Source organism: Bradysia coprophila, unplaced genomic scaffold (genome assembly GCF_014529535.1).
Source record: "Bradysia coprophila strain Holo2 unplaced genomic scaffold, BU_Bcop_v1 contig_232, whole genome shotgun sequence".
In the NCBI taxonomy this organism is placed as follows: Eukaryota; Metazoa; Arthropoda; class Insecta; order Diptera; family Sciaridae; genus Bradysia; species Bradysia coprophila.
The window spans coordinates 999,429-1,121,974 of NW_023503493.1; the positions used below are offsets into that span (position 1 = coordinate 999,429).

Here is a 122,546-nt window from a genome sequence, read left to right on the forward strand (position 1 = left end):
AGCGATATCATTTATTTTAGAAATTGTACTTCAAAGAGTGCGTCACACTTTTCTCGAAGAGATTTTTGTTGCGATTTTCATTCTACGAAAAGGCATGATCCAAGTATGCAATTAAAATGAAACAAATCAAATTACCCTTGCAAATAGGTACGATGTTGTTCTCATAAATGGAACTCAAGAATTCGTTGGTAAATCGCGACTCAACATTGGTCCAGCGCAAATTCAAAAATCGTTGGTCAAACAGGACTCAAGGGCATCGTCGGTAAACCACAAGTCAAGCAGTCAATTGGTCAAATGTGAAAGTTGAGTGGCAAGATATCGGTTCGCATCAAATACAACTCAGAGAAGTCGTTGGTCAAATGGAACTCAAAGAAGTTCTTGGTCTAATGGAACTCAAAGAAGTTCTTGGTCAAATGGAACTCAAAGAAGTTATTGGTCAAATGGAACTTAAAGAAGTCGTTGGTCAAATGGAACTCAAAAAAGTCATTGGTCAAATGTGAAAGTTGAGTCGTTCAAAATTGAGTAATTTTTACTATACGTAAAAATGGTGGGAGTATGTTGAATGTCGAACGACTCATATGAAACAAATCAAATTACCCTTGCAAATGAGTATAAATACGATGTTGTTCTCATAAAATATTCAGAATAAATACAGCTCTACAGAGGACAACAAGCCGCAATAGAAGTGTTTATGTCTCAAAATAAGGCTCTTAGTACGACATAACTAAAGCCAGTTGGAATGTAGGAGAAGTGTTATTGGCCCAAGCAAAGCCAACGAAAAGGAAATTGCCCTTCATAAGTAGTTTCAATACATAGTTTCTCGATTCGGAGGAGGAGACAGTATGTCAAAATTACAATAAATCTAACAAAACTTCACAAAATTGAAATTGGTGAAACTAGGCGAAATTAGTGAAGTTATTTCACTAAAACAGGCTCTGTCACTAAAACAAGCGACACCGATTGATCAGGCCGGTTTCAGAAAGAAACGAAATTGCTGCGACCAAGTTTTGGCACTTACAACATATATCGAAATGTCGAAATGGGTAACAAAACAAGCCGAATTCGTGTACTAAATAATGGACTCCCACAAGGTTCTGTTTTGTCCAGCTTCTTGTACAACATCTACACAAGTGACGTTCCAGCTACCAAGTCAAGAAAATTTACGTATGCCGACGATAATGCCCTAGCATTTCAGGCAAAATCGTGCGAAGAAATCGAAAAAACGCTAAACGAAGAATTGGAACTGCTCAACGGATATTTGAAGACCTGGGGGCCACGTCCAAACACTGGGAAAACAGTGTCGTGTTCTTTCCACTTAAACAACCGCCAAGCAAACTACCAGCTCAAAATTAAGTTTGACGACGACGACGTGAGACATGAGAAATTCCCAAAACACCTCGGAGTATATCTAGATCGATCGCTGACTTACCGTCGAAACATAGAAAGTATCCGAAACAGATTAAGATCTCGCATCAATGTCGTTCAAAAGTTCACAGGAACGTCATGGGGCTGCTCAGCTAAAACACTCCGCTTAACTGATCTTGCCCATCGCCGATTATTGCTCACCGATCTGGATGTAAAGTGCACACGTCAAACTCATCGACACACAGCCAAACGTTGCAATGCGAATCATCACTGGAACCGTTTACTCAACACCAATACCTTGGATCTATGCGCTGAGCAACATCACCCCGGCAGCAATTATGAGGGAACAATCGGCAATCAGAGAATGTATAAAAATCCGCAAAAACCCAAGGCTACCCATCAACAATGACATTCAATCGGCTCCAGCCACACCAAGCCTCAAATCTCGCAAACCGTTTTGGAATTTCTATCGAAACTTTCCAGAAATGGAAATAGTGGTGGACTGCTTCGGATGTGACGAATCGAGATCTCATAGACGACCCTACTGCCGAAATAGAAGGAGCCTAATTTCCACGAAGACTTTAGTCCAGTCTAAATTGTATCAGAACAGGTCACGGCTGTTGTGCTTATTTGATGCGCAAATGGGGACTGGCTTCGTCACCATTATGCGAATGTGGTCAACCCCAAACAATTGATCATCTCGTACGCCACTGTGTAATTCATCGGTTCGAGGGTTCAATGGACGAATTAAACCACATCAGCGGCCGAGCGATAAACTGGCTAGAAAATAGTTCGATTAGTTGAGTTGAGTTTATAGAATGAAACGACGAATTTATTTAAATTCTTGTAAATTGTTATTTTGAAATCATCGGAATAAATAAATGAAATGTCGAGCCAAGACCTCAATGTGGAGCAGAGTCTTCAACGTCGAGCAAAGACTTCAATGTCCTATATCCAGTAAAGATTTCAATGTCAATCAGGGGTAAAATTCCGACAAGCAAGCACTGTCGGTCCAAATTCAACTCCGTTCAAGGAAGGTTTTTTAATGAATTGCGATGGAATTACTGAACTACTATATTGTGTGGACATTCAAATCAAGCGAACCATAGAACGGGGAGTAGCTGTAGTTTGTAGCATCGTAGTAAACTAGGCTTCTATCGTCAGTGCAGTCTTTAGCTTTAGCTTTTGGGCGCCATCGGGCAATTGGAAAAATAGGCTCCAATTTATTAAAATTAAATTTTTTTTAAAGAAATTCGTGCGTCATTTTCTTCTGCTCCTCTTCGGGCGCCACGGGCATTTGCCCATTTTGCCGATATGGAAAAGGCGGCACTGTTCAACGAGCTGTAATACAATTGTTGTAACTCCAACAGCAAGTCAATCGCAGCCGGCGATTAAAATATAAACGATCGATAGTGCTTTGCTTTCGGGCAACACGCCCGAATTAAGTGTTTATCCTCAAATCCCCCAAAGTTCACATCCTATTCGAAGAAACTAGAGTCTAGCTGGTAGCTAGTCGTACTGGTTAGTGTTGAAGAATCAACATTTGGCGCCCCCGGGTGGACTTTTGGGGTTGGATTAATCATAAATTGTCGACGTATGGACAATTTGTGAAGTGACGGTCAATTAATGGACTAACGATGTCAATGGGATGAATCAAATCGTCAGTGGGACGATTTGTGAATATTGGCTTCAATGGTGGGAGCAAGAAGAGAGAATGTGAGGATCGATGTATGGACCACACACACGACAGTGGACAAATCATGCAAGTAGTCGATGTATGGACAGCGTATGATCAATGTCAGAAACGAATTGGTCGATGTATGGATCAATCGTCGAAGTATGGATTAGTTTTAATAAATTGTCGACGTAAGGACAATTTATGAACGAATAGTCAATGGGACAACGAATGCTCAATGAGACAACGAATGGTCAATGAGACATCGAATGGTCAATGGGACAACGAATGGTCAATGGGACACACCACAGTGAAGAGAAGTCGTCAATGGGACACACCACAGTGAAGAGAAGTCGTCAATGGGACACACCACAGTGAAGAGAACAGGGAAGAGAAGTCGTCAATGGGATGCATCATAGTCAAGTGAAGTCGTCAATGGGACGCATCGCATTCAAGAGAAGTCGTCAATGGGACGTATCACATTCAAGACAAGGCGTCAATGGGACACAAGTCGTCAATGGGACACAAGTCGTCAATGGGACACAAGCCGTCAATGGGACACAAGCCGTCAATGGGACACAAGCCGTCAATGGGACACAAGCCGTCAATGGGACACAAGCCGTCAATGGGACACAAGCCGTCAATGGGACACAAGCCGTCAATGGGACACAAGCCGTCAATGGGACACAAGCCGTCAATGGGACACAAGCCGTCAATGGGACACAAGCCGTCAATGGGACACAAGCCGTCAATGGGACACAAGCCGTCAATGGGACACAAGCCGTCAATGGGACACAAGCCGTCAATGGGACACAAGCCGTCATCAGTTGAATGGATTTACTTGGATCAGTTTTGTCGACGTATGGATAATTCAATGGTCGGTGGGACAACAAAGATTGAATCGTCAATGGGACGAACTTCTGTAGAATGAATGAAGGGAAATGGTTAGAGCGAAAGAAATGGGAATTATTGTAAGAAAATAATTGGTGGGAGGATGTTGTAACTCCAACAGCAAGTCAATCGCAGCCGGCGATTAAAATATAAACGATCGATTGTGCTTTGCAAATGTGCAGAATAAATACGAACGTTGAAAGGCCAACACGCCCGAATTAAGTGTTTATCCTCAAATCCCCCAAAGTTCACATCCTATTCGAAGAAACTAGAGTCTAGCTGGTAGCTAGTCGTACTGGTTAGTGTTGAAGAATCAACAACAATTGTTCGAGCAGCCAGCCGCCAGATCAGCTGAATGAATTGTTTTCAGTTTTCTTTTCTTTTCATTTTTCAGACGTCCAGTCATACTCTTTATCTGCTTTAATCCAAAATATCTATTCACTTATTAATTACACTTTTTTTGTTGGCCCGAGCAGTTGTAATTTATTTACCACTCACTGAACATTCCTCCTATTGTGTACCCGGTCCCCATGTAATAATGTTCAGATTTTCAAGTTTGAAAGCAAAGAAAGATCGAAAAAAAAAATAGTTCAATTTCATACTCAACATTACCTTGATTATATCAGCTACACTATATAACAAGACCTCTATACATGAGAGATGTGTGTTAGAGAAAAAATAAATAAAAATATCCGAAATTCGAAATAGTCCGTTACAATAATCATAAAAACCATAGATCACTTTATACTACTTTCGTACAACGTTTTCCTTTTCCATTTTATTCGGCAATGGAGCAAGTGCTGAACAGAGATAGTCAAACATATAATTTTGAAGAAAAGAATAAAAAAAAATCTTTCAGTAAAATGACGTCTGCCATAATTCTTCCTTGTTGTTTGTGTATATAGATGGAGAAATGAAATTATTTTTCTTAGTTTAAATTTCAAGGTATATACTGGGTCCCAACTTATGATTGGGTCAGGTCACTTGACTGATCAAGAGACGTTGAACAAATCTTTTATTTTATTTGCAAAATTCCATTCTCTACATTTATGACCAGATAGTTCAGAAGCCCAAATGCACTGCAATGAGTTTGAAACGACTGTAAAAACACCATTAAAATTGAAGGCAAGGGTTAGGAGACAATACAGTTTGTTTAACTCTAGAAAACACAATTTTAGATTTGTCAGATAGCACAAATTTGACAAGTCATCGACGTTCCCAGTCAATTAGGTGATTCCCAGTCTATGATATTTTGGCGCAAAATTTGAATTCGCTGAGGGATTGACCGAATTGACTGGGAACATTGATGACTTTAAAAACTCTAAAAAATGTTAAATATGTTCAGAACTAAAAAAACCAATTGTACCACAGGAAGTGGACATCCCGAAATATTGTCAGTTTTAACTCTCGCTTAAGGCCCGTCATTGGGAAATGACAGGACAGTTTCCCGAAAATGTATGGAAAATTTTATCACAAAAATTCACCGAAAAGATTCAAAGAAACTCACCCATGATGCTTTCCATTGTATTCGTGCACCGTCTCTTCATGTCCCCAAGGCATATTTGAACACTAAAACACTTTTTACTCGATGCAAAAACAAAATTTTGTTTTTTATTTTGTCGCGACAAAAACACAGAAAATATTTCGACACAACTGTGACACTCCGCTATTATAAGGACTAGAATGAATGTTTGCTGTGTTCACTTCGGCGGTAAAATATTTTCATTCAAAAAAGTGTCCGACACTTCAACGATGGTAGACATTTATTAAAATTGTAACCTCTCCCACTTCTTTCGTAAGCTAACAAGACTTCGCTGAGTCTAATTATGCCACCTCTTCGAACAAAAATATCGGCTGAGGTCGAATAAGTCTCCGCTAGGCTTCATTAAGAGTCCGTCAGACCTTAGCACGTTGTAGTAAGGCAATGAAGCTAAGCGAACACTCAATAAGCATCAGCGGATACCTAATAATTGTTGCTATGATTTAATAAGACTTCACATAGCTTTGGCAGATCTCCGCTAAGTGTCCGATTAGCTCCATTAAGCCTTCCTGAAACTTCCTTAGGCCCAACGGACACTTCCTGAAGCCTAGCGGAGAATTATTAGAGCTCAGCGGAGGTTTGTTAAAGCTCAGCGAAGAATTATTAGAACTCAGCCGATATTTTTATTCAAAGAGGTGGCATAATTAGACTCAGCGAAGTCTTCTTAGCTTACTAAAGAGGAACGAACATTTATTTACGCTCAGCGCAGTCTTACGAGAGGCTAAATTTTTAATAAATGCTCTCACATCGTTGAGAGAATGTCCGCTGAGCTCTTGTAAAGCTTTAAAAAATGGTCGATGAGCATTATTAAATGTATACGCTACTACGCTACCCTTTGTCAACCGTTTGATGATTGTTTTTAAATGTCCGACACTTTTTTGAATGAAAATATTTTACCGCCGAAGTGAACACAGCAAACATTGATTCTAGTACTTATAGTAGCGGAGTGTCACAGTTGTGTCAAAATGTTTTCTGTGTTTTTGTCGCGACAAAACAAAAAAAAACTTTTTGTTTTTGCATCGAGTAAAAACTGTTTAGTGTTCAAATATGCCTTGGCGAACTAAAGAGACTAGGCCGAATACAATGGAAAGCATAAGAGGTGAGTTTCGTTGAATTTTTTCGGTGAATTTTTGTGATAAAATTTTACATACATTTTCGGGAAACTGTCCTGTCATTTCGCAATGACGGGCTTTAAAACAGAAAATTTATGCATGCAATTCTCTCACATTCTCTCCCATTGGAGCCAACTGTCATTCACATGTTCCTTCTATCTCGCCGCAGGTGTACCAATTTAACCATTTCTCTCCTGTCAAGTACATTTCATATTAAGCATTTAACTGTCATTTTCACTAACCTCTAACAACTAAAATTTCATCTAAATTTTTCAAACTTTGATGTTAGCTTTGTGAAAATGACAATCATTTTGACATTTCAAATGCACATGACAACAATGATCTATTGTTTCTATTTTCAAACGTCAACAAAGTGGCCTGCTCATTTTCGCTGCACATATTTTCAGGTTAGGTTCTCTGTCGATATTTTTTTGACATTTTGAATAACCTTGGACTTGATCTATGTGAACGTAATGAAGACGTATTTTCTGACGTAAGACCCTTGACTGAACAGTCAAGGGAATAATATACCCTCCGATTTTATACATATATTCGGTAATATACAGAGAGAATGTTTTTTTTTTATTTTCTACCTGAGAGCGAAGATTTATCTAAATTTATAATAAAATAGAAAGCTATTATAAGAAATAATGAGAAACTATATAATATATACGGTGTGTGTGTATATATGGAACTCAATATATGCATGGCATAGTTATACACATCGAAGATTAGCTCGGCTGTGGAACAGGGTTTGAAATTAGTAATTCGGAAAGAAGAGAAAAAAAAAATTGAAATAAGTTGAAGTAAAAAAAACACAAATAAATAACAGGGATAAGATAATTTATATTGCAAGGGTGGTGTTTATTAGTACTTTATTTTGAATTAAGAATAAATTTCCTCTTTTTTTAGTTAAATTAAACTTTTCTTATAATTATTTTGCTCTCACGTATCGTCTTTTTACGTTTTGTTGAATTAACTTTCGCTTGGTTTTTATTTAAAGAAATATATTTAGCGGGTTTTGAGAGTTTTAAGGAACTGTCATAATCTTGCAGAAGGTTCCACTAAAATCTGGATCGTCGTTTCAGCAGTATGTATAGACCCTTCTTACAAGAAACTACACTGAAAATGTTGAGTTACAAAATCGGCACTGTTGATTTGGGTCTTCTCTTCTTCTTCTTTTTCAGCCTGTTTCTATCCACTGCTGGATGTAGGCCTCTACAACTTCTTTCCATTTTGTACGATCCATTGCCATTTGCTGCCAGTTTGTACCTGCAATATTCTTAATTCCGTTTGTCCATCTCTCTGGTGATCTCATGATCTTTTTGGTCCAACGTTCATCTGTCCTTCTTGCAATATGTCCCGCCCAGCTCCATTTCAGAGATGCTATTCTTTCCATGACATCAACGACCCTGGTCTGTTGTCGAATCCATTGATTCGTCATTCTGTCTCTGAGTGTTATTCCAAGCATACTCCGTTCCATGGCTCTTTGTGTCACTCTCAATTTATCTTCGGATGCTTTCGTTAAAGTTAACGTTTCCGCTCCATAAGTGAGCACTGGAAGGACACAAGTGTCGAAAACTTTTCGTTTCAGACTATTATTCATTTTGCTTTTGAAAATGAGTCTGATTTGGGTCTGTAGTTGGTAAATCAATAACCAACAGTTTTTTTAGTATTTAGTACGAAAATGTCAATTGTAGTTACTGATTCGTGACTTTACTAGTTTACTGTTGCGACTACTGTTGATTTTACCAGTTTCTATTTTTGTACCTACTTCACGGTGCGGTTGAATGAATTTGAACTGAGCATTTCGAATGCACTTTTGATATTTGTGGATATTATTAGTCAGCTCCAGAGATGGACCCGGTAATATTACGTAAAATTACGTAATATTACTCGAAGCTCGGTAACATTGGTAATTTAAAGCCTCGGTAATATTACGTAAGTTACGTAATATTACCCAAAATCAGTCAACATCTTGTAAATTTTAATCATTTTTAACAGAAATTACTTGTTTTTAGCAAATTCAAGTGTATTTTATCGTATAATTTTGTTCTATTGAAACGGTAAATTGGCCTATAGCCCTTCTATTAATTGTGAACTGCTTAACTGTCAGCCTAGTTCAAAAACTTGTTCAAAAACAGTCGAATGTGCTTCAACCGAAATTGATAATTAATAGAGCGTGGATTTTTACGATTTCTCTCAGAGTTGTCACTGAATGACGCTGTCGGCAACTCGGTCTTCTGTCACTTCATAAGAACAATTTTTCCACGCTCTAGATCGAAAATTTAAATTTGTTAGCAAATGAAATTTCATTTCAAATTTCGTATTTTAAAAGACCGAGTTGCCGGCACTGCCATCGTTGAATATTGTGGTAGCGACATTAACAATTGTCACAATCTATGCACAAATATCTAGCGTCATAATGTAACATAAGTGCTTTCAAATCTTCGTTACGACTCTTGTACCGAATAATAATCCGAATAGTCGAAACAAACATTTGGAAACTGCTACGCAAGAAGTAAGATTTCACATAATCTATTGTCTTGTTCAGTAAAACTATACTTTGCTGAGCAAAGCTCAAAGTGAAGCATGTAATAGTAGTTTACATTTCATGCAGCGAAAGTAATTCATTTATGTGATAAAGGTGTTTTCAAACAACAAGCTTCAGTTACTGTGTAAAAACGCTCAAGCAAGTTGCTCAAAAACACACAAGTGAGTTTCTGAGTACTACAAAATTCTTTCATAAGCAATCAATTATGTAGCAGTATCGAATGTAGTCTGGTTTACCGTCTGACACATGTGAAAATTGAGTTTCACATAAAATTCACGAAAAATGGACAGAAAATAGTCCACAGTGTAAAGGATCATTTTCGCAAAGGGCATATCTTTTTTTTCCTTCATTCACTTTCTATGTAACGTAACACTTACTCATAGATATTCTAATGCGTCCGTTGCCAATTCGCAACGTTAAAAATATCGAATCTTCTCTTTGCATATTGCTTTGTAAGTTTCAACTTTCGCATGAGTCTGGTAGTAAAATGTCTAATTCTTACAATTTTGTATTGGTAAATTACGTAATATTACCAAAACATCGGTAATATTGGTAATTTAAGATTTCGGTAATATTACCCAATGTTACGTAATATTACCGTAATATTACGTAATATTACCGTAATATTACGTAATATTACCGTAATATTACGTAATATTACCGACAAGAAATAAATTACCGGTAATTTCCCATCTCTGGTCAGCTCGGAGCCCTGAACAAGGTTCCACAAAAATGTTTGCTTTTCATCCGTATCGTCGGTGACATTGGTGCATAGCCCATCCTGTCTACAGAGAGAGAGAGAGATAGAGAGAGAGAGAGATAGAGAGAGAGATAGAGAGAGAGATAGAGAGAGAGAGATAGAGAGAGAGATAGAGAGAGAAAGAAAGAAAGAGAGAGAAAGAGAGAGAAAGAGAGAGAAAGAGAGAGAAAGAGAGAGAAAGAGATAGAGAGAGAAAGAGATAGAGAGAGATAGAGAAATAGAAATAGAAATAGAGAGAGATAGAGAGAGAGATATGGATAGAGAGAGAAAGAGATAGAGAGAGATATAGAGATAGATATAGAGATAGAGAGAGAAAGAGATAGAGAGAGAAAGAGATAGAGAGAGAGAAATAGAAATAGAGAGAGAGGTAGAGAGGAGGCAGAGATAGAGAGATAGAGAGAGGGAGGGAGAGAGAGACAGAGAGAGAGAGAGTGGTGGAAAACTGGTTGCAATCGATAGTGCTTGAAATTCTAATAACAATTTTACAAAAAATTCGGTACCATAAGTGCAAGCGAAGCCGGCAGAGACTCGTTAAAGTTGAAAAAAGGTGATTTTCAAACAGTCATAGAGTCGATGCTTGAGGGATGAAGTTAATAAATAGTTCTAGCAGTAGAGCAACATTTCCTCTACCCATAACAAAAAAATTATTTTTGGAGACCGCCTATGTAGAGGCCGACAGCAGCTCAAAGTTTCTCCCACATATTTGGTAAAATTTGCAAGTTTCAGAGGCACCTGAAACATACTTATTATTTTTTTTTTATTAAAATGGTTAATTCTGAAATCCCGGAAGTCTCAGCTGTCCATCGACACCACACTTGACTCATGTCAACAGTGCCGATATGTTGCGTGAATGAGTGAAATGTGTCCTTCCACGACGAAATTTTTGTGCATGATTTGAAAACATCCCTCAAGTATCCACGCCTCTATGACTGTTTGAAAATCACTTGCACTTATGGTACCGAATTTTTGTACAAATTGTTATTAGAATTACTTTATGAGAATCAGGCATTATCGATTGAAACCACAACCAGTTTTCCACCACTCTCTCTGCAGACAGGATGGACAGGATGAAAATCAAAAATTGTTGTGGAACCTTGTTCAGCTGACTAATAATATCCAAAAATATCAAAAGTGCATTGGAATACTCAGTGAAAATACATTCAACCGCACCGTAACTTGCTATCGGGGACCATTCTCGCTGTTAATTTTACAGATATTTAGCAATGGTTACCTATTTTTGAGTTTCTTCTTGTAATTTCTTGTTACGAACTGGACTTGGTGATAACAACAAATTTTCTGTAATGGTTACGAATTTTCGCCAATGGGCCTGTGGTGACACAGAAATCTAGTGTGCCAACTAAATGTAAACAGCCTCAGTAATCCTCGTCTAGGGTATAAATACCCAGTAGCTTTTCTAAATAAATTCATTCAATATTCATCCTCGAAAGAGGAAACATCTATGAGTTTTCCTTGTAGTTAGTTGACTGTAGATAGAATATCATATATGGTCGAGAACAGCTCCCATATAATTGGTGACCCCGACAAGTTCATTAGCAATTCTGAACTGAGTCTTATAATTTCAGCTAGCAATAGCCCTGAAATTATCTCATGTATGAAAGACCAAATTGGCACAACACCAATTTGCACTGTTCGTAATAAACGTTCAGTGGACTGTACCAATCAAATAATAAATAAAAAAAGAGCCCACAAACATTACAGTCGTCAATAACGAATTTAAAATATCACGAAGTAGTGCCATCTATACTTCGTTCGACAACATTTTAAAATTGCGTTTTCAACAATGAAAACCAATGACTAAATTTAGAAACGAATTGTAGCATGTAAGCTCTGCCACTAGCTTAAGTTACAAAATTAAAAATTTAGTCGTAAGATATATACATAGTTTTAGCACAAAATACTTTTGGCTAAAATGTTGTCGACAATATTACCGTAACTTTACCACCTAATTACGAGAACTACAGTCAACCAAAAAACTATCTTTTCGGCCCAGAAATTTGGTTTCACAACCATTTTCATAAAAATTATCAATCAACTTTTAGTGAAACTAAATCGTTCGATCAGAGAATACCGTTTTCGTGAATTATTCATGGAAAACGTAATAGTGATAACCTATCTATACCACCATCACCAATTTCGATTTATCGAAATTGAGATGTACGTTCCGCCCGTACTACGGTACAATCAGGTAATGCTGTGACAGGTGCGAGACATCGTTGTGATGGAGATAAGGTCTGCACGTTTTCCGTATAAGCTTTAAAGTTTAACGAATATTTCAAAACTTCAAAATTGAAACAATTTTTCGGAAAAAGTACCTAAAAATTCTTCTGACGAAACAAATCAAGTATTACCTCATTACAATCGTCTAAACAAATTGTGACAATCACTAATCGTCAAACATTAGTCCAATCACCCGGCTCAGCGTTTCGCAAATTAAGCTATGCGCCTATCCATCTAGAGTCAAAGTCTTAAACAACTTAACTCATAAATGACGGAACCGTTTAGCAATAACGAATCGTGTCGAGGATTGAAACTTTCCGTTTCTACCCGTTGTAATTGAAAATACTTGATACATGGAAATTGATTCAATGAGTTATCCACTGTGCGATAACACAACCTTTTTCCATGTAAATTAGTTTCACAAGTTCTTACCATCACAGAACGTAACAAAATTAAAAGTCATCGTGTATAAATTTACCACCCTTGAAATTAGCACATAGCAATTTCAAGTTCACGAATGACCTAAGTCTAAAAAATCTGATATTATGAACCAAAAACCCCCGGCGCCTAGAAGTCCAAAATCTTCTGATCGGTTCAAATCAAACTCATTGAACCCAAAATCATTGAGTCGAATAATATCAGTCGGAATGTACATACAGAATCCTACTGCCTAAAGTCTGCTACCACAGACAAGTATCACCATACAATAAAAGTACATTTCGTGCAGTGCGTATTCCTGCAAATGAAAGGCAGTAACAAGAAATTTGACAATTTAAAATTATTCCGGAATGCTTTATGCTGTCCAACATTTAATAAAAAATAAATAAATATTCAAATAACATTCCGCGTAAAATGGACAAGCACCAACTACCATCTATCAGACATTTCCCAAATCGATCGACCAAACGACATTTACAATCAAAGTCGTCCGGTATACGGAAACCACTCTGTAAAATCAAGTGAACTGCTAGATTAAAATCAGAATTCAATCTAGTAGACACAGATTGCCCTATAAATACGGCGCTCGCTTTCGGCCAAATTGCATTTTAATTCAGACTTCTGTTGAACAAACATATCTGAAAGGAAAGATCACTGTTGTGAAACAAATCTAAAAAAATAATAAGAAAGTAAAATTGCCCTGGCCCAAATATTTGTTCCTATATTGCCCCACCATCAGGAAAAAACCGAGCCCAACGACGATTGGAAAAACTTTCGATGGCATCCAATACCACAACAAGTACATCATCATCAACTCACAATGCTACTCCCGTTATGGTTCCACAAAACATGCCCATTTTGGACCATCCTCAAATAGTTCCAATTGCCCCAGTCAATATCATTCAATCTGAATCGAATTCCGTCACGAATATCAGCAACATGGTTCCATCGAGGGTTCCATTTCCCGCAACACAATATGTACCATCTGCACACAATACTGTACAAAACTGGGTTGACATGATCGAAATTGACACCACCCCGGAGGAAGACGACGTCAATTTGATCGCCGAAATGGAAGAAAATTTGTTAAACGTTTCGGATTAACTTTCCTTTGAGGGGGAAGTATTCTGTGGTGACACAGAAATCTAGTGTGCCAACTAAATGTAAACAGCCTCAGTAATCCTCGTCTAGGGTATAAATACCCAGTAGCTTTTCTAAATAAATTCATTCAATATTCATCCTCGAAAGAGGAAACATCTATGAGTTTTCCTTGTAGTTAGTTGACTGTAGATAGAATATCATATATGGTCGAGAACAGCTCCCATATTTCGAGAACAGTTGTGCATTACCCATATTTTCGAGAGATTTTACAATTGTGAATCGTATGATTTATCTATTAGAACATAGGTGTCGCTAGTAGTTGACTTTTTTTTAGAATTATGATTGCGGCTGATGCATGTGACGTATGAGAACTGTGTTCAGCATTTTTTGTTGTTTTCTTGGAGACATATTACGGTCGATAGAGCTGATTAGTGGTGACTGACAGCAGAGATTAATCGTTTACGATTAGGAAAATTCCTATGAACTATGTCTGACACGGGAGTCGAATCCGTGACATATAGGGCGTGAGTCCATCGCTCTACCGATTGAGGTACCTGGACGTTTAACAGTTGTAATGGACACTCTTAATAGACCAATACCTCCTCTAGCAAACACACTCTCAGGTCTCTGTGTCAAATTCATAACTTATTCTTTTGCATTCTACAAACACTATTCTACATTTTGACTGACTACGCTGTAATATGCATACAAAATCCAAAGGCTACTTGATTCTTGTTTGCTGGAGAGCGTATTGACCAGGCCAAAAGCCCAAATGCTCTTTAATGAGTTAAAAACGACTGTAAAAAGAAACAATAAAATCTAAGACATAGACTGGGAGATAATACCAAAGATAGTGGGAAATATCCAAAAACAATTTGCATTTTAAAACAGAACATCTTTTATGTCTACTGATAACCTCGCTGATAACCCAAGATGTGGATATTAGTCTATGTAGCAGAGTGTGGAGTTTGGAGCAAATAATGCATGTTGCAGGTATTGCATTCTTCGTCGATTGGAATAAATGTTTTGAAAATCGGTTCGGAGTTACTATACAGTGTACGACTTTCAATTTTGCGCACTATTTCGATTCATCTGTTCGACCAGCTGGTCGATGTAAACAATGTTAGTTAGTGTCAAGATAATAAGCAAAGCACTGTTGCCACTTTTATCTACTTCTGATTATACAATTAACTGACTTTCTTTGTTTACATGGACCGGTTGGTCAAACAGCTGCATCAAAATAGTGCACGAAATTAAAAGTCGGCCACTGCAGCTTTCGGCCATTGAACATACAGGGAAAACTCTGCTGGAATTTAATTAATTTGATTCATCAATGAAGGAAACAAAAATTTTGAAAATCGGTTCACGTTTTCGTACCCTTTAGAAAATGGAAAATTACGAAGTCCGTCATGAATGGCGATTCAATCATGAAATTTGTTGAAAAAAAAATTGTGATTCGTTGGCCTATGAACTTTAGGACATAGGGTTCTAGCTATGTAGTAGGTCTATTTCATCTGTCAAAGTGACATTTTAAACGTCAAACAAAAATAAATTTGCGAAATGGTCACCAAATCGTAGATCTTTCTTTAGCTCTAAAAAAGGAAAATGAACGGTTTTGTGACTCATTCGAATATATGTTTTCGTTTGACGTTTAAAATGTCACTTTGACAGATGGGGTAGACATTGATCAGAACAATCATAGCTATTCTCGATCAAAATCTGTCGTGAGGCTCACAGTTAACTTTCAGAAAACTAACTGAATGCCAACAGAAGCACAGTCACTATACGAAATTCAAAGCAGCCAGCATTTTAGGTACCCACTCAACAAGCAATAAGTTTGACGAAATTTGTAAGTTATCATGTCCGGAGCGATAGCGGAGGACTTGACACAGTCTAACTTCCAAAAAAAGAACGAAGAAAATTTTTTGAGACGCGGCAACTATTGATAGCCGAACATTTAAGTTTCTTTCCTTTGGCCTGTATCACCACAAATCCTATTCTATCTTATTCGCGCTTCAAATACGAGCAAAACGAGCTATCACTCGACTATGTAGCTTTAAAATTGCCGGAGATACATCGTTTTCAAATTGGTCACTTTTCATACAAAATACACCAAATTGACTTTTATTTTTCCAAACAATCAAAATCTTTCAACTTACTCTGTATGTTTCTATCTATCTATCTATCGACGGTCGATCTCGGAAACTAGTCAGCCAATCTCCATGAAATTTTGCAGGAACTTCAGGGTGGACATAAAAATGAAAATGTGATACGCCATTACCCCAGGAAAAACCAGAATTTTGTTTTATTGGCCTCGAAGTGGTTTCTGAGTGTGGTTTTCGAGGGTCGGGAACGCGTTTTCGGCTGTAGCTTAGCTGTATTGAAACCTACAGAGGCGTGCGACCCATCAAATGAAAGGTTTTCGTTCGAAGAAAAAAATAATTTAAAAAAATCGGGGCAGATTCGTTTGAGCTAGAGTGATTAGAGTGACCAAATTTTGAGCTACTCGAGCGTAGGATGAAAGGACTAATATTTGTTTGGGTTATGAAAGATAGAGAGTTACTTTCTTCGGCAAAGTCTCAGAGTTGTACGAGTAGAACAGAGGGGCATATGTGAAAAATGTCGAAAGTTGGAAATGGGTGGGTCAATTGGGGTTTTGGAGATATTTCTTGAATGGTGGAAGATAGAGAATTACTTTCTTCGTTAAATTTTCGAATTTCGTTAAATTTTCGAATTTCGTCAAATTTTCGATTTTCGTTAAATTTTCGAATTTCGGCAAATTTTCGAATTTCGTCAAATTTTCGATTTTCGTCAAATTTTCAATTATTGCCAAATTTTCAATTATTGTCAAACTTTCGATTTTCGTCAAATTTTCGATTTTCGTTAAATTTTCGTTTTTCGTCAAATTTTCGATTTTCGTTAAATTTTCGATTTTCGTTAAATTTTCGAATTTCGTCAAATATTCATTATTTCGTCAAATTTTCGAATTTCGTTCTAAAACGACTGATATCCCAACAAAAATCTCTTGGAGAAAAGTGTGACGCAGTCTTTGAAGTACAATTTCTAAAATGAATGATATCGCTAGAGTTGACGCTTTCAGCTTCGTTACGCAAAAATTAAATTTTACACCCAATTTTAGTTCAAACAAGCTGGCTTAGTTTTTCTCATCATCTGCCAAATAATTTTTACCGAAAAAAATTTAGACTGGTAACAACTAAAATTTTACCAAAAAAATCTGCGTCGCAAAGTGGCAAATGTTCAGGAACAGACCAGCAAGAAAATTTATCTGCCACATGCGACGCAGATTTTTTTGGTAAAATTTTGGATGTTTACAGTCTAAATTTTTTTTGGTAAAAATTATTTGGCAGATGATGAGAAAAACTAAGCCAGCTTGTTTGAACTAAAATTGGGTGTAAAATTACTTTTAAAGGAAAAAATGGTTTGTGGACGATAACTTGACCCACTTGGAAAAACCTGTGCAGATTACACAAAACAGAATCTCCAAAGGCGTCTCCAAAGGCGAAGGCAAAGGCGAAAAACAACACATGCGTGCCCCAAATGGTTTTACTTTTTCAAAACAAAATAATTTGATTCAGAGAATTCATCAAAAAACGAATATTTTTCCGCCTAAACGTCAAAATGAAAATTTGTAACCTCGGACGTAATGTATCAATCAATATCTAGAAATTACTGTGATCAAAAATGAAGTAATAGATTTCAGGCTTATTATTGGACATTTTGAGACTCTTCTGAGTTTCTTCAGATTTTTTTAAGAATTTTCATAATTTGTCAGAATTAAAATTGGCAACAGTAAAACTAGTGATATCCTTTCGCATCTTTAAGTTCTTGATCATTAGTCACAAGTGTTGGTTTGTTAAACCGGCAAAGAAACCTACCAACTGTTTGTCACAATACTTACAGCTTACACTGTTTCGACATTGGGGTGTCGATACTGGATTGTATCATCTGTCTATGGGTTGTAGAACAATAAAGAAGATTTTTACCATCAGAAATGGAAAGGATAATGCGGAAATTCTGAATTTGTGACTAAAAATTCTTGCAACATTTTCGCACGCAAATCAATGTTTTGCCGAAAAATCCGACAATTTTCATTTGTTAATCTCTTTGCTCTATTCATTCCTATACCATCATAGTTCACCGATAAAATTACCATTCTACCATCCAACTGCCATATAAGATATTTAATAGACTCAAACTACCGCATTTCGTCTTTGTATCAAATTCTTCAAATCACCTTAAGCTCTGGGCTATACGAATATGTATATTATATAGGATAGGCTGCATGCACATCAATATATCCTCTTCACAAACATATTACAGAAATGGAAACCCCTTTCGTTTAATAAACGAAAAATTGTTGCAAAGGACAACACCCTATTTATTTGAACATATAAATAAAGGTGTGCTTTCCGGATTGCATCATACAATAGAGTCCGTTATTTAATTATTTACTTTTGTGTATATGATACGTGTATATCTTAGACATTCCGTCAGTGGTACTTCACTTACCATATATAACAACACGAAATTTGGTTATACTAACAATTTCGCATCGCACACACATCGAGCGAACGAATATTTTCGTGGAATCATAATCTTTGAGAACCGGGATGGAGTCGACGATGTCTCTTTATTTCGAAAACGAATCAGAGAATGTAAGGTCGTAGAATATGTTTCGTATAATCCATCAATATGGGAGATTGTTTTCCACATAGAAAACAAATTAAACCGGAAAGAATTACACGGAAAAACGAATTAATTGAAGTATGGCAGTATCGTATTACAGAGGCTATATATCGTTTACTTTTAGTTGGTTGTGGTTTTGTTTAGGGCAGTCGGATATACGGTCAGGTTAGGTATACTAATATTGCCCAACATAATTTGCCTTACCAGTTCATTTTGTGTGTCTCTCAAGAAATGGAACATTTGCTGATTGTTAGATAGGCTAGGTTCGATTTGATTTCGATAAGCAGCTGTTAACCTATTAGCAATGAGAACAAGATCATCGAATCTACTACTTCATTTGTCACAAGTCCAGTTGGATTCTTCCAATTGAGTTCAAATTAGTTCTTCCTGCTTCCATTTCAAAGTCTATGCAACGATTGAGTGTGGCACAGGGCTCATTTTCGGAAAATTGATTTGCTAAATGTTTCAAAATTTGTTAACAAATTTTAGTAAATCAATTTTCCAGGCCCTGGTGTCACACGAGTGGTGTGGCAATAATATGTCGCCAGTGCACTAGTGGTATTTTACTATAATTGAAATATTTTTAACAATTATTTTAATGATTTTGCACTACTCTCAATATTCAAAAAGGCTGTCAAGAGGCTGTCAGGAGACTGTCAGTTTTGTAGAACAGTTTAGAACGTTTAGAACTTTCATTTACTAACACATACAAACCCTAACAAAGCTACATCGGAGCTATATTATCATGGCCCTACGTTATTGAAGGGCCGTGACGCAAGTCCGTTCACACTGAAAAATTTGACAAATTTTTTTTTCCGCAGGACTGAGGAACGAACTTTTTGACTTTTCCCCCTTTGCTCCTACTACCCCCAAAGTCATTCGTAATCTGGACGTCCATACGAGTTCAACGAGCTATCACACGCCTTATAAGGTTCAGATTTGGCCGAGATATTCAAAACTTGGAAATTTGTAGAAATTTGTATGAAGAAATGGATCATGGGCGCGCGTTAGCATAGCGCCCGTGACGCAGGTCCTATTACTAGAAAAAATTTAAAAAAAAATTTTTGTCGTAGACTGCAGAACCATACAGCAAATATTGAAGTTCTACAATTCAAAGACAAATGAATCCAAATTACCATTAAAAAAACTAGGCGTCCGTACGAGTTCAACGAGCTATCACACGTTCTTGCAGCTTAAAATTTGGCCACGCAAAAAATCTTCCAAGAAGCCCCATTTCCATACATTTTGGTCAATTTCAGTACTTTAAACGAAATGAAAAAATCCTACGTTACTTTGTTAGTCCGTCCGTCCGTCCGTCCGTCCGTGTTTCATATCTTCTAAAGTCTTCTTTAGATTTTGTTGAAATTTTGGGAGTAGATTCTAGTCGTCATTCTAAGACATTCCAGAAAAAAAAATTTGGGGGGAACCGGTCTCGTTTCGGAGCTAGGGCTCCTCGAAGTTCCCATATAAGCCCCATATAAGAACATCTTTAAGTGTGTGTGTGTGGATGGGTATGGTAGAACAAATTTGTTTGCTTTTGGTAAGCTCTGCTCGTCACAATTTTTTTTCCTAAATTTAGAATTTTTCAAATTTTTCAATTTTTTTTTAAATTTTTTCAAAATTTTTAAAATTTTTCAATTTTTTTCAAATTTTGCAAATTTTTTATTTTTCAAATTTTTTAATTTTTTTTTCAATTTTTTCAATTTACTAATTCTTCCAAAAGAACTGATATCAGTCAAAAACACTCAAAAGAGTAAAAGTGACGCAAGTCCCTGTGCATACTTCCAAAACAACTGATATCGCTGGAGGTGACGCATTCTCCGCTTGTACGCAAAAACTGTAACAGCAAAAATTTGACCAAAGAAATTCTAGAAACAAAATTTTACCAAAAAAAATTTTGCGTCACAAGTGGCAGATATTGAGGAAAGTACTTTAAAGAAATTTTTTAAAATAGGCAAGAATACGTCCGAACCATCTGCCACTTTGTGACGCAATTTTTTTTTGGCAAAATTTTGTTTCTAGAATTTCTTTGGTCAAATTTTTGCTGTTACAGTTTTTGCGTACAAGCGCAGAATGCGTCACATCCAGCGATATCAGTTGTATTGGAAGTATGCACAGGGACTTGCGTCACTTTTACTCTTTGAGTGTTTTTGACTGATCATAGAAGCTAAATTTTTGAGTTTTCGGCCTCCCACCTATTTTGACCTCTAACAAAAAAAAACTTCTTTGAGATTTTTGCTCGCTGTATCAGTTCGATTCTACTATGGAGTCCAATGCAACAGAGAAAAATAAAATCCGGAAGAAGTTTGTCGAAAAAGCCTTCTTCGTGAGTCGTCAAAGTTCGCCGTCTATTGAGTGGATCTTGAACCTGAAAATTCGTAAATTCATCTGGAAAAGGATTCAATTTTTGCGCAAGGGGGCTCAAATTCTTGGGAATGTTGAAGGCTATGCAGAACAGAAAAGTTTTTGAAAATCATCTGAGAAACGTTTGTGTCGTGAGTGTTTGGCTTAAAATTCGGGCAAAATGCAATTTTTTGTGGACTAAGCCAGTCTCGATCCTTTCTCCATCGCACACCCCTAATGTCGAGATATAGGCCAGGATTTTCACACTTCGTAGAAGTCAGATTTTTCGATATTAATCCGAACTTTCCTTCAGTCACAAAAATAACTCGGGATGCTGTGGATGGCCGTCAACTGCAAAATTTGTTAAACACAACATTATGATCACAATTACTGCACCAAAATGGTTTTAATTCCAGGTTTCAAGGCCGAAAGTTTTTTAATTATGATAACGAACACCACAATATACAATATCCATTAGTGCAACACGCCGAATAAGTGTGCCTAAAATTTGAATTTATAGCGCTGAAAAAGTGAACCGAAAATGACATTTCAACGCTTCCCTGTATGAAAGTGACGCTGCGTTAGAAAGACTTGCGTGAGAAAGATTTTGAATTTCTACCGCACTTACGACGTGAATTCTTCCCACCTCTAGAACCTAAGGATTTTACACATTTTTATCGGAGTTTTTTTTTTGGATCGTTACTGGATTTATGTCATTCTTGAGGTAAGTAGAGCCCTGTTCCTCACAATTCATATTTCCTTATCGGCTGACTGACTGGACTACTAATGATCAATGTTGCTAACAATCATTTCGAAATGAACTGACTTCTTATCTATCAAAATAATTTGCTTCAGTAAATTCCTCTTCTATCACAAAAACTGATTTTCCTAACCTTGAAATGTTGTCAGTCGAACTATCCGACTCTGTCATAAAACAAATTGCTCCAGACCCAATGTATTCAAAGATAAATAATCGATTTGCATAAACCGAACGCCTAACTCGTTCTCATACAGATTATAGGATGATTATACGTGATTTTTTTACATTCAATGTTATGTAGAGGATTAAGTGAGTAAATATTAGTGGTACGGATATTAGGACCGATTTCCATTCATTTGGATTTTATTTTTATTTTTAAGTGATTTCCCTCCAACAAAAAACCACAGAAACGTTTTTTCGATGTATTCAGTGAAAAAAAATAATTTTGTTTTTGTTTTGTTATATAAGAGGCCCTAAATTTTTGCTATATAGTTCCTATATACATACACAGCCATAAGACAGTCTACATCTCACACTAGTTGATATAACAGTTATTTATGCAACAAGAATCGTATGAACGTAATATTATCGCACTAGACGTCGATTGTCAAGCCGAGACGAAGCCGAGTTTGACAGGACATTGTGTGTGATAATGTACCAGCATACAATTCGTGTTGTATACAACGTTTTATGCAATTCCCGGACGGAATCAACTGGTTCTATGCCAAAATATGGAACCATACGCGACACAAACAATATTTCCTTGGCCACTCTGTTGCAATTCTGAGACACTATTGTGCAATGCGAATGTTAACGACAACAAACATTGTTCACATATGACCAGGCAATGACCAAAATATTCACAATGTAAGGCCTTAGCGAGGGTCTTAGCTTTATGCATGGGCATGTTTAGCGAATCATGAGAAAAATGTAATTTGATTTTCTGTGTAAAAATTTGTTTCATTTTTTTTATAATTCACTAGACATTTACGTACATGCATCTTTGAATAGACTAGGATAAAATATCCTTTATGCGACTCAGCATGATTTCGGTGCAAAGTATTTGTTTTAGCCTCACAATGTGTATTACGACACGAGGCCGCAGCTCATAAAACACATTATATGCTGGTATATTATCGCACTAGATAATAGATTGCCAATCCGAGGCGAAGCCTATTCATCTCTGACTTCATCACTGAATTGCATATTTACAACGCACTTCAAGCAAAAGTGATCACAGGCGATAGCTGCCAAATAGAGTACTATTTTGTATGAAATGGTTTTTTACAGTTGTATGACACACTGTCAAGTTTCAGTAACCAATTCAGTCAGGGTACCACTCATGCTTGAAGTGCGTTGATCAGCATTACTAAACATTTCATCGGTTTGAATATGAGACTTCACTGATAGTTTCAGATGCACTAGTGCAAAAAACCTTTTTTTTGACACTCTAAAGTTGCTCTCTTTGTTATGTGTAATAATCTTCATGGATTGAATTGACTTGACAATGGCACAAATGATGGAAATGGTACTTACTGTGTGTAATTTACCTATCCGAGGCGACGCCGAGTATAATAGTATTTTACTCAAGAACTTGAGGAAAAGTTGATTTCGGTCCAGTAAAGTTTCCTTTACTTCCAGTTCTAGTTAAACTAATATGGAAATGAAGTACAAAAAGATGTTAGGTCCAATCCAGGGCTGTCACGTTTTGCAGTGCACCCTGATTTAGGGATTGGGATTTAGAAAGTTTCTTTTTCAGCTCGATTTAAGGAGGATTTCAGGCGGATTAAGAATTTTTTTAAAAAGTTTTTCTCAAGCAATGTTTTAAGGACGGTAAGTCGAAATTTCGTTGTTAACTCATGTAATGAGAAGAAGATTATAGAGGTGATACGATCCAGTTACTTGTATTGAGTCTCACACGCTTTGTCCAACATTCGGCTGAGGTCACAGTAATTATTATTTGAATCTGTATAGCGTAATTGTACAGAGAAATGATAACAGATGGCCGTGAGGCGGCAGCAAACGCCATCTGTTATCATTTCTTTGTAATTGTAGGATTTTAAATAAGTCCGTTCCAAATAACTGTAAAACCGAACTTTGACAAGACGAACGCCGACGATTTCATCTACAGAGATGAACATAACCTAAAAGTCAACCAATTTCTTTGTAAATTTTTCGGTAAAATTTTCGTCAACCTAAATGTTGAGGTTATGTTGTCTTCTGTGGATGAAATTTGACATTTCGAAATGACCTTGGAACAATCCTATTGTTTAGGATTTGAAACAGTTTTAGGAAAGGTGGCAGCAATGCGAATCATTCTGTTGAAGGTAAAAAGGCTTAAACGACAGACGAAAGGTGACGCAGTTTCGCCAACTACTAACGTACGAAAAATAACTTCTGTTGACATATCGCCATCCCATTTGAAACGGAACTAAATCCAATGAACTTTCATTTCGCTTGTTTATGATTCGTAACGCCGCACCCTAAAGTTACACTCCCTTTTCGGTGCAATAATCTTTGTCATTACGATATTATCAGAGAAATGATAAGTTGGTACGCCTGTGGCGAGATAGATGGAACATTGAAATGACAGTTGGCTTCTATGGGGAGAGAATATAACCAATTTTGTATGCAATTCTCCCACATTCTCTTCCATAGAAGCCAACTGTCATTCCAATGTTCCTTCTATCTCGTCACAGGCATACCAACTCATCATTTCTCTGGATATTACAAACAGGCAAGAAACATCTCAATTCCGTCACCGAATTGCATATCGTATGAGTACAAACGCAACCATAAAACTGAATATGAGGAAATGCATCATTAGAGAATATGGGTACGAGGATTTGAACATTTAGACACGACTACGGTATTTAATGCAATTTTTTTCCATTCTATTTATGATACTTAAAATGCTTATACGACAAATGCGTGTGTGCTGAATGTTTTATATAAAATATGCTGAACGACTGGATGAAAATCTATCTAAAGATTTGATTCGAGCATTGTAACAAAAGGACGATTGTAGACCACATTTTGGGTTTTTTAATCCCATGTTTGTATAATGGAAATAATGAATTTTGTTTACATTCTCTCTTTTTGTATTTTGTAATGCTTCCTGCTATGAATTGGATGCACGCTAGTGATGTGATATTTATGTGCTTCGAGATAGGGAAAAAAAAGGTTTATAAATTGCCCATTAATTAGCCGGGATCGTTCAACAGACTATTTTTCGATTGATTTCTTTGAGGCGAAATTTCGATAAAAGCAAAAAGATGTTTTTTTCACTCAACTTGAAAATCATTTTAAAATATCGACCATATTTAACGAGAACATTTTTGATTTGACCTATTTACAGAGCTATATTTAGGGCCTATAACGCATTCACTTGGAAGGGCTGACATTTGGGGTTTAGCAAAATGTCACAATTTCGCCCATTTCAAGGGAATGCGTTCAAGTGCAGTCTGGCACCTATCGTGACTTCCGAACCAGGCCTCAAGGTATGCAAATACTCTCTTACGAAAGTTATTGATATCTCGCCTAAATGTAGGCTAAACTAGATCAGACATATGAACACAAATCACAAGTGTTTGAAATACGTCATACGAGTCATTCAGTGTGTACATCGTTGCAGCCACCAAACACAATGCAACTACCCAAATTATGGAGCTTGAGTGAACCTTAGGACGTTACTTTAGGAAAATTAAATGTGGAGGTGTCTGATACGGGAATGGAACGCGGATCATGTCCGGAGCGTTAGCGGAGGACTTGACGCAGTCTAACTTCCAAAAAAAGAACGAATAAATTTTTTTGAGACGCGGCAACTATATATAGGCGAGAATTTAAGTTTCTTTCCTTTGGCGTGTATCACCACAAATCCTATTTCATCTTATTCTCGCTTCAAATACGAGCAAAACGAGCTATCACTCGACTATGTAGGTTTAAAATTGCCGGAGATACATCGTTTTGAAATTGGTCACTTTTCATACAAAATACACCAAATTGACTGTTCCCAAACAATCAAAATCTTTCAACTTACTCTGTATGTTTCTATCTATCTATCTATCGACGGTCGATCTCGGAAACTAGTCAGCCAATCTCCATGAAATTTTGCAGGAACCTCAGGGTGGGCATAAAAATGAAAATGTGATACGCCATTACCCCCAGGAAAAACCAGAATTTTGTTTTATTGGCCTCGAAGTGGTTTCTGAGTGTGGTTTTCGAGGGTCGGGAACGCGTTTTCGGCTGTAGCTTAGCTGTATTGAAGCCTACAGAGGCGTGCGACCCATCAAATGAAAGGTATTCGTAACACGATTCGAACAAAAAAATAATTTAAAAAATCGGGGCAGATTCGTTTGAGCTAGAGTGATTAGAGTGACCAAATTTTGAGCTACTCGAGCGTAGGATGAAAGGACTAATATTTTTTTGGGTTATGAGAGATAGAGAATTACTTTCTTCGGCAAAGTCTCAGAGTTTTACGAGTAGAACAGAGGGGCATTTGTGAAAAATGTCGAAAGTTGGAAATGGGTGGGTAAATTGGGATTTTCGTCAAATTTTCGAATTTCGTCAAATTTTCGAATTTCGTCAAATTTTCGATTTTCGTCAAATTTCGAATTTCGTCAAATTTTCGATTTTCGTCAAATTTTCGAATTTCGTCAAATTTTCGAATTCTGTTATAAACTGTTATGAAAAGCAGTGTTCTAAAACTTCTAAAACGACTGATCCCAACAAAAATCTCTTCGAGAAAAGTGTGACGCAGTCTTTGAAATACAATTTCTAAAATGAATGATATCGCTAGAGTTGACGCTTTCAGCGTCGCAAAGTGGCAAATGTTCAGGAACAGACCAGCAAGAACATTTATCTGCCACATGCGACGCAGATTTTTTTGGTAAAATTTTGGTTGTTTCGAGTCAATTTTTTTTTGGTTAAAATTATTTGACAGATGATGAGAAAAGCTAAGCCAGCTTGTTTGAACTAAAATTGGGTGTAAAATTTAATTTTTGCGTAACGAAGCTGAAAGCGTCAACTCTAGCGATATCATTCATTTTAGAAATTGTACTTCAAAGACTGCGTCACACTTTTCTCGAAGGGATTTTTGTTGGGATAATTTATAGCAGCATATATATCATGGTATACTTTAGCGGATAACTGTTTCAATGAAGAAGAAAGGCTTCAATGAAGTTCTCGCGAGTGTTGATTCCAAGTCTCTTATATACTTCATTACTTTCAATCCGCTATTTTAACAGTCTCAAAGCCTCATTCCTCTAATTCTATGGTCTTCTGAAGCAGAAGACGTATTCGTTTTGACGTATTCAGGCTTTAATTTTCACTTGGGACGAAACCTCGAGCCAAACTTGGTAAACTGTCAATTGTTTGGTAGAAATTTTTGGAAATTTATTTTTAAGCAAAAAACTAATGTGTAAATAGCAACTCCGATAGGAGCAGAACGTCTTTTAAATAAAGATTTTATCTATCTACGGGTTATTCTCTAAAATTCACTGATGTCTTTACAAGCTCCACTGAACCGAATGAAACCGAAATGTAATCGGTACAGCCGCCAAAATCGAAATATCAATACAGGGACGGAAAGTTCTCAATGTGCAACCACTTGTTTTGTTCGGTTTGTGGTACCTTCATCACAGACTGGTTGTCACGAGTTAGTCAGTTTGGTGATGAGTTGAAATTTCATTTCAACTATAATTCGTCAGACTTGTTCGTGTGCAGATCGGTATGAGCACCATAGCGCATTGTATCGAGTACCACCATGGCCTGATGAGAAATGTTATTTTTGAACTGCATAATAGCGCTTGTGCCTGTGTAATTACATTTTTGGGACGTTATTGACGATTTTTCCTATGAAAATTGCAATTTACTTTTACGATAAACTCGCTCGATAAACTTATTTTTGTCACTGTTTATGGAGTCCTCATCCAAAATAACGTCGAGTCCTGACGTTCCTACTACTTCTTTGTTCTAGACACAAGACATGTGTTACGATTTTGGCCATTTTTTCGGTCAAGATTTGGACTTTAAACGAGTTTGAAGTCACCAGAGGTCAGTTCCTAAATATAAGTGACGTCTTCATGGTCCACTGTCTTCCGTATCCTAGAACTATAGAATTGCAGAGAATGCAGACGATCTTGGGAGTTATAGTAGAATGTTGAACTTATCAGTTGTGAAACTCCGCGAAGGAAATTTTGTAGTGTCAGCGCCACCAACTAGATTAGCGACCACTGTATCTGCTAATGCTTCATTATAAACATTACAAGACTAACATATTGTCGAAGCTTTTTTTTTCAAAATAAAATCAATTTAATCTTGGTGAAAATCAACAACTACATTTCAGAACGTTTCAATTTAGGTGCCTCTTTCATGCCTGGCGGCTTTTATATTGAACGAATGTTGTTTCAGTTAGTTATTATTTTAGGTTCAAATTGATTTTGTTGGAAAAAAATATTAAAATCATAAACGGACACAAATTTTATCGGAGAATGTGCATTTCTTTTCCACAGTTAAGGCAGGCCTTCGCATTTTCCCAGCAATAAATTTCGTCAAAAATCGAAATATTGAATGAATGTACGGCGAAGTCGAGGAAAACTCAGCTCAATTGAGAGTAATTGACTCTTTGCAAAATTGTAGCCTACATTTAGGCGGAACATATTTGTCTTTTTGATGATTTCTCTGAACAAAAATCTTTTTTTTAAGTAAAACCATTAAAGCGCGCAAAACTCACTTTTACAGGAAATTTTGGTTTGTGGGTGATATCACACTTGCAGAAGCCTTTGCAGATTCTGTAAATTTGTGAATTCTGCACAGATTTCTCCGAGTGGGCTAAGCTACCCACAAACCCATTTTTCTTTTAAAAGTAACATATTTTTGCGTCTCATCAAAATCATCGAAAAACGTTCCCGCCTAAATGTAGGCTACAAATTTGCAAAAAATGGTCCATTGCTCTTAAGTTTTGTCGCTCCATTAGTCCTCTAAAAGTTAACTGTAAGGTTCACGACCGATTTTGATCAAGAAGAGCTGTTCTGCTCAAAAGTTGTCTATGCCATCTGTCAGAGTGACGTTTTAAACGTCAAAAGAAAGCCGATATAGAATTAGTCACAAAAACCTCTAATTTTCCTCACTTCTATTAGTGGAATAGCTCTAAAGCAAAATCTACGATTTGGTGACCATTTCGCAAATTTATTTTTGTTTGAAGTTTAAGATGTCACTTTGACAGATGTAATAAACCTCATGCTGATCCAAACAGTCACAACTATCTTGTCAGTGAAATTAGCCTATATTTAGGCGATGTTCGTTTTTGATGATTTCTCTGAACCTAAATTATTAAAGCGAAACCATCGGAGCAAGGAAAAAAGTGTTACTTTTAAAGGAAAAATTGGTTTGTGGCTGATAACTAAACCCACTTGGAGAAACCTGGTCAGATTGTATAAATTTATGTAATCCGCACAGGTTTCTCCAATTTATCACCCACAAACTAATTTTTCCTTTAAAAGTAACACATTTTTGTTGTCTTACTTTTTCAAAAAAAGATTTTGGTTCAGAGAAATTCATCAAAAAAAAACAAATATTTTTTCGCCTAAATGTAGGCTACAAATTTGCAATTGGTTCATTGTACTCACTTCGTTAGCATTCTACAGTCATAATTGTTCATTGGTCTACAAGTTGTCAACAAAAGAAGCGTAAAGATAGTTCTTGCACTCACACGTTACGTGTGGAATTGAAGAGACGTAAAGACAAAAGCGCTACTTCTACGTGGTGGCATACATATGGAACAAATAAAACGAAAGAAACAAACAAGCAAAAACTAAAAACTTATGATGAGGTCCGTTAACTATAAATCGCCATTGTCCACTCTACAACGGTTTCGGAAACTTCGCAGAACAACTTTTTTGTCAAGGGACTTGAACTGCCCGGTCTATGGAGGATTGCCGGAAAAGTGGCAACAAAAACGCTAACTTTGACACTCATTTCAATTTTGACATGTGGATGTTTTTTGGAAAGGTGATTGCATACCCTATAGCTGGCCCAGCTCTGACATATCAAAGAATCGGGAGCGACAGCTCTACGAAGCACCAGTTGTTTTCTCACAAGTTTTTAGCCCCGTACGAAGTACTGGGGGCTTATAAGATTAATATGCCGTTTGTAACACGTCGAATTGGAAGCAGACAGTAAGGGCAAAGCATTTGGTTATGTTCATAGATGACGAATCCGCAATAAAAAAAATGTCCGTCCGTCCGTCCGTCCGTCCGTCCGTGACCCCTCTAGCTAGAGTAAATCGCAACCTTTTTTCAAAATTCTTTTTTTCCCCGATTGGTATCGACAAAAGTAAGGTCAAGTTCGAAAATGGGCATGGTAGGGTCGGCCCTTCCAGAGCTAGGGCCCTATAGGTGTTTTTCAGTCTTTCGACGATATCTACCGAAATATGCACGCAATAGCTGCTTGTGATATATCAAATGAAAGGTATTGACGAGTAGAACAAAGTTGCTGAACATTGTTTTTGGGTAAGATGCAACGTGGGCTTGTTGGGAGGGCTCAAAGGTCGTTACTCGGCCCTAAGTGTTTTTTGCACATAAATCGAGTAAATCTCATCCGATTTTGCTAGTTTTAGTTTTTTATGGAAGGTAATTGAATACCGAAAAGAACGTGACGAAAAAAGTTTCAAATTAGGGCCCTTGGACTAAGGCCGCTACTCGGCCCTAAGTGTTTTTTGCACATAAATCGAGTAAATCTCATCCGATTTTGCTAGATTTAGTTTTTTATGGAGTCTAATTGAATACCGAATAGAATGATGGCGAAAAAAGTTTCAAATTTGGGCCCTTGGACTAAGGCCGCTACTCGGCCCTAAGTGTTTTTTGCACATAAATCGAGTAAATCTCATCCGATTTTGCTAGTTTTTGTTTCATTTGAGAGATAATTGAATGACGAATAGAATGATGGCAAAAAAAGTTTCAAATTTGGGCCCTTGCACTAAGGCCGCTACTCGGCCCTAAGTGCTTTTTGCACATAAATCGAGTAAATCTCAACCGATTTTGCTAGTTTTTGTTTCATTTGAGAGATAATTGAATGACGAATAGAATGATGGCAAAAAAAGTTTCAAATTTGGGCCCTTGCACTAAGGCCGCTACTCGGCCCTAAGTGCTTTTTGCACATAAATCGAGTAAATCTCAACCGATTTTGCTAGATTTAGTTTTTTATGGAGTCTAATTGAATACCGAAAAGAACGTGGCGAAAAAAGTTTTAAATTTGGGCCCTTGGACTAAGGCCGCTACTCGGCCCTAAGTGTTTTTTGCACATAAATCGAGTAAATCTCAACCGATTTTGCTTGTTTTTGTTTCATTTGAGAGGTAATTGAATACCCAATGGAAAGTTGGCAAAAAATTTTGGGTTTCTAAAATAATGTCGTAAATTGTTGGTTTTATTTGAAAGGTACTTCGTACGGGCTTTCGTAATTGCGCTATGCGCAATTTTAAAAATGAACAGTTAAAGTAAATTTGACAATGCGCAACTTGACTTGCATTTTGGTAACATACGCATTAGAGGGTTGTGGACGTATTAGGGTTCCGAGCTTATTAGGGCTACGGACGTATAATGGTTGCGGACAAAATTGGATTACGGGTTGTACGGGGCTAAGTCGCAGCAAACGCTCCGACTGTTCTGATGCCTTGTTTTTACAGAAAATTGTTGGAATTTTTAAACGTTTCGAACGATTTTCACTCAAGAAATTACGAGACTATGATACCTTTGAATGATATGCAACTATGTGACTGGTTGTGAGGCTTCCCAAATGCATCCCCAAGCTAGAACTCAAGGAAAACTAGCATTTCCAGCAGTTTATTTTGTTGTCTCTTGGATTTGAGGAAAGATTGATGTGTCTAGATTTCAGTTCCTAGAATTCGATCACTCCGAAGGGTCGCCCTTCTTACCAGTGCTAGAACTCTGTGATGGTGATTCCAACTTTCTTCTGGACTTGAGAGAAATCTGGGATGTCTGAAGGTCAGTTCCTAGAATTTCATCACTGCGAAAGGTCTATCGTTTTCACCAAGCTAGAACTCAAGGAAAACTAACATTTTCAACAGATTTATTTTGTTGTCTCTTGTACTCAAGGAAAGATTGATTTATTTGGATTTCAGTTCCTAGAATTCCATCACTCTGAAGGGTCACCCTTCTTCCCAGTGGTAGAACTCTGTGATGGTGAGTACTTCCATCAGTTTTTCGAACTTTCTTCTGGACTTGAGAGAAGTCTGCGATATCTGGATGTCAGTTCCTAGAATTCCATCACTCCGAAGGGTCACCCTTCTTCCCAGTGCTAGAACTCTGTGATGATGAGTACTTCCATGGATTCTTTCCAACTTTCTTCTGGACTTGAGAGAAGTCTGAGATGTCTGGAGGTCAGTTCCTAGAATTCCATCACTGCGAAAGGTTTATCTTCTTCCCTAAGCTAGAACTCAAGAAAAACTAACATTTTCAACATATTTATTTTGTTGTCTCTTCGATTTGAGGAAAGATTGAAAGTGTTTAGATTTCAGTTCCTAGAATTCCATCACTCCGAAGGGTCACCCTTCTTCCCAGTGCTAGAACTCTGTGATGATGAGTACTTCCATGGATTCTTTCCAACTTTCTTCGGGACTTGAGAGAAGTCTGAGATGTCTGGAGGTCAGTTCGTAGAATTCCATCACTGCGAAAGGTTTATCTTCTTCCCCAGCTCAAGGATAACTAGCATTTCAAGCAGTTTGTTTGATGTCTCTCGGATTTGAGGAAAGATTGGTGTGGATGTCCTAGAATTCCATTCGAAGGGTCACGCTTCTTCCCATAACTCTAGGATGGTGAGTACTTCCTATCGGTTTTTTCGAACTGTCTTAAAGTTTTACAGCTGATCTAGAGACTGATATTTGTTAATTTTTCTTGACAAAGGATTTTCTTTTCAAGTTTTGGGGATTTTTTCGGTTTCTGAGTATTTTCTTCGATTTTATTAATTTTATGAATTTTTTTGTGAAAAACATTTTCTCGATTTTTCCCATCGATTCATTTGTGAAAATGTGGGAAAACATTTTCCCGAAAAAAAGTCCGTAGGATTTTCTAATGGAAGAACTTTCTTTTTGGTTGACAATGGATTTTCCACGTTTATCTTCCCCAAAATGGAAAAGCTTCCACAATTCCCATCCTTATATTTCGAGCTCAACAATTCGATTCCCCGGCATGTTTTAATGATTGTATTTATCTTGATTCGAATTGATGGAACGTGTGTCTCCCTTCGATTAAATGGATGTTTGAGGAACTAGATTACATTATAAAATCCATTCGAAAATTTCTTTCGGGGTCCAGCATTTGCAAGAAAATACAAAACCATCTCCAAATAGAATCCTTGTTATGTTTGAAAACATTCAATATAAAAAGCAAATATTCTTCCGTCCAGCATAGAGATCTCTCTCTCTCGTCCCCCCCAAAACACGCACAACAAACCATCCCAAACCCATCTCCAGAGGGACATATTCAGCTCGTTCACTATACATCCATATATATGAAATGGAAATGGCATAGAGGAAAAGTGAAAGTAAAAGCATAAACGCAAAAGGGTTGTTATACTATAATATGCTGTGTGTTATGTTCGCATCTATAGGTTCGGATGTTACTTCAAAATATCGACCGAGAAATTTTTTGAAACATTTCAATGTATGGGCCCTGGTATTTTACATATATAGAACCGACAACAACCTTCCGTTCACTCCATACTTTAGAGTTAGTATGTCCGAAATAGAATATTATTTTCACCAAGTGAGTGGCATGAGAAATTCATATTCTTAAACATTGCCTCCTTTGCCTTGTCGTAATGTATGTATGTCCATGTTGCCATACACCCCGGGTTTTATACTCTGTGTACAATATCTATCTGGATACGTATATGTACCACCATAATACCATCTAATGTATGAAGAGTGGAAGGCTTCATATTTTTGGGAAGCTGGTGAGCTACGACATATAACCCACTATAACATTGAGTTTTCATTTTCTCTATATGTCATGTTGTATTGTATATCCATACGTGTGTGTATTCATAAGGCCAAAATATCTTTACATTTTGCAGGTATTATGTATACGTCTCGTATACTAAACACAGAGAACACACTCTCTGGTTACACCTAGCTAGATGGATAGATAGACAGTATCCACACACAACCGGTTTTTGTTATAATATAATATCCCAGAAAGTGTACAACAGGGAAGTTTTTCATTTTCCCCCAGCATACCATTTTCACTTTCTTCCCAAAAATATATTTCACATAATGCACACACCTACCCACCTATAGCCGAAACATATAGAAATTGGATAATGTTCTATACATCTATATATGGGATGGTAGAAAGGCCGTGTGTACTACACACAGTGTATCCAGCTCTCCACCGTCAGCCTTGGTCGAGAATACATTCTGTGTATGTTTGGTTCCATAAGTAACGCTTTTATTGTGTATACCTTCCCACCTATACTCCCCAACTTTACTTAGCGCCCCCCCGAAAATTGTAGTGTGATGTTGGTAACTGGTCGTCAGCTTGGACGATATCTCTAACCCCTTTATTCTCTGGCGATGTACATAAAATAAATTTTCTCATAGAAGTTGGGAAAATGTTATTATTATGTATGGGATATACGTATATATGGTGTGTACATGGTACGTATGGTGTAGTATGTTTTTTTCGCCTATAAACTTGTATGGGATGTAGGTTGCTAAAATGTGGAATATGCGGAAAGATAAGTGTACAGTACACACAATTATTTAAAGGGTGCAAAAAAATAAATAAATTCCAAATGGTCTTTGAATAGCATTTAAAAAAAAAAAAACATTTTTCTCTCGGTTTTTCTTCTTGTCCTGCTCGCCGTTCGGAGATATAATTGTTGTTTGGAAAGAAAAACACCATCGGTTTGGAATAATGTTTTTCATTTCGAGGAATTATGTAGTTTGGTGTTGGTGTGGTGTATACACCCAGGGCAGGCGTGTCAACATTAACCACACGGGATGCACGAGCACCTTCGGAAGTTAAGTTTCAAATGCTTTTCTATGTAAAAGTCCACGGAGTGTGCACAAGTGCACTGGCCTGTTAAGAGCAATGTACTTTTTTTTTCAAATTTGTAGCCTACATTTAGGCGGAAAGACGTTTGTTTTTTGATGATTTCTCTGTATCAAAATCTTTTTTTTTTTTGTAAAAATCAAACCATTAAGCAGAATGGTTTGACTTTTTCAAAAAAAAAGATTTTGGTTCAGAGAAATCATCAAAAAACGAATATTTTCCCGGCTACAAATTTGCAAAGAGGGTCCATTGCGCTTAAAATTAGAAATTAAAACAAGATAGTTGTGACTGCTGGGATCAGTAGTAGGTCTATTCCATCAGTCAAAGTGACATTTTAAACGTCAAACAAAAATAAATTTGCGGAATGGTCACCAAATCGTAGATTTTTATTTGGCTCTATTACACTAATAGAAGTCCAGAAAATTAACGGTTTTTGTGACTAATTTCAATATCTGTATTCGTTTGACGTTTAAAACGTCACTTTCACAGACAACTTTATATCGGAATAGTCACAGCACTTATCGATCAAAATCGGTCGTGAACCTCACAGTTAACTTTCAGCATTAACTGAGCGACAAAACTTGAGAGCAATAGACCCTTTGCAAATTTGTAGTCTACATTTAGGCGGGAACGTTTTTTTTGATGATTTCTTTGAAACAAAATTCTTTTTTTGAAAAAGTAAAACCATTGGAGCACGCAAAAATATGTTACTTTTAAAGGAAAAATTGGTTAGTGGATGATAACTGGTCCCACTTGGAGAGACTTGTGCAGAATACGTAAATTTACACAATCTGCAAAGGTTTCTCGGGTTTCTCCAAGTGGGATAATTTATCATCCACAACCCAATTTTTCCTTTAAAAGTAACACATTTTTGCGTGCTCCAATGGTTTTACTTTTTCAAAAAAAGATTTTTGGTTCAAAGAAATCATCAAAAAAACGTTCCCGCCTAAATGTAGGCTACAAATTTGCAAAAAGGAATAATTGCTCTTAAGGTTTCTATCAATTTCAAGACTATGTAGCAACTTTGAATGTCAATTCATTTAAAACAATGATCGAAATTTGAAGCGCAAAAAGTGTCTCTTAAAGGTTTTTTTACAATTCCATGGCGACCAGCAACTGCCACTCTTTACTAGTTGCTTTCCTTACAAAAACGTCGAAAGGAGGATTTTGAGTGGCTACATTAACAAGACAATGTAATATAATAACAAAGCGTACAAATGTAGGCTTTTCAGCTAAGCGTCGACAGCTCTTAAGCCGAATTGATGCTTTGTGGTATAACTTATCACCCACAAACCAATTTTTATTGTAAAAGTAACACATCTTTGCGTGCTCCAATGGGTTCACTTTTTCAAAGGGTCAAAATTTGCAAAGGGTCCATTGCTCTTAAGCCAAAATAACGTATTGCATTTGTGTCTCTGCCTTTGAAGAGTTTTCGTGCGCTTTGAGCTTTGTTGTATTTCACTCAAATATAACAATTCTCCAATGTAATCCAAAAGAAGCTCTAAGCTTTCGAAAGCTATCCAAAGCACACATAGGATACGTTACTTTGAATTACCACGACAGTACAGTGGTGAGAAGGATGTCTGGCGTATATTTGTCAAATCACTGATTTTCACACATAATTTTGTGCAAAGAAATGATAAGTTGGTACGGTGGCGAGATAGAAGGAACATTGGCATGACAGTTGACTTCTACGGGAGAGAATGTGAGAGAATTGCATACAAATTCTCTCACATTCTCTCCTATCTCGCCACAGGCGTACCAACTTATCATTTCTCTGATTTTGTGCGAACAGTAAAGTAACGGGACGGTCGTTTTTTCAAAATATTGATCCCGTCAATATTTTAGTCGATTTTGGAAACATAATGGAAAATAAATTTTAACTAAAAAATTAATTCAACTTCATTAGGTGTCCTTGTCAGCGCTCACCTCTAGCCTGTTTAACCCATCACATACTGAAACGACTCTGCGTTACACTAAGGATAAACCATAAGTATTTGTTGAAAAACAAAAGAATTTGGAGAAAGAGAAAAATGGTTTACTCTTATCGTGTTTTCATGGTTACCACAAAATAATTATTTGCCATTGCGGTTACTTGTAATGGACTGTTGTTTGTGCATCACCAACAATCCTAGAGGGCTTTCTTGTTTATTAGTTTCTTCGCAAATAAAATACCAGTGGCCAAATGAGAAATGTGTCCGGTAATTTGGTATCACAATTGTCGTAAGGTCGAAAACCGTACTTTTCATGCAATTCTTTCGACAACCTCACACGGTGGGGTTGAACAAAACTTAAATTGAGTCGCGACACCACCTCTGATTTTTCTTCAAGTTCTTATTGAGGGACTCGAGTACAGTAAGTGGTTTTGTCGTGTGGAATAATGTTTTTCACAACGCAGGCGAGAAAATAGTCAATTTATCCCCTTCGTGGCCTTTGTTGTGAAAAATTATGTGTTGACATCGGGACGAAAAGTAGGAAATTTCATTTTCTCGGTAGACTTGTGGCCAGAGCGTAGCAAAATGAAATTTCCTACTTGTTTTCCCTTGGGTAACAAATAACTATTTTATTTCGTCGAATTATGTAGTTTGGTGTTGGTGTACCCAGGGCAGGCCTGTCAACATTAACCACACTGGATTCACGAGCAGCTTCGGAAGTCAAGTTTCAAATGCTTTTCTCTGCAAAAACGCATAGAGTGTGCACTAGAACACTGTCGTGTTAAGAGCAGTGTACCCTTTGCAAATTTGTAGCCTACATTTAGGCGGAAAAATATTCGTTTTTTGATCAGTTCTCTGAAAGAATTTTTTTTTGAAAATTTACAAAGGTTAATTTGCTCTTAAGCCAAAATAACTTATCGCATTTGTGCCTCTGCCTTTGAACAGCTTTCGTGCGCTTTGAAATAAGAAAATACTGCAATGGAATCCATAAGAGGCTCAAAGCTTTCGAAAGCTCTTCAAAGCATACATACGTTACTTTTAATCCATGGATTAACATGACAGTACAGTGGTGAAAAGAATGTCTGACATAAATTTTTATTGGGTTCCATAACTGTTTTATGACGAATTAGTTAAAGTAATGAATCGAACTTTTTGGTTGTATGACGGTTACTTGACAAATATGTTTTCAACAAATATTATCGATTAACTTATTGGTCAAGTAACCGTCTTACAACTAATTCGTTTAAAATTGGTTGATGACCGATTAGTTGTATAACAATTATATAACGAATAACTTAAACTGAACACAACTTATTCGTTACATAACCGTTGTAGAAGAAAAAGTTGGCATCGACGTTGAAAAGTTGACGTTTGTAACCGCGGTTTTTAAATGCTAGAGAGTTAACTAAACTAGATTTCCGGTGAAAGAGTAGCTCCTCAGGATGATGGGAAAACACAATACCCTATCTGTCAAACAAAAATTATCAAAAAATTCTCGAAATTATCGAAAAATTATCAAAATTATCCAAAAGTAAATTTGTGAATTTCGATAATTTTTCGATAATTTTGAGAATTTAAATTATCGAAAATAGGCACTGTCCAAGAGTACATAATCTTTGTTCAATCGAAGCTGTTGGAGCGGCGTCGGCTAATGTCAAAGTATATTGAATTTCATAACGTCATACTTCATTCAATTGGATACAATTGGCCAAATATTGTGGAAGCAACCCGGTTCCTTGGCGTTTGGAGTTTGTTCCTGGAGTAGTACGGTTGTACCAATTGTCAATAGACAAATTTACAACAAATCGATAGAAAAATGTTAAAACTAAAACACATTTTATATTAGTCAATGATAATAAATAAGATATCCTGAGTGCCATCCAGCAGGAGAAATCACTCGACAAAGACACCTCTGCATCTGAGGCGAGGCGGAGCCGAGAGCGGCCGAAAATGTTGTTTCTTCTTCTGGAACCTAAATAGAACGTTTACCGAGCGGGTTGGACAAAAATTTTCGATGCCCCCAACAGAGAAATGATAAGTTGGTACGCCTGTGACGAGATAGAAGGAACATATGTGAAAGACAGTTGGCTCCTATGGGAAAGAATGTGAGAGAATTGCATACAAATTCGCTCATATTCTCTCCCATAGGGGTCAACTGTCATTCACATGGCCCCCAACAATCTCCAATCACTCGACGTTACCGACTCGACTGATAGTTTTGGTGGGAAATTCTCTTGTGCCGTCTCTAAACGATTAACACATTTCAGCACACAATTGGAATAAACTCGCAAAATCGAACATTTTTACGAACCGTTACATCCAGAGCCTACTTTTTAGAAACTTTTAGAGAAAATCGAGAAAATCAAGAAACTTTGAGAAATTCAAGAAACTTCGAGAAATATTTCTTGAATTTCTCAAAGTTTCTTGATTTTCTCGAATTCGAGAAATTTCAAGAAATTCCAGAAAATTCAAGAAATTCGAGAAACTTCGAGAAATTCAAGAAATTTCAAGAAACTAATTTCTCGAGTTTCTTGAAGTTTCTAGAATTTCTCGAATTAGGAAGGCTTAGGAAGGCTCCTAAAATTAGGAATTTTAGGAAATTTTAAAGGCAATTTTAGGAGTATTTTAGGAGATTTGGAAGGTAATTTTAGGAGAATTTTAGGAGGAATTTTTTAAAATGTGGGAAAGGTTGTATAAGTAATTTCCGGAGGAATTTTTGCTATGTTTCTCTGTTTCTCATACGCTTCGTAAAATACTAAAAATGTTTAAGAAAATTGACAAAAAGTTATTTTTTTTTGTCAAAACATATTTTTCCTTATGTAGTTTAATAATTGAAACTTTTATGATTTCCTCTTTTCTGACGCCAGTCTCGACTAGCCAGCAACTGATCCTTTATCAGGTTTTTCTTGTCGACTGCGCCGTTCGAATTAACAAGATTCACCATAATTTTGTTTCCATCATTTATCAGCTCTTGTGCACTAAAAAGTATTTTTTTACTAGATCTGGAGAGATTTCTCGATATCGGAAAGTTTTTCTGAACTCGATTTTTTTTGTGAAGATGCTTTATTGAGATTATCTTCCGCCTCTTTATTCTTAAGAAGTAGTACCTTCTCGACTTTTTGTTGTTCGAGAAAAGTAAAGTACATTGGAGCACATCTGGAAAACGTCACTGACTTCCTAATGAATCGACGTGTTTATATTATTCAATGTGTCCTTAAACGTTCGAAGTGACACGATAGTCGCATCTTCTAACAAACTGCGATCCTCGATAATGTATTTATTTTCGCTAAATCCACGTTCAGGATCGCTATTTGCATGACTCAAAGGAAGGAGTGTTTTCGCAAGTTGAGTCAGGTTCATACAGAAGTTCAAATTCATTGCCGCATAATTTTGCTGTTTTTACCGTTTTTAGTTTTTCAGTATTATTAAAAAATTTCTTCGAGAGTGTGAGCTCATTTTAGGAATTTTAGGAGTTTTAGAAGATTTTAGGAGATTTTAGGAGGATTTGGTCCATTTTATGAATTTTAGGAGGAGTGGGAACTCTGAATTTTAAGAAATTCCAGAAAATTCGAGAAATTCAAGAAATTAGTTTCCAAAAAGTAGGCCCTGGTTACATCATAAAAATTTGAAAATTTACCGCGCTAACAATTTCCATTTGGAAATCGAACACAAATCGACGCACAGATGGAACTGCTTCGCGGTAATCAAACGTTTTGACGTTTCGATTCTTTTTTTCCTGCACAAAAATCGCAATCCATCGCAAATGAACGACATTCAATAAAATTCCCATTTTTCAAGTGAATTTTAATGTAACGCAAATCATTCTAAACGCATCGACCACCCAATGGCAGGCAAAATGTACTCGGAGTGAGTAAATTACCATATGGGCATTGATCATACCGCATGACGACATATTGTTGCAACTTTTTCCCTTGTTTGTTGTAGCTATGAGGATGATTTCGATGATGAGGTTGACGAGATCCCCCGTTTTAATTACTTGGAACAGCAGCAACAACAACAGCGATATCAGTATGTAAATTCGGAACGAGATTTGGTGCTCCCGCTACAAAAGCACAAAAACGTTCAGCCGCTGTATGAGAGCCCCGACGAAATTTCCATGCGAAAATACATCGGTGTCAGTGTCGGTATGGTCAGTTTGATCACCGAAAATCTATTAAGTCATCCGTTCGTTGGTAGGTCGGCTGGGTCTCTCAACAAAAATTCATTCATTCGGAGCTTCTGTTCTCATTTCAGTACTACGGAGACAGTGTCAGGTCCATAACAATTCCAGCAAGTAAGTTTCTCTAACAAAACGGCGTGCAGATTGTGGGTCTGAGCGATGTGACGGATTTCAATTTTTGCTCGGCAGATATCACCTCGTTCCGGTTACCTTAGTTCCAATTATTGTCCACTTACATCAACGGCAGGGTGTCACAACGTTATGGAAAGGATTGGGCAGCTGCCTGTTAGTTCGCGGCATGTCGTTGTCCATCGAAGATGCCTTCACGAAATTCACAACATGGCCGAAGTAAGCCCGAAGTAGGTCGATGGACGATGTCAGACCGTAATTCGAAAACATTTCGTTTCTTTCCAGGGAGGTCAACTCGAACACAACGTTGAAGCAGTTCGGTCAGCACATTCTGCTGAAATGGTTTGTCCTTCCTCTGGGTCGCTCTGATCGACAATATTCAAATTTCGAAATTTGTTTCAGCATCAGTCTGACCATCGTTCTTCCCTTCTACTCAGCGTCATTGGTGGAAACGGTCCAGAGTGACATAGCCAGTGAGAAGCCGGGAATATTCGATGTGTTTCGCGAAGGTTTTTGCCGATTGCTCGCTTGGAGTGCCCCGCAAAAGGGACGAATGTTACCGATTTGGGCATTGGTTGCGCCTAGCTTAACGCTGGGATTGTCCAAATACATTTTCGGGTAAATTGAATTGAAATACTCCGTGTGCCCCCCGTCAGATCACCAGTTTTCCCCCATTCGTCTTTCAGTTTAACCATCAAAGGAGCCACGACCAGAATCTTGACGTATCGCCTGAGACAGGCGCAGGAAGTGCGCGGGGCTCGTTCGAAGGACATCGAAGCTGAGAAACAGGATATCGAAATCTACTCGACCCTCTTGTCCGTCATGACAACCGAAGTGCTGTTCTGTACGAGTCTTCAATCATACTTAACACACTCCTGTTACTCCTCCATCAGCTAATATTGAATTTTACTTCCAGATCCTTTCGAGACCATCCTGCATCGCATACAGCTGCAAGGAACGCGCACCATTATCGATAATTTGGATTCGGGTTACTCGGTCGTACCGATAATGACGTAAGAGATTCACAAGCACACACACACTATTCGACTCGAACTAAACTCTTTTCACGTTCCCTAGGTCGTACGAAGGCGCCATCGACTGTTATAGAACCACCATCGCTACGGAAGGCATATCGGGACTGTACAAAGGTTTCGGTGCGATGGTGCTGCAGTTTGTCGCGCACGTAGCTGTGATCAAATTGACCAAATGGATTGTCACCCAAATCACCGAAATTTGTTCGTCAAAGCCGCCGCCAAAGGTGGCCGAATTTTACAATTTGGATCCGAGGCATTCGCTGGATTCGACCACATTTACGCGAAGCATCAGTTCGTTGAGCATCGAATGAAGCGACCGGCGTTTTCATTTCCATGTAATTTTGGAGAGACGGACCCGATCATTCGATCAGAAATGTGACTGTGATAAACGAAATGTGTGTGAATAGTTGTGACGGTGTGGCAGCGTTTTAAAAAAAAAAAGAAGAAAAGTTCGATTAAACAGTTTGTTGTTTGTTGGGCAGTGGCTCTAGTCAAAAAATGTTTTCTTTGTGCGTTCGATTGCCCAGCCGACTCAACGAGGGTACTGGACGTTTTTCTGGCCGAGTCATGACACATTTATCTTGACTTTCATCGAGACTACCTACTCACAAATCCTCACAAATGGAGACAGCGAGGTCTGTGTGGCCTTCGTATCTTCGACAGTAAGTTCTTTGAGTCCTAATTGTTGGGAGTCAACAAGGATTTAGTGCCGAGACGTTTAACAGCTCCCTTTGCTTTATCCTCCCAACCGAACTGATTAATTAATTCTTCACCACACTCTCATCGGATACATTCAGTGGTCCAGCAACTGTCTTACTATTTAAATAGGAATGGGAGGCCTGTTATATTATCGATAATTGATATCATATCGTTATCGATATTTATCGATATTTTGATAATTATCTAGTTATCTAAATCAGCAAAACTGACATCAGCGCACTCTGTTGCGTCATTTTAAATATTCATTTGTGGTTACAACATTGTAGATATATATTTGCATTCAAATTTTGTGCAAACTACTCCTGAAACAAATATATTACGCTGCCACAGATAGTAATCCAAATATCGATATTTTGATAATTATCGATATACCAATCGCCCAAAACCACTTACAGTTCATCTCAACCTTCCAGCTTTCATTTGACGAAAATCGAAAATTTGATGAAAATTTGACGAAAATCGAAAATTTGACGAAAATCAAAAATTTAACGCACTTCAAACGCTCATAGCTCTAAGATAAGCGACTTTTTAGGGAAACCATGAAACACGCATCGACTAGAATCTAAAACTCTATAACTTTGTCTTTTACACGAGGTTTCCATCTGCCGTATTTTCCGAGTTATGGCTGACATAGCTCGCACTTAAAATGTTCATAGCTCCCAAATGATAGATTTTTGTTGAAAACACTGAAACACGTGTCGACTGAAATTTGAAACTCTATCAATTTGTCCTTTCAACGAACTTTCCTATCATGTCCGGTATCGGAGGACTTGACGCAGTCTAACTCCCGAAAAAAGAACGAAGAAAATTTTTTGAGACGCGTCAACTATGTATAGCCGAACATTTCAGTTTCTACCCTTTGGTCTATATCATCACAAAACCGAATTCATAATATTCTCGCTTTAATACGAACAAAACGAGCTATCACTCGACTATGTAGGTTTAAAATTGCCGGAGATACATCGTTTTGAAATTGGTCACTTTTCATAGAAAATACACCAAATTGACTTTTCTTTACACGTTGCCGGTTATTGGGACTTGTCTTCTTTAGGCACCCCGGAAAGTGCTAAGGGAGTCGAGGAATACCTCCAAATAAATTTCTAAAAATCAAAAATTTGACTTTTGATTTTTAGAAATTTATTTGTAGGTATTCCTCGACCCCTTAAGCACTTTCCGGCGTGCCTAAAGTGCCTGCTCGAGCATTATCCCCTACGTAAACAATCAAAATCTTTCAACTTACTCTGTATGTTTCTATCTATCTATCTATCGACGGGATATCTCGGAAAATAGTCAGCCAATCTCTATGAAACTTTGCAGGAACCTTAGTCAGGCCATTAGAACTTACGCTTCATTCAGGAAAAATCAGAATTTTGTGTAATTAATTAATTAATTTTCAGAATAATTTCTCTCATATAAAAATGTACAGCCATTTTGTGATGGAAATGTTGTGATGATGTGTTGTGAAGTTGGTTGTAAGTTGTAATTTGGTAACAAAATTTAAAGTTTTTGAATATTACGGTTTACATGGTGGGAAATTAGAAAAATTTGGCTACTTTCAAGGTATGTTGGGCAGTTGGAATAATTTGGTCACTTTCGGTGTATGTTGGGCAGCTGGAAAAATTTGGTCACTTTCAGGGTATAGGTTCGACAGCCGTCAAAATTTGTTCACTTTTGGGGTTGATATAACGGCCATTTGTATAGTTAGTACATATACCTATATATAGTTAGTATATAGCTATATGTACCTATGTACAGTTACTATATAGCTATATGAACCTGTATATAGTTAGTATATAGCTATGTGGTTCTATATATAACCTATATATAGTTCGTATATAGCTATATGGTTAGTTAATAGCTATATGGACCTACATATAGTCAGTATGTAGCTATGTGGACAATTTTTTTTCGCTACAATTTTTTTCATCAACAATTTTTTTTAACCAAAATCTTTTTGGACCGCAAACAGTGTCAAAACCCTCTTTCAGACTTAGCTTCTAAAACAACTGATCTCCCGGCAAAAACTCTTTCAGAGCAAAGTTGGACGCAGTCTACAGTCTATATGTGTGATAACTTCTAAAACAAGTGATGTCGCTAGAGGGGACGTTGTCCCATGAACGTCAACACAAGGTATGGTCGAATGTCAAACTTTGTATGAAACGGAGGACATAGCGATTTCATATAAACAAACTCACCTCCCATGAGAGGTGAGTTTGTTTATATGAAATCGCTATGTCCTCCGGTTTGTATGAACAGACCATACCTGGTTTGTACGCTGTCAGCGTCGTTACGCAAAAGTTAATTTCACAGCCAATTAATTGAAATTAGCTGGCCTAGTTTTATAATCCATTCGACAATCAATTTTTTCAGAAAAAATTTGAACGAACAGAATTTTGACTGAAAAATTTTCAACAAAAAATGTACCAAAAAAAAATTGACTGGAAACAACCAAAATTTTATAAAAAAAAATCTGCGTCGCATGTGGCAGATAAATTTTCTTGCTGGTCTGTTCCTGAACATTTGCCACTTTGCGACGCAGATTTTTTTGGTAAAATTTTGGTTGTTTCCAGACAAATTTTTTTTGGTAAAAATTATTTGGCAGATGATGAGAAAAACTAAGCCAGCTTGTTTGAACTAAAATTGGGTGTAAAATGTAATTTTTGCGAAACGAAGCTGAAAGCGTCAACTCTAGCGATATCATTCATTTTAGAAATTGTACTTCAAAGACTGCGTCACACTTTTCTCGAAGAGATTTTTGTTGGGATATCAGTCGTTTTAGAAGTTTTGAACATTGCTTTTTATAACAGTTTATAACAGAAATTCGGAAATTTGGCAAAATTTGAAAATTTGACGAAATTCGAAAATTTGACGAAATTCGAAAATTTGACGAAATTCGAAAATTTGACGAAATTCGTAAATTTTACGAAATTCGAGAATTAGACGAAAATCGAAAATTGGACGAAAATCGAAAATTGGACGAAGAAAATAACTCTCTATCTGTCACCATTCACAAAATAACTCTAAAACCCTAATTGACCCTCCCATTTCTAACTTTCGACATTTTTCACATATGCCCCTCTGTTCTACTCGTAAAACTCTGAGACTTTGCCGAAGAAAGTAACTCTCTATCTCTCATAATCGCAAAAATGTTAGTCCTTTCATCCTACGCTCGAGTAGCTCAAAATTTGTTCACTCTAATCACTCTAGCTCAAACGAATCTGACCCGATTTTTTTAAATTATTTTTTGTTCGAATCGTGTTACGAATACCTTTCATTTGATGGGTCGCACGCCTCTGTAGGTTTCAAAACAGCTAAGCTACAGCCGAAAACGCGTTCCCGACCCTCGAAAACCACACTCAGAAACCACTTCGAGGCCAATAAAACAAAATTCTGGTTTTTCATGGGGTAATGGCGTGTCACATTTTCATTTTTATGCCCACCCTGAGGTTCCTGAAAAATTTCATGGAGATTGGCTGACTAGTTTCCGAGATCGACCGTCGATAGATAGACAGAAACATACAGAATAAGTTGAAAGATTTTGATTGTTTGGGAACAGTCAATTTGGTGTATTTTCTATGAAAAGTGACCAATTTCAAGACATTTCTTTACCTGCTTTCCTTGGTTCAAGACGTGCCTTTCATTGCTAATTTTGATGAAGCTTCGGAGAAATGGAAAAGCTTAAATGAAGAGCCATATTTGAAGACTTCGCAAAAAGCTTGGGACATGATCAATACAAAACGAATTATCAAGAAAGAACTGGTTTTTACATCGAAGCTTGATCTAGCTCGTTTTAAAGCACTACAGTGTAAAGAATCAAATGCTTGGCTTCATGCAATTCCTTCTTCAAACATTGGAACTTTTATGGACAGTAATTCGATAAGAATTTGTATTGGTTTATCCGCAAGAGGTCTGCATGGATTGAGTTGCCAAAAAAGTGCAGGCAGATATCTACGTCATATAGAATTGAATGAAATCATAAGTCGAGCACTTATGTCCCTTCATATTCCAAACCACCTGGAACCAAAAGGATTATCAAGAAATGACGGAAAGAAACCTGATGGAGTAACTTTGACGCCATGGTCTAAAGGAAAACCTTTGGTCTGGGACGCGACTTGCGTAGACACGTTCGCTGATTCATACTTGTCGAAAACATCTAAAAAGGCTGGCGAACTCGCAAATTTTGCAGCGCTTGAAAAACACAAACATTATTCAGATTTGACTTCATCTAATAATTATATTCTTTTAGCATTTGCAGTAGAAACTATGGGTCCTTGGAGTACAGAATCAAAAAATTTCATCAACACTATTGGTTCGAAGTTGCAGGAATTAACTGGTGACAAGAAATCAAAATTTTATCTAACACAAAGAATCTCGTTGGCTATTCAACGCTTCAATGCTAGTTGCGTAATGGGAACAATTCCTGCGGCGAAACCTTTGGAAGAAATTTTTTATTTATAATGTAATCTGAAAAGATCCAAGTTTTTACAGGTTGGGATGAAGGCTTAGCCTGACCACCTTTTCTTGGTATATGCAAATTTCTTAAATAAATATTTCAACACTTAAAAAAAAAAAAAAAAAAAATCAAAACGATGTATCTAAGGCTCGGAACGGGTTCGGGTTGACCTGATCAGTTCAGATTATGACCCGAACCGGTCTTAGACCCGAACCGGAACTAAGACTTCGGGTTCAACCCGAACTTGACCCGAACCTAAATTTTCGATTTCGGGTTCCAACCGAACCCGAAGTTATTCAACCCGTACTTGACCCGAACCCGAATTTCCATTTCGGGTTTGACCCGAACCTGATCTGAACCCGAAATTTTCAAATAGATCAGGTCCGGTTCGGGTGACCCGAAAATTTTACACTAAAAAATGCCAAAAATTTCGGGTTAACCCGAACCGGACCTGATTTATTTGAAGATCTCGGGTTCAGGTCAGGTTCGGGTCAAACCCGAAATGGAAATTCGGGTTCGGGTCAAGTACGGGTTGAATAACTTCGGGTTCGGGTCGGGTTCGGTTGGAACCCGAAATCGAAAATTTAGGTTCGGGTCAAGTTCGGGTTGAACCCGAAGTCTTAGTTCCGGTTCGGGTCAAGATCAGGTTCGGGTTCCGGTCTGACCGAACCCGACCCGTTCCGAGCCTTATGTATCTCCGGCAATTTTAAAGCTACATAGACGAGTGATAGCTCGTTTTGCTCGTATTTGAAGCGAGAATATGATAAAATGTGTTTTGTGGTGATATAAACCAAAAGGTAGAAACTGAAATGTTCGGCTAAATATAGTTGCCGCGTCTCAAAAAAATTTTCTTCGTTCTTTTTTTGGAAGTTAGACTGCGTCAAGTCCTCCGCTATCGCTCCGGACATGATATAGACTGTAGACTGCGTCCAACTTTGCTCTGAAAGAGTTTTTGCCGGGATATCAACAAAACTCCATTTCTGACAACACTGCGCTATTGTGGTTTTGACGTCTATTTGACAGTTTTCAAATGAGGAACTGAAATTGTTATTACGCGTCCCTTTGGAAAAAAAAGTAATTTTTCGAAATATTTTGTGAATGTTGGAGCTCACGTAACGGGATCCAAACAATTTGAAGCGAATTTTCATCCGGTCGCCGTCACATTTTCTACATTTTTGTTCGGTGTATCAAACAACGCCATGGCTGCAATTGAAATACCGCTCCGCGATACCGACGAGGTTAAGTTCTTACGGCGATTTCGTTTGTCGTTCGTTTTCGTAACCATTTCTTTACCGCACAGGTTATCGAATTAGATCCGGAACAATTGCCCGATGGCGACGAAGTGCTGGGTATACTGAGACAGGAACGTTCGCAAATCAACACCTGGGTCAACGTTGCCGTCGCATACTACAAGCAAAACAAAACGCAAGAGTTTGTGAAAATTCTCGATTGCGCCCGTACCGAAGGCAACATCGACTACCGCGATTTCGAGAAAGATCAGATGCGAGCGTACGATATGCTGGCTGCCTATTATGTCCAGGAGGCGAATCGTGAGAAGTCCAAAGACAAGAAACGCGAACTGTTCACCAAGGCTACGCATCTGTACACAACGGCTGATAAGATCATCATGTACGATCAGAACCATTTGCTGGGCCGAGCGTATTTCTGCCTGTTGGAAGGCGACAAAATGGACCAGGCCGATGCGCAGTTCAATTTCGTGTTGAATCAGTGTCCGTCGAACATACCGTCACTGTTGGGCAAGGCTTGCATTGCGTTCAACAAGAAGGATTTCCGGGGCGCGCTGGCTTTCTACAAGAAAGCTTTGCGAACGAATCCGAATTGTCCGGCAGCGGTTCGGTTGGGAATGGGTCACTGCTTTCTGAAGATGGGACATCATGAAAAGGCTAGGTAGGTCTGGATCAATCGGTTGGGAACTCGTTCGTTCAATCACTCGTTCGCTTTTCAGATTGGCATTCGAGCGGGCTAAACAGTTGGATGGGAATTGTGTCGGTGCTTTGGTCGGTCTGGCCATTTCGCAATTGAATTTGCATGAACCGGAAGCGAATCGTTTGGGCGTGCAAATGTTGTCCAAAGCTTACACCGTCGATTCCACCAATCCGATGGTGCTGAACCATCTGGCCAATCATTTCTTCTTCAAGAAAGACTACCAGAAGGTGCAACACTTGGCGTTGCACGCTTTCCACAACACAGAGAATGAGGCGATGCGAGCGGAAAGTTGCTACCAATTGGCTCGCTCCTTCCACGTCCAGAGAGATTATGACCAGGCGTTCCAGTATTACTATCAGTCGACACAGTTTGCGCCCACAAATTTCGTTTTGCCGCACTACGGACTGGGACAGATGTACATTTATCGCGGTGACACTGAGAACGTAATCACGGCCATCGCTTGGTAATCCGTCAAATTTACGCTTTCCCGTTCGTTTCAGGCTGCCCAATGTTTCGAGAAGGTTCTGAAAGCCCAGCCGGGCAATTACGAGACAATGAAAATTCTCGGCTCGCTGTACGCCAATTCCAATTCCCAATCGAAACGCGACCTGGCCAAGACCCATCTGAAGAAGGTCACCGAACAGTTTCCGGACGATGTGGAAGCATGGATCGAATACGCTCAGATCCTGGAACAAAACGATTTGGTCGGTTCGTTGCAGGCGTACGCAACGGCAACGCACATCCTGGCCGATAAGGTGAACACCGAAATTCCGCCGGAAATTCTGAACAATGTGGCCGCATTGCATTACCGGCTGGATTCGTTGCAAGAGGCCAAAAGTAAACTGGAAATGGCATTGGATCGGGCCAAAGTCGAGGCCCAATCGGATCCGTATTACGATTCGATTGCCGTCACGATGACGTACAATTTGGCGCGGTTGAACGAGGCCATGTGCTGTTTCGACAAGGCGGACAAACTGTACAAGGACATTCTGAAGGAACATCCGAATTACATCGATTGCTACCTGCGACTCGGCTGTATGGCAAGGGACAAGGGGCTGATTTTTGTCGCGTCGGATTTCTTCAAGGACGCACTGAAGATCAACACGGAGAATCCGGACACGAGGTACGTAGTGTTGATGAAAAGAAGCGGGAAAATGACCGGAAATAGGGAAATGACCCGAATCTGAAGTTTTAAGGAAGGATCAGGCCGGGCTCGGGCGGAAAATTTCAGGTTCAGCTCGAGTCGAACGAATTCAGGTTCGGGTCGAGTCCGAAATTGAAAACTTCAGGTTCACGTGCAGTTCGGGTCGAACCAGAAAGTTTTGCTCAAGTTCGGGTCGAGCCCGAAATCGAAAACTTCAGGTTCACGCGCAGTTCAATACCTTCAATTCATCCGCCTTCTTCGGTTGGCAGCCGGGTCTTTTTCAGTTCCGACCGGAAATAGAGAAACGACCGGAAGTAGAGAAACGACCGGAAGTATAGAAACGACCGGAAGTATAGAAACGACCGGAAGTAGGGAAACGACTGGAAGTATAGAAACGACCGGAGTGAAACGACCAGAAGTGAAACGACCGGAAGTGAAACGACCGGAAGTGAAACGACCGGAAGTGAAACGACCGGAAGTAGGGAAACGACTGGAAATAGCGAAACGATCGGAAAACGACCGGAAGTAGAGAAACGACCGGAAGTATAGAAACGACCGGAAGTAGGGAAACGACTGGAAGTGAAACGACCGGAAGTGAAACGACCGGAAGTAGGGAAACGACTGGAAATAGCGAAACGATCGGAAAACGACCGGAAGTATAGAAACGACCGGAAGTGAAACGACCGGAAGTGAAACGACCGGAAGTGAAACGACCGGAAGTGAAACGACCGGAAGTGAAACGACCGGAAGTAGGGAAACGACTGGAAATAGCGAAACGATCGGAAAACGACCGGAAGTATAGAAACGACCGGAAGTGAAACGACCGGAAGTAGGGAAACGACCGGAAATAGCGAAACGAGTGCCGACTCGCCGTCTCTCTGAATTCTAAGTCCTGCTTCATAGTCATCCCCTTTACAGATCTCTGCTGGGCAATCTACATTTGGCTAAAATGCAGTTCATTCTGGGTCAGAAGAACTTCGAAACCATTTTAAAGAATCCGTCCACATCGACCGACGCATATTCGCTGATCGCATTGGGTAACTTCTGGCTGCAAACACTACATCAGAGCAATAAGGACAAGGACAAGGAGAAGAAACACCAAGAGAAAGCACTCGCGATCTATCGACAGGTAAACACCGATAACTTTACGTCCCGTACATCAACCGATCGTTGACCACTCACAATTGTCACAGGTTCTGCGGAACGATCCGAAAAATATCTGGGCAACGAACGGTATCGGTGCCGTACTGGCGCACAAAGGTTGTTTCATCGAAGCGCGTGACATATTCGCCCAGGTGCGTGAAGCGACCGCCGATTTCAGTGATGTTTGGCTGAACATCGCTCACATTTACGTGGAACAGAAGCAGTACGTGGGCGGCATTCAAATGTACGAGAACTGTTTGAAGAAGTTCTACAAGCACAACAACGTCGAAGTGATGCAGTACCTGGCCAGGGCTTATTTCCGTGCCGGTAAACTGAAGGAAGCCAAAATGACGCTCTTGAAAGCGAGACGAGTTGCACCGCAAGATACGGTAACCTTTTTGAGTTTGTGAGACCTTGAGCCGACCAATAATGCACTTCTGTCGCTTTTACCAGTTGCTTCTGTTCAACATCGCACTGGTGCTGCAGCGTTTGGCTATGCAAATATTGAAAGACGAAAAATCCGTTCTGGAAGTGGTGCTACAGGCCGTTCATGAACTGGGCTTGGCGCATAAGTAAGTCCATTCTCCAGTCGATCCGATGATCGGTCCATGCGCTAAATTCCTCCCTTTCTCAGATACTTTACCTACCTTGCGACGCACGGTGACAAAACGCGTTTCAATGTCGAACTGGCCACTGCCGAGGCCAGCCAGTGTTCGGATTTACTAACGCAAGCTCAACATCACGTGATAACAGCACGACAGATCGATATGGAGGAACGGCAAATTCGCCAGAAACAGGAAGACGATCGTGCCGCATTCAAACGGTTACAGGAGGAAGAGCGGAAACGTTTGGAAGAAGAACGGAATCGCACGAAGGAGGAATTGCTGCTTAAGCGGCAAGAGTACATGGAGAAGACGAAGAATGCATTGCTGTTCTCGGAGTCATTTGCGGAGAAGAAGAAAGGTTCGTTTGGTGTGCATGTGGTGGTGTCGAAGTGGCTGCTTCTCTAACCTCACACTCAATTTCCGTCCGTTTTGTTTAGGAAGCGGTAGACCACGTAAGGGTGCTGACTATGTGTCCGATTCGGGTGGCAGTGGTGGAAGTGATACACGAGCCGAAGAATTCGACAAGAAGAAGCGACAGAAGAAGGAGAAATCGTCGGTACGACGTCGACGCGAAAAGCAGGGCAACGACAGTGATAGTGATGCACCGCGTGAGAAACGTGGTCGCAAGAAGAAGGAACCGAAACCGAAAAAGGAGAAGAAAGACAAGGGACTCACACAGAAGCAGAACAGCCGGATCGTGTCCAAAGCGACCATATCAACCAGCGAGTCGGACAGTGACAACGATAAGCTCAAAATTGCCAGCGACGATGACAGCGACGACGGTCCATCCAAACCGAAACGCATTGTGTCGGATGATGAGTCCGGTTCTGGTTCGCAGCGATCCAGATCCAGGTCTCGAGCAGGTAAATTTCGCATTGTCAAATCGTTTTGCTTGGTTGGTTGCTAACCGATCCGTTTTCCGCTATTCCAACAGCAAGCCGATCAAAGTCACGCAGTCGATCATCGAGCAGCCGATCGAGTGGATCGGCCAGAAGTGCCTCACGTAAGTACAGAATACGAAACTGATCGACCGAAGCATAACCGACGCCCATTTTGAAAAATTTTAGGTTCAAAATCGAGGTCCCGATCGAAGTCGCATTCTCGTTCGAAGTCACGTTCCAAGTCTCGTTCCAAGTCTCGTTCGAAGTCTCGGTCAAAGTCACGTTCGAAGTCACGTTCGAGATCAAAATCCGGATCAAGAAGTTCACGATCGCGATCATCATCCAAAAGCCATTCGGAATGATTTTCGTCTTCGGCTGATTTCATTATTCCGGTTTCCCAGCTTGACATAGTTACACGACCCATTGTATCATTTTGAATTAATCAAATAAACAAAAATTGGAGCAGAAAAATTGCGATGTTTCTCTTGGCCGAATCTTATTGGAATTGACTGGTATTTCGGCCATTGAAGAGGTATAGGCGACATTTCTACACGGTTAATGTCGTCCAGAACGATAATATCGTCGCCTGAACGATGTTGTCGTTTTTCTAGACGAAATTATCGTCGAAAAAACGATCGTAACTGACGATATTAACCGTGCAGAAATGTCCCGTCACCGGTGAAGGGTGGCTTTTGAATTTATTGTACAATATTTAACAGAGTGATGTCCCCGGTCGATTCGAGATCGTTAGAAGATTTCTGCGACATTACTATTGTCCTGACAGGTAATACTCAAGTCAGATAGTGCATGTATCAGCCAAAAAAATCCTTACAAAAGAAGTGATATCGATGAGGGTGACGCATTCGCATTGTCCGCTATATTTAAGCAAAAGATTGTGCAAATTGCGGTAAAATTGATTTTATGATTTTTTTATGATCTGTATGGAATGCTGATTCCAAAATCATCAGGAACAACTCCGGCAGCTCACTTGTTCCGCCGGGAGCGGCCGTTATGTCACTTTGGCTTCACTGAATTTTCATGCTCATTTCCAAACAGATATCGATGTGGAATAAGTTGTATAAAATTCTTAAATGTTCAACGTTTTTTCTAGAGTAATTTTTTGTTGACAAAAAAATATCCAAAATGGCCGAAAAAAATTTAAATCTGTCAAAAACTGCAAGAGATATCTCGCGTAGAGTGCACTTTTTAGACCCGTACGAAGTACTGGGGTCTTAAAGGTTTACGCATACGTTTGTAACACGTCGAATTGGACTCCCTGAGTAAGGGGAAACCTATTGTGGTTGTCTAGAGATGCCAAATCAGTGAAAAAAAAAATGTCCGTCTGTCCGTATGTCTGCACGATAACTTGAGTAAAACGCATCCGATTTTGAAAATTCTTTTTTTTTCATTTGGTAATGTCAAAAGACTGGCTAAGTTCGAAGATGAGTGATTTTGGATCGACCCCTCCCGAGCTGTGGCCCAATAAGTGCTTTACGGTTTTTCGAAGATATCTCCGGACATTTAAACGTTAAACTTGTAAGTGATACGTCAAATAAAAGGTATTTACAATACCGATCGACAAAAAAAAAGTTTATGGAAATCGGATGACCGACTCGTGAGTTAGACCCCTTGGTGTGGAACAGGCACAGGGCGGCAAGCAGTTTTTGCTTGTAGGTCGGCCACATTTGAACATATTTCGTCTGTTTTAGCTTTATTAGATAGGTATTAACCGTACCAATCAGGGAAATTTTTTTTTATGAAATTATGTTCTCCGGAGCGTGAGCTAGGTCTCTTGGAGTGAGCTCTTATCTGGCTACTCGGAAGTACAGTGAACGTGGTGTATTTTGACAATATCTCGAGTAAATTTTGACCGAATTTCATGAATTTTTTTTTGTTTGAAAGGTATTAACGAATGTAAAGCGTCGGTACTATTTCCGGTCTCCTAACAAAATGGCTGCCGGCGGCCATATTGGATTTTAGTAAAATAGAAATATCTTGGGAAAAATGATACTTAGAGAGTTTCTGTTAACATGGAAATAATTTGTTATGTGTGTGGGGTTTCAGTGATTCCATATATGGACATCTATATATACCTATATACAGCTATATTGAGCTATATACAGGCATATAGAGCTATATAATAGCATATTCATCTGTGAAATGTTTATTTATAGGAAAATATAGGTAAATATAGCGGTATATAGCTGTTTAAATAGGAATTTATGAAATTTGACTTCGTACGGTGCTGTCTATATTGCCTCCGGCAATTTATTTGTATATGATAACAAGGCAAAGAGTGGATAATGTAAGTGATTTTAAAGGGAGAATAGCTTTTCAGTAGAGAATGAAGTAAAAGAAATGAAGAGTTTCACAGTAAAGGCTTTTGATACGAATAGGTGTTTCGTACGGGTCGGCGTTAGCTATTTTTTGAATACTAAAATGAAAAAATTAGAAATTTTCGAGATTTTTCGTTAATAAAAATATTGAAATGAAATGAAACACAACCCTTCGTACAATGCATCAATGAAATCGACACACCCTTGATCCACTAATTCGCCATAATTAAATCGTAAACATCAAAAAATCGATTCTACGGGATCTTTCTTTTCCAAACTCAAAATTTTCGGTGTATAGACTGCGACGGAACATACCGCAAAACCTGAATGTTTTCTCAAAATTCGGTACGACCGTAGATATCCCAAAATCTGACAGTTTTCTCAGAATACGAGACGACCGAAGTTATCCCAAAATCTGAAAGTTTTCTCAAAATTCCGTACGACCGAAGTTATCCCAAAATCTGACAGTTTTCTCAGAATACGAAACGACCGAAGTTATCCCAAAATCTGAAAGTTTTCTCAAAATTCCAAATGTCTGAAGATTTCTCAAAATTGATTTAGTGCTACGAAATAGCGCTAACTGATTTTGTAGCGCAAAATCGTTCAAGGTTAGCGATATCGCTAAAATTTTGAGAAAACTTTTGAGCTAACTTAACCGTCATATTTTTTGTTGACAAAAAAATATCCAAAATGGCCGAAAAAAAATTAAATCGGTCAAAAACTTCCAAGGCTGTATACTTTGGGGAGGTCACGCAGATACAGATACGCGGGTTACACACCACAGTTGATGATAAAATGGCCGATTTCATACAAAAATTCACCTACTCTGATGATTCTCGTCGTCTTGATGATGTGGTGAATTTTTTTACATGTAAAATCATCAGAAGTGGTGTGTTCCCGCGTATCTAATAAAATGGCGGTCTGCGTGACCTCCTCAAAGTATACAGCCTTGAAAAACTTCAAGAGATATCCCGCGTAGAGTGCACTTTTTCATAGGGTATTTCAAAAGTGTCAAAAATATTTTTTTTATTTTTTTTTTTGGTTATTTCGTTTTTGAATGACGTGTACAGTCTTCGACATTTCAAATGTCTCACTGTCAAATTTTTCTGAGAATTTCATTGTGTCATTGCGAATTCACAATGACATTCTTTGAAAAAAATGACAGTGAGACATTTGAAATGTCGAAGACTGTAATGGTAAAATAAGTAAATTCTGCCCATTTCTTTTATTTTCGAAAAATGCTTAGGTACCCAGAATACGAAAAAACCGAAATATCTTGGCGAACTTTGAACTACAGGGTGGCACTCAATGTATTTTACTGTCCAAAATTGAATTTTATCTGAAACTGTATTTCATCACCTTTGCAACGATACCCCACACGACGCATTTGAACAATATTCGGATTTTTGGCTGAACCTGAAACGACCCAGAGTCGTGCTACTCGAAAGGAGAAAGCACCTCAGTAGTAATCCTTGCGGGAGACGCAATTACTGTTCAAAAATGTGCAGCTTTGTATTGTTTTGAAGGAAGTGGATTAGCAGCTAAAAGTCCGCTAAATGTCCGAAGTGTTGTATTGCTTTGACTCGACCAAAATTGTTGAAAAAAAATCTTTTATTCAACGAAGGGCGAACGAAACGTGTTACCGTTTACTATTCGTGACGAAACGATACCTCATTTTCTTTGTATTTGGATATGTGGATACATCGATAAACTCTTGTTTTTAGTTGATATCACTCTTATCAGCGGTAAATAATGAATAGGCGCACAAAAAACCTCAAAAAAGCGGAACAAAATGGGAAAAAAGCGATAAAATTTCGTCGATTTGGGGTAGACTCCCACTAAAGTTGCTCCAGCCCATTGCAGTGAAACTTATCCAAGGATGTTTTTGCATAGCATGGTACTACTGAGGCTATAGGCAATCTTACCTTACATGCCATATCACTGACTTGTGTCACGGACTGCAGGCGGTCGGTGACCTGGGAAAATCACCTATTTTTTCTCCTAAAATCATTGTAATCACCAACAGGTCATCAAGGCCTCTAAGGCTAGCTAAAAAGGCTTTTTTCTCAAAAATTGTTTCCCCCGACTAATCGCAAGAAAATGATTTTGGGGCTCATTTGGCAGAACCTTACTTCTTGACCTCGATCGTCGACAACAAAATAAATTTCACCAAACGTAGTACTACATTTCACTCACAACAGTTCAACGAATCGAATGAGTTATAACTCAACAATATTCGTGACCCCTTGTCCCAAAATGTCCGATTTTGTTCGATGTTTTGGCGATATCACTCTTAAGTTTTATAAGCTGTCTGCTGGGGACGAAAGTTGAAAAATGTAAGCCCTTCGGCCCTTGGGCTTACATTTTTGACAGAAAAATGTAAGCCTAAGGTGCGAGAGCTTCGTGTGATTCATTTAGTGCAAACAGGGGACGTGCTTTGCTTGTATTCATTAAGTCAGTGAAAGTCTGCGGAAGACATTCAAATATAGCTCCGGTACAAGAGTAGTCTTTGAATGCTACACATTCATCTGATGAAAGAGGGGCACCAATTGCAAATAAAATACCTTTCACGTTCAGACCCACTAGACATTCTCCAGTACACTTCAAGTTGGAGGAAAGACCAATTACGAAAATAATGGTTTTCTCGGCCCATTCCCGCAGCTCCCATGTTAATGATTTTCTGCGATCGACTTTCGGTATCCACAATAAATCGAATTTGAAACCGACTTCTTATCATCCTATATCCTGGAGGAATTCTTTTGAAAAACAGCCCACCGAAATCGGACGCATTTTCCGTAATTGCTTGTGCTTCCGGGGCAAGTAGGGTCTTATTCGTTTTAAAATTCATCCATACTGTGACGTTGAAGTTTTCAACCGAAAAAGACTGAAAACTCACACTTTTCCAACAGAAGTTTCTCGAGGTACACTAGCCATAGATGGTCGTGTCTGGTGTCTTTAGAAAGGTAATTTTATATTGTTTCAGGGCAAATAGGGTCTTTTGGGGGTTAGGAAGCAAGTTACGATGAAATATGAGCACTTAAACATTTCAACTTGTCATATTTCATCGTAGACGCTACCATATTTGCCCCGAAACAATCATGTCCGAAGCGTTAGCGGAGGACTTGACGCAGTCTAACTTCCAAAAAAAGAACGAAGAAAATTTTTTGAGACGCGGCAACTTTATATATAGCCGAGAATTTAAGTTTCTTTCCTTTGGCCTGTATCACCACCAATCCTATTGTATCTTATTCGCGCTTCAAATACAAGCAAAACGAGCTATCACTCGACTATGTAGGTTTAAAATTGCCGGAGATACATCGTTTTGAAGTTGGTCATTTTGATAGAAAATGCACCAAATTAACGTTTTCCAAACAATCAAAATCTTTCCACTTACTCTGTATGTTTCTATCTATCTATCGACGGTCGATCTCGGAAACCAGTCAGCCAATCTCCATGAAATTTTGCAGGAGTCTCAGGGTGGGCATAAAAATGAAAATGTGATACGCCATTACCCCAGGATAAACCAGAATTTTGTTTTATTGGCCTCGAAGTGGTTTCTGAGTGTGGTTTTCGAGGGTCGGGAACGCGTTTTCGGCTGTAGCTTAGCTGTATTGAAACCTACAGAGGCGTGCGACCCATCAAATGAAAGGTATTCGTAACACGATTCGAACAAAAAAATAATTTAAAAAAATCGGGGCAGATTCGCTTGAGCTAGAGTGATTAAAGTGACCAAATTTTGAGCTACTCGAGCGTAGGATGAAAGGACTAATATTTTTGCGATTATGAGAGATAGAGAGTTACTTTCTTCAGCAAAGTTCTTCGTCAAATTTTCGATTTTCGTCCAATTTTCGAATTTCGTCGAATTTTCGAATTTCGTCGAATTTTCGAATTTCGTCGAATTTTCGAATTTTCGAATTTTCGAATTTCGTCTCGAATTTCGTCAAATTTTCGATTTTCGTCAAATTTTCGATTTTCGTCAAATTTTCGATTTTTGTCAAATTTTCGATTTTCGTTAAATTTTCGATTTTCGTCAAATTTTCAATTTTCGTCAAATTTTCGATTTTCGTCAAATTTTCGATTTTTGCCAAATTTTCAAATTTTGCCAAATTTCCGAATTTCTGTTATAAACTGTTATAAAAAGCAGTGTTCTAAAACTTCTAAAACGACTGATATCCCAACAAAAATCTCTTCGAGAAAAGTGTGACGCAGTCTTTGAAATACAATTTCTAAAATGAATGATATCGCTAGAGTTGACGCTTTCAGCTTCGTTACGCAAAAATTAAATTTTACACCCAATTTCAGTTCAAACAAGCTGGCTTAGTTATTCTCATCATCTGCCAAATAATTTCTACCAAAAAAATGTGACTGGAAACAACCAAAATTTTACCAAAAAAAATCTGCGTCGCAAAGTGGCAAATGTTCAGGACCAGCAAGAAAATTTATCTGCCACATGCGGCGCAGATTTTTTTGGTAAAATTTTGGTTGTTTCGAGTCAAATTTTTTTTTGGTAAAAATTATTTGGCAGATGATGAGAAAACCTGAGCCAGCTTGTTTGAACTAAAATTGGGTGTAAAATTTAATTTTTGCGTAACGAAGCTGAAAGCGTCAACTCTAGCGATTTCATTCATTTTAGAAATTGTACTTCAAAGGCTGCGTCACACTTTTCTCGAAGAGATTTTTGTTGGGATTATTAAATTACCTTTCTAAAGACACCAGACACGATCTTGCATGGCTCGTGTACCTCGAGAAATTTCTGTAAGAAAAGTGTAAGTTTTCGTTTTTGATCACCTCGCACTAGCCACACAAGATTCGAAGAATTCTTACGAATGTGGGCTTCTAGGGTCGAAGTGGCACACACACACACACACAGAAAAAAAGTCCACTGGAGAATGAGTCCGATTTCGGTCGGCTGTTTTTCAGAAGAATCCCTCAGAACAATGGTGAAAAATGTGGGTTTCCTGGTCGATTGCCGCAGCTTCCCAATAACTAGAGCTTTGGAACGGTGTGTGAGTTTCCAATGAAAAAATCCCTCTGAATCCGAATTTCATTTTTCTTTTTTATTACTTTCGTTTTGTAATGGTGTCAGGGACAGCAATGCAGAAGTTGCATTTAACAAAAAAAAATTAATCAAAAATTCTCGTTGGCTTAACAATTTGAATACGGAGCTGAGATGGACCAGCTATTTGCGATGACCACCGCGTCCGAAGCCCGATTCCATCCGATACAGTGCGCTACCGCGACCCATACCCCGCAAATGAGATGAATTCAACTCAGCTGAAAAATAGGAAAATTTTCGCATTTTAGATGGTCACACACAAGAGCCTCACACGCATATTGAATGAAGCATCGCAACTCTACAACTGTCGATCAACACTCACATTCAACAAATGATCTCGGCTCGTCCGAATCGCTTTCAAACTCGCCACGTTGAATCCACGGATTGCTACCGCTTGACGATGTCGACGTATTCCACGGATCGTCGATGACACGTTGATTGGGACGCTTTGCCGCTGGACCGGATTTACGATTGCGACTGCCCAATGACGGAAAGGCTTCGTCGTTGCTCTGAACGAACTCCGGTCTCTGCGGCCGTCCGGACCAATAAGACGGTGCTTGCGATGCTGTTGCGGCACAAGATGATTGTGCCTGAAATGGTAAAATTTCAATTTTGCTTTCAACCGATTCCGGTTCGAATGCACACAAACCTCGTCCGTGTACTCCGTGTACGTTCGGTTTTTGGTGTCGTTGGTGACGTTCATTTCAGTGTCATTGAGATTGCTGACCGATAAGTCGTTCTGTGTGGCATCTTGTACGTGACTGATGTCGATTTCGGGCGGAAAATGTTTGCCGGAAATTAGGCCAATCGACAAGTCGACGCAGATGTGATCCAGGAAAATGTACGCCCAGTTTTGAACATGGGCCAGAGCACAGTATTTCGCGCAATCCAGTTCCTCGTGGTACTGTTGACAAGCAGATAAAATTATTGTCGCCATCCCGATCAGATTTAATGTTCTCAACTCACCGAGCATGCCGTACCGGCCAAATACGCGTAATCATCGCGTCGCAGATGCTCTTCGGCAATGTGAACCGATTTGAATGACTTTCGTTCCGTCGGACTGTTTTTGACGGCCATCTCCTTGATTTCGAAGAACAACAGATGCAACTGATACACCCGATAGGCATCGATGTCGTCGTTGTTGCCGAAATCGATGAACGATTGAATGAATGACTTGATCATGGGAATGGTCTCTTTCGACGTGAACAGGATCGGCATTGGCTCGCCCATGAATTGTTTCATTTGGTCCAAAATGCATTTATAGTTCCTCTCGCCCTTGGAATTAGGAGGTATGGGCAGCCGATGAGTCTTCTCCGAATTGTCTTTCGCATCGAACAGGTAGCCCATTGGCACTTTTTCTGGAACAGAAAGAGGAAAACCGGGAGCGGTTGAAGTCTGGTTTTTTAGATTGCGATTCGTCGGATCGGGTTCGGGTCATTCAATTCAAGTTAAACCGAATCCGGATTTCATCCCTAAACTGAACTGACATTTTAGGCTCGACCCGAACCTGGAATTTTCGGGTTACACCTGAGCCCGACTCGAACCTGACCCGCATCCGGTACGGAACTTGGACAGAAAATTTCAGGTTAGGTTCAGGTTCTGGTCAAACCGGAAAGTAAAAGTTCAGGTTCAAGTCAACCCGGAAAGCGACAGTTCAGGTTCGAGTCAACACTGAGCGCTAAAGTTCAGGTTCTGGTCAACACGGAAAGTGAAAGGTCAGGTTCATGTCATCACTGAGAGCCAAAGTTCAGGTTCGTGTCAACCCGGAAAGCGAAAGTTCAGATTTGTGTCAACTCTGAGAGCTAAAGTTCAGCTTTGTGTCAACCCTGAGAGCGAAAGGTCAGGTTTGAGTCAACACTGAGAGCTAAAGTTCAGGCTCGTGTCAACCCTGAGATCGAAAGTTCAGGTTCGGGTCAACCCGGAAAGCGAAAGTTCAGATTTGTGTCAACTCTGAGAGCTAAAGTTCAGGCTCGTGTCAACCCTGAGAGCGAAAGTTCAGGTTCGGGTCAACCCGGAAAGCGAAAGTTCATATCTGTGTCAACTCTGAGAGCTAAAGTTCAGCTTTGTGTCAACCCTGAGAGCGAAAGGTCAGGTTTGAGTCAACACTGAGAGCTAAAGTTCAGGCTCGTGTCAACCCTGAGAGCGAAAGTTCAGGTTCGGGTCAACCCGGAAAGCGAAAGTTCAGATTTGTGTCAACTCTGAGAGCTAAAGTTCAGCTTTGTGTCAACCCTGAGAGCGAAAGGTCAGATTTGAGTCAACACTGAGAGCTAAAGTTCAGGCTCGTGTCAACCCTGAGAGCGAAAGTTCAGGTTCGGGTCAACCCGGAAAGCGAAAGTTCAGATTTGTGTCAACTCTGAGAGCTAAAGTTCAGCTTTGTGTCAACCCTGAGAGCGAAAGTTCAGGTTCGTGTCAACCCGGAAAGCGAAAGTTCATATTTGTGTCAACTCTGAGAGCTAAAGTTCAGCTTTGTGTCAACCCTGAGAGCGAAAGGTCAGGTTTGAGTCAACACTGAGAGCTAAAGTTCAGGCTTCGTGTCAACCCTGAGAGCGAAAGTTCAGGTTCGGGTCAACACTGAGAGCTAAAGTTCAGGCTCGTGTCAACCCTGAGAGCCAAAGTTCAGGTTCTTGTCAACCCGGAAAGCGAAAGTTCAGATTTGTGTCAACTCTGAGAGCTAAAGTTCAGCTTTGTGTCAACCCTGAGAGCGAAAGGTCAGGTTTGAGTCAACACTGAGAGCTAAAGTTCAGGCTCGTGTCAACCCTGAGAGCGAAAGTTCAGGTTCGGGTCAACCCGGAAAGCGAAAGTTCAGATTTGTGTCAACTCTGAGAGCTAAAGTTCAGGCTCGTGTCAACCCTGAGAGCGAAAGTTCAGGTTCGGGTCAACCCGGAAAGCGAAAGTTCAGATTTGTGTCAACTCTGAGAGCTAAAGTTCAGCTTTGTGTCAACCCTGAGAGCGAAAGGTCAGATTTGAGTCAACACTGAGAGCTAAAGTTCAGGCTCGTGTCAACCCTGAGAGCGAAAGTTCAGGTTCGGGTCAACCCGGAAAGCGAAAGTTCAGATTTGTGTCAACTCTGAGAGCTAAAGTTCAGCTTTGTGTCAACCCTGAGAGCGAAAGTTCAGGTTCGGGTCAACCCGGAAAGCGAAAGTTCATATTTGTGTCAACTCTGAGAGCTAAAGTTCAGCTTTGTGTCAACCCTGAGAGCGAAAGGTCAGGTTTGAGTCAACACTGAGAGCTAAAGTTCAGGCTCGTGTCAACTCTGAGAGCGAAAGTTCAGGTTCGGGTCAACCCGGAAAGCGAAAGTTCAGATTTGTGTCAACTCTGAGAGCTAAAGTTCAGCTTTGTGTCAACCCTGAGAGCGAAAGGTCAGATTTGAGTCAACACTGAGAGCTAAAGTTCAGGCTCGTGTCAACCCTGAGAGCGAAAGTTCAGGTTCGGGTCAACCCGGAAAGTGAAACGTCAACCCGGAAAGCGAAAGTTTTTAGGTTCGCGTTGAGTCCCGTGACGTAATCTGTGGTGTGCAGGTTGCAGACTTATTGAAGACAAAACGAACAACGGTGCAAAAGCTAGCTTAACTTACCTGGATCCACGTACGTGTGGAATTTGCTGATAATTCCGTGTTCGAACGAGAATCTCACCATCGCAATCTCTGCGGGCAGGTAGTGTTCGTTGATGTTAATAAAATAATTGCCGGAAATGAAGATGAATTCTTGCGATGCAATGGCTAACGACGGGGGAAAAACATTTCCAAATTACATCTCCAAACTCCGATCATATTTGCAGCGCAAAACTCACTATTGTTGGTGAATCCATGCACGACGGTGTCCTGAATCGTACGCATCATGGTGCGATTTTCCTGTTCCAACTTCTTCTGTGCTCGCTCAATGACCGACAAAGCGATTCCCTGCGACGTGTACTTTTCCGCTTCTCTTCTCGGGCCGCATTTCATCTCTTTGGCTTGCTTCTCAAATGGTCCCCGTTGTTGGGCCGTCATGTTCTGTACACAAAGAACGAAGTTCGTCGACATTTAGCCGGAAATCATAACCACAAAAAATAATCCCTTAGTTCGTTACCTGCCAGCTTGTGGACGCAGCAGCCGATACGTCTGAAAGTGCATTATAATGACGTCCTTTCCGGCGTTCTTCTTCTTTGAAATGCAACATGTAGTAGAAGAAGCCGTTCTTTGGTGGTTTTTTCGGCATTTTGTCACGATGTTGCTGCGGTTGTCAAAAACAAAAATGATTTTTGATGACTGGCAATCTATGCGTTCCACATTAAAATGAAATTCCGTTAGATGAACATTGTTATTGTCCCTCACAAAACATCACAAAAATTAATGACGAAAATAACTGAGGGAGAAGGGAGAAGGGGGGTCGATTCTATGTAAAAATGTGTTCACTTTTTGGCAGTGCCTGAAAGGAATATCTGTCTGACATCACTGGAGGTAAATTGAACTCAGTGTTGACAGCCAGGTCCATTTCATTATGACTTCGCCGACTTCGCTCAAAATTTGCTGGCATCACTGACAGACGCAGCATGTTGAGTATATTGCGTCTTATAAGATTGTTTATGACGGGGAAGTGTTTTGAAGGGGAAATTGAGTTTGAACAAAGAACTTGTGGGAGCTGTCAAAACATTTACACAAAAGAATTTGTTCTTCATTTGGCACCTCCCGCAAATTCGAAGAGAAAAATAGGTTTCCCCGTCATAGGATGAAAAATTGAACCGTTTGAACAAAAAACCAGATTTTCGCATTTCTGGTCGCAAGACAACAAAGCACCGTAGTGTCTCGCTGGAAATGTTTTTTTTTTAGGATTCGGGGACGAAAATTAGGTCAATTTTTTTCCAGGTTTTTTTTTGCTGGTTTTCGGCCCTTTGCATGAAAAATTACTTCTTTTACATGTTTTGGACGAGTGATCTGAGGCACTTTCGCTTGTAGACCTCACAACATTGCCTCAAATCAATCGTCCAAAACAGGTACACAAATAACTGTTTTTTCGACGTGTGGGACATATTCCTCGAAATACAACCTGTCCACACGTCCCACCAAAAAATGTTTCCCAACGAGACAGTAATGTACCTCGGCCTCCAAAAAATGTCCGAATTTTCCATACAAAATTGTAACAAAGGAAATCGAATTACGTGTTGATTGTTGCTGTGCTACACCCCCCAAAATAAACGAAAGAAAGAAAATCTATCACAGACACAACCAAATTGTTGCATTACCTTCACTTTCCTCTTAAAATGACAAATTAACAAAGGACCGACTGTTTGTTGCGCAACAACTGCTAATAATATGTACAATTATAAGCTCATGGAACTCCGTTTCTAAGTTATTTAACCATACAAAACCAAATTTTCACTCGATTAACTTGCGCTCAACTCACTTCAAATGGAATGATTTTACGCAATTTATTTGTCACGCTTTCAACAGCCGAATGCCTCTTGTCTCACATCTAAACTAGATTCCAATGCGATTCACAACCTCACAAGACGTATTTATTTGCTGTATAGTCACACACACACACAAGGCGCGTAGTAGTGGTAGAAGCAAATAAGAACACGTATAATACTTATTAGAAGCAGTGATTCACTGATAAACAGAGGCGCCGACTCCTAAGGTTGAAGTAATTTTATGCGACGAAATGTGCTTGAAAATGTAATAGAACTACAAAACCAAATATCTTTGCCATTTGAGTTTTACTGTGCTTTCACAAAGCGATGCGAAAGTGAAAGATGTGAAATTTTACTTTTGTCCTACTGTCAAAGAACAAAAGAAAAATTTCGCATCTGTCACTTTCGCGTCGTTGTGTGTAGGTACAGTTAGGAATAATTCACAGTCGTCCGGTTTGACAAGGCTGTAAACTTTGGGACTCCCTAAAGTTTACAGCCTTGCGTTTTGCCTCCGTTTAGTTATCCGTTTTTACGTGACGTTTCTATTGTTTAGATGACTTTTGCATTGTATTAATTCCAACTGTCAAGTAAACGGCTGGAAAATGTAGGCAAAACGGCTCGAAAACGGACTATTGATTTGAATAGGGCATGGGGCGACGTACCCTGAAACCTACAAAGGCGTCATATTCAGCTGAAGAAAATTTGCGGACAAGTGGTGAAAACGTCAACAAGATCCATGCCCTATTCAACTTTAGTTTCCAAACAGCAGATTCCCTATAGGTCAAGGTAAATATACGTGCTGAATATAACGCAGACCGTCAGAGAACAGCAAGAGATCCAAAGTTTCGGGTGAATATAAGATTTGTTATGTTGCATCCGTGACATCTGGCATGATAATGTTGTTGGAACTGCGTTGTTTGTTATTGAGTTTTGGCATGTGTTGCAACCTAACAAAGTGAATTTGACTTGTGTCCAACGTTATAAAAATGATATTTACCCGGAACCTTGGATTCGTGTGTTCTTGCGGATTTGCGCAAAGTATATAAACACTGAAGGTAATGCAAATCCGCAGTTACACACGGATCCAAACTTTCAGGTGAATTTTAGCTCCGTCGTGTTACACACGTATTGAATTCGATTGCGTCAAGTTGCATCTAGTGGTGAATCTGGAACGATTTAGCGGCGTTATGTTGCACACATATAAAATTCGTTTGCGTCAAGTTGTATTTAGTGGTGAATTGGAAGTATTTAGGGCCGTCATGTTGCACAAGTCTAAGTTAGACAACATACGAAAATGAATTCACCTGAAACTTTGGATCCGTAATTTCTCTGATCCGCTGAGGGTCTGCATTACCTTCAGTGTTTATATACTTTGGATTTGCGTTACCTTCAGTATGTATATTTACCTTACTATAGATCTGCTCCACCGTACTCCTAAAACTAACGAGATCCACAGATTTGTTCCAGGGTCATTTCGAAATGTCCAATTTCATCCACAGAAGGCAGCTTAACCTCAACGTTCAGGTTTGACGAAAATGTTAACGAAAAATTTACAAAGAAATTGGTTGACGTTTAGGTTATGTGCATCTCTGTCGATGAACAAACCTACCACCTCAACGCTTTTACGAACAATTTGTCAACAATAATTTTTTGGTTATGGCTACATGGATGATGTTTCGATAGTTTAATTAACCTTGGAACAGACCAAAACATTTTTCAGTAAAATTATTTAACAAGCAAACGAACGGCAGGATCAGTCGAAAGAGACTTCATCCAAGGTAGATATAGACGAAGGTAATGCCATATATAATCAGATGTGCAGTGGCACGAAAGTTCGCTATGAACGCCATCTCTACCTTTCTTTAAAATCACAAAATTGCTTAGAAACCTGGGCCATCTGTTTTGTGACAGACACAACATTTTGTGAAACGCAAGCAAATCACAGTCAACCATATGCCAAAAAGTTGTCATTGGCATCGAACTATCGATCAAAGCATTTTTAATTTGTTGATTTCAAATCTTGTACTTCATTTTTCTAAACATCCATTTTACTACAAAAGGACCATATTACCTAGAGCCGTACCATTATGTGACACGTTAATATCATTAATGACTAGTACTTTGACACAAAAATCTTCTGGTACAACGCTAGGTAAACTTTCCCCTTTACACATGGAAATCTATCTTATGATTTCGTTGGAAAAACAATGAAAAATTTCTCTTTAATGAATATATCGACAAAAATTTGACACTCGGGTTGTTGTCAAATATAACAGCAATCAACGCACTTCAATCTTAAGCGGCTCTAGGAGTAGAGTACTGAAACTAGGACAGTGTATCATCCACATTTTTACAGTGTAACAAAATTAGAAAATATTTTCCTCACAAAATAGAAATCTATTTGACAGCTGTCACCATGATCAATCATGCTTGTAGTGCGTTGCAGCAAAATGTCTATAGTTTTTTTTATAAAAACACTGCAGTGCACTGCCGCTAAATAGGCGACCACATTTTCCATTTCTACGCAGGAAGAGGGTGGATTATTATAAAAAAAAAGAAGAAAAGACGCGGACGTTCGTCGTACAGTTTTCATTTGCAAACAAAATGGATGTCTCACCTTTCGATTTCCTGTTTTCCTTTGTTGTCACATTTATTGAATTCAATTTCTAAGTTATTTTCACATGCAAAAAATGAAATTGCTTCGAAGCCGAGCACTTTGGAATGTCAAAACGATTTATTCAGCGAACGTAAATAATCTGAACTACTGATGACGACGACGACTAATTCTCAGATGATCATTTTTTCCTCATTTCTACATTTAATGCCTCGAACCCCCATTTAACAAGATTACGCATTTCATTGTTATGTACACATGCGCTTATGTATACATGTATAGTCGAAAGATTTTCTGTTTTTACACGCCTTTTTACACGCACCAACACATAGATGAGATGTTATGATATATTTATGTATTAACGCGATGGATGTGATGGCATGCGATGAAAACACAATTTTTACCCTGCGTAAGGTAAACTGTTCGAAACATTGTAGGGTGGCCAGAATTTTATTTTGTTTATTGCAGTGCTAAAATGAACAAATATTCGATTTGTGTGTTGGCAGTTGATCGATTTGTGCAAGAGCAACGCACTTCAAGCTAAAGTGATTATAGTCGACAAACTGTCAAATAGATTACTATTTCCAGTTGTACGATACACTGGCGAGTTTCAGGACGCCAAGATCTGTTCCATCGTACGGTAAAAATGATTTTCATGCCTTGGACATAAATTTCGGTATTTTTCTCGTAATTTAGACGTTCAACGCTTTTGCGAACAATTCGTCAACGACAATTTTTTTTGAATATCTCAGAGAAATGCTGAGTTGGTACACATGCGACGAGATAGAAAGGACCATGTGAATGACAGCTGGCACTTATGGGATAGATTTCGTATGAAATTCTCTCGCATTCTCTCCCATAAAGCCAACTGTCATTCACATGTTCCTTCTTTCTCGCCGCATGAATACCAACCTAACATTTCTCTGAAATGTCTCTATGGATGACGTTTTGACAACTGAAATAACCTTGGAACAAATTTATTTACAGTGCCATTCATGCTCGAAGTGCGTTGGCCAGAGTTATGATGTTGGATAAGTGCCATTTCAGATGGCCGGTCTAGGCTTTTCGGATGTAACTGCTGAGTTATAGAATGGAACGAAAACATGGAAAATGACATCTATTCACCACATTAACTGTAAACCAAATACCAGAACGATTTTTCGTGACTTTAGCGATTTTTTTGTTCACTTTCTGTGAGTTATGACACTTTACGGGACCTGCTATGATTTTTCGTGATTTTACTTGACTTTCCGTAAAGTCAATTTGTACTACTTTCCGTGACTTTTTATGATTTTTCGTGACGAAAAATCGCAGAATCTCACTGAAAGTCACGAAAAATCACAAAAAGTCACGGAAAGTAGTATAAAGTGACTGTGACACCACGTAAAGTCAAGTAAAATCACGAAATGTCACGGAAAGTCCAATCTAGGACTCTGACATTTATTATGTATGATTCATAGTCAATTCATAGTCAATTCACAGCGCATTTGGAATTAACTAAACTGTGAGTTTACAAGACTATTAGACCAATCGGACCAATCGCTTTATGTAGTTCAATAAAAGTCGTAAATTTTCCGGTTCGCAACGATCGTTTACATTGAAAATTTGATTTTACTATCGATCCCTCAACTTGATTTAGGAATTATTTGACCTGCCATCATCTAAAAAGAACTGAATGAAAATGACGATGTATGTACAGCAATTTGAGCGTCACGGTATTTCACTAACGTAGGCCGTTCAAAATGTCAATCGTCATCCACATAGAAGCCAACACAGCCTCACTTTGAAGTTTTAACGAACAAATTCGTTTAAGTTTCGGTTATGTTTGCTTCTGTGGATGACGGTCAGTGGTTTTCGGCCTGTCAAAATTCGTTTTTACCGTAAGATGGAAGAAACCTCAGCAAAGAAAAAAAAAATTAAAATCAGTGTTGACACTGGAAACGTCAAAGTCTGAACGACGGTCACAACAAAGGCAACAAAGTCTTTTTTTTTCCTTTATTAGAATAAATCCTCCGTTAGTTTAAAATGCCAAAATCATACAACACATTCAAACGGTGGAGGTTTCGTCAAGTCAATTTATATAGTTTAGTACACATATCATACAATACTATGCCGAAGCCTAAACGTAAGATCATCTTCAAGTTACGGTACTTTCAAACGTACCCTCAGATAATTTTCGTTGTGTTTTATTTAACCCAAAATTTTATGTCAAAAAGGAGCTACCATTTGAGTACTAAATAAATTTTGTGTAAAAAAGAGAACGAACAATAGAAGAAATCCACGTTAAAAAAATCTCATACAAATGAATGAATGAACGAAGCATTTAACGAAACTTAAGTGAGGTTATGTTTGAAAGCACCGTATGTTGAAGATGATCTATAGGTTTGTTCCAAGTAACTGTAAACACGAACTTTGACAACCCGAAAAACGACAATTTCATCCACAGCAACGTCGCTCATGTGATATTTCATACAAATCGAGCAACGTCGCCTACGCGATTTACACAGAGATATTATTGAGGTTATGGTTATATGGATGAAATTTGACAATTCATATGGCCTTGGAACAAACCTATAGGCGGCGGTTCAAAATATTTCGTTCAAATGACATTATTTTTAACGTGGATGGCAGTTCTTAATGTAGATGGCATTTCAAACGGCCTTGAAGATGATCTAAACAAAGAAGAACGTTCTTGCGAAACGCAATGTTTTTATGTCAATTTCAGGGAAGGGTGAACAGGATAATGCCTACGCACAGAAAGCATGTAAGGAAGTCTTACGCGATACAAAGCGCGCCGACTATGATGAAAGAAGCGATACGGGGTGGTCCTCGAGGATGATCGAATTGAATTCAAGCGATGAACAGGTTTCACTCGGTCATGATCGTATCAGCGAAAAAAATCTGCCAGGCCCTTCAATCGGATTACCTGCGATCGAAACTTTGGATCCAGAAATCTCTGTCCATTAAGGCGTTGGTGACAGTACATCTATCTAGTCAGGAAGTTAACGACCAAAACGTTTACAACTCGGGAATTCGCGTTTTGATGATTGAATCTTGTTAAGGGTCGAAAAATAAGAGATCCTGGGAGGGGAGCCAAAAGTTTCCCTCACTCCCCGTGCCCTGGGCGCATTTTGAAGGTCATTTGCAGAGTCTTTTTGTATGAATTATGGAAGATAGAAAATGCGACCAAAATATATCGATATGGTACTCAAATGAAAGGTAAAGATTTGAACTTTATTTTAGCGAAAAAAAAATTCACAAATTTTCCTTTTCTCGCGAGTTTTTCACAGTTTTCCAGAATTTTACCTAAAAAAACGCTAAAATTTAAACTTTAAAGTTAAACAACTTTGCCAACTTAATTTCTGGAGAAAAATTTTGTTCGTGAGGTTTGTTGCCCATTCATTTCTACACACTTCCCACTATTTTGTTGCTAGAGGGTCGGTTTTGGTACAATTTCCCTACACCTGTCAAAATGTAAGACCAAAGGATAACTTGTAGCATTTTGTTAGCACAGATTGTTTAGAACACCAACAAAATGTCTGACAGCCGCCATCTTGGAAAATTTCGCTAAATTTGAAGTAATACGACCATATAAGGGAAATTTTTTAGAAATGTCGATAGGCGAATACGTCTTAAACGCATTCACATTTTATGTCAAAATAATATGAAAATGAGTGCGCTTAAGTACGAAAATCAAATTTTTATGTTCTCCGAGTGGACAATAGACCATACCTGTTTTACACTTTCATTGTCTTCAGTGCCACTGTTTCCTTTGTTAAAATGTTTGTGGCTCTGTATACCCGACCCTCGAACGATCCTTCGTATTTCTCCATGTCGGGTCGTTTCCATAAAATGAACATCAGCGCACTTCGAGTTTAAACATAAAATAATTTTCGACTGCTTTTTTACTTGTTGTTGTTGGTATACTTAAATATAAAAGTAAAAAAGTCCCAGCACTCAACTTATTGTATAAACAATCTTTTAAGAAAATAAGCAAAAGTCAATATCGAGAAATCCGCTTAATTTTAAAATTTTAGCAAAGTGTACCTCAGCCCATTAAAAAAAATCCATAGTGATGACGCTGGAAACGTCAAAGTCTTAAAGGTCGTCACAACAAAGCCAACAAACACAAGAAAGTGTTTTGATTTAATTTAAGGTTTAGAATCCTCCGTTAGTTTAGATAATGCCTAAATTATACAGTTCATTCAGACGGTGGAGATTGCGTCAAATTAGTTTATACAGTTTAACACAGTTACCGTATTCCACTATGCTGAACCGTAGACGTAAGTACATCAATAATTGTCTGAAAACCTTACAAAAACGTTCTTGCGAAATGAAATGTTTTTAAGATAATTTCAGCTGGTGTAAAAGAGCCTATGCACAAAAGGTATGCGGAGAAATTCTGCGAAAGACTAAGCGTGTCGACTACGATGAGAGAAGCGAGAAGGGGTGGTCGCCTAGGATGGTTGAGTCTGCGTCAAGTGATGATCAAATCTCTGTTGGACAGTATACGAACAGCGTAAATAATCCGACAAGCCCTGCAATCGAATCGCTGGATCTGGAAATCCCTGCCAATGAAGGCATTGAGGACAATGGATCTACAGTGGAATCAAATCCAATGGAAAATTTGTCGCTAGAGACTAATGATGTAGATTTTCATATGGAATTTTCCAACACAGCTCTGATTTGTGTATTTCTCCTTTCAGCATCGTGTCAGTCAGTTGTTTGCTGTCAGCAATCAGGCGATTTCCAAGATCCTAGGAGACACTCAAATTGAATGCGAAAAAATAAGATCTGAAAGTGAAGAAAATTGCTTGCGTATACGAGCCGAAACGTCAAAACAGCTTGAGCAAATGCGCCTCGAAACGTCAAAACGGCTCGAGCAAATGCGCCTCGAAACGTCAAAACAGCTCGAGCAAATGCGCCTCGAAAGCAAAGAAAAAATTGCTAGGATCGAAGCAGAAAATAATTTGAAAATTGCGGAGCTGTTCATTGCCGATAATCATGTCCGGAGCGTTAGCGGAGGACTTGACGCAGTCTAACATCCAAAAAAAGAACGAAGAAAATTTTTTGAAACGCGGCAACTATATATAGCCGAACATTTCAGTTTCTTTCCTTTGGCCTGTATCACCACAAAACATATTCTATCTTATTCTCGCTTCAAATACGAGCAAAACGAGCTATCACTCGACTATGTAGGCTTAAAATTGCCGGAGGTACATCGTTTTGAAATTGGTCACTTTTCATACAAAATACACAAAATTGACTTTTCCCAAACAATCAAAACATTTCAACTTACTCTGTATGTTTCTATCTATCTATCGACGGTCGATCTCGGAAACTAGTCAGCCAATCTCCATGAAATTTTGCAGGAACCTCAGGGTGGACATAAAAATGAAAATGTGATACGCCATTACCCCAGGAAAAACCAGAATTTTGTTTTATTGGCCTCGAAGTGGTTTCTGAGTGTGGTTTTCGAGGGTCGGGAACGCGTTTTCGGCTGTAGCTGTATTGAAACCTACAGAGGCGTGCGACCCATCAAATGAAAGGTATTCGTAACACGATTCGAACAAAAAAAATAATTAAAAAAATCGGGGCAGATTCGTTTGAGCTAGAGTGATTAGAGTGACCAAATTTTGAGCTACTCGAGCGTAGGATGAAAGGACTAATATTTTTTTGGGTTATGAGAGATAGAGAGTTACTTTCTTCGGCAAAGTCTCAGAGTTTTACGAGTAGAAAAGAAGGGCATTTGTGAAAAATGTCGAAAGTTGGAAATGGGTGGGTCAATTGGGGTTTTGGAGATATTTCTTGAATTTTTTTTGTCAAATTTTCGAATTTCGTCAAATTTTTGATTTTCGTCAAATTTCGTCAAATTTTCGTCAAATTTTTAATTTTCGTCAAATTTTTAATTTTCGTCAAATTTTTTTTCGTCAAATTTTTAATTTTCGTCAAATTTTTAATTTTCGTCAAATTTTCGATTTTCGTCAAATTTTTTTTCGTCAAATTTTTAATTTTCGTCAAATTTTTGATTTTCGTCAAATTTTTAATTTTCGTCAAATTTTTAATTTTCGTCAAATTTTTAATTTTCGTCAAATTTTTAATTTTCGTCAAATTTTCGATTTTCGTCAAATTTTTTTTCGTCAAATTTTTAATTTTCGTCAAATTTTTAATTTTCGTCAAATTTTTGATTTTCGTCAAATTTTTTTTCGTCAAATTTTTAATTTTCGTCAAATTTTTGATTTTCCTCAAATTTTCGATTTTCCTCAAATTTTCGAATTTCGTCAAATTTTCGAATTTCTGTTATAAAGTGTTATAAAAAGCAGTGTTCTAAAACTTCTAAAACGACTGATATCCCAACAAAAATCTCATCGAGAAAAGTGTGACGCAGTCTTTGAAGTACAATTTCTAAAATGAATGATATCGCTAGAGTTGACGCTTTCAGCTTCGTTACGCAAAAATTAAATTTTACACCCAATTTTAGTTCAAACAAGCTGGCTTAGTTTTTCTCATCATCTGCCAAATAATTTTTACCAAAAAAAAATTTTGACTTTGGTAAGTGGTGCTGAATCCTGATCTAAATGCAGCTTGTTCAACAGGTTGGTAGAAGTCGAGCTTCTTGGTGTTCCTCTTCGTAACTATTTTCATGAACAACTTGTAGAGTGTTGATAAGGGACTTATGGGTCGATAGTTTTCCAACTTTGTTATGTCTCCTTTTTTATGCAGCAATGTTATCACTGCGTTTTCCCATGCTTCTGGTACTTCTTCCCATTGAAGACATTGATTAAACAAAGTCGTGATTGCACCCAATAATGAGTCGCCACCTAGTTTAACGGCTTCCACTGGAACACCATCTTCACCGGGAGACTTTTTGTTCTTCATTTCGGCTACTGCAGCCTGTACTTCCTCAATAGTTATGTCTGGCATATCTTCCGATCCTACATTTCTTATTATTGGTCTATCTTCGTTGGTATTCGCCATTACCCCAGGAAAAACCAGAATTTTGTTTTATTGGCCTCGAAGTGGTTTCTGAGTGTGGTTTTCGAGGGTCGGGAACGCGTTTTCGGCTGTAGCTTAGCTGTATTCAGCATCGAACCAACGCATTCAAAAGTCCAGAAGCGAACCCAAAGAAAAACGTGAAAAATCCCTGAAAATCCTTCAATTTGTTCTTGTTGTCATGTCTGACGCTATTTCGCCCTCTAGAGAAGATTTCTTCCATAATTTTGTTCTCCGCAAAAAACTCTGCAACTTTTCCTGCCCGACCAAAGCTCTTGTGCACATTTATGAGAAGATCACGCAAATATATAAAATATCTCAAATACTATTCTCCTTTAACGAAGGAAGTCATTTTGTAGGCACAGTTTCATAAAACTTTAACTTCGTTGAGGAAAGCCGTGAGATATTGAGGTGGGAAAAATCTTACCCTTAAAACACTATTTAATCCTGCTGGTTTGAATCGAAAACTAGCAAATGACATGAAAATGAAAATGTGAATGTGGTGCTATTTGGAGCGGAAAAGCCAAAGCAAAATCCGGGAGGAACTAGTCACCAATATATAGGCGAACTTTTCAAATTTTCCATTTCGATCAGAATCAAATCACAATTACTTACATATCAATCTACTCGTCCATACGAGTTCAACGAGCTATCACACGCTACATTTGAAGTTAAATAGCCGGAGAAAACTCAATTTCCCATTGACCTAATTTCTAAAGAATTTTTTGGTGGATGAGAAAGATGTTTCGCTCAATTTCACGAGTTTGTATGAAAGTTGATGATTCGGCCATGCAAAAGTTAATCAAAATTATTCACGCCGGTATGCTAACGTATGTGGTTTTTCTGTTCTCGACTCTTAGGTGCGCAGTCATGATGATAGATACACCAAAAAAAGCTTAGTTCATAATCTTTCCTTTTTTGTTAGTCACTATGCAGTCTAAATTTCACGAAATGAGAATTTAATGTAATAAAATTGCATATTTTTTCCCATATAAGAACAAAAAAACAACAAATCATGTCATCATGTCATCATTCACATGTCAGGCATTTGTTATTTTCATGTTGGTGTTTCTGAAACATTGGTGTTATTCAAACGTGATGTATATCAAGCGCGAAATTTTAAAATTGAAAATTTTGGATTTTTTTTTAAATTTGTGTGTTTAGACATTTGGTGTGTTGGTTTCAGTGGGGAAAGGTTTGGTATGTGTGTTTAGTGTTAGGATGTCCAACAAAATGGAGGATTTTCGCTTTTTTAATGTAATTCAGTTTGTATGACATTCAGACACTTCGGGCAAAGTGTCACTTATAGAGATTGGTTGTTGGTTGATGGATTAATATTTTTGGGGGTTTCTAGAAAAATGGTGGCCATCTTGGATTTTTGTATTTTTCCGTTAATATGACATGTAGAGACTTCGGGTAAAGTGTCAGTCATAGAGAACTGTTGACGGATTAACATTTTTAGGTATTATAGATAAGCGGCCATCTTGGATTTTCGCATAATCAATACAATATATTTCCGTTAAAATGACATGAAGACACTTTAGGTAAAATGTCAGTTATGAAGATTGGTTGATGGATTAATATTTTCGTGGTTTCTAGAAAAATGGCGGCCATCTTTGATTTTTGTATTTTCAATATGTTTCCGTTGCTATGACATGTAGAGACTTCTGGTAAAGTGTCAGTCATAGAGAATTGTTGACGGATTAACATTTTAATGGATTATAGATAAATGGCGGCCATCTTGGATTTTCGCATTTTCAATATGATTCCGTCAAAACGACATGTAGAGACTTCGGGTAAAGTGTCACTTATAGACATCGGTTGGTAGATTAACATTTTCGGTGTTTGGGGATTTTCGCATTTTCAGTATATTTTTGTTAATATGACATATAAAGACTTCGAGTTAAGTGTCAGTTGCAGAGATTGGTTGGTGGATTAACATTTTCAGAGATTCTAGAAAAATGGCGGCCATATTGGATTTTCGCATTTTTAATATGTTTCCGTCAAAACTACATGTAGAGACTTCGGGTAAAGTGTCACTTATAGAGATTGGTTGATGTAATAATATTTTAGGGGTTTCTTGAAAAATTTCGGCCATCTTAGAATTTAGCATTTTTGACATATTTTCGGTTAAATGGCATGATTGGTAGTTTAATTATTCTGGTATCACAGGAATCCACTCAAAACAAAAAAAAGCTTCCAAAACGACTGATGTCGGCCGAAAACCTTTAACAAGAATAGGTGACGCAGTTTCAACAGTTTATCTTCCAAAACACCTGATATCCGCCAAAAACCTTTACAGGAATAGGTGACACAGTTCCGGAGGTGAACTTCCAAAACACTTGATATCGGTTTTGGTGACGCATTCTGTGGCTAAACGCAAGAAATTTCAAACAAAAAAGTTTACAAAGATAATTTTCCCTAAAAAAAATCCCGGCAAAAACTCTTTCAGAGCAAAGTTGGACGCAGTCTACAGTCTATATGTGTGATAACTTCTAAAACAAGTGATATCGCTAGAGGTGACGCTGTCAGCGTCGTTACGCAAAATTGAATTTCACAGCCAATTAATTGAAATTAGCTGATCTAGTTTTCCAAACCATTCGACAATCAATTTTTTTTTTCAGAAAAAATTTTAACCAACAGAATTTTGACTGAAAAATTTTCAACAAAAAATTCTGCGTCGCATGTGGCAGATTAAATGTTCTCGTAGGTTTGTCCGTGAGCATCTGCCACTTTGCGACGCAGAATTTTTTGTTGAAAATTTTTCAGTCAAAATTCTGTTGGTTAAAATTTTTTCTGAAAAAAAAAATTGATTGTCGAATGGTTTGGAAAAGTAGATCAGCTAATTTCAATTAATTGGCTGTGAAATTCAATTTTGCGTAACGACGCTGACAGCGTCACCTCTAGCGATATCACTTGTTTTAGAAGTTATCACACATATAGACTGTAGACTGCGTCCAACTTTGCTCTGAAAGAGTTTTTGCCGGGATATCAGTCGTTTTAGAAGTTAAGTCGGAAGTTGACGAAAATTAGAGGTGTGTGCCGGTTTTAAAATAGTCGGCGGCGGTGCGCCGACTGGTAAGGGATCGGCGGCGGCTAAATTATTTCAGAACGGCACATTGACTTAGTGTCAAACTTCGAAAGAACTCAGCTGATAACATTGTGATGCTGAGTTGCATAAAGTTGTTTTAGTAACACGCTAATACGTACCAATGTTGAAATGGTCCATAATTGTGAACAAAAATAGTGTTGATAATCAAGGCTCCACATTTTGTCTCTTTTTATACACTTTAGGATATGCAAAAATTTCAAAAGTCTTTTTGTTACGCTAATTTTGCACATCTTTGATTTGAAATTTTTCAAGTATGTGCATGTTGTCAAAATTCGCAATAGAAAAGTCTACCTCTACACAGTAATCTTTGCATAAAATGCGTAATGTGCAGTGCCGCATCTAGTATACTCATACTCAGTGCTACGGACCATTCTAACCTAGCGCACTTACGATCTATATCCATAGGATACCAATATTAGTTGTAAGACGCCGCTCAATGAAACCATATTTTACTTTGAAGTAAAAAAGTTGGTGCAATATTACGTCTTCTTGTGAAGATGTGACACTGTTAATTTTTTAAGTTATGGACTATGTATGCAAATGATTTTATTCTGCCGCTATTTTGAGCATAAAAATGTTTATACTAATTATGCAAAAATAAAAGATATCAATAAATATCGTTTCATCTATAAAATTCATTACTTCATATGAAACCTTGAAATATGTTTATGAACATTGTAAGAGTAACATTTGAAGTCGTATTCCAAATTTTTATTAAAATCGTTGTAAATGTTGCACACATTACAAATGCAAATAATATGAAAACCTAAATTCTATATAACTTAACGTGTAGAAACGCTTTCATAGAAGAGAACATATACATTTTTAGCCAAACGTGGCCAACGTTTTGTCGTTAAGTTTGTATCATTGAGAAGGTGTCATTGATTCCGAATTGTAATGTAAGCTGTGTAGTGACCGCTATGTTGACTATTCCCTGAAAATTTGACGAAATTCGAAAATGTGACAAAATTTTAAAATTTAACGAAAATCGAAAATTTGACGAAAATCGAAAATTTGACGAAAATCGAAAATTTGACGAAAATCGAAAATTTGACGAAAATCGAAAATTTGACGAAAATCGAAAATTTGATGAAAAACGAAAATTTGACGTAAATCGAAAATTTGACGAAAATTAAAAATTTGACGAAATTTGACGAAATTTGAAAATTTGACGAAATTTGAAAATTTGACGAAATTTGACGAAATTCGAAAATTTGACGAAATTTTAAAATTTAACAAAAATCGAAAATTTGAAGAAAATCGAAGATTTGACGAAAATCGAAAATTTGACGAAATTCGAAAATTTGACGAAATTTGACGAAATTTGACGAAATTCGAAAATTTGACGAAATTTGACGAAAATCGAAAATTTGACGAAAATAGAAAATTTGACGAAAATTAAAAAATTTGACGAAATTTGAAAATTTGACGAAATTTAACGAAAATCGAAAATTTGACGAAATTCGAAAATTTGACGAAGAAAGTAATTCTCTATCTGCCACCATTCACAAATACCTCTAAAAACATAATTGACCCACCCATTTCCAACTTTCGACATTTTTCACATATGCCAATGTGTTCTACTCGTAAAACTCTGAGACTTTGCCGAAGAAAGTAAATCTCTATCTCTCATAAGCCAAAAAATATTAGTCCTTTCATCCTACGCTCGAGTAGCTCAAAATTTGGTCACTCTGACCACTCTAGCTCAACCAAATCTGCACCAATTTTTCTAATTATTTTTTTGTTCGATTCGTGTGGCGAATACCTTTCATTTGATGGGTCACACGCCCCTGCAGGTTTCAATACAGCTGAGCTACAGCTGAAAACGCGTTCCCGACCCTCGAAAACCACACTCAGAAACCACTTCGAGGCCAATAAAACAAAATTCTGGTTTTTCCTGGGGTAATGGCGTATCACAATTTCATTTTTATGCCCACCCTGAGGTCCCTGCAAAATTTCATGGAGATTGGCTGACTAGTTTCCGAGATCGACCGTCGATAGATAGACAGACAGATAGATAGACAGATAGATAGAAACATACAGAGTAAGTTGAAAGATTTTGATTGTTTGGAAAACGTTAATTTGGTGCATTTTCTATCAAAATGACCAACTTCAAAACGATGTATCTCCGGCAATTTTAAAGTTACATCGTCGAGTGACGATTCGGCTTTCTTCTTTATGAATGTTGTTCTTGTAGGACTCGTTTACTTTCATATTTTCCTAAGAGTAATTTCCTCAACATCTGCCACCGTGCCGCAGATTTTTTTTTAGGGAAAATTATCTTTGTAAACTTTTTTGTTTGAAATTTCTTGCGTTTAGCCACAGAATGCGTCACCAAAACCGATATCAAGTGTTTTGGAAGTTCACCTCCGGAACTGTGTCACCTATTCCTGTAAAGGTTTTTGGCGGATATCAGGTGTTTTGGAAGATAAACTGTTGAAACTGCGTCACCTATTCTTGTTAAAGGTTTTTGGTCGATATGAGTTAATTTTCATTTCAATCTTAATTTTGGGAATGGGACCAAATCTTGAAGATTGTGTTTTGTGTTAAGCTTCCAGAATTGTCAATATTTTCAAAAGCGCTTTTGTCGCACCTCTCTACTGTTCGAACAAAAGTTTTTTCTTCTGGCAACAAAAACCCTCAATTAAATTCATTTCAGGTACACCGTTCCCTAAGTTTACACGAAATGGACTTGAGGGTCCTTTACCGAATAGAGATTTTTGCTGAAACATAATGGTGTCGTAAGACCTAGGATTTCACCATTTTTCCGACCAATCAATCGAAACATGGAACGAGCAGTACCGAATGACGAAGCACAGATCAACTTGATCGTCCACTTGATCAAAATCACATCACTCAAACGGTGTCTTCGTGGCGATCGCTTCTCCAGAGTCATTACGTTCCGTTACGCGGCAGCAACAACGTAAAAAAAGCGAAAAAAATCCCCCTTGCGCTTCACCCAATTTTCTTTATTTCCGGACGATTTCTTTCGACAGTCGATTTGAAATGGTTCAGTTTGCAACATCCATCGGAAGTTTAATCGTTCATTTGATCCATTCAATATGGAAAGAAGAAGAAAACAGTTGACATGCCCCCCATACAACTCGCAGCTACTACGACATATTCAAATGCTCCTTGAATCGCATAATCTGCTCCGTTTGTCCACGAATGTCGTCATGTCTGAGGAGGAACATAAGAATCAATTTACATTACCTCCACTGCCACTTCCGATCAATCCTGATACTTACAGTTCGGTCAGCAGTTCCATGATCGTCCTCTCAACCTTGGGCTGCAGCACAATCGTCTTCTTCGTATTGTCTTTTTTGAACTGGTCCACTTGAATGTTTTGTTTCTCCATCTTCTTCTTGGCCATCAAAATGTTCCCGCTCAATGCCTTCGTCAGCGCATTAATCTTTTCGATTTGTTTCTGGAATTCGTGGGCGCGCTGTGCCGAATCGGGTGCTTTCAGCGTAGCCAGTCGGACCACCTCTTGGGCACGTTTGAATAAGCTCTGTTGTTTGTCGGAAACGTCCTCGTACCGATCGGCCAGTCGTTCGGCATTTTCGCGAATTTTCTCTTTCTCCTTCTGCAGCTGGGCAATCTCCTGTTTCTGTTGCTCCTTCAGCACCATCAGATGTTTGACGCGTTTGTCGATTTCCGTGCGCACCTTGTTCAGCTTCGGGAAGTACTGTTCGCGCAAAATTTCCACGGCATGCGTGAGCAGTTCGAACGATTCCTTGGCGGACGGTTCCGATGTTGTGTTCAGTTTCAGAATCGGTTGTAGCACATCAGCTACTAGAATACTTTTGATGTGGGACTCGAATTCCGAATTCGGCAATTGGTTCGGCTTCGTTTCGGTCGCATTCGATTTACGTTGCGGTTCCCGCAGACATCCCGAATCGACGATCAACGACAAGGAGACCACTTGTCCGCTCGCCAGTAGCAATAGGATCCCGGATGGTGACTGAATTTGGGTGAAACCGAGCACGGGATTCGTTTGACTTGAGTCAACCGCCTTGGTGCACACAAGATACTCGGCCCGACTCGGAGTGCTCAGCATATTTGTGGTTTCGATGTTGGAATCTGATAATGAACGGAACGGTGAATCCTCAAGACAATTCGGGTGAATCATTCGGCCATCCACTTACCGTCGGAATCAACGAAACTCTGCAGATCGCGGACAAAGTTCACTGTGATCGCATGAAGGCCGGTGTTGTGATAGGCAAAGTATCGGGACTCGTCTGTAAAATCTCTGAACGACAATCGAATCAATGACGAGGACACTCGTTGCATCTACGGCCGGACCATTCAATTACCTTTTCAGATGGATGGGACAGGTGCTCTGAACGGTTTTCCCGGCAATGCCCAGTTCCAATTTAACGGTTTCCAGAACTTGCACGGAATACTGACACGGATGAAGGATCAGACTGGCATCGATGTCATTGAAAGCCTGTTCCTCCTCCTCTTCACTGTCCATCAGCAGGCCGTGGTGAATTTTACCGGTTGTTTCCGATAAGATTATGGTTGGTGGCAGCGACGGCAAAACGATTAGCGAACACGAATCCAGGCCATAGTTGTCATCCGTAGCTGGATAAACAGAGAGTGGACCTTGCAGCTGTGGCCTGCAATTATAGCAAAACACATCACAACTGATCGTCTCTCTGTTCATTCTGAAGCTTACTTGGCCGTTTCGATGCCAATTGACAGAATGTACAGGGTGCCATTACCACGAAGTATGACCAACGGCCATTGGACACGACTCATGGCAGTGATTGTTGATTCCTGCAAAGCAGAGAAGACAAAAAAATGGGTTTCAAATGCGCCCGACGAGTGCTACGAGCCATACATTTACGATGGACGATTGATTGAGGTTCTGCCCATCGTTACCGGTCGCAACAACTCGTGGCGGTGCAATGTCAAAATCAACGGCAGTGTCACCAAGACTATTCAGATAGGGAACGTTTGAACCAGATGGTGGCATTGCGACTGGCAGCGGTCCGACGCGCCACACATGAAGCAACATTTCTTCGTCGTAGACCCTGTCGAGTGGAAAGACGAAAAATGAACTTTCCGAATTCATCGGGACGACCGAAACCCACCGTATGGAGTTATTGGACAACAGCACCAGTAGATGAGAGTCTTTGGGCGAGGCTGGATGCCACCGGACCTGAAGCACTTCCAGCTGAATGTTGTTCGTGAACAGACGATCGTCCAAATTGTGAGATCTGGAAAATGCGAACGGAAATTGGTGGTGACGATGTCTGGCCCAAGCGAACTACATATTCACAAGGGACCACCGCACACAGACCTGCAAATAATTTTGTCTCTGCCTTCACTGAACGTTCCGTTCGGTCCGTAACGTCTAGGCAATTCTAGGATTGCAATGCCGCGACGGCCAGACAGTGCCACATAAGATCCCTCCTGCGATGGCGTTATTTTGTCGACCATGTAGTTTTGTGGTGAGGATGGCAACAGGGTCTGCAGGAAGGAACGAGTGATGTTTATTACATTCCGAAGCACGAGATGCATTGAGGAAGCGCAATATACATCGGAACATCATATGCACCGAACTACCGGTATGTGAGGTTATGTCCGATAGTTTATGACAGATTACGGCGCTTCTACCCAACGTTACCTGATACTTGATGGAATCATCAGTTCGAGCATTCGCTGCTCTCCAATTGAAACACATCAAGTTACAGTCGACGGCATTCCACACGAAAATCATGTCATCTTTGCATTCGACGATATTCTGTGTTTCCGTTGCGGGTGCTATTGTGTTCCGCAGGGCGACAAACAATTTCCGATCGTTGAACTTGAAACAGTCGGTGTCGATCGAATTAGCCATAATGTTTGGACTCGATCGAATCGGTAGTGGGACGTAAATGTAGTCGGTGCGATTTTAAGACGAGAGTGATCGCGGTTGTAAGATTCAATTCGATGAAAAATGTAAACAAAAACAGAGCTGCGATGATTTTAGTAATGTCATCGATGCAGTGCTGACGGTGCTGACAGTACGTTGCGGTTCTGCCAGTACGTTGCAGTGCTGCCAGTATGTTACAGTGATGCAAACATTTTGTTTCAAAATTTTCAACTGCAACTGATATGTTTGTTTGAATAGGTTTTTACACTTTTTAGGAAAAATCCAACGTAAAAAGGGTAAAAACGAATTTTGACTGGCCGAAAACAACCGACCGTCAAGATGACGGTTAAGTTAGCTCAAAAGTTTTCTCAAAATTTTAGCGATATCGCTAACCTTGAACGATTTTGCGCTACAAAATCAGTTAGCGCTATTTCGTAGCGCTAAATCAATTTTGAGAAATCTTCAGACATTTGGAATTTTGAGAAAACTTTCAGATTTTGGGACTGCAACGCAACATACCGCAAAACCTAAATGTTTTCTCAAAATTCAGTACGACCGTAGATATCCCAAGATTTTATAGATTTTATAGTTTTCTCAAAATTCTGTATGACCGAAGATATCCCAAAATCTGAAAGTTTTCTCAGAATTTCGTACGACCGAAGTTATCCCAAAATCTGAAAGTTTTCTCAAAATTCCGTACGACCGAAGTTATCCCAAAATCTGACAGTTTTCTCAAAATTCCGTACGACCGAAGTTATCCCAAAATCTGACAGTTTTCTCAGAATACGAGACGACCGAAGTTATCCCAAAATCTGAAAGTTTTCTCAAAATTCCAAATGTCTGAAGATTTCTCAAAATTGATTTAGTGCTACGAAATAGCGCTAACTGATTTTGTAGCGCAAAATCGTTCAAGGTTAGCGATATCGCTAAAATTTTGAGAAAACTTTTGAGCTAACTTAACCGTCATCCGTCAAGTATAGTTTCCACTTAAAAAGAGCACTCCGTTTAGCCTCCGTTTACATGACAGTTGTAAAATAGAACAAAGGAACTGTCACGTAATCGGAGTACAAAATTGAAATAAATTCAATTTCCACTCCGTTTGCGCGACAGTTCTTTTGTTCTATTTTACAACTGTCATGTAAACGGAGGCTAAACGGAGTGCTCTTTTTAAGTGGAAACTATACTTCATCCACAGAAGCAAACATAACCGCAACTTAAACCAATTTGTTCGTTAAAACTTCAAAGTGATGTTGTGTTGGCTTCTCTGTGCATAACGTTTAACATTTTGAACGGCCTTGGAAGAAACCTATTCACAGTCATTCCGTTTTCATTCCGTGTTGCCTCCGTGTACATGACAGTTGGCATTTCATACAATAAAACACATTGTTTGAAATGACAACTGTCACGTACACGGAAGTAAAATGGAATGAAAACGGAGACAAAACGGAATGAAAACGGACGAATTTGAGGCCACCTTTACTGTGCCTTCACACAACGATGCGAAAGTGACAGATGCGAAATTTTTCCTTTGTCCTAATTCACGCCGTAAATGCGGTCGAAATTCAGAATGCAAAGTGGGTCTTTCTAACGTAGCGCCATTTTCATATAATGAAGCGTTGAAATGTATATTTCGGTTCACTTTTTCATCGAATCGTTCACTTTAAATTCAAATTTTAGGCAATGTTACGGCGTGAATTGCAAGGAACAAACGAAAAATTTCGCATCTGTCACTTTCGAGTCGTTATGTGTAGGCACAGTTAGGTCGTTGGGTCGCTTGAAATTACAAAACACAAAGGACTGTTATGGTTAGAGTGAGACTACAGAAGACCGGTTTAATTAATTCATGCCTTGGGCAAAAATTTACGCAATTTTTCTCGTAATTCACGCCGTAAGTGCGGTCAAAATTCTAAATCTTTCTCACGCAAGTCTTTTTAACGCAGCGTCATTTTCATGCAAGGAAGCGCTGAAATGTATTTTTCGGTTCACTTTTTCATCGACTCTTTCACTTGAAATTCAAATTTTATGCATACTTAGGCATTTTAGGCGTGAATTTAGGCCATCAGCATGAAAAGTTGTATCACATCTGTTGTGGACGGTTTCTTTTAGCTACTTTCGCTTGTCACTGCGTTCGGACTACAACCCGCGATATTGACTAAAATATACTGTCCACAACAGATACGTAAACACAACAGAGATGAACCTAAACCTAAGCCCTAAACCTAAACGTCAACAAATTCTTTGTAAATTTTTCGTTAAAATTTTCGTCAACCTGAAAGTTGAGGTTAAGTTGCTGTGGATGAAATTTGACATTTCGAAATGACCCTGGAACAAACCTGTAGCACTACGATTTTTTGAAAATGTTCTACGATAGATTAAAGGATAGGACAATGAAGCATTGAAAGTGTGATTTGGTCGTAGTTTTCATTGACAGATGCAGCAATTGCAATTTTCGATGGAGAAATTTTTAACCCTTTATTTGACAGTTACGACAAGGAGCAAAACACGTTTTCAATGCCTCGTTTGTTTTCAGCCTGAGAAATTTTTTCATGTATCGTCCGTTTGGTAAGTGAATCGCCTCCGACTTTCGGTTTTGATTTATGTTGTTTGCCCGTTGCCACGCGTGTTGTTGTCAAATTTAAGGTTCTTTATTGGTCTGTTCCCAGTGCAACATCGGAACGTCTTCCACAGACAACATAAGCAAACAAAATGTATGGAAAAGCGTTGCGATTATCAATGAAAGTCTAGAACAGGTATGGTCGATCGGCGAATTCGTCTTAAACGCACTCACATTTTATGTCAAAATAATATGAAAGTGAGTGCGTTTAAGTACGAAAATCAAATTTTTATGTCCTCCGGGCGGACAATTGACCATACCTGTTTTACACTTTCATTGGCGATTATGGCTCTGTGGATGACGTTTGACAATATAGATCTATCGGAAGGTTACGTAGGATGCTTGGTGAAAAAGGACTTCACCTTGCCCAAATTTAATACCTTAGACAGTATCTGACACTACAATATATTCAACATGCAAAAACTAAATTTCGAAACTCTGTGCTTGCACTGCGGTAACTCCAGCAAACTCCAGTTTTGTTTTAATTGACGATGAATGACATTCGTTAGGTCAAGTTCGTAGATGGATGATATTGGAGTCCATGCCATAAGTGCGAATTACTTGATATGTTTTGAAATAAGAGGAGCCCTTACGGCGTGAGTAGTGAGATGGGAGTTACGGTTAGAGAGAGAATTAAAACTTGCCTTGACGTACTTGTCATTGAATATAAATTTTGACACATCAGTTCCAGGCTAGACGAGCAGTCACAGCAGTAAGCTAAAATGCCTGATATGTTGAATTAATTTGCATTTATTGATCAAAGCCTCCAAACTTGTATAAATAGAGACTCCGATTTTAAGATAATGGCTTGCTTGGGTTTGCAACAAGCAATGATCACCGATAAAACCAGTGTTGCCATCTGCTCACTTTCCAACGCTGGAATACGGATGAACATAAAAAGTGTTGCCGGACGGTGGTGGCGCCACTGGTTCCATAGCTGAATACGGTTCAACATGTAACTAGCTCCACAATTTACGCTCGCAGTATTCTTGTTACTGTTGATGGGCATAGCTCACGGTGTCAGTTAACTCGAACTGAATTAAGATCGCCAGATACGATGCCACTGTTGCCAACACCTAAAAGTTGAATGTCTCACAATGTTCCGGTACAAAATTGAACTCAAGTGAAAATTTCTCACTGAAATTTCCGTTTGCTTGTTGATGACACAGAATTTGATGTTCTTTATCGTGCACGACTGGTCCAGTAGTTGGAGGGATAAAATCTCAATCTATATGAATGAAAAGCCAAACATTTGGTTGGGGTTACCATTCAGAGAAACGGTAACGACTGCACATAGCGTTATCATTTCTCTGCATGAACTTAATCGTATCACCCTCACAATATTCTTCATCCGAAATTCTACATTTTTCGCCCAGAACTGATGGATGATGCTCGTGAATTTAACATTCTGAAACGATAGATTTCAAATGCAAATGACAGTGGAAAGCGATTTTCTCAAACCATTTTGTGCACCACTGTCGATGCACTTGCTACACAGTAAAAGTCTATCCAATGAAATAAAGCGAATCCAATGGCGGCCGTTAGGTCGATCAGCACATCCGTAGTCGGGACACTTTCGTTCCGTTTATATTTTCTCATCAAACTGCTGTACAAATTGAACCACTGTAATTCAAAATATGTTTTGCTCTCAAAATATCCACTTTTCATTCGCCCCATTTTATTGAAATTTAAACGGACAGGACGCGAAGTTTCTCGTTTACGTAACTACAATACAAATATTCGTAACTTGACAGTTGCGTGTATAAAGTCCCATAAGAAGTGTCAAGTAACGAATTCTTACAGTTACGAACGTAGGAGAATTGAGACCTAGCAAACAAACTCTCTCAGAAAATCGAATTAGGGTGTAAAATAAGTTTGAGAAACTCTGATGCTTCTTCGTAAGGCTTAAAGTGAACAGACTCACAAATCGTAAACAAGTTGACATGTTGATTTATTTCGCTCCGCTCGTATGGAAAACTTGGGTCGTTTGCTGAAAAAATCTTATTACAAGCGAGAATTGAAATAGACAAAAAATCATAATTTTCATCGTAAACAATCATACCAAAAAATCCATTTGTCCGTTGTTGTTCGGTTTTTGTTTTTGACAGCTACGTACACGCGGCATGCATTTTTGTAAAATTTTCGAAAATTCGAACTAGAACACTGTAGAATATTCCAGTTCGAATTTTGAAAACATTACGAATAACTTTGTCCCCGCAGAATCCCAAATGAAAAATTGCAAAAGTGAACACCGCAGCATAATTTCAATTCTCGCACTTCTTTCCCCACCTTAATGACTGTAGTTTGTTTGCTAGAGTCCTGGCCCCGAGCTCCGATTCTTGTAAATTTATGAATTCGTAACTTGACAGTTGTCACCTTAAAAGTTACGAATCGTATGGCTCACTCTTACCATTAAGGTGACAACTGTCAAGTTACGAATTCTTAAATTTACGAAAATCGGCGTCCTGTTGAAATGATAAAGTTGGTACCAACTCTATCATTTCTCTGGAATATAATCTGTTTCGCGTATGGTGTCAATTTACTGTACCGTAATCAATGTGAAGAAGAAAGATCCCAAAGTCGTTAGGATCACTTGCACAGCGAAGAACTGCTGGATATGTTTTAGTAAGATTATCGTGTCTGCAAACAGCATTGATGTCACCTCCAGTGAATCGACGATACCGTTAGTACATTTCTGGTTTATTAAAAACAAAAATCATTTGTTACTATATGGTGTTTCCATCTGTCATCGACAACGACACAAAACTAAGCGTTGGGTTCTTCTTATCAAAGCGTACTATAATTACAGATCAAACTATAGATCATTATTATTATACTCGTCAACGTAACCCCACTTAATTTTTCGTCAAGCAGTCCTTAACCTCAATTAATTGACGTTAAATGCGTTCAATTTACTGGTTTTTTCATGAAAATCGTTCGTTTAATAGGTTTCTTCCAAGGCCATTCAAAATGTCAATCGTCATCCACAGAGAGGGCAACACAACCTCACTTTGAAGTTTCAACGAACAAATTTTTTTCAAGTTGCGGTTATGTTTGCTTCTGTGGATGCTCTCGTTCGTTTTCGGCTTGTCAAAATTCGTTTTTACCGTACGATGGAAGAAACCTATTCATTCGATTTTTCGACATGTCTGACAGCTGGGATCGTGTCTGACGTTTACAAGATCATGAAAATGATGTATAGTAAACACTCAACGCAAACGGCTCACAACCTTCACTGCAAAGGAAATAATCACTGAAATAATGCAAGTCCCAACACTATTCAAGCATTGAAAAGGGACAGTGTATCCAACCAATTTTTGCACTGTAAAAAACCTTTTCATACAAAATATTATTTGGCAGCTGTCACTGGAAGCACTTTTGCGTGAAGTACGTTGCAGATCCACAAAAACTCACGGAACTCCCCAGTTTCGGGAGAAGCTAATTTTTGTAACACACCAGTCAAATTCGCTTTGTTAGGTTGCAACACATGCCAAATCTCAATACTAATCAACCACGGGGTATTCACTCTGCCTTTGTATTTCGGTATGTCACTCGAATTGCTGGTTTACAAAAATGACAGTGGCTCACATCAAAATCAGCTGTCACTAACTTCAGTACGTTCTGTCAGATTCAAATCAATCAAATTCATCAGTTTTGGTTTTTCTGTTTTCTAAATTTTGATTTTGTTTAATTTTACTTTATTTTTGGTGAACGCTTTGAAAATTACAGGAGAACTAAAGCAAAGTTAGTTTTATCTAATAAATCTTAGCCATAGATAACGAAGGGTCAACAAATACATTTAATTTTAGATGCCGGTATACTGTTCTGTTCCACAATGTACGACGAAAGGTACAGGTGGGATGCACCGATTTCCTGCTGATCCACAACTGAAACGGAAGTGGATGGATGTAACAAGAACGCAACATCTGCAAGATTCCAAAAGCTGTAGAATTTGTCGCAAACATTTCAAAGATAGCGATTTATTAGTCGACCAGGATGGAAAAAGAATATTAGCCCCGAATGCAGTGCCCAGTTTGTGTTTACCAATGTCATTTATCTGGGATCATTCATATCATGTGGTGGGTATAGATAATGTAACAATCTGAATAGTGTACACGATACCGATGTAATTTACATTCAAAATAGGTCGGTCCACCAAAAAAACGACATTTTAAGCGATTGAAGATAACTGGTCCAGGGGCTAACATCTCAGATGTAAGTTGAACCTGCATATTTCTTAAATATGTTTTAACTTTCGTTTGTATAGGATAACATTGGAAATGAAATTGAAGTTGGCGCAGCCAGGCCAGACAAAAGTGCTAGTGTCGGTTCTTACAAAGACATGGAATTTTTACGGTCGTTGGAAGAGAAAATACTTCAACAGAAAAAGGTATTTAAATTTATTGCAGTTAAACGACTAAGTTCAAAATACGATGTAACCCACATGCCTTATTCCTTACCGAAAAACCGATCCCGATCCAAAAATGAAACCTGTAATTTATAGCATGTCCACCTTCCACGTATTTTAGTCGATCGTTTCAAGTGATTATCTTTACGTACTCAAAACTGAACCTTTTCCTAATAGTTTGCGATGTAAAAATAACGTTTCAATGTTTGCTGAAATGGACTCAAAAAAGTTTTGTCATCAGCGTTTTGCACACTAATAAGAGTACTTATCACTGAAGGAAGCTGCTAAACCTCAGAATAAAAATAAAATTCTTTTGAGCTGTAGTGAAGTGGACGACGACACAAGAAGTTAAGTATGGTTTCCACTCAACAAAAAGCATTCCGTGAGAGAGCGAATTATCAAATAAACAAAGCAAAAATGAAAATAAATCAATTTTGTCTTTCACACGGAGTACTTTTTTGGTTAGTGGAAATTAAGCATGTAATGTATTGAACATGTCGCATAAACCTAAAATTTTAAAATAAATAGTAATAAAAAGAGTGTTTTGATATCAAAATTTATAATTTTAAGCGTCATATTTGACCGCTAGCCAGCAATAATAACAACCAAGACCTAATATTTGAGAACGGATTCACAAAGATTCCTTAAAATTCTCAAAGATTAGCAAAAAGAAAATTTCGGTGTTTTTAGGTAATCTCTTCAGGTTTATCAAATATTAGGCCTTGATAACGACTCACCCCTATATACGACTTAAATTTGAACTGCCAAACTTTATTTAAACGGAATAAAACAGAAGCATTATGGAAGATGTTAACTAATTAAGGAAAATCAACATTCTCATATTGCAACATTAGTTGTAGCATCATTGATTCTTAGGATTTCAACGATATCAATAAACAAACAAATTAAAAATCAAAATTCTTTTCGTTTAAAAATTCCCTAAGATGTTTGGTGATTAAATAAAGCCAATTCAGTAATACCTACAACCGGTCCACAATGGTCGAAATGAAATTGTGATTATTTGACTCTTTCGTATCACAATAAATTGACCTTTAAATATAGTCGTCAACAATGGATATAGAAGCATTATATTGTTAACTGGAAATGCAAAAATGTGCACTGAGCTCGCTATCTCTAAGAATATTATCGTGGTACACCACTCAATAGCCTAATGTCTCCACTGGACCATTTTTTTAAATTTCCATTGGTACTAGGAAGTACGATCCTTTACACATGTTTGTTGACCCTTACAAGTTATTAACCGATTGACCAATTTTAATGGTTTTCAAATCTTCTGTGAAATTTTTAGAGAACTAATTTATATGAATTAACTAAAAAAAGAATTCTGACCCGACTAAAAATTCAAATTATTAAGCGTATCCTTTGATTCTTATTTAGGAAAACTTGGCACTATCACGGAGACTAAAGAATAAAACCGCACAATTGAAAAGACTTCAACGGAAATCGAAAACTCACAAATTAGACGATGGTCAAGTGTTGGCATATCTCAGTAATGTTAAAAAGTACAGCAGTGCTCAAATTCAGTTTACCGAGATGCAACTTCGAAATTCTAGTCGAAATCCTCACGGTCGAAGATATAAACCGAAAGAGAAGAGTATGTGTTTGGCCATGTACAAAAGTGGACCTAGATCATACCGGTTTAAGGAAAACAACAAAATCATGGTGCTTCCATCTTTAAGCACTCTGACCCGGCATAGTGCGAAGATGATCTTTCGTACAGGTATCGTACCCCAGCTATTTTCGTTTATAAAAGAAAAAGTGAAGGATTGGACGGAAAAGGAACTATTATGTTCCTTTGGCTTTGATGAGACTGCGTTGAAGTCAATACTGGAATACAGCAGCACCGATGATGAAATTATTGGATTCGTTGAAATGGGTGGAATCAGGCGACCCATTTTTGCAACGCACTCATTAACCTTTATGGTACGAGGCATATACCGTCCATTCAAACAACCGGTAGCTTATTTTTACACCCACGGTCTGAAGTCACATGAATTGGCTGAGCTCATCTTACTTGTGTTAGAGGCTGTTTTTTCCACTGGTAAGTGTTTAGGTATTTTCGGAATTGGAAAAAGTTGCACAATCTGTAGAGAGCGATTCTTTTGAATTTCGACTGACCGAAATCGGCGCTATTTTAATAAAAAATATCTCAGACTGGTTTCGGTGCCAAGTCGAAATTCAAAAGACTCACTCCGATTATTTTAAAAGACAGCATCCGCGAACGTACTCTGGTGCACCTATGGAAGTAAAACTATTTTTTAAATTTCAGGCCTCAATGTTATACATTCTGTGAGCGACCAGGTGGTAACCAACGAATCAGCTATACATCGCTTGATGGATCGCCACTTTGTAAGATCTCCCGGTTGTTTGTTAAAATACAAGGTTTGTGACAAAACTATAATACACGGTTACGATGCACCACATTGGCTTAAAGTTGTCCGCAACAACTTGCAAGTCAAAAACTTCAAACATTTTATAAGTGAACGATGGAACATATCAACCCCAAAAATTTACGGAAAATCACAAGTGGCTTCATGGGATGACGTCGAAAGCGTTTATGATCAAGACAAAACTGGATGCCCCCGTCTCTTGCCAAACATAAACGGTGAACACATAAAGCCGGAGAGACTTAAAATGAAAGTTTGTGTAGCAACTCAAGTTTTCAGTCAAAAATATAGCAACGTCATGGAGGACTTCGCGGACAGGAAACTCATACGAGACAGCTCGCGCGAAACTGCTCGAATGTTACTATTTTTCAATGACTTGTTCGATAGCGTGAACGGATCTGGTCCAGCGCAAATTGCGAGACTGAAAGGATCCATAAATGAACGTTCAGTCCATTTTGTATTTTGGGACTGGGCGTTATTCATGTTGTCGAAAATGGATTTCATCGATAAAGTATCGGGAGAAGTCAATCACCATTCAACAGTCATAAACAAGATCCAGTCCACCATCAGAGGATACCAAGAAGTCACGAGGATATGTTTAAATAGTAATATAGAAGAAGTTTCTTTAAGGTATTTCAAGTTTTCAGTCTTAAACATATTTTGAGTCTAGTAAATACTCGGATGCCACACCTTCTAGTTTATGAATTCATCTCAATGAAAGTATAAAACGGTTATTGCCGATCAGCCACACACTCACAAATTGTATCAATAATCTCTATGTCATAACAGTTCTATATTTCATTGCATTTTAGTGGGTTTTTTCGTTTACAGGATATAAGGAATTTTAGAAGGTGTGCAGTTGCATCTATATACAAATATTTATGTGAGGAACTATATTTGATCTTGAGCTTAAGTTTTTCAATATAGTTTCTGGTCTACATTAATATTCGTTCGTTTACTTGGGTTTCAGTGTATGTCTTTTCAATGTTCGTTATCGTGATTGTCTTTTGTAATATTTATAAACTGTGTCGTCTATTTGTTAATTCTTTGGCGTCATTTTGACTTCAGTTAAATTTAATTTCTTAGAAACACGGACTCCGACGGATTAGAGAATTTCTTTGGATGCGTAAAGTCGTGTTGCCAAATAGCGTGCTCAGTAACGCCCCGGCAATTTCGTTCCGGCTACACAACAATGATTTTAAATAATCTCATGAACGCGAAGTCGACTTCTACGAACTGCGAACCGGACCATTCTGTAGCTCTCCTAGATGATGTACATGATCTCATTGAAAATCATATCTCCAATGTTCAAATGGAGAGCAATGAAACTCGAAACCAAGTCGAGGATTCGTGTTCTGATGTATTGTTTGACCCGGAATTCTCTGAAAATGAACTGAACTTTTTTGAATCACGGGCATCCGAAGAAACTGCTAGCATTGCGTGCTCAAAAATTTTAGAACGAATACATTGTGATAATTGCCGGCACTATTTACTAGCCGAATTTGAAAAAGATGAAATTGCAACTGCTTCAATCCCCAAATGGCCGTCGCCGAATTTCATAGAAATATTTATAAAAATATTTGAGTTTTCACTTCAATCGATTCCATTTGGAGCATCGGAAAAATCTCTCAAGAAGTTTGTTATCGATGGCTTCGAAGTGAAAAATGAAATTAGTGAGTTAACCATAATCGGCTGTGCCGATCACAACGAAGAAGTTAAGAATATGCTTCTTGAAATAGCTGTAATCTATGCCATAAGAATTTTTTGTAAAAATATTAATGATATACTCAGAGGAAAAATCAAGGAACTTCCACCCAACCCTAATTCTATTCAGGAATTAGCCAGTACGTTTTATTTAAAGAAGACCCGCATCCGTAAGCACTCTGATATATTTAAAACTTAAATTTTATTTTCTTTTATAAATAATTTCTTTTTAATTTGTTCATTTTTAAATCTTTTAAAACATTTCAATCCTTTTTATAAAACAAAAAATTATCAATTTTAACATTTTTATCTTTTTTTTTAACTTTTTAAACTAATAAAAAAATTGAAGTATTGGGAAGTTTGAAATAATGGAACTAAAAATAAAAATTTAACTTAAATATGATTGAAAAGACTTACTCAACTTTGTATATTTTTTCGAACGAATTGTAAAATTAGATTTGTAAAACTTTTATAACTTTGAACTGTAAAAAATAAAAATGTCTGGGATATATTATAATCTGATTTTTCATTCGGTTCAGAAGTCTTCCCTGGCCCTTGAGGAAACTTAAAATTTTCCGTATAAAAAATAATCTCAGAAAAATTTAGTCTAAAACAGATTGCTGGACAAAGTTGACAATAATATTTTCTCAAAGAAATTGAAACAATGTAATTGAATAACTGAATTCAAGACAAGCAATTCGAGTAATTATTGAGCCATTCATATTACTTTACATCCGCCTCCAAATTTTGTCCAATAGATTCATTAAATAAATATAAAACGATATTGGCTCGTTAACCATAATCACTGTGTTATCTTTAACAAGTCCATCGAATGATGGAAAACAAAATTAGCGAGTTAACCATAATCGTGGGGCCGAAAAGCATCTGCCGGTGTCCCTAAAAAAATAAACACAATTCGTTGACACAACTTTATATAAGAAAAATAACGAAACAAGCAATCGAGAAACTAGACGATGACATACATGAACTTTTTAAATTTTCAACAAAATATTTGAGAAATGATCATCTAGATTTTGCTATATTTAAACATTGTAGAACTGTATTATTTTACATTATTAATATCGTTAACAAGTTGGGCTCGTTCCGTATCACATCATATCTTTCATAATTTTCACAAAAACCTATAAATTTCCCACCGGATCAAATAATTTTCATTTAACAAAAATCACATTAATTTACTATTCCATTTAATTGAAATAAACCAAACTTGCAAGTGAATAAATTCAACAACAACAACAACAACAAACAATTTTTTTTTCTATTTATTGAACACATTTTTATTGTTGGAGAAAGTTTTTTTTTGTAAATACGTAATGTCACAAATCCATACACATATCCAACTTCACCATGGTTTACTTTGATTTTTTGTTGCTCGAAACGAAAAGTGAGGTGACGCATCCGTGTAATCAACCCAGTTCCAACAACATTATCACTCCAAACGTCACGGATGCAACATAACAAATCTTATCGTAGCTTCACACATCGACGTATCGAATTTCTTTTGTTCTGTTCACGCCGTAAGTGCGGCCGAAATTCAAAATGGAAATTGTGCGAAATTTCTTTTTTTTTGTCTCTCACAGCACTTTTTTGTTAAGAGGAAACTAAGCATAACGCAGCGTCATTTTCATACAAGGAAGCGTTGAAATCAGAGAAATTATAAGTTAACGAGATATGAGGAGATTGTGAATGACAGTTGGCTCCTATGGGAGAGAATTACATACAAAATTGGTTCCATTCTCTCGCGCACCAACCTATCATTTCTCTGGTTGAAATGTATTTTTCGGTTCACTTTTTCGGACTCGTTTACTTTTTCATCGACTCGTTCACTTGAAATTCAAATTTCAGACACACTTACGGCGGGAATTTCAAATATGACATTTAGAACAAAAGAAATTCGATACGTACGTCGTGTGTGAGGCCAGCTATAGTCATGCAAAACTTGGGCTCTGTAAAGTTTGTGATCGGCTTAGTGTTCGCGTTACTTTCAGCATTGATGTACTTCGGTTGGAACTAAATTAGATAACAATTTTGTGATAAACTCAAGCTCTCCAACGTGTTTTTTTACTGTGCCCACACACAACGACGCGAGGGTGACAGACGCGAAATTTTTCTTTTGTTCTTTGACATTAGGACAATAGAAAAATTTCGCATCTGTCACTTTCGCGTCGTTGTGTTTGGAAACAGTTAGGACCTAGTTTCGGTAGCTGTCTTTTCGACAAAGGTTTGTACATCCGAGACGAAGCCAACACTTGTTGAAAAGACAGTTACCAAAGCTTGTTCATCTGTTGTTTCAGAATTAATGAATTACGTACCGTAATGTGTGTCTGCTTTATTGCCTGCCCCATGAAAAAGTTGATTTTCATAAAAGAAATCACGTGAATAATGAACCGAACACATTCGGTAATGAACCATTTTCGCAGGGGGCGAACTGCTATGTAATGGTCAACTTTCTGACGGGGTAGACGGTAAAGACTCATTTTTTATAATTCACCTAACTTTACAGTATACCCTCACGCTTTAAAACGTTTTTAAGTGTATGTTACCTTCTCGTCCACAATGATCAGCACATATTTGAGTCTGCCCATTAAAATTCGATAGAAGCGATTGACGACCATCATCGAGCCACAGTAGTACATCGCCGTTGATAGGGTCGAAAATAAATTGATGTAAATGGACGTGAAATAACAGAAAACCAACAAAACGTAATCCAAGTACAAAGTTCTGTACACGTAACAACTTATCGAACTAATAATCACCACCACTTGCATCCACCCTAAAATCTGTCTATTTCGCAACTGTCTCACTAGTTTTTCATCTTCAAACGGTTCACACTGCAAAAACTTTTCAAAATTCGATTTTGCGGTGAAAATCTGATTCAACAAAAGAATCAGCTCGTCTCGATGGACCCACTGGATGTAGATGTTGATCACAATTTTAATGAAATTGTAGTAGAACAAAATGTATTCCACAATGTATTCGATAGTCTTCCCCTGGTACGGAACATATCCTTGCGATAGTTGCCAATCGCAAAATAATGCGATGGCAACGACACAGGCACAAGTCAATCCACTTGATATTGTTGCGGCTGATGATGAAGAAATTGATTTTCTTTTCGGATCGTACGTATACGGAGCCAATCCGTTGATTTTCAATATTTTGTATACCAACTGAACGGTGGTGGGAATGAAAGTACTGTGCATGTTAGGGTCTGTGCTGAGAATGTCCTTTGCGACAGAAAAAATTTCTTGGTCAAACAACTGGTAAGAAGTGTACGAGGAAGTAGAAAAATGGCGCAGTTACAAAATGCAATGCCCTGCCCAATTATCAAACATGTATTTACTCGCTATCGGGCGGTTAATTTATTCGTGATTATTGAAAGTTCACACAAAGGCAATTCCACGGATAGCTAATTAGCTGGGCGAAAGAAAGCCGTCTACTTGTAATTGACAGTCTAAATAAACCCTCTTAGAAACAGCTAAGTCATTGACTATCGACAACGACGGCAAGAATAAGAGGGATGAGCTCTGCCAAGTTGTTTTTCTTATAATGTTAAAATGGAGCGCTGTGTTAAAGGCTAGTAGATATACACAAAGGAAGTGATAGATTTTGTTGCGATACGGTTGGATGGAGTCATTTGAAAAATAGCCTACCGAAATCGGATCGATTTTTTAGAGGAAACACTTTTATGTGTCTACACACGAATTGAACCCTAGAATCCAAAATCACTTTCAAACTTTTTTTCCGGCCACTGTGTCGTCAGTGCGAGGTGACCGAAATCTCAAAATTGCAATTTTCTTGCCAGTTTTTCTCCCACAAGTGACAAGGCACATGACCGACTATGGTATCATTGGATAGCTGAGATCATGTATCTACGGGCCAACATGTGTTATGTGGGTTGTCGATGCCAGTAAGCATAGCTGTAGCCTCATTTTGCCGATATTTAACTTTCGATACAGAGAAATGATAAGTTTGTACGCCGGAACATTGGAATGACAGTTGGCTTCTATGGGAGAGAATATAAGAGAGTTACGTACAAATTCTCTTCCATTCTCTCACATGGAAGCCAACTGTTATTCCAATGTTCCTTCTATCTCGCCACAGGCGTACCAGCTTATGATTTCTCTGTTTCGATAAAAAAAAGTCTGCTCACACATCACTCTGTCTCAGCTTTCTAACGATACCTCACATGCGTGAGTAGAAACAATTGCCCAAAAACACTTACAGTGGAAGTGTGACGCAAGTCCTGTTATCCACTTACAAAAGAACTGATATCGGTGTAGGTGACGCTTACAGATTCGACACGCAAAAAGGTGCAGTTTGAATGAAATATTCTTCTGTAACTTTCTCTTTGATCTGAACCTTCCATTTGACGAAATTTGATCATTTGTCGAAATACAAAAATTTCAGAAAAATCGAAAATTTGACGAAAATCGAAAATTTGACGAAAATAGAAAATTTAACGAAAATTGAAAACTTGACAAAAATTGACGAAAATTTAAAATTTGACGAAAATCGAAAATATGACGAAAATTGAAAACTTGACGAAAATCGAAAAATTGGTGAAAATAACCAAATTTTTTCAGTTGCCCAACCTACTCTGAAAGTGACCAAATATTTCTAGCTGCCCAACATACCCCAAAAGTGACCCAATTTTTCTAATTGCCCAACATCTAAACCATATTATTCAAAAATTTTGAATTTTGAAATTTCTATCAAATTACAACCAACTTCACAACAATCATCACAAAATGGCGGTTCATTTTTATATGAGAGAAATTGTTCCGAAAATTAATTAATTAATCAGTCAAAAACACTCAAAAGAGTAAAAGTGACGCAAGTCCCTGTGCATACTTCCAAAACAACTGATATCGCTGGAGGTGACGCATTCTCCGCTTGTACGCAAAAACTGTAACAGGAAAAATTTGACCAAAGAAATTCTAGAAACAAAATTTAACCAAAAAAAATTTTGCGTCACAAAGTGGCAGATGATTCGGACGCATTGGGACGTATTCTTGCCTATTTTAAAAAATTTCTTAAAAGTACTTTACAAGTACAACATATGCCACTTGTGACGCAAAATTTTTTTGGTAAAATTTTGTTTCTAGAATTTCTTTGGTCAAATTTTTGCTGTTACAGTTTTTGCGTACAAGCGCAGAATGCGTCACCTCCAGCGATATCAGTTGTTTTGGAAGTATGCACAGGGACTTGCGTCACTTTTACTCTTTTGAGTGTTTTTGACTGATATCAGTTCTTTTGGAAGAATTAGTAGATTGAAAAAATTGAAAAAATTGAAAAAAAATTGAAAAGAAAATTAAAAAATTTGAAAGATTTGAAAAATTTGAAAAATTTGAAAAATTTGAAAAATTTGAAAAATTTGAAAAATTTGAAAAATTTGAAAAATTTGAAAAATTTGAAAAATTTGAAAAATTTGAAAAATTTGAAAAATTTGAAAAATTTGAAAAATTTGAAAAATTTAAAAAATTTAAAAAAAATTGAAAAATTTTGAAAATTTGAAAAATTTTTGAAAAATTTTAAAAAATGTTGAAAAAATTTAAAAAATTTTGAAAAATTTAAAAAATTTTGAAAAATTTTAAAAATTTTGAAAAATTTTAAATTTTGAAAAATTTTAAATTTTGAAAAATTTTAAAAATTTTGAAAAATTTTAAATTTTGAAAAATTTAAAATTTTGAAAAATTTAAAAATTTGAAAAAATTTAAAAAAATTTAAAAATTTAAAAAATTTAAAGAATTTAAAAATTTAAAAAATTCTAAATTTAGGAAAAAAAATTGCGGCGAGCAGAGCTTACCAAATACCAAAACCGAACAAATTTGTTCTACCATACCCATCCACACACACACACACACTTAAAGGTGTTCTTATATGGGGCCTATATGGGAACTTCGAGGAGCCCTAGCTCCGAAACGAGGCCGGTTCCCCCCAAAAATTTTTTTCTGGAATGTCTTAGAATGACGACGAATGACTCCCAAAATTTCAACAAAATCTAAAGAAGACTTTAGAAGATAGGAAACACGGACGGACGGACGGACGGACTAACAAAGTAACGTAGGATTTTTTCATTTCGATTAAAGTACTGAAATTGACCAAAATGTATGGAAATGGGGCTTCTTGGAAGATTTTTTGCGTGGCCAAATTTTAAGCTGCAAGAACGTGTGATAGCTCGTTGAACTCGTACGGACGCCTAGTTTTTTTTAATGGTAATTTGGAGTCATTTGTCTTTGAATTGTAGAACTTCAATATTTGCTGTATTCTGCAGTCTACGAAAAAAAAAAAAATTAGAAATTTTTTCTAGTAATAGGACTTGCGTCACGGGCGCTATGCTAACGCGCGCCCATGATTCCACAAAATTCTGATTTTTTCTGGGATAATGATAAATGAAACTTGAGTTCTAATGGCCTGAATAAGGTTCCTGCACAGTTTTATGGAGATTGGCTGCGGATTTTCCGAGATCGGCCATCGAGAGATAAACAGAAACACACAAAGTAAGTTGAAAGATTTTGATTGTTTGGAGAATGCCATTTTTTGTGGATTTGTAATGAAAGTGACGACTTGGAAAACGGAATATCTCCGGTTCCCGAGCACTTTGGTAGGCGTGTGATAGCTCAATTTCTTTTTATTTCAAGTGAGAATATTTTTAAAAAAATTTGGTTGCGATATTGGACATTTTGCGACAGTAGAATTCTCGCCTATACATAGTTGCCGCGTCACAAAAAAAATTCTTCCTTCTTTTTTTGGGGGTTTAGACTGCGTCAAGTCCTCCGCTACCGCTCCGGACATAATACTTCGCCTAAAATGAGTCTCGATTGTTGGAATTTTCGTAATAAAATTGTGAGGTCAATGAATACAATGTCACTAACCAATACGTGAAACACCATTTTCTGTTGCGATTTTATCCTTGTGCAAGTTAGTCCGAATTGATTTTCTAGGGCCAAAAACCAACTGTCGATTTTAGATTGCTGAAACCGATAGTTACGCTGCGTAAGGCCTGTGGTGAATATCCGAGTGTATAACGGAAAACTCAGCATGATTGTCTGATTCAACAATTCAAAAATTCTCATGAGAGGTGCGGGAAAACAGGAAAAGTAGGAAAATATGCAGTTTCGCTTGCTTTCTCTTTTGAGCGAAAACATCCCTCTGGATGCTGGGAAAAACTAGCGAAAAACAGGCAAAACAAAACCAAACAAAAAAACTGTTTCCGGAACATTACTTCAGACTTCCGTCGCTGTTTTGAAGCACTTTTCCCGTTGAGTCGTGACAGTTTTAAATTTTTAATAAAATCACGTTCATACAACAGTAACTATTAGCTGGAAAGCAAGCAAAACAACATATTGTCCTACTTTTCTTGTTTTCCCGCACCTCCATGTCTGAGATACTTCGTTTCCAATTAAAAATGCGAAAACACTTGTTTTTATGGCAAATGTTCTATAATTGTAAATCGAATCTTAGAATTAAAAGAAAAAGTAATCGATAAAAATCAAGCCGATGTTCTCGTCAGCGCTACGTTCTCTATTCGCCTTTGACGAACTGCACTAAGATTATCAAATATGACGCAAATGTAGCTATCATCTTTAAAAAAATGGTTTAATATCCATCAAAATTTGAGAAAATTTTCAGATTTTTTTCAAACAGCCATTACCCCAAACAGCAATGAATTATCGATCCCAAAGAGTCCGGAAACAGTTATTTTAGGTGTATGTACCAAAATGTGAAGAGACAATGCTTCGATCTGAAAGTTATTGGAAAATCAAATGAAGAAAAACTCGGTTCGTCTACTAGGGAGATGCGGGAAAACAGGAAAAGCAATGTGAAATTTTGCTAGTTTTCTCTGCTGTAGCTACTGTTGTACAAGCTCGATTTTCTGGTTTGTCTCGGCAATACGTCAATACAACATGATTACGTTAGAAACTTAGTTGAGCACGCTAAACAGAACAAGCAAAACTGAATTTTTTCCTACTTTTTCTGTTTTCCCGCATCTCCAAGTCGTTGTGGAAAATTTGTAGAATTGAGAGAAGAATCGAAGCTCAAACGGCCGAATAGCTCTGAAATAGGTATTTGTTCAACGAGGGAAGAACACTTGGAAATTGCATTTGTAGGGTGTTGTTTCACCCGAAAAAAGCAATTTTCATTTTTTCCCCCGAGTTAAACACAACCTTTGTCACAACAAAGGCTTCCAAAGTTTCAGCGGAGGGGCGAAATTGACCATTTTCTCTCCAGCATTGTCAAAACTTAATTTTCGCATATTTAAAGACATCTTAACACTTACACTTCTCCTCAATCGGACATCATAACTCGGTCGATTGCATAGCTTCAGCAGGGTCGACGTTTTCCTGACCTGAAACAAAACGTTTCGCAACCATTCGAGAAACAGTTTCAATTTCCGCAACGTATAGAAGCACTGAAGGTTATACCAATATCTACAGCGGATCACAAAACAGACGGAACCCAAGTTTCGTTTTGTTTCAATTTCTATGCAGCGCCATACTTCGTTGGTGCAGCGCTAACGATTTCTATAGAATTGATGGAATGTAGCGAATGTGGTGAATATTATCGAATGTTCGAAACTGGGCTACAATTTTGTATGAAAGTCACGGCCGAGTTCCGTAGATTTTTTTGCCACAACTACCCCAGCGATCGGCGTAACCTTCTCATGTATACAACCTTGCCCGAAACTTGGGCTCTGTGTGTTCTCGCGAATTTGCATTATCTTCAGTGGCTTACACATACTGTGAACTCTGAACATACGAACCTCTTTCTGCACGAAAGTCGCAACTCTGACTGTGTAGTACAGTTCGATCACATAAAAGGCAATAAATCCGACCTCCTTCAATATCTGCGTGATAGGGTTGGTCTCGGCTACATTTCCATTCGGGTTGTACGTTCGCATTATCTGTGTGTAAAAGTCGAACATCTGCGGATAGGTTTTGGAATGGTTATATGAGAAGTGATGTTCACGTGCGAGGACACAATTCACATCGACTAAACTAAAGTAACGCAAAATCGAAAAACATCAGAGAACTAGGCTGAGAGGTCAAACCATTTTGAGTACCTCTCAGCCTTAATTGCGCTGACAATTCAAAAAGGAACGTGGGACGGTCTTTTTAACGCAGCGTTAAATCGTCCCATTGCAGAGAATATAAGGCTAGATTTCCACTTACCAAAAAAGTACTTCGTTTGGGAGACAAAATTGATTTTTTTTTCCAATTTTTGCTTGACCGATCGTTCTCTCACGGCTCTCTTACGGAGTACTTTTTGTTGAGTGAAAACCATACTTAAGTAAAGTTGAATTTACACTGTAAATTTTACCGTCATCGTTTGTCTTCGTTTTCACTCCGTTTTGCGTCCGTGTACGTGACATGTCAACTGTCACAGTATTGCACAGCATTGCTTGAAGTGTCAACTGTCGCACAGTGAAGTGTCAACTGTCATACACACGGAGGTAAAACGGATGACTCTGAGGCGTTGAAATTAATGCTTAATTTCCACTTACGCTCCGTTTGCTCTCCGTTTGCTCTTTGAACAATAGAAAAGAGGCTTGGTTTCGCTCAACAGAGGCGAAACGGTGTAAGTGGAAATCAAGCATAAATGTGGCCTCACAGTCGTCCATCTTGCCTCCGTTACGTGACAGCTGACATTTCAAACAACTCAACACAGTATTGCTTGAAGTGTCAACTGTCATACACACGGAGGCAAAACGGATGACTCTGAGGCGTTGAAATTAAAGGTAGTCTCACATGTACGTGACAGTTGTCAAACAATAGACTCACCATGTGCTCTCTCGTATGAAATGTCAATTGTCATGTACAGGGAGGCAAGACGGACGATTGTAAATTCAACTTAACTTTTTCGCTCATTTTTCGGTCACTCGTTCTCTTAAGCATAAGGCTTGGTTTCGACTTACCGAAAACGTACTCAGTGGGAGACAAAATTAATTTTTTTTAAATTTTCGCTTTGTTTACTTGACAGTTCCTACTCTCTCCCGCCTCTCATACGGAGTACTTTTTGCTGAGTACCATTCTAAGGAATGGTTTCCACACAACAAACAGTACTCCGTGAGAGAGTGAGCTGTCAAGTAAACAAAGCAAAAATTGAAAAAATTCAATTTTTCCTTTGACACGGAGTACTTTTTTGGTAAGTGGAAATCAAGCATTAAAGGGCACTTATAACTTGAATGAATTAAAGGTTTTTGATTGTTTTGTGTACCTCAGCCAATAAAATGACAAAATATTGCATCAACGAAAATACTGTGAAGCATTGCTGGTATCTAACGAAATCAGTAGCATGGCTCGTAATGACTCTGTAGAGCACAGTCAGTCGATCGCATTCATCAGTCAAATTGCTCCATTCTTGCATCTTTCGTTCAGCCACCGAACATCTCTTTTGCAGACCGACCACCTGCCGGTTTAAGTTCCGATAAAATTGTCCGATCACAATCATTCCGGCAAAATAAATTCCCGTCGATAGTATCATCACCATATGAGAGTACAGTATGCATAGGAAGCTGGCGAGCAATATCAGAAACCGTTCTGACGACTGAATCGTGGTAATGAAACCAGCTGACGGCACCAACATTAAAATAATTTGAAAAAACGCGGACACGAATTTGTAACGGCACCACGTCGCCAGTTTGTGGTCTAAGAATTTTCGCCGCGTAATTTCCTCGTCAAACATTCCGTGTATTTGCACCGATCGCTTTACGAAGCCGGACAGATTTTTGTGATTAAAAGTTTGCGAGATGTAAATTGCTCCCAGCCGCAATACACTGGCAATGACTTGGGCAAAAAAGACCAAAATAATCGTAAGCTTCGGATTGTGTACGATTCCAACCGATTCAATTACTGTCGACTGGGCATAAAGCACGCCAACGATTACAACGATCGTGTACAGTGTGGAATAAAGGACATCGTTGAATGAATACGTCGCTGCTAGAGGGTCGAATGTAATGGTTATCGGCAGCAGACCGTTGATTTTAGTCAGAAAATAAAAAAAATTGAAAATTAATATCGTTGCATCGACTGCCATCAATTGAAAAAACCGTTTTCGTTTCGACTAATGGTAACTGTCCCACTAATGGTTTACATATACACTAATATACGCTATTGGGTATACTGTATAGCTGCCGCTGAAAGAGTAGCACGTTTAACCAATTATGATATGATTGATGGGTCCGACACGTAATTAATTGACCAACGTAATGAATTAATTGCGTGTCAATTGCTCATAAGATTAGCGGTTTGTCGACCAAATTAAAAATCGAACATTTAAATACACCGACTGGTGAAAGCCAAACTCATGGGAACGTAGCGATAGAATTACTGTCGAATGTAAGTTGTGATTATCAGTCAAAAACACTCAAAAGAGTAAAAGTGACGCAAGTCCCTGTGCATACTTCCAAAACAACTTATATCGCTGGAGGTGACGCATTCTGCGCTTGTACGCAAAAACTGTAACAGCAAAGATTTGACCAAAGAAATTCTAGAAACAAAATTTTACCAAAAAAATTTTGCGTCACAAAGTGGCAGATGGTTCGGACGTATTAGGACATATTCTTGCCTATTTTAAAAAATTTCTTAAAAGTACTTTCCGCAACATCTGCCACTTGTGACGCAAAATTTTTTTGGTCAAATTTTTGCTGTTACAGTTTTTGCGTACAAGCGCAGAATGCGTCACCTCCAGCGATATCAGTTGTTTTGGAAGTATGCACAGGGACTTGCGTCACTTTTACTCTTTTGAGTGTTTTTGACTGATATCAGTTCTTTTGGTAGATTGAAAAAATTGAAAATATTAGAAAAATTTAAAAAATTTAAAAATTTTTAAAAAAATTGAAAAATTTTAAAAAAAATGAAAATTTTGAAAAATTTTGAAAAGTTAAAAAAAAATTGAAAAAATTTGAAAAATTTAAAAATTTTGAAAAAATTTGAAAAATTTGAAAATTTTGAAAATTTTAAAAAATCTAAATTTAGGGAAAAAAATTGAGGCGAGCAGAGCTTACCAAATACCAAAAGCGAACAAATTTGTTCTACCATACCCATCCACACACACACACTTAAAGGTGTTCTTATATGGGGCCTATATGGGAACTTCGAGGAGCCCTAGCTCCGAAACGAGGCCGGTTCCCCCCAAATTTTTTTTTCTGGAATGTCTTAGAATGACGACTAGAATCTACTCCCAAAATTTCAACAAAATCTAAAGAAGACTTTAGAAGATAGGAAACGCGGACGGGCGGACGGACGGACTAACAAAGTAACGTAGGATTTTTTCATTTCGTTTAAAGTACTGAAATTGACCAAAATGTATGGAAATGGGGCTTCTTGGAAGATTTTTTGCGTGGCCAAATTTTAAGCTGCAAGAACGTGTGATAGCTCGTTGAACTCGTACGGACGCCTAGTTTTTTTTAATGGTAATTCGGAGTCATTTGTCTTTGAATTGTAGAACTTCAATATTTGCTGTATATATGGTTCTGCAGTCTACGACAAAAATTTTTTTTTGAAATTTGTTCTAGTAATAGGACTTGCGTCACGGGCGCTATGCTAACGCGCGCCCATGATCGGTTCTTTTCCTAACACTCACTAGTACTTCATTGTGTCACTGCTACAGAGTCCGATGTGCTTACGATTTCAAGAAATGTTTGTCGAGGGGAAAACAGCTCTGGAAACATGTTTTCCTGTGGCGAAAAATGTCACAAATTGTACTGGAAAGTCAGGTAAAGCCACGGATAGTCACGTCACTAAAGTCACGGAAAGTTAGCGACACGGTTACTGCCAAGGTATATGGGCACAAAATGCTGCGCCTATCACAAAACATCTGAGCCATATGTTTCTAAGCAATTTTGTGTTTTTTAAAGAAAGGGATAGATGGCGTTTATAGCAAATTTTAGTGCCACTGCACATCTGATTCGGATGTATGTATATGTTATACCTCCGCACATATATCTACCTTGGTTTCTGCCACTGATTCGATCTGAGAAACGACAGTCCAATTTCATAATTTCTCAAAAGTTTTAAAGAATTATTTTTGGCAACATCTCATCAGGCCATGGCGACTGTGGCAAGGAAACAACTAACCACAAGTGGCTAGTCATACCCTTAACATGTATAAGTCTAGCGAATCATAAGCGAAATTAAAGGAAACTTTCATTCTGCTTCATCACAAGCCATGCGGTCACATGCGGGACATGTGGTCAAGCTACCACAAAGCTGGTAAATACCAACAAAAAGACATACGACAGAAAGTTACGAAAAGTCATAAATCACGAAAAGTAGTGGAAAGTGACGGAAACTCATAGAAAGCCAGGAAAAGTCATGAAAGTCAGTAAAGCCACGAAAGTCAGTAAAGCCACGAAAGTCAGTAAAGCCACGAAAGTCAGTAAAGCCACGAAAGTCAGTAAAGCCACGAAAGTCAGTAAAGCCACGAAAGTCAGTAAAGCCACGAAAGTCGGTAAAGAAAAAGTCATGATATCGGTGATATCCGGAAAATTCCGGATCTATTCAAAAAGTGAACTCAAAAGAAACTTGTGTACATTGCGCTAGTAATGAGCCTTAACCTAACCTAAACGGAAAGTGAAAGTACAGGCCGTCGTTTTTCGAAGTAGTTTCCTTCTCGATTTTTGCCGTGTTGAAATACTTTTGTTCAACATTCATGCTGCCATATTCATCACATTCCAACAATTCCAAAGAAATGGTCAGCGCTATATCAAAGAAAATATGACGCTGCTGTTAAATTCACCCGAAAGTTAAGCGCCGTATTGTTTGTGATCTGCTGGAGATTTGGTTTATGCCTAAAAACACATTACCAATTTGATGGGATCGACATGCGTTGCGTATTGTTATGGTTACGGAGCATAATTGTTTATCACCATCAACGCAGATCAGTGTAAAGTAGCGGTTTCTTCTGTCAAAAAGTGTCAAATGAGTTGTCAATTGTGTCAATTACACCAAATTAAAACCTCAAAAGATGTTTTGTTCACAGAGCCGGCACTTGATTCATACATTTCAAGTGCCGGCTCAATTTGTGTGGCGTCACACCATCCAATACTTGTTTTGTTCGATTTGAGGTTAGCATTTTTAAAATGACAGCTTGTTTGACAGCTCAAACGGCATTGACAATGATCTATTGCTCGCATGTTTCCGTCTTTACCTTCGCTAGTTAGATTAAGCTTAAAACACACGAGTAATCGAAATGATTTACATCCAGGAAGTACTCGAACTTAGTTTCCAAAATATTGTGCAAATTGTTATCGTCACTACTGAAAATGTCAACGATGACACAGCCTGCAAGTCTGTCTTTTGAGTTCCAAAATTTGAAAAATAAATCATTGACATTTTCAGGGTCAATCATTGATAGTCCTGTGAAATAGGTCTGCTCCAAGTGCAACAATTAAATGTCAAATTTCATCCACAGAGCCATAACCAAACAATAACAAATATTGTTTTACAAAATGTTCGCAAAAGCGTTGAGGTTATGGTTCTGTGGATGAAAATTGACGTTTAAATGCACTAAAATTACTATAGACCTTTTAAGTTGATAAAAAGCCTAGATGGTCTGGAGGGATGAATTGACAGCTGACAGCTGCAATCGGTTCGCTTTTCATTGATTGTGTTCACTTTCGTTGGATAAAAGTGAAAAGTGAACGATAGTGACCAAAAGCGAACCGATCACAGCTGTCAACTGTCAATTCATCCCTCCAGACCATCTAGTCTTTTTTTTCAACTTAAAAGGTCTATTGCGTTTGCACTTGGAACAGACCTGGTCAAATCCACAATCCATGAAACTCTTCGTCATGCACTTTTAGGGACAGCAGTTTTCGTACCCGGTAATGTCCTTTTTCAAAATGACAAAATTGAAAGTGAAGATGTTTTCTTCCTAAGTTTTTTTATTGAAACCATAAAAGTATGTCGTGGTGTTAAAACTGGTCAGGTCGTTTATATCAAACTGGATAAAAATCAACAAATACGAAGCTATCGTTGCCACAGTCTGCGATAAATGTAAAAATGATCGAAGTTAATGGACATCTAGCTCAAATAAGATTAACTTACGCCGAACAGAATTGTTGAATTAATTTGGAACAGGCCGAATGTTGTTATCGTGGGCGACCTAATTAAATTTTGCAGTGACAGTAATTCAATCTGAAAATGGGCAAAGGAAATTTTCGATTGAAATTTCACAGGAATTTTGTATATGACTCACGCTTCGCTTTAATTGAATGTTCAGGTGGCAGTGCATACGGAAAAACAAACCGGAATTGTTAGCCTTCGAAAAAAAAGAGAATTTCGTGATTAATTTTCAAATTTTTTCCTGCTTATCACTAGTATTAACTGTCGAATCTAGTACTTCTTCAACAGATCGAACAGTAGATTACACTGGATGCTAAACAACTAAACTTGTCAAAAAGTCAGTTACCAAAGGTTGTCGCTCCAAAGACACGACTGAGTTTGGAGTCTCACTGTTTCCGAATTAATGAACTACGTAGCAGCATCTAATGTATTCTGGTTTATTGCCTGCCCCATTGCAAAACTTGATCATCAGTTAGGAAGCCACATGCACACATTAAATGAATCGAAGTGCGTCAAGAAATGTATCATTTTCGCAGGGGGTGTAAACTGCCATGTAATGGTCGACTTTCGCTTGGGACAGGCAATAAAATCGTGTTTTCTTGGCTTATGGTCGTTTCGTCCCAATTCAATTTACCTGCTTGATAACCGTATTTGAAATGAACACATTGTGATACAATTCAACCGCATAGTACAACACGAACGTTAAGTCTTTGACTAAATGACCGTAAAGGAATCGTTTCATGTCCGGCTTTGAGTAAATTTGTCTCACATTGTCGTACATGTAGAACAGCTAGAAGTAAGCAGGACTTAGGTTTATTACAAATCTCTTAACGATTCAAATATGAGAGGGAAACCACTGGTGGAAAATTAGAGTGGGATGTGGTACTTTTTTTGGGAACTAAATTGGAATTTGAGCTAAATTTGAATTTGTGGAACTAAATAAAGATAAAAAAAACTCGATCATTTAACTAACACATTTGTGGAACTAAATTGGAATTTGTGTAACTAAATTGGAATTTGTGGAACGAAATTAGGTTTGTGGAACGAAATTAGAACTTGTATAACTAAATTGGAATTTGTGGAACTAAATCGGAATTTGTGGAACGAAATTAGAGTTTGTAGAACGAAATTGGAATTTGTGGAACTAAATTGTAATTTGTAGAACTGAATTGAAATTTGTGGAACTAAATTGGAGTTTGTGGAATGAAATTGAAATTTGTGTAACTAAATTGAAATTTGTGGAACGAAATTAGAGTTTGTGGAACGAAATTAGAACTTGTGTAACTAAATTGGAATTTGTGGAACTAAATTGGAATTTGAGGAACTAAATTGGAGTTTGTGGAATGAAATTGAAATTTGTGTAACTAAATTGGAATTTGTCGAACTAAATTGGAATTTGTGGAACGAAATTAGAGTTTGTGGAACGAAATTAGAACTTGTGTAACTAAATTGGAATTTGTGGAACTAAATCGGAATTTGTGGAACGAAATTAGAGTTTGTAGAACGAAATTGGAATTTGTGGAACTAAATTGTAATTTGTAGAACTGAATTGAAATTTGTGGAACTAAATTGGAGTTTGTGGAATGAAATTGAAATTTGTGTAACTAAATTGGAATTTGTGGAACTAAATTGGAATTTGTGGAACGAAATTAGAGTTTGTGGAACGAAATTAGAACTTGTGTAACTAAATTGAAATTTGTGGAACTAAATCGGAATTTGTGGAACGAAATTAGAGTTTGTAGAACGAAATTGGAATTTGTGGAACTAAATTGTAATTTGTAGAACTGAATTGGAATTTGTGGAACTAAATTGGAGTTTGTGGAATGAAATTGAAATTTGTGGAACTAAATTGGAATTCGTAGAACTAAATTGGAATTTTTGGAACGAAATTGGAGTTTGTGGAACGAAATTGGAGTTTGTGGAACGAAATTGGAATTTGTGGAATTAAATTGGAATTTGTGGAACTCATTCAACACTATCGGTTAATGGTTTCCTCCAAGCACTCTCACCTCAACCAAAATCACGCTGAACGCATTGAATAACGTCATCAGCAATTGCAGCGAAAATAATTTATTGAAATTTCTCGAAAATTTTGAAGCTCTGTCGTAGAGCAAAGCAATTTGATCAATTTCGTCACCCAGTCGGCGATACATCCGATGCTTAATCCTACAATTCATTTCGGTGCACTGCACAATCTTCAGGCTCTTCGATATTTGTAACACTTTTCGGTTCAAATTTTGATAGAGCATCAGAATGAACATCATACCGGCATAGAATAGACCGGATATGGTGATCGCTGTGAAGTGCATGTAAATGAACATGGTAAAATTAACGATGTGACTGAAAAATATAGCGGTGAGCACTTGTCTGTACAGACTGATTAGGAACGAAATGCAGGCCAATTGAAACAGAATTCCTACGACTTTTAGGTAGTAGCAACGGCAAATAGTTCTGTCGTATATCACGACCCCATTCATTAGCTCCGCAATGCTTCGATGTAAACGGGTTGCTTCTGAGAGAATGTTTCTGAAATGGTTGCGATAATAGACCTGCACAATGTACACCGCAATCACGCGGGAAACGGTGATCATTTGTTCGGCGATGTATACAAAAACCATAATCGATTTCGAAATTGACTGATAGATGGGATATCCCATGAACGTTTTGATTGCTAAAATGTTCAGCGATGTTACTATCAGCATCGAATACACACTGCTGTAGGCACACAAGAACGGCGATATTTTGTACGATATTCGGGGAACGGTTTCACATGTGAACACAATCAATCCTTGCAGTTTCCCGACGAAGAGTAGCAAACTCAAGGGGAAATGGAAAATTTTATTTTTTATTTCGGCCAACATTGTCGTGACACACTACAATGACTGTAACACTAATCGCTTCAGTTAATCAATGTTCGTTGAACTTGTTGTGACGGACAATGTGCATAGTCATTGAATAAATCGATGTTGCTAATGAATTGGTATCCATTCATTGTCGGTGAACACCTAACGCAAATACTTTGGGAAGCATGCATACGGTTGACCGTTTCTTTTAGACAAATAAAATGATATTTTCATCCGTGCGGCGTGAATAACCTTATTTTCTCCACTTAAATGCGGTGAGAAAATGAGGTTTTTGTTGAGACGTTTTCTCTCTTTCACTCTCTAATGACAGTTCGGGTGAGAAATATTTAACTTTCTAAACTCTTGCAAAAGAGTTCCAAGAATTCTATTATTCTATTCAATGGACATTCGAAACACATGATAACTATCCTCTAGACTCTAGAGACCTCAAACGTTCCTTAAACCTGTCTTACAGACACCTCAATCTTTCATCAAGTCCAGTAGAAAGTTCGAAAAACAGATGGAAGTCCTGGTCCTTTTAGAGTTCTACAACTGGGGAGAAGGGTGACCCTTCGAAGTGATGGAATTCTAGGAACTGAAATCTAGACACTTCAATCTTTCCTCAAATCCAAGAGACAACAAAATAAACTGCTGGAAATGCTAGTTTTCCTTGAGTTCTAGCTTGGGGATGCATTTGGGAAGACTCAAAGCCAGTTACATAGTTGCATATCATTCAAAGGTATCATAGTCTCGTAATTTCTTGAGTGAAAATCGTTCAAATCATTCGAAACGCTTATTAATTCCCACAATTTTCTTTAAAAAAAATTGTGATAGAAATACTGGTTCTTCCTAGAGCTGTGGCGCCCGATTCTTGATATGTCAGCGCTCGGCCAGCTGTTGGTAGGGTGTAAAATTACCTTTCCAAAAAGCCCTCACATGTCAAAATTGAATAAGAAATGGCCAGGGAAATAGGTCTCAAAGTTAGCGGTTTTTTTTCACTTTTCCGGCAATCCTCCATAGACCGGGCAGTTCTTGTCCCTTGACGAAAAAGTTGTTCTACGAGTTTTAGATATTGGATCAAAGTTTTAGAGACCGTTGATGTCACTGAAAGATATTTCCGTTTGACGGAGCTTTAAGTTTTACCGTAAAACCGGTTTTAACCGGTTATTACCGGTTCGTGAGGGCCAAGAAAATATTAGAAAAAATTTTAGTTCGGAAACTGTGACCCCTCAATCATACACTGCAGTCAGAATACTTTAAAACTCGCCAGCAAGCGAGACGACTTTTTCTGACATAGCAGCCCAGACCACATGGGGTGAACAAGAGTTTTTTTTTTCTTTGCAACTGTCACTTTGTTTTGGTTTTGAAAAATGGTCATTTCGCTCTGGCAGCACAGTTTAGCTTTTGTTGGAATTTCCTATTTTTTCTCTCTTGGTAAACCAATTACTATTCAAGTAAGGCGGCAAATTTTGATGAGGTCACGCATATTACGACACCACTCTACATACTAAAAATTAACAGCACGCCATACAAGTACGATTTTGATGAATTTCTATTTCCCGCGTGTCCCAAAAGAATTTTCAGAATTAAAATTCCCAAAAATAGTCCCGGACTGAAGGGCGAAATGACTGTGTGGTTGCGTACTTGTCTCGCACAATAATGATTCCGGGTTCGATTCCCGTGTCAAACAATTTCACATGGAATTGATCTAGTGAATACATCGCATTGGTAATGTCCTAACGTTAAAGTTCACTGAAGCTTCACTCAATTTGGCTAGTTGTAGTGTGTCTGGTGGCTAGACCCACTGAATTTATCGTATGACATAACCCAAAGACGGCAATTTTCGAGTATATAAATGAAACCAGCACCTCGTCCAGTTCGTAAGTTTATTTAATTCTTCACAGACGGCCAACATATCATTTGGGACAGCTATCGAATCTACTACTTGATTTGATCTGGGTATTTCGTACAGATTGAAGAGAAAACTGTGGCGTCGCTTCTTTTACCACAGACTTGCTATTCATAAAAGACGACGTTAGATAGAGGTCATTATTGACTTTTGTTGTCCTTTCTAATTGTGAAGGTTATAACAGCCATCCGAAAAAGGTTAACCGAATTATAATCTGTCCTTCCGTAGCAACGTTAATTCCGTTGTGACTAAATTCAAAATTTTATTTTCCATTAAACCTTCCATATTCCAACCACTTCTGTATCCTGACAACGGTTTTCCGTTGCTTTCATTTACTTTAAATTGAATTATTATGATGGCCTGTGACAGGATGGACGTTAACACCTGTAGAATAAAGACAAATGAATTATATGCACAGGGGCATAGCACTGCTCCTAGCATGAATATAGAAAATATTCGGAGGCTGATGAAATCACTGTAAGTATAAACGTAGAATACAAGCAATCCCAAGCGGTAGCCCTTATAAGAGCACATGTCAGCGTGACAACCCTCATTTCATTTCACTATTTGAACACGATTTATCTTTGACAAATGCTAAAATTGACAACTTTCACCGACAAGTGAATTATTCTTGATCAAAATCGGTCTTCAAATTTGACACTTGTCAATTCAGTTTTCATGCTAGGAGCAGTGCTGCGGCAGGGGTCAGTTATGAGAATTTTCTAAATTTGATGGAAGGATTATAAGTGAATCTAACCATTCTTTATGCACTCAAATGCAGTGAGAAAAAGGCGCTTTGTTGACGTTTTTGATTGAGGTTCAGGTGACATTACTACTTTCCTAACTGTTGTTCTCCCTTGCCCCTGCCCAATGCAAAAATTGACCAGCACATGTCAGTTTGTCCTCTACGAAAGTTGACCGTTTCATGACGAATATTTTCGGTTCATTTTACCTGAATTCCGTCACGATGATCTTTCGCATGGGACACGGTTGACAATTTAGGGTCAGATCCGAGATTTCCTCAGCGTTTCTGTTGTAAGTCTGCGGAAGTACAGGATGAGACTCGGCTATTCGAATCGAAAAATGGAAGTGAATGAGTGATTGATATAGAACTGCCCTGGGCTAACAGCTTTTCGTTCGATCAAGTTTTGCGGATAGTGTACATCACACACAACTGATAGATCTTCAACTATTTTTTCCGGAGTGTTGGGAGTTGTTGCGATAAGAAAGGTTAACAATGGGTTAAGACGCCCAATCAAAGACTCGGAAACGACTCCGAAACATTCGGAAATGACTCCGAAACATTCTAAAATGACTTAAAACAGTGAAAAATTACTCAGAAACATTTGGAAATATTCGGAAATGACTTCAAATCATTCGAAAATGACTCCGAAACATTCTGAAATGACTTCAAACAGTGAGAAATTACTCGGAAATATTCGAAAATGACTCCGAAACATTCTGAAATGACTTTGAAACATTCAAAAATAACTCCGAAACATTCGGAAACGACTTGGAAACATTGGTAAATGACTCCGAAACATTCAAAAACGACTCCGAAACATTTGACAATGACTCCAAAACATTGAAAAATGACTCCGAAACATTCAAAGATCACTCCGAAACATTCGGAAACGACACCGTAACATCTGAAATGACTTTGAAACATTCAAAAATAACTCCGAAACATTCGGAAATGACTCGGAAACATTGGTAAATGACTCCGAAACATTCAGAAACGATTCCGAAACATTTGACAATGACTACAAAACATTGAAAAATGACTCCGAAACATTCAAAAATCACTCCGAAACATTCGGAAACGACTCGGAAACATTGGTAAATGACTCCGAAACATTCAAAAACGATTCCGAAACATTTAACAATGACTCCAAAACATTGAAAAATGACTCCGAAACATTCAAAAATCACTCAGAAACATTAGGAAACGACACCGTAACATCTGAAATGACTTTGAAACATTCAAAAATAACTCCGAAACATTCGGAAATGGCTCGGAAACATTGGTCAATGACTCCGAAACATTCAAAAACGACTCCGAAACATTTGACAATGACTCCAAAACATTGAAAAATGACTACGAAACATTCAAAAATCACTCCGAAACATTCGGAAACGACACCGTAACATCTGAAATGACTTTGAAACATTCAAAAATAACTCCGAAACATTCGGAAATGACTCGGAAACATTGGTAAATGACTCGGAAACATTGGTAAATGACTCCGAAACATTCAGAAACGATTCCGAAACATTTGACAATGACTACAAAACATTGAAAAATGACTCCGAAACATTCAAAAATCACTCCGAAACATTCGGAAACGACTCGGAAACATTGGTAAATGACTCCGAAACATTCAGAAACGATTCCGAAACATTTGACAATAACTACAAAACATTGAAAAATGACTCCGAAACATTCAAAAATCACTCCGAAACATTCGGAAACGACACCGTAACATCTGAAATGACTTTGAAACATTCAAAAATAACTCCGAAACATTCGGAAATGACTCGGAAACATTGGTAAATGACTCCGAAACATTGAAAAACGATTCCGAAACATTTGACAATGACTCCGAAACATTCAAAAATCACTCCGAAATATTCCGAAATGACTCGGAAACATTGGTAAATGACTCCGAAACATTCAAAAATCACTCCGAAACATTCGGAAACGACACCGTAACATCTGAAATGACTTTGAAACATTCAAAAATAACTCCGATACATTTGGAAATGACTCGGAAACATTGGTAAATGACTCCGAAGCATTCGGAAACGACACCGAAACATTGGGAAATGACTCCGAAACATTCGAAAATGACTACGAAACATTCGAAACCATCTGTCACCGGAAACTGAAATCGACGCTGCTAGCATAATTCATTAATTCTGAAACAACTTTGTTATAACTCGTGCTCGTTTGAGCTACTTGCTTCAGTAATTGTCGGACATACAATCTCTATACTTGGTCAAAAAGACAGTTACCGAAGTTTGTTGCTCAAAAAAGGCGTTTCTGAATTTGCTTTACAAAATTGCAACCTGATGTAACGAAACTCCAACTCGCTTCGCTCTGGCCGCAGACTTTGTTCTTGTTGGATTTTCCTATTTTCTCCCCTCATTTGATAATTGCTAAACAACTCACAGGCAGAATGTACATCCTGTCTATTCGAAACAGGCCACAAGAATAGATGTTCGGCAAATTATTCAATGAGCTCAGGTATAGCATCTCCACCTGAAACGTTCCGAAACTACTGAAATGTCTCTTTAAAGTAAGTGATTGATGTTACGCTCTTGCAAAGCCTTTTCTCCATTCTCCAAGAATTCCGAATGGCAATCGTAGAAGCGCAACGCTCCGCCTACCGAGTCACAAAATTGTATCATAAAATTTGGATTTTACCTGATATCGGTAGACAATCCGTACCTCAGACATTACCAAGTCCGTGATCGTACAAATGAAATATATTTCAACGACGAAACATGAAATCAAGCCAACGTTCTTCACCAGATCTCCATACAATTCAAACAAGTAATTGGTCATCCGAAACTTTTGAATGTTGTAGTAGATGAAGAAGAGCTGAGTAGTAGAAAGAAAACGGAAATGTTCCACTCGATGCTTAAGGGATTACTTAAATACCTCCACCAATATCAAGGCTGACGCGTAAAACAGAGAAGCCAGAATCTGAACCGAAAACAATCGGCAAACATTTTCCGTATATGCGGTGACAACGCTGGAGATGTAATTTAACTGATCGACCCGGTGATGATCGAACTTCCCGCACTTCAATGAAAGAATTTTCCGATTTATCGCCCGGTAGAATTTGTAGGCCTGCGCCAAATAGAAGAAATACATGCTGGACAGTGTGGTGGGCATGATTTGGCAATATGTTGTTATGATGAACGCTACGACGTCACCGAGTGCAACATTTCCGGTGTACATCAGGCAACCAATCACAAACGAAGCACCGATGCTCAGAACTTGGAACCAGTTGGATAGTCCTTTAGCCAAACACCAATTGCGGTACGCGTTGTCCCGGTGATTCATTCGGAATTTTTTGAAATAGCTATCGATTGTTGTGGCCTCGTTCAGCACAGCAGCAATGTCATTTCGTTGGACAATTTGCGAGAAATATCCGAATATTACCTTCCACTCAAGGAACGCGTACTTCGACGTGACCAAAATGGTCAGCACGAGTTCTTGCTGTGTGTTCGAATACAGTCTGACGAAGAGTTTATACAGCGCCCATTGTAGTGTCACTGTTACAGTGATTGCACAGAAAATGGAATAGAATAGCAAAGACGATGATGGTCGAGCAACATCCGAGTCAATAATGATGGCAAACATTCCTTGAAGCCTAGCAAGGAGAAATAGTCGTTTCGATTTAAAGAAGATGTTCATGTTCAATGGGGATGTGTCGATCGACTAACGACTGTGCGTTCATTTATGGTTCGATGACTTGGGGAAATTGTGGAAGTTTATCGTGTAATAACATCAGCAATTTAATCAAATTGTTTTCTAAATTATTTTGATAAATAAATTGGTAATGTGTGGTGACCAACACACAATGCAAGAGATATATTGGCTGAACTGGCCGAAATTGTAGCATTGAAATGAGACTCTGTAAAATTCCACCTTACCATGACGTAAAAGGTCCTTCCGGTAAGTGGAATAAACCAGTAACTAGATCCCATTTTTCATGACTTTGTGACCTTTTCTTGACTTTCCTGGCCTTTCAGAATGACTTTGCGACTTTCCGAATGACTTAGTGACTTTCCGGATGACTTAGCAACTTTCCGGTTGACTTTGTGACTTTTCGAGTAACTTTGCGACTTTCAGATTGACTTATCGACTTTTCGGTTGACTTAGTGACTTTTCGTATGACTTTGTGACTTTTCGAATGACTTTGCAAGTTTCAGGTTGAATTAGTGACTTTACGGTTGAGTTCGTGACTTTACGGTTGACTTTGTGACTTTCCGTGTGACTTTGTGACTTTTCAAAAAACCTTGCCACTTTCCGGTTGACTTAATGACTTTCCAATTGACATTGCGACTTTTCGAATGACTTTGTGAACTTATCTTGACTTTTCGTTACTTTCCTGGCCTTTACTAAACGTTCCGTGACTTTTCGGATGACTTTAGGACTTTCACTATGACTTTGTGACTTTTCGGATGATTTTATGACTTTCCGGACGACTTTGTGACTTTCTTCGACTCTGCAGCCACGACATTTCGGAGTTGTTTCCCAATCGAAACAATGAATTTGATACAAAATGCAAAATCTTCTGCTTCATTTGTTTCCATCTCCACTTTTGAGTCACTTTTGAACTTAAGAGTAATATCGCCAAATCTTCAGGTGATTTTTTTAACTTTGGAAACAAGCGGTCTCCGATTTTAATGAGTGATAGCTCGTTGGATTCGTCTTTCAATTCTAGGAAACACGTGTCTTTCACTTTTTCTTAAAAAAATTTGTTTTCTGTGAAAAGCGCTCAAAAGTGAAGACAAGCCAGAGGGTACCGAAAACAGTTTTTCGGCAATAACTCAAGAAAAAATTATTTTAAATTGTTGTAATGTTGTACGATTGTCGGCCTTGAAAAGACCTACAGGTGGAGTATACGCACCGCTTGGTGCTAGTTGATCCACTAGAGTTATGACTAGAAATATAGTGAATGTTCGGAGAGTCCGCCTTTTCTGCAGCTTCGATGTACCACGGAGCTGAGTATGGGGTGTTGTAGCTGGCCTCACCCACTATCGTTGCACATATAAATGAATCCAGTACTTTTGGGCTGCAAGCCTACAGAAGTCGTGAAAAAAAAGTTGGTGCCAAAATATAGATTTTTTCCTTCTTTCTGAGGGCCAAACTCTTCTGCTCTTCTGGCAGTTTGGCCCTCAGAAAGAAGGAAAAAATCTATATTTTGGCACCAACTTTTTTTTCACGACTTCTGTAGGCTTGCAGCCCAAAAGTACTGGATTCATTTATATGTGCAACGATAGTGGGTGAGGCCAGCTACAACACCCCATACGTTCCGTGGAACATCGAAGCTGCAGAGAAGGCGGACTCTCCGAACATTCACTATATTTCTAGTCATAACTCTAGTGGATCAACTAGCACCAAGCGGTGCGTATACTCTACCTGTAGGTCTTTTCAAGGCCGACAATCGTACAACATTACAACCATTTAAAATAATTTTTTCTTGAGTTATTGCCGAAAAACTGTTTTCGGTACCCTCTGGCATGTCTTCACTTTTGAGCGCTTTTCACAGAAAACCAATTTTTTTTAAGAAAAAGTGAAAGACACGTGTTTCCTAGAATTGAAAGACGAATCCAACGAGCTATCACTCATTAAAATCGGAGACCGCTTGTTTCCCAATCACCTGAAGATTTGGCGATATCACTCTTAAGGCAATCAACCTGAGGCATAAAGACAAAGATCTATCAAAAGTGCTCTGCCACTCTTGGTCAAATTGAGTTCTGTCGTAAAATTATTGTACAGGGTAGGACTCAGTACACTGGTTTGAAGAACGACCGTTGATGAAAAATGTTCGGGAGAGGGATTCTTTTGAAAAACAGCCGACCGAAATCGGACGTATTTTCTAGTGAACTTTTTTATATGTGCCTAGAAAGGTATTCGACCCTAGAAGCCAAAACCATTTTCAAAAAAATTCTTCGAAGCTTGTGTGGCTTGTGAAAGTTTATCAAAAACCGAAAACTTGCACTTTTCTTACAGAAATTTCTCGAGTTACACGAAACGTACATGGTCGTGTGGGGTATCATTTGAAAGGTAATTTTTGTGCTTTTGGGCCAAAGAGGTTTATAGGGTTTGGATGCATCCAAATCCAATAAGACCCGAAAATACATAAAACTACCTTTCAAATGATACCACACACGACCATATACGTTTTGTGTACCTCGAGAAACTTCTGTTAGAACTGTTATTCGGCCACATCGAAATCACAGATATTTTGTGAAAAAGTTCAGCTACTGTCGTGGAGTATTATGCATACTTACTGGCCAAGGTGTCCTCGACTCAACAGCACCGGTTGCAGTGTCTGCACTTGCTTCGTGGGCGACGTGGCCACTCTTAAAAATTCCATTCACAAATGTTATAAAAGTGATTTCAAGTGTATAATGGATCGGGACATGCCTAGTGTACTGGTAGTGCTCGACCTCCTCTACCATCTCATACCACAGGCTAAACAAAATCATTTGTCTCTCAGGAAATATAAGTCAAAAACCAAATGGTCACATTTTCGATGTTAGGCAATCTTAGCAGTGACACCTTTTGGACCATCGGTTTCTTCAGTAGTTTTGTAGAGTTTTCAAAGCTCTACATCCCGCTAGAACATTGTTTTCAAAAATACTCTCAACTTTCCGAATTATGACCATCGGAAACTTAAAGCCGCCCGGGGGGACTTCTTCCATGGCTCCATCGGATTCATCAACCACATGCCCGGACACAG

The 122,546-nt window shown here is 38.2% G+C and overlaps 7 protein-coding genes and 4 long non-coding RNA genes across 20 annotated transcripts; 6 read left to right on the forward strand and 5 right to left on the reverse strand.

Moving 5' to 3' along the window:
* Window positions 1–13,113: 13,113 nt before the first annotated feature.
* LOC119075830 lies at window positions 13,114–24,898 on the reverse strand. Its single transcript, XR_005087471.1, has 3 exons — window positions 24,865–24,898; window positions 23,576–23,579; window positions 13,114–13,125 (listed from the first exon to the last, which is right to left on the reverse strand). It is a non-coding gene; the product is annotated as an uncharacterized LOC119075830 (long non-coding RNA).
* Window positions 14,105–28,201, forward strand: LOC119075838. Its single transcript, XR_005087479.1, has 3 exons — window positions 14,105–14,234; window positions 14,635–14,640; window positions 28,190–28,201. It is a non-coding gene; the product is annotated as an uncharacterized LOC119075838 (long non-coding RNA).
* Window positions 28,202–40,197: 11,996 nt separating this feature from the next.
* Window positions 40,198–42,331, forward strand: LOC119075793 (solute carrier family 25 member 46-like). The gene is made up of 9 exons (XM_037182360.1): window positions 40,198–40,356; window positions 40,435–40,682; window positions 40,744–40,783; window positions 40,859–41,017; window positions 41,084–41,140; window positions 41,201–41,416; window positions 41,485–41,642; window positions 41,715–41,811; window positions 41,876–42,331. Exons 1-9 carry the CDS (start codon window positions 40,334–40,336, stop codon window positions 42,141–42,143), a joined length of 1,266 nt encoding a protein of 421 aa, XP_037038255.1. The 5' UTR covers window positions 40,198–40,333; the 3' UTR covers window positions 42,144–42,331.
* Window positions 42,332–47,985: 5,654 nt separating this feature from the next.
* On the forward strand, window positions 47,986–53,196 carry LOC119075774 (RNA polymerase-associated protein CTR9 homolog). Of its 2 annotated transcripts, XM_037182328.1 has the most exons (12): window positions 48,013–48,243; window positions 48,306–48,913; window positions 48,972–49,395; window positions 49,453–50,075; window positions 51,015–51,225; window positions 51,290–51,628; window positions 51,693–51,811; window positions 51,874–52,202; window positions 52,282–52,707; window positions 52,779–52,847; window positions 52,912–52,990; window positions 53,027–53,196. In XM_037182328.1, the coding sequence occupies exons 1-12, from the start codon at window positions 48,205–48,207 to the stop codon at window positions 53,085–53,087; spliced, it is 3,327 nt and encodes a 1,108-aa protein (XP_037038223.1). In that variant the 5' UTR covers window positions 48,013–48,204; the 3' UTR covers window positions 53,088–53,196. The 2 variants fall into 2 exon arrangements, with proteins under 2 accessions (XP_037038222.1, XP_037038223.1); XM_037182327.1 differs by having other exon boundaries at window positions 47,986–48,243; window positions 52,912–53,196.
* A 609-nt stretch (window positions 53,197–53,805) lies between these two features.
* Window positions 53,806–68,703, forward strand: LOC119075839. Its single transcript, XR_005087480.1, has 3 exons — window positions 53,806–53,818; window positions 66,434–66,442; window positions 68,644–68,703. It is a non-coding gene; the product is annotated as an uncharacterized LOC119075839 (long non-coding RNA).
* LOC119075789 (protein maelstrom homolog) lies at window positions 60,098–68,297 on the reverse strand. 6 transcript variants are annotated; one of them, XM_037182354.1, is made up of 8 exons: window positions 68,123–68,297; window positions 64,185–64,371; window positions 63,907–64,108; window positions 63,692–63,835; window positions 61,084–61,475; window positions 60,767–61,021; window positions 60,440–60,707; window positions 60,098–60,335 (listed from the first exon to the last, which is right to left on the reverse strand). In XM_037182354.1, exons 2-8 carry the CDS (start codon window positions 64,311–64,313, stop codon window positions 60,241–60,243), a joined length of 1,485 nt encoding a protein of 494 aa, XP_037038249.1. In that variant the 5' UTR covers window positions 64,314–64,371; window positions 68,123–68,297; the 3' UTR covers window positions 60,098–60,240. The 6 variants fall into 6 exon arrangements, with proteins under 6 accessions (XP_037038249.1, XP_037038250.1, XP_037038247.1 ...); XM_037182355.1 differs by lacking the exon at window positions 68,123–68,297 and adding an exon at window positions 65,338–65,584 and having other exon boundaries at window positions 64,185–64,328; XM_037182352.1 differs by lacking the exon at window positions 68,123–68,297 and adding an exon at window positions 65,338–65,584.
* A 3,771-nt stretch (window positions 68,704–72,474) lies between the features above and the next one.
* On the forward strand, window positions 72,475–73,171 carry LOC119075815. Its single transcript, XM_037182382.1, has 2 exons — window positions 72,475–72,767; window positions 72,826–73,171. Exons 1-2 carry the CDS (start codon window positions 72,582–72,584, stop codon window positions 73,159–73,161), a joined length of 522 nt encoding a protein of 173 aa, XP_037038277.1. The 5' UTR covers window positions 72,475–72,581; the 3' UTR covers window positions 73,162–73,171.
* An 8,068-nt stretch (window positions 73,172–81,239) lies between these two features.
* On the reverse strand, window positions 81,240–84,283 carry LOC119075783 (nuclear pore complex protein Nup88). 2 transcript variants are annotated; one of them, XM_037182344.1, is made up of 9 exons: window positions 83,860–84,283; window positions 83,533–83,702; window positions 83,324–83,449; window positions 83,077–83,263; window positions 82,906–83,006; window positions 82,541–82,846; window positions 82,373–82,476; window positions 81,473–82,307; window positions 81,240–81,404 (listed from the first exon to the last, which is right to left on the reverse strand). In XM_037182344.1, the coding sequence occupies exons 1-9, from the start codon at window positions 84,070–84,072 to the stop codon at window positions 81,338–81,340; spliced, it is 2,109 nt and encodes a 702-aa protein (XP_037038239.1). In that variant the 5' UTR covers window positions 84,073–84,283; the 3' UTR covers window positions 81,240–81,337. The 2 variants fall into 2 exon arrangements, with proteins under 2 accessions (XP_037038239.1, XP_037038238.1); XM_037182343.1 differs by having other exon boundaries at window positions 83,071–83,263; window positions 83,860–84,225.
* Window positions 84,284–90,219: 5,936 nt separating this feature from the next.
* On the forward strand, window positions 90,220–95,071 carry LOC119075785 (52 kDa repressor of the inhibitor of the protein kinase-like). 3 transcript variants are annotated; one of them, XM_037182346.1, is made up of 6 exons: window positions 90,220–90,445; window positions 90,511–90,784; window positions 90,848–90,916; window positions 90,969–91,091; window positions 92,508–93,171; window positions 93,400–95,071. In XM_037182346.1, exons 2-6 carry the CDS (start codon window positions 90,722–90,724, stop codon window positions 94,179–94,181), a joined length of 1,701 nt encoding a protein of 566 aa, XP_037038241.1. In that variant the 5' UTR covers window positions 90,220–90,445; window positions 90,511–90,721; the 3' UTR covers window positions 94,182–95,071. The 3 variants fall into 3 exon arrangements, with proteins under 3 accessions (XP_037038241.1, XP_037038240.1, XP_037038242.1); XM_037182345.1 differs by having other exon boundaries at window positions 90,511–90,780; XM_037182347.1 differs by lacking the exons at window positions 92,508–93,171; window positions 93,400–95,071 and adding an exon at window positions 91,287–91,506 and having other exon boundaries at window positions 90,223–90,445; window positions 90,511–90,780.
* A 15,212-nt stretch (window positions 95,072–110,283) lies between these two features.
* LOC119077175 lies at window positions 110,284–111,164 on the reverse strand. The gene is made up of 3 exons (XM_037184356.1): window positions 110,945–111,164; window positions 110,444–110,506; window positions 110,284–110,382 (listed from the first exon to the last, which is right to left on the reverse strand). The coding sequence occupies exons 1-3, from the start codon at window positions 111,089–111,091 to the stop codon at window positions 110,284–110,286; spliced, it is 309 nt and encodes a 102-aa protein (XP_037040251.1). The 5' UTR covers window positions 111,092–111,164.
* A 4,102-nt stretch (window positions 111,165–115,266) lies between these two features.
* LOC119075831 lies at window positions 115,267–119,210 on the reverse strand. Its single transcript, XR_005087472.1, has 3 exons — window positions 118,727–119,210; window positions 118,235–118,666; window positions 115,267–115,446 (listed from the first exon to the last, which is right to left on the reverse strand). It is a non-coding gene; the product is annotated as an uncharacterized LOC119075831 (long non-coding RNA).
* Window positions 119,211–122,546: the final 3,336 nt, after the last annotated feature.

Coding starts and splice junctions, on each gene's coding strand:
- LOC119075793 (XM_037182360.1), top strand. CDS start 40,334: ATGGCAGGCAAAATGTACTCGGA. Junction 40,784..40,858: donor GTCCATAACAATTCCAGCAA/GTAAGTTTCTCT, acceptor TTTGCTCGGCAG/ATATCACCTCGTTCCGGTTA. Junction 41,417..41,484: donor TTGTCCAAATACATTTTCGG/GTAAATTGAATT, acceptor TTCGTCTTTCAG/TTTAACCATCAAAGGAGCCA.
- LOC119075774 (XM_037182327.1), top strand. CDS start 48,205: ATGGCTGCAATTGAAATACCGCTCCGCGATACCGACGAG. Junction 48,244..48,305: donor CGCTCCGCGATACCGACGAG/GTTAAGTTCTTA, acceptor TTTACCGCACAG/GTTATCGAATTAGATCCGGA. Junction 49,396..49,452: donor ATCGCGGTGACACTGAGAAC/GTAATCACGGCC, acceptor CGTTCGTTTCAG/GCTGCCCAATGTTTCGAGAA.
- LOC119075789 (XM_037182354.1), bottom strand. CDS start 64,313: ATGCCGAAAAAACCACCAAAGAACGGCTTCTTCTACTACATGTTGCAT. Junction 63,836..63,906: donor GCATGGATTCACCAACAATA/GTGAGTTTTGCG, acceptor CCCCGTCGTTAG/CCATTGCATCGCAAGAATTC. Junction 61,022..61,083: donor TGGCCGGTACGGCATGCTCG/GTGAGTTGAGAA, acceptor GCTTGTCAACAG/TACCACGAGGAACTGGATTG.
- LOC119075815 (XM_037182382.1), top strand. CDS start 72,582: ATGGTTGAGTCTGCGTCAAGTGATGATCAAATCTCTGTTGGACAGTAT. Junction 72,768..72,825: donor TGTCGCTAGAGACTAATGAT/GTAGATTTTCAT, acceptor TTCTCCTTTCAG/CATCGTGTCAGTCAGTTGTT.
- LOC119075783 (XM_037182343.1), bottom strand. CDS start 84,072: ATGGCTAATTCGATCGACACCGACTGTTTCAAGTTCAACGATCGGAAA. Junction 83,450..83,532: donor AGAGACAAAATTATTTGCAG/GTCTGTGTGCGG, acceptor CGCATTTTCCAG/ATCTCACAATTTGGACGATC. Junction 82,308..82,372: donor GAGTTTCGTTGATTCCGACG/GTAAGTGGATGG, acceptor GTTCATTATCAG/ATTCCAACATCGAAACCACA.
- LOC119075785 (XM_037182345.1), top strand. CDS start 90,511: ATGCCGGTATACTGTTCTGTTCCACAATGTACGACGAAAGGTACAGGT. Junction 90,781..90,847: donor GGGATCATTCATATCATGTG/GTGGGTATAGAT, acceptor CATTCAAAATAG/GTCGGTCCACCAAAAAAACG. Junction 91,092..92,507: donor AAATACTTCAACAGAAAAAG/GTATTTAAATTT, acceptor ATTCTTATTTAG/GAAAACTTGGCACTATCACG.
- LOC119077175 (XM_037184356.1), bottom strand. CDS start 111,091: ATGTACGACAATGTGAGACAAATTTACTCAAAGCCGGACATGAAACGA. Junction 110,507..110,944: donor CAAATACGGTTATCAAGCAG/GTAAATTGAATT, acceptor TTTTTTTCGAAG/GCTAACAATTCCGGTTTGTT. Junction 110,383..110,443: donor ACATTCAATTAAAGCGAAGC/GTGAGTCATATA, acceptor GCCCATTTTCAG/ATTGAATTACTGTCACTGCA.